Source organism: Muntiacus reevesi, chromosome 3, assembly GCF_963930625.1.
Source record: "Muntiacus reevesi chromosome 3, mMunRee1.1, whole genome shotgun sequence".
Classification (NCBI taxonomy): domain Eukaryota; kingdom Metazoa; phylum Chordata; class Mammalia; order Artiodactyla; family Cervidae; genus Muntiacus; species Muntiacus reevesi.
In genome coordinates this window covers 186,414,591-186,558,769 of record NC_089251.1, presented here as the reverse complement: position 1 = coordinate 186,558,769, position 144,179 = coordinate 186,414,591, and the positions used below count along the sequence as shown (strand labels likewise).

Sequence of the window (144,179 nt, the reverse complement as noted above, 5' to 3'; positions counted from 1 at the left end):
CCCCGCGAGAACACTTTGCAGCGACGAGGAGATTCGTTTCCAAACCAGAGAAACATCAACTGTACTTACAGCGATCCCCATCTATTTAACTTTATTAACTTCTACCGTGAATGACTCTGCGAGCCTTGCTGGTCCAAGTGCAATATGTAATTATAAATATATAAATAGATAATAAGAGCCTATCAATGTGTATCTTTTGTACAATATGTTGTAAAATGTAGATCATAGAATAGCTGACTTTGACAGTCACCTTTATAAAGTAATTCACTTAAAGATATATTTTTTTCAAACAAGTTTTGCTACTTTCAAAAATAAATCTTTCTTTATATTGCTAAAAGCCCTGCCGTTTGGTGTGATTTTTGGAAAATATATTTGGAATAGAAAGGTGGGGAACCATGGGGGCAGCTCGATAATAAAAGTGGTCCTTTTGAACCTCAATCCAAACTTATTTAAGAGATAGAAAATAATTAAGTACGATTTCCACTATGAAGGTGCAAATCATATTTTGCACTGAAACCTCAAAGAGAAACGAGTCTCAAGTTTGCAGATTACTTTTAAGACAAATAGAAATAGTGTAACTAAACAAAGAAAGGGAAGGATTAAAGTCAAGAACAGTCACACAATTCAAGAGAAAAGAAAAAATCTGATTTTCAGGTATCCCACAGTGTAATTGCTAACACAAGCAGGAAGGTAAAACCCACCTTCTATAACCTTCCAGGTGCAGACGTGAACCCACGCAACCCAGAACTGCAAACGAGTGAAGCAATAAAGGGAGCGATGAAAAATGTAAATGCCATACCTCTGGAATGTGTTCTACGATTTTCGAGGGGCTGCAACGTGTATCATATAGTTTTCTTAATAATTAATGAATTACTTCGAACAATGCGCATGCCTGCCTTTCTGTTACGTTAGCCAGTGCATTCAGCGCCTCTCCACGACTTCCGGCGGACTGGGTTTTAATTTAAACATCTTCCAGGCTACGGAACAGCTCGTAGGGGAAGATTAAGTTGAGATAAACAGAGAGGCGAGTCCGAGGAGCCTGGGACCCGGTTCCCTCGCTGCCCCAGCGCAGCCCGCGGCGGCCGATGAGCCAGATGCCACCGGGGCTGTTTAATGTTCGGGGTTATGACCGCAGTGTTTACAAGACGTCTTCGGTTATTTATACTGTTATTCCTCGCAGAGGGCCTTGAAACTTCCGCTTCATTTGCTCTTTCTTTTCGGTTTTTTTCGCCCTTTTCTCAGCTCGGTTTGGTACCTGGAGTAAGAGCTCCCTTGCTCCTGCACTTACCTCCAACCAACCCCCAAGGCCGCTTAGGGGTGGAGCCCTCAGCGGGGCCAGAGGGGAAGGAGCGGGGATGCTCTTGACCTGGGGGCCCGCTGTGCGGGATGGACGTTCTCTCCCAAAGAGAGTTACCTCGTTAGCATCTCCGTTCTCCGCCGACTGGGAAGGCGGGTGGTTCCTCACCCTCCTCCTGTCACTGGCACCCTCAGGGTAGCAGGCTTCCCTCCTCCTCGCTTGCCCTCTCCATGTGACCTTCAAGAGATCATTTTAGGCTCTGGCCATCTCCACCTTCCCCACATTTGCTTCTACCAGAGGCACACTCGACTCTTGACCTGCGGGACCAGAGTTCAAGTCAGAGATGAGTCCCCACGTGGCTCAGTTGTTTGTGTCCCACTTCAGCACATTTCCCGAGCTGCCACTGACGATTTTGCAAAGCGAATATTCAAAAATTCTGGGCACTCCAATGTTAGGGGGCGGCCTTGAGGGGCAGGGGCTTTGGGGGAGAATGGAGACATGCACGTGGATGCCCGAGTCCCCTTGGCTGCTCACCTGAAGCCATCACAATGCTGTTGTTAAGCTCTACCGCAACACAACGTTTGAAAAATTAATTAAAAAATACATGACACTAAAAAAAAAAAAATTCTCGACTCAGGCAGCCCCTGGAGAAATGTCTGCTTGTTCATTCTATAACAACCCCAAACCACAAATGAATTTGTTTCAAAATCCTGCTGCCTCCCACCAGCCTGTACTTTCAGCCGGAGGCCTGAAGCTGTGCACTGGGACACACGAGTTAAACCTTAGCTTTCCGTCCAGGTTTTCTCTGAAAGGGTGTGGATCTTCGGTTTTCTCGTCTCCGAAAGTGAGAATAAACGTGATTATGATGACAATGATAACGGTACTCAGGCTTTTCCTCTTTTGCCTCACAGAGCCTCAGTGGCGCTCAAATGAAACTATATTTTTTTTTATCTTTTGCGATTGCTTTGTAAAGGAAAAACTCTGGGCAAGTACTGGTCAATTGTACTAAGTGACTGGGGGTGAGCTGCCTATACTGGAGCCGACTCAGAGTCCTGGAGCAGGAAGCTCAAGAGGGTGTGTTTATAACGCACAAGCAAGGTCTTTTTGTTGCAGGAACCAAAACACCTCTTCAGTGCAATGTTGAAGGTTACATTTTCTGTCTCTGTCTCTCTCTCTTTCACACACACACACACACACACACACACACACACACACATCTTTACCCATACTCCTCAATGTTCTCCAATTTCATCCAGAAAAATTCAGAGAGCAAAGATAGGGACTGGGACAAACAAATAGAAAAACTACACTAGTGCCTGGCTCCTGGGAAACCCTAAGCACAGGGTCTCAGCCTTCAAGTCTGGGCTCACTTGGGGACCCAAGTGTTGTTCCTGGAATGAGCAATAAATACACTGGAATGACCAGGTTGTGGCTACCACTAGCCCTGGCATGGGGCAGCGTGACCGCCCCCACCTCCTTCCACACACGCATTCACAGTCTAAACATCTCTCCTTCCCAGGGCCCTTCTCTTCTGCCTGGGTCATCAGCGCCCCCGCCCACCACCCTTCCCAGGGTCCGGTGCTCTTCTGAAGCCTGTCGCTGCTGGCCTGGGTTTTAAAGGAGGCAAGCTGAAGAGTTTGAGAAGGATGGATGTTAACTCTTTTCTGTTTGATAGAATTTGCCTGTGAAGCCATCTGGTTCTGGACTTTTTTTTGTTGGAAGATTTTTAATCACAGTTTCAATTTCAGCACTTGTGATTGGTCTGTTCATATTTTCTATTTCTTCCTGGTTCAGTTTTGAAAGTACTTTTCTAAGAATGTGTCCATTTCTTCCAGGTTGTCAATTTTATTGGCATATCGTTACTGGTAATAGTCTCTTATCATCCTTTGTATTTCTGCAGTACCAGCTGTAACTTTTCTTTCATTTTTTTAGATTTGAGTCCTCTTCCTTTTTTTCTTGATGAGTCTACCTAAAGATTTATCAATTCTGTCTATCTTTTCATTGATCTTTACTATTGTTTTCTTCATTTCTGGTTCATTTATTTCTGCTCTGGTCTTTGTGGTTTATTAGCACAGGGAACTCTACTCAAATAAGAGGGTATGCCTGTATATATATATATATATATATGTATATGTATATATACAGCTGGTTCACTTTGCTGTATAGTAGAAACAAATTGCAAAGCATTTGTAAAGCAACTATACTCCAATAAAAATTGATTTTAAAATGTGAAGGAGGCAAACAGCATCTGAAGGAATGGGGGACCCTCTTTACCACAAGTCAGATAGGTAGGGGTGGGGGGGTGGGGAGTGTCCTGTCTGTGACCTCTTAGTTATACAAACTGTCTTAGAAGGTGCTTTCAGAAAGTCAGGAGAACAACCACAGCAGGTTGTAGCAGCCTGTAAGGAAAATGAAATACTTCAAGTAAGCGTGTCTGTGAGTTCTCAGCAAGAGACAGATACTGAAAGTGAACTGAAGGTGGGGGAAGTCCCTTCTGCCTTCCTCTCTCCCTCCCTCCATCTCTCTCTCTCTCTCTCTCTCTCCCTTTCTCTCTCCCTCTCTCCCTCCCTCCCCCTCCCTCCCTCTCCCCCCTCCCCCTCCCCCTCTCTCCCTCTCCCCCTCTCTCTCCCCCCTCCCTCTCTCCCTCTCTCCCTCCCTCCCTCTCTCTCTCTCTCTCTCTCTACTCCCCTCTCTCCCTCTCTCTCTCTCTCTCTCTCTCTCTCTCTCTCTCTCTCTGGTTCTGATTGCTTCTATGGATTCTTGTGCTCCCAGCAGCTTTGCCCACAGTCACATCAGAGACTTCTCCCTAAACAGACAAGTGGAAAACAAACCAAGGTCAGTACCTGACGGTTATGTGTAATGATCAGTGGGAAACACTGCCCAGAGAGGCTTTGAAGCCAGCGGTTCCTGGACCTGTATGGGAATCACAGGAACAGCTCCTGTAAGCAGATAGCTGGATTCCATCCACCCTAGTTCCAGATTCAAGAGGTCCGAAATGGGCCCCAGAATTCCTACTCCTAACAAGTTCCCAGAAGAGGCTGATGCTGCTGGTCCGGTAACCACACTGTGGGAAGCACCGTTCGGGGATCTATCTCATTAGAGAGACAAAGGACGTTAATGCAGAGGGAAAGAAAATATCTAGGAATTATTTTTTCTTAAGAGTCTGCATGTTCTGGGCTCCAGTTTCACTTGCTTTTCTATCCGCTCCACGGTGGCATGCACTGTATTCGTAAAGCTTAAGAGTAGCTTGGGACCTCAAACCACTCGTCCTCAGAAAATGACAGATTTGTGCGACCCTGGTGTACGGACGTGTGTGAGCGCTCGTTTTGGCTCTCAGAAATTTCAGGCATCAGGCATGGATTAAAGGTCTGGATGGATTAGGGCCCGACAGCTCTTGGCTCCATTGCGACCCCTAAAGGGGAGAGAAATCTGGGCGGCCAGGACTCAGGCCCCCTGCTTCTCGGTGGCGCAGAGGGTCCCTCGGTCAAAGCCAGGTCAGCAAAGATTCCCCCTTCACTCCAGCGGGAGCAGACAGGCTTGCTCGGCGCCGGCGTCCGTGCCTCCGGAAGGTGGGAAGTGGGCCAGGGGCTGGGGTGCAGGGGACGCAGGGTGGTGCGGAGCGCAGGGCAAGTGCCCGGTGGAGCTCGCGGACAGCAAAGGGACCGGAGCCAAGAGGTGGAGTAGAGAATGGATCCTCCGACGCTTTTCTACCGGGAAGAGAAGAATGGAGGCTCCGAGTTACGAGCCCCAGCCTGCACAGCCTCCTGGGTCTGCACGCCTCTACGCGCGCCGTCTCGGAGACAGCCTGGTGCGCGAGGCAGTGCTGACCTGCCCGGCGCAGAGACATGGCCGGGGAAGGTTCCAGGGCAAAGACCCCTGCTCAGCCAGCGAGGAAAGGCGTGGGCTCCAGGAGCCGTCAGTCAAACCTCCTTTCTTAGCTTTGCATCCTGTTCTCCCAGTTCTGGCGTCGCCTTAGGAAGCTCGCGAGGTGCCAGCCGCATCATGAGAGCCCGGCTGGCTTCGTTCACGCATCTAGGTTCCAGGCGCCTTTGATCTTTCCATCTGGCAGACTCAGCTGGTCCACCTCCAGCCAGTTCTTGGCAAGATTCGCCACCCTGAAGACTAGGCTAAAGATCCCTTCCCAGGGCAGAGGGAGGAGACACGGGTGCAAAGGGCCGGGAGAACAGTTTAGAATGTCCTCGAGTTAGGAGACCAGACTTCTCAAGGCAATGCCATCTCATACTTTGGGCCCAACACCCAGCAAAGGGCATGACAGCTCAATAAATGCTGAACTGTGAGTGATTCATTAAGTCTCTGACGCTGTGGTGAAGGAAGATACGATGGTGGGCAATTGGAACAAAGAAATTGACAGTGGGATGTTGCCACGGTTAAACTGAAAGTCAGCCTCTTAGTTGGAAGTCTGGGTGTATATTAGAGAAAGGAATAAAGCTAGCAGACGTGTTTGGACCAGACGGCAAAAACTGGGGCTGCAATATTTGAACTTCCCTTACCCCTGACACTCAGATGAAGTCTGCTCTTTCATCTCCCTGTAGAACACGGCATTACTAGTTTTGAATTTATAGGTCAGAATAATTAGTTTAAAAGGTGGCTTGAAGAGTGGCGATAATTTGAGAGACTTTATAAGACTAAAATGTAAGCTATACGACTTGAATGATCCATATTTTAAAATTAATCTGGGTCATAATAAGTAACTTGTTGCTTTTTATGTAGGCTAGACCAACATCTAATGGAGGTTTAGTGGGAAAAGCTTTTGACTGAATCCTTGGGCAAGAAATATGACATTTTAGGACCCTGAGCCTTCCATCTGAAAAACTGGTATAATAATGACTGCTTTGCGAATGCTGCCCAAAAGGCAAAGATTTATAAAGCAACTTAAGTGTCCATCAATGAATGATTGGATAAAAAAGATGTGGTATGTATATATACAATGGAATACTACTCAGCCATAAAAAGAATGAAATTTGCACAAGATGGATGGACTTGGAGGGCATTATGCTAAGTGAAATAAATCAGATGGAAAAAGACAAATACTGTATGACTTATCATTTAGATGTGGAAACTAAAAAATACAACAGACTAGTGAACATAACAAAAAAGAAATAGACTCAGAGATAAAGAGAACCAACTAGTGATTACCAGTGGGGAGAGGGAGGAGGGAAGAAGCAATATAGGAGTAGGGGGTTAAGAGGTACAAACTATTAGGTAGAAAGTACGTTGCAAGGATATATTGTACAACACGGGGAATAGAGCCAACACTTTATAATAACTATAAATGGAGTAATGCGAATGCTTAGTTGCTCAGTCATGTCTGACTCTGCGACCCATTGGACTGTAGCCCACCAGGCTCCTCTGTCCATGGGATTCTCCAGGAAAGAATTCTGGAGTGGGTCACCATTTCCCCTTCTAGGGGAATCTTCCTGGCCCAGGGACTGAACTTGCATCTCCTGTGTCTCCTGCATTTGCAGGCAGATTCTTTACTACTGAGCCATTGAGAAAGCCAATTTTAAGTGGAGTATAGCCTTTAAAATTGAGAATCACTATACTTTACACCTGAAACTCACATAATGTTTTATATCAGCTATACTTCAACTTAAAAGCTTTATTTAAAAAAAAAGTAATGACTGCTTTGGTAAAAAAAAAAAAAAGTAATGACTGCTTTGGTAAGATAGAGTATGGGGACAATGTCTGGTACATGACGGGCACTAATTTATATTGGTTTTCTTCTTTTGGTCATTAAGTTATAAAAAGTGCCCGAAAGAATGACATGCGGCTTCCCTAAATAGCTATCTAGCCAATAATAATTATGAGGAATTATTAAATTCTTATGATAATCCAGTTGCTTCAGTTCATTCCGAATATTAAAACAGACCTCGCCACCTTATCCATGGTGGATCCTGCTCCTAATTCTATGCTTTTTCTTTTTGGCCACGCCGTGGGGCCCATGGGGCATGTGATAACTTAGTTCTTCAGCCAGGGGACAAACCTGTGTCCCCTGCATTGGGAGCGCAGAGCCGTAACCACTGAACCGCCAGAGAAGTCCCCTGCCCTAACTCTGTATTTCAGCACCCATAGCATTATCAATAACAGGTAATCACTATCTCCCTTCATTTCTCTCTTTCTTTGCTTACTTTCTATTCATCTTCATTGGCTCCAAGAGGGCAGGGACTCTGTCTGACTGGTTCACTTTGGTGTCCCAGCCCTTTGCACAGTGACAGGTACCTGGTAAGTTCTTGAAGGGGTTTGAACGTAGGAAAGTTTAATAATAGGCTTCTTAGAAATACCTCTGTCTTATAGATAAGTTCATGTTGCCTTGCTATAACCAAGGGCTGGTTTAAATATATCATCTAATTTTAATTTTAGAATTTGGTAATGAACATTTATTCCAAAATAAAAGTAAATCTATAATGAAGAAAAAATCACCATCAATTCTGTTGAAGGGGAATTAACCTGAAACATTGGTCCTCACAACACGTGGGTTCTCCTTTTAGCACTAAATCCCAAGAAAGGGTCGATAGTAAATACTGTATCTTTAAAAATAATGAATATTTTCCTTCAGTATTCCTACTATCTCTGGGGATCAGTCACCTCTAAACTTTTGTGGTTGGGTTTTGAGATTATTCAGTAATGAATCTTAGTAGAGTGTTTTTCTTCTTCTTTTGCACTTTATGTGAATACCACCATCTTCTGTTGCCCTCTAATCTCCTACTTTCAGGCATCTGTCACCCACTCAATAGCTCCTTCAATTATCTTTTTTTTCCCCTTAACAAGCATTCTTTCTCTCTCCACCAAGGACTAAAAAGCAACCCAAGACATCTCTAAACCCAGGGGAATTTTTTAAGCCAACAGGGGTCATTTGGTTACAAGGAACAAAAATCCCTTCAAACTGGCCCAAATAAAAAGGGGAATGAGGCATTGTAAAGATAGTCCAAGGACTCTGGCTGACATCTCCAGGCAAAAAATAAACAGTAGGGAAATATCTATTGGGAAACTGAAAGTCAAGAGTAAAACTCCCTTTCTCTCTCTCTCTGGAGCTCTCTGGGCTCTTATCTCTGCTTTCTCTGCCAGTCTTCTGCATGTTCTCCTCTGATTTTTCTGGCTGACTTAGTTTCTACTTCTCCTGAATTTTTTATTTCAGATTGGATTGGTTTGTTAGATTGCTGACTATGGCTCCAATTCTATAAGAACATTCAGTTACTGGATTCAAAATCTAATACTTTAGCCTCAGCACCTCTCAATTTGAATTCTTAAGATAAAGAATATGCATATAAACTACTATAGACATGTTCTAGGAGATTCTGATTAAATTCCCCAAGTCAATTGTATGCCTCTTGTCCCCATCAGTTGTGGTAGACTGGGGATGGGTGAACAGGCTGGCTGATGGCTGGGGCAGATTCTTTGAGATGTAGGCTCTGAGTGAGACAAGGTTTCCCAAATCTGTTTGCTACAAATGTAATCTAATGAAATCAGGGTTTAGGTGTCTCCATATGGACCACCTTGTTTTATTCTGCAACACCAGTGGTCAGCAATGTGTGTTTGGGAAAAAGTCATGCCCACAAGATATATTGTATTTGTACTGGGTAGAAGGGTGGAGATACCAACATTAAGAAAACATGTAGTCATATAAACAAATGATCTACTTTATGGAATAGAAGAATTGTATTGAGAAAATCAGCACCACTGGTATGCCAATGCTATTGGGCATATTAAGGAAAATGCTAATCACATAGATTCAGCTTATTAATTTTCTTCATCCACCTGCATTTCACAAAGACCATGCATATGGACTATCATATTTCACCATCAAAGCAACCCTAACCAGGAGTTATTACCACCCTCACTTTTCATATAAGGCAACTGAAACTCAGAGAGGGGAAGTAAATCACCAGAAGTTATATGGCGGGTAAGTGGCAGAAAGCTGAGTATAGAATTTTTCTGTTTAATTAAACTGAAATGGGCTCCAACCTTGAACAAAGGAGATTCCCTGGGATAAAAAAAATTAAGGATGGCTATAACCCTAAGGAAAAAAAAAAAGAAATCCTTATGGTAAGCACAAGAAGACATGTTTTTTTCTATCAGAATTTTTGTTTTCTACTCATTTAAAGATCTCTTTTATGCCAGGCCTCCCTGTCCATCACCAACTCCTGGAGTTTACTCAAACTCATGTCCATCGAGTCAGTGATGCCATTCAGTCACCTCATCCTGTGCTGTCCCCTTCTCCTCCTGCCTTCAATCCCTCCCAGCATCAGGGTCTTTTCCAATGAGTCAACTTTTCGCATCAGGTGGCCAAAGTACTGGAGTTTCAGCTTCAGCATCAGTCCTTCCAATGAACACCCAGGACTGATCTCCTTTAGAATGGACTGGGTGGATCTCCTTGCAGTCCAAGGGACTCTCAAGAGTCTTCTCCAACACCACAGTTCAAAAGCATCAGTTTTTTGGCACTCAGCTTTCTTCACAGTCCAACTCTCACATCCATCCATGACCACTGGAAAAACCATAGCCTTAACCAGACAAACCTTTGTTGGCAAAGTAATGTCTCTGCTTTTTAATATGCTATCTAGGTTAGTCATAACTTTCCTTCCAATTGGTATATTTTTATCCTCTATCACCATTAAAGATTCAGAAAAGGAAACTATAAGCAAAATAAGTTAGTTAAAACAGTCTAAAAATCTGTTTTGTATTCACAATCCAATTCATTCTGAATTATTTATTCACTGTGTCATCAAAATTTAATGAATTTCCACCCATTATGTATCAGTTTCTGTCATATAATAAATCACCCGAAAACCCAATGGCTTAATCCTGTGAGTATTTGTTATTGTTCATGAGCCCGCGAGTCAGTTGGGCAGTTCTGAGGATCTGGACAGAGCTCTGCTGTTCTCCCTCAACTTGCTCATGAGTCTATGGTTGGGTGGCAGTTCGTCTGAGGGCTGACTGGTCAAGGATGGCCCCACTGACATGTCTGATGGCAGGCTGGCTACCGGCCGAGGTGGTGAAGGCGACAGAGCCACGTGTCTCTCACCATCATCCAATAGCCAGGTTGTATTTGCTTTCATGGTGACTGGGGAGGGAACAGAAGCTCACAAGCTTCTTGGACTTGGGTTCATAACTTGCTAGTGTCACATTCGGTTCAGTTCAGTCACTCAGTCATGTCCGACTCTTTGTGACCCCATGGACCGTGCTACACACCACGCCTCCCTGTCCATCACCAACTCCCGGAGTTTACTCAAACTCATGCCCATTGAGTCAGTGATGCCATCCAACCATCTCACCCTCTGTCATCCCCTTCTCCTCCCGCCTTCAATCTTTCCCAGCATCAGGATCTTTTCAAACGAGTCAGTTCTTTGCATCACGTGGACAAAGTATTGGAGTTTCAGCTTCAGCATCTGTCCTTCCAAAGAATATTCAGGACTGATTTCCTTTAGGATGGGCTAGTTGGATCTCCTTGCTGTCCATGTTCTATTGGCTAATGGAAAGCACAGAGCACCTTAGGTTCAAGGGGTGGGGGAATAAAGGCTACCTCTTGATGGGAAAAGTTACAGACACATTGCATAGAGCACGGGTACAAAGAAGGGTGAGATTTTGAACCATTTTTATAGTTAATCTGCCATATTAAAGTTTTCCTAAAAACTTTATTCAGAAGTCTATTCCTTCTGAAAAACTATATTCAGTCTAGCCTTCTGAATTATTCCCAACTGTGAATTGCCAGTATCTAATGGTGTACCACCCAATTGTGTCCTCTGGGTCTAAGAAGAATATTTCTTAGAAGAACCTTCCTGTATCATTACTGTGACTTTCTTCCAACCCACTGATACCCATTCTGAAAATTTCAGTGCTTACCCTTTCTTGATTTTGTCAGAAGGGAGAATAAAGAAAATACCAACGAAAGCTAATCATACCAACAAATACCAACAAAAGTTAATCAACCTTTCTTTTACCTGTTCCTAGAAATTTGGAGGTTTTTCTCATACTAGTTTAGTTGACATGTGTAAGGGAATGAATGGTGGACTTACAGACATCTGAAAACTGTAAATGTTATCATATTTGGAAAAGTCTTTGCAGATGCAATTAAATTAAGATTGTTGGAAAGGTTATCCTTGATTGTTTGTGTGGGCCCTAAATGCCATTATAAGTATCCTCATAAAAGAAAAGGAGAGAGACGTGTGACACCCAGAGGAGGAGAAGGTGATGCAAAGACAGAGGTACAGAGCAAGTGATGAAACCACCAGAGATTGGAAGAGGTTAGTAAGAGATTTGCCCTTAGAACCTTCAGAGGACTGGGACCCTATCTATACCTTGATTTTGACCTGGTAAATCTGATGTTGAACTTCTGGCTGTCAACTAAGACAGGGTAATTTCCATTGTGTTAAGACACCAAGTTTGAGGTAACCTGTTGCAGCAGCTACAGGAAACTAACACAGCATGTGATAGACAACTGGTTGCCTGGATCTCAGTAACAAAATGTAACAGGTCATCTACTTGTGATTTACTTCCTTTCCTAAGTTTTATAAAGCATTTGGATGTAGCTTTGCAAAAAGATACAGAATTATAGATATTCCTCCAATGAAAAATGCTTTTGTTCCTACACATTATTTCTCTATTTCCAATCCTTTATAGGGGCTTCCCAGGTGGCGCTACTGGTAAAGAACCTTCTTCCCAATGCAGGAAATGTAAGAAATGCAGGTTCAATCCCTGGGTTGGGAAGATCTCCTGGAGAAGGAAATGGCAACCCACTCCAGTATTCTTGCCTGGAGAATCCCATGACAGAGGAACCTGGTGGGCCACAGACCATAGGGTCTTCATATGTATGTTAAGTTAGTTGCTCAGTTGTGTCCGACTCTTTGTGACCCCATAGACTGTAGCCCACCAGGCTCCTCTGTTGGTGGGATTCTCCAGGCAAGAATACTGGAGTGGGTTGCCATTTCCTTCTCCACTTTATATGTATAACAAAATTATATTTATTATTTATATATCAAAACAACATTTTTCTGATGCAGTAAAATCTTTTTAAAGGCATTTTCAATGGCAGGTTCAACGCAGCATGGATAACACAAACAATATAGAAAATTCAGAAAATAGACAAATGTTAAGATGCACTTCAATTTTGGAAATGTGAAAAATAATGCATCTTAAAATTATTATATATAGTAGCTCATTTCATTCCATGTATCTTCACTCAGTGACCACTGTATGTAGGACTCTGTTACATGCTGAAAAACAGATGACGCCCTTCTTATCTCCAGTTTAGGTCTTCCTCTCCATTTGTTGCAGAATCTCTTCTCTGCAAGAACCTGAAAGAGCAGGGCAGTCTTGTGTTTTAAAAAGCACCTACTGTGCCAGTTTCCAGAAAGACAGGCTACTGGGAGATATAGGTTGCTTCTGCCACACTCTAAGTGCTACAGACAGCTCAGCCTGGCAGTCAGGAAGCTAGTCCAGCATGGCACACTCCCTCTAACCCAGACTAACAAATCTGCCAGAAGTGGACAAATATCTGGGGAAGTGATTTCAAAACGTTCCTTTCTGCATCCAAGGTGGTTGTCCTGGAGGCTTTTATTTTCCCAAAACTAAATCTGGATCTCAGACCATTTGGAGATGGACTATATATAGCAAGCCATCTTTCTGCCACACTGATATATGAAATCATTTTGCAAATATGTACTCTTGGTCCAAAGCAAAATATTTTCAGGATATGACAGGTACACTAGCTGAAATTTATCTTCACTACTGGAAAGTCAACACCAAAACTATGAATGCTAGATCATCAAAATCAACCATGCCTTGTGATAGCTGAATTTAACATTTCATGACTTAACCTGCCCAGACTTCTACATCATCTCAGGGGCCTTCCCTACAAACAATTATGAACTTCCCAAAACTTTTTGTTTCCAGAACCTGCCTTTGCTTTATTTCTCTTCTGAATCTTATAAATCAACTCATAGATTATATGATACTGAATTCCACTATCTTTCTCAATTACATGATCAGATATACTCTAATATATTAGAAGATTTTTTAAAAGAGATACTTTCAAAAAATCATAAACAGGGCTGAGCTTTAAAGGCTCTGCCACTAAGTTACTTTGACCCCAAGCTAATCATTTAATTTTGCTGTGCCTTGATTTCTTCACCAGCAAGATTTTTCAAAGTTCCCTTCAGCATTAAAATTTTTAAATGGGCTTCCCTCGTGGCTCAGAAGGTAAAGAATCTGTCTGCAATACGAGAGATCCAGGTTTGATCCCTGGGTCAGGGAGATCCCCTAGAGAAGGGAATGGTTACCTACTCTAGGTTTTTGCCTGGAGAATTCTATAGATAGAGGAGCCCGGCAGGCTACAGTCCACGGGTCTGCAAAGAGTCAGACATAACTGAGCAACTAACACTTTCACTTTCAGCATTAAATTAAAAAGTCATAACTCTAGAAACCACTTCATGTGGTTTTTGAGCCAGACTTCTAGGCCAGGAAAATGCCCAACCACTCTCAACGAACTGTAGAAAGACCCAGAAACTGTTGGGATGATAACTACTTCTAGACCCTCTCCTGGCCCTGGCTACAGAACCAAGATGAACATGAAATGTCTTCTAAGGCTCTCTCTCTCATTAGAATGATTTTCTTTTCTACATGAACATAATATTTAGAGAAAATTCAAAAATAAATGATATGTGCAAATCTATTTAGTTACCATTCTGACCCTAGTCTGAGCTTATCTCCAATGGTTGAATAAGCAAAACAGGGCTGAAAAGATGATGGCCCAAAGGCATAGCACTCTGAAACTTATTGAATCTTCGGAAGATTGAATGTCTGATCAAATTTTATTTATCCTATCCACAGTTTGCCTAATAATTCTATTAGTTTCAGATATTTAGATCGTATTTTACTTTAGGCCATGATACCCATTTTTTAACATATATATTCTTTTCTAGTTCCTTTTCCATTATAGGTTATCATAAGATATTGAGTATAGTTCCCTGTGCTACACAGTAGGTCCTGTTGTTTACCTATTTTATATATAGTAGTGTGTATATATTAACCCCAAACTCCTAATTTATCTCCCTATTCTGCCCCCACTATCCCCTTTGGTAACCATAAGGTGTTCACAATATTTATTTTGGATCTTTGCTTACATCTTCCAGAGGTAGAATTCTGTGTCAAAGGGTGTGACCAGTTTTGGGCTCTTCATACAGTTTTGTCAAAATGCTTCTCACTTTACACCCCAACAGAAATTACCTAGATCACTACTTGGACTGAATTTGAACTTTAACTGTTTTTTTCTCTTGCGCATATAAGCAAGTCTAACCACTGAGCAGGGAAAGAGAATGAGGTCTTAAGATGAACAAGTTTCTCTCATCTCTGCTAATTTATACCACCACTCCCTTTTGGATCAACTTACAACTTAAAAAAATAATATTTATTTTTGGGTAAAGGCTGAAAAAGAACATAAAAAAATAAAATTATTATAAATGTGCAGCTGTTGGGGGAGGGAACAACGTTGTTTCCAAGTTTTTGTCTTTCCATTCCATCCCCGAGAACCTTTAAAAACAGAATTTTACCTCGTGTGCCTCATACAAAAGACTTTTATCCCCAAATAAGAAAGCCTCAAAACAGGTGTTGTCAAATTAAACAAATTATCTTTAGTAAATTTTTTCTGATAATAAAAATAATCATTTTATTTTATTTTATTTTTATTAGTTGGAGGCTAATTACTTTACAATATTGTAGTGGTTTTTGCCATACATTGACATGAATCAGCCATGGATTTACATGTGTTCCCCATCCCGATCCCCCCTCCCACCTCCCTCCTCATCCCATCCCTCTGGGTCTTCCCAGTGCACCAGCCCTGAGCACTTGTCTCATGCATCCAGCCTGGGCTGGTGATCTGTTTCACACTTGATAGTATATTTGTTTCAATGCTATTCTCTCAGAATATCCCACCCTCGCCTTCTCCCACAGAGTCCAAAAGTCATACACACCGAGGAAACCAGATCTGAAAGAGACACGTGCACCCCAATGTTCATCGCAGCACTGTTTATAATAGCCAGGACATGGAAGCAACCTAGATGCCCATCAGCACATGAATGGATAAGAAAGCTATGGTACATATACACAATGGAATATTACTCAGCCATTAAAAAGAATACATTTGAATCAGTTCTAATGAGATGGATGAAACGGGAGCCCATTATACAGAGTGAAGCAAGCCAGAAAGATAAACACCAATACAGTACACTAACGCATATATATGGAATTTAAAAAGATGATAACGATAACCCTATATGCAAGATAGAAAAAGAGACATAGATGTATAGAACAGACTTTTGGACTCTATGATCATTTTAAATCATTTGGAAAGAAAAGGTTTACTTCCAGAGAGATAGATTGATAAACATAACAAAATTAGATTAATATTGAATATACATTTCATACTCTTGAGAATCCCTTGGACAGCAAGGAGTTCAAGTCAGTCAATACTAAAGGAAATCAACTCTGAATATTCATTGGAAGGACTGATGCTGAGGCTGAAACTCCAACACTTTGGCCACTTGATACGAAGAACTGACTCATTGGAAAGACCCTGATGCTGGGAAAGATTGAGGGCAGGAGGAGAAGGGGCCAACAGAGGATGAGATGGTTGGATGGTTTCATTGACACAATGGACATGAGTTTGAGCAAACTCTGGGAGATAGTGAAGGACAGGGAAGCCTGGTGTGTTGCAGTCCATGGGGGTTGCAAAGAGTCAGACACGACTTAGCGACTGAAGAACTCTACTATTTGTCACCTAATATTATGAAGCAGGTTTTTTGCCACATCATACAATTTTCCTTTTTTTTTTAAGAACATGATTTTTAAAGACTGAGCAATTTTCCATTTAATGGAGAAAGTGTAATTCATTTTTGAACATATCAGTTTTTTCTAACTTTCTTTATGATAAATAATTCTGCACTGAACATCCTTATACATCCTTATATCTTTGATTAAATCTTAGATTATTACTCTGGATAGGTTCCAAGAATGAGTCTTTATTGTGAAATTGCTTTACAGAAAGTTTGTACCTATTCAAACTATCACTAGCACTGTATAAAAGAATACCTATCACAATGAACCTTCATGAATGCTTGGTATTATTCCTTTAAGTCTTTGTCAAAGATATCTCATGACTTTTTCCAAGTTTCTTTCAAACCATATCAAGGTAACATCACTTATTTATTTATCCAGCTTTTACTGAAAGAGACTATAAGTATCTGCCTCTAAAATTGCTCACATTTCTATGAAAGGTAAGTTATTTCCCTTGGCAGCATTTGGGTTGGGTAGCTGCTGAGTTTTGTGGTCAATTAGAGTTAGTTATCATCATCTCCTAGAGTTTCCCTAAGTGTCTGGTCACATTTGCTTGATGATTAGCTTTACTGTTATAAAATATTGAGGAATGTGTAGGACAGATACCCAATCATACCTCTTGATTTACATGGAGCTCAGAAGTCCTGTGAGAAATAAAATAAAACTCTTTACAGTTGGAGTTAAGAGATGTACAGACCTAATAATCTGTGGGTCCCCAAAGTAATTTGGAGTGGAGGAAAGGCAGAGAAAGCTGAGTGAGAAGGAGTGGAGTGGAGTGGGCCAAACTGTGCAGATGCATATCAAAGAGAGCATTTTCTCCTGGAAGAATAAAAACCTAGACTTGGCCGACCTCTGAGCTAGCCATTGAGGGCTGGAAGAACAGTAATCCAGGTAAGCAAATTATTGTGATATATGAACCCCCCTTTTTCAAGAGGGAGTCATCAGAAATAGGAGACTTCTAAAGTGTACAAGTAATACCAGGAAGCAGTCCTGAGATCAGCAGAAGAGGGGGCAGAAACCCATGGGAAGGGAGGGAATCTGTTGTCCTAAAGAAGGTGGTTCAAGGAGAGAGTGACAGCTATCAGCCTCAATGGAGCAGGAAGTTAGAGGCATGAGCACTGCTTCAAGGAAGCCAGAAACCAGTGTTTCTGATTACTCTGAAAGGACAGCCCTGATGCTTCAACCTACCTCCTGATCCCACCCAACCAGTCCTCCAGAGATTCCAGCATTGAAAATGACCCTCTACAGGGTCAAACTCTTAGAAATTCATTATGAAAAAGATTACAGCTTGCTAGTCAAGAGAGTGGGGACTTTGCTCATTAAGATATGTGGGGTACAAATCTGAAAGAGGTATTCTCATCAACTGATGAAACCTTTTCAACTTTGTGAAATTTATGGACATCTTATCTGGCTGGAACATACAGTGTGTGCATCCACTATTGATTAAGAAAATCTTTTTACTTCTCAAATTAAAAACCTATTAGGGGAACTTCTCTGGTGGTCCAGTGGTTAAGATTCTATGCTTCCAATGCAGGGGGCAGGAGTTTTAACTAAAATCCCACATGCTGTGGACAGCAAAAAACAACAACAACAACAAAAAAAAACTTTTGGTTATGGCGAGTTCCCTGGTGGCCTAGAGATAAGGATTCCAGGATTTCACTGCCGTGGCCTGCGATCAGTTCCTGGTCAGGAAACTAAGATCCTGTAAGCTGTGAGGCACAGTGAAGAGAAAAAAAACCAACTGTTTGTTGTTATAAATTCCATCTTTATATTTGCCAGTTTGTGGTCATTATTAATAATGGCCCACACCAGCCAGATGTAATTCAATGAGCAGCCATGTTTAAAAACAACTGGACTATATGATGATCTTTTATCTCATTTGCTTCACTTTTTCTATTTCATATTCAGTGCTCCCATATCATTTAGTTTATGTTTTGAATTTCTCCATCTCTTTTTTTGTTGTTCTTCCTCATGCTTTTATCAAGTATAGTAGAAATGCTTTTATATACATTTATATTGTATGTATAATATACATATTTTAGAAAATATGAATTTTTGCTTAGCTAAAAAGTTTATGATGTTTTGGTTCCACTTATTTGACTAAGTATGAATAGAATGCTAGCTTTCTAATTTATATTCACTCAAAACTTTGATATAGTTCCACTTATTCTGGCATCAAGTATTACTGCTGAAAGTCTAGAAAGCTTATTATTTTAGTGATTTTCTTTTAAAAAAAATTTTGAATGAGGCTTGAAACTTCTAATCCATTCCTGAGGATAAAAAGAAATACTCTGTTAAAAAAACAGGAAGTTAACATGTGATATAGCATTATTAACTATAGATTCTATTCAAATTTCACAAAATTTTATGCTAGTGTCCATTATTTATTTTCATACTTTTATTCAAGATTCCACATTGTATTTAATTGCATTGATTATCTTCAGCTACATGCAACAAATTCTGATAAATTTTCTTTTCATTTTATTGTTACAAATATTTTCTAGTTTTCCTTGTTACGGCTTCTTAGATATACCCATCATTTAAAAGTGGACATTTAATTTCCAAGTACTTGGTGTTTTTAAAGTATCTTTGATATTAATTTCTTGTTTTTTTTCTCTGCAATCACCCTCTGTATTTTTTCACTTTTAACTTTACTGAGGCTTTCAATGGCTAAATCAAAGATCTCTCTTGGTAAATGTCACATTGCACTTGAAAATATGTGGCTTATTTTCAAATATCTTTTGTTATTGATTTTTAATATAATTTCACAGTAATAAGACTACAGACTCTCTATAATTTCAATACTTTTAGACCATGAAATCTTTACACCTGGTTTTATGTCCCCGGATATGTTTCAGTGTCTCCTGGTTTATAGTCTATGGGAATTTGAATAGAACTTGTAACTTGTTATTGTGTAAAAATTATATAAATCTTAATTATGTTGAAAAAATATCCTGTGATTTACCGCATGAAAAAGGATGCATATATATATATATAATTGAATCACTTTGCTCTACAGCAGAAATCAACACAATGTTGTAAACCAACTATACTTGAATAAAATAAGATAAATTTTTAAATTAAAAAAATGGAGCACAGATTCCTCCAAATAGTTCTTTTGCTTAGAAAAAATATGTACACATAGACTAATATATACATACATTTACATCCATGCATACATACATAAACATGTAACATGTTATTAATAGTTTTAATTTCACAGTGATAAAAAGGAAATCGGTTTCATCTTCCTCCTGTTACTATGCTATGTGGAAGCTCCTCTTCTGAGTGAGGAGCAGATCCTTAATATCTCTTGGGCAGACACCACAGCATTTCCAATACTCCATAATTAAAAGACACATTTTCTGGTTTAAAGTTGAATCTCATTCATACATATTTCCATTAGCCATGGTCCATGGCTCCAGAGACCTGCAGTGAGTTTGGTCATTACTTGGGTTGCAGTCAAGGGAAGTGGGTCTCACTTATCACTTCCTCTATCTATTTCTGAATTTATTTTTCTGGTGGTGGGGGTTGTGAGGGAGGATAAAAGAGAATGGTTCTTTATTGATTGCCTACACTTGTGGTCCTCTGTTGGTTATTGCCTCTCACTTGCTCTGGCTGCTTTCTATGTAACAAGGGCCCAAATATATCTTCTCACTTGGGCTCAAGAATAAGGTCTTCTGCAGGCTTTCCTCTAGAAGGGCAGTACTGGGAGGGAAGAGAATGCCATGAGGCCATACATCTGCACAGCTCCACGCAGCAGAGTCTGTCTCCACGTCATCGGGTCTAGCTTTCCCAACGCCTTCTTCAGCCCCTTCTTCCCTTTCCCCCTGTCGTCAGCACTCACCCATCTGCCATCTGTCTGCACCTCTGTTTGCCCTTGTTCATGTGCATACAGGGGCTGATTGATGAACTGACTGCTTTTGCTGAAATCCCAAGATTTTCTTCAGGGAACAAGATCTAGTCTCATTTATTAGGCACCCCCAAGTGGCTCAGTGCTAAATAATCTGCCTACCAAGCAGGAGATGTGAGTTCGATCCCTGGGTTGGCAAGATTCCCTAGAGAAAGAAATGGCAACCTACTCCAGTATTCTTGCCTGGGCAATCCCATAGACAAGGGAACCTGGTGGGCTGCAATCCACAGGGCCGTGAAAGAGTCAAACATGACGTAGAGACAAAACAACTACCTCTGTAAGCAGTTGTCCTGACTTTCTCTTCCTTACTTGACTTATGTGGATTTTGGGTGGGGGTGGTAAGCATCACCCTTCCTCTTTCCATGGAAGTCAGTGAGGAATAAACACAGATCCCACGTAAACCAACACTGTCTGACTTCAAAGACTTTTCCCAACCCTGCCACTCTTCCTGGTCTTCTATTTATAGGACTCTAGAGGAACACTTGAGATGATGGTTGAGGCTGGAGGAAGGGGAGGGGGTATACTAGGGTAATGACTGGAGGCAACAGAACTAATTTCCTGGTTGTTTTTAGTCTTAATAGAGACGTCAGCCCACAAATGTTTGAGCTTCCTTGGAGGATGTCACTGTAGAATAGATTACCTTATGATCCTGTGCCCATAGGGGAGCTAAATGGTGCTAGTCCCAAATCAAGGGCAGGAAAAGACCTATGTTTCAGTTCAACAGTCAGGCAGAGAAAGTGAATTCTCTCTTTCTCTCCTATTTTGTTCTATTCAGGCCCTCAACAGATTGGATGAACGGATGATATCCATCCACATTGGGGAAGGTAACCTACTTTACTCACTTTATTGATTTAAATGCTAATCTCATGTGGAAATACCTCACAGACACTCCCAGAAATAATGTTTAACCATATATCTGGGCATCCTGTGACCCATCAAGTTGACACATAAAATTAACCATCATATCCTGTAATTAAATAATAGAAAGCTTAAAAAATCAAATTCAACCAAGACATTACTAATAGCCAGACCCTTCTGGAATGACAATCTGAGTCACTTCACAAGGTAAAGAACCACAACTAGCTGAGGTGCCTTGCTGAGGACAAAGGGAATGTGAAATGGGTAGTGGAGGAAGATAGCTATAAATACCAGCTACAACCATATAACCAGCTGCAGAAATTAGGATCATAATAGATACAAGTATTTCTTCCTAGATTTGTTACATTTTGTATTTATTTTAAGCAATTATTTTTGTCTGTCTTATGTTTGTCTTATTCCTTTATCATCTAAGATACAATGACAGTTAACTTTATATCATAGTTTTAAGTATATTAAAAAGAAGACTGACCTTTACCTTAGGACTCTGCATCGTCTTTTGGAGAAGGGTTCGTGTGTTTTGGTTGTATGCAGGATGTGTGATGTCAGGTGGAAGCATGACTTTGTGGTTGTCTTTATTCAGAGGTTAAGTATGGTTTATGGAGGTATGTGTGTATGCCAAGTTGACAAACAGTGGACTTTAATGGTCTTTTTGACCTGTCAACTTGGCAGCGCTACAGTTTCCAGGTACGAAACCAAAAAATCCATAATCAATTAAAGTTGATTTTAAGTAAGAGCAATTATTCTGGATAATTTGGATGACACCATTCAATCAATTGAAGGATCTTAGAGTAGAGCTGAGGCTTCCTTGAAGAAAGAGAAGGTCCACCTGTGAACAGCAGCTTCGGCACATGCCTGAGTTCCAGCTGCGCTTCCTGACAGCCTGCCCTGTGTATTTTAGACTTGCCTAGACGGCCCCCACAATCGCATAAGCCAACTCCTTGCAATAAATATCTTAATATATGTCTCCTACTGGTTCTGCTTCTCTGATACACACGCCAAAAGAGAATTAAGGCTGCAGATAGAATTAAGATTGCCAATCAGCTGCAGTTGACTTTAAGATAGGGGGTTTTAGGGTGGCAAAATGCAGCCATAAGTGCCGCTAAATGTCGAAGAGGAGGCAGAAGGGTCAATATGAGTGATGCAGTGTGAGAGAGACTGGACTGCCAACGCTGGCTGTGAACGTAGAAAGGAGCCATGAGCCAATATGGTGGCAGCCTTTAGGAGCTGGCATCGATGAGGAAACCGCTCTTCCCCTAAGCTGCGAGAAGGAATGCAGCCCTGCTGACATCTTGAGTTTAGCCCAGTGAATCCAACTTCCTGCTTCTGACCTCCCAAACCATTAAGATAATAAATTTCTGTTGTCTTAAGCCACTAAGTTTGTTTGGCAATTTGTTACAGCAGCAATTAGAAACTAATATATCAAATATAAGAAAACTGTCAACATTTTCCTTAGATACATAGCTACGGTTATTTCTTCCTGGTTTTATTGTAAATATGTTTGCATGCATTTTAAGCACTTATTTTTGTTTTCTTCCCTCTTATTCCTATATCATTTAAGATATATTAATGACAATTAACTTTAGATCACATTTTTAAGAATATAAAAAAGAAGAGTGAATATTAACTATAGCAGAGGATTAACTAGAAAGGGAGAACCCTGGGGTTGATGGAGTATACCCACAAAGGAAAGAAACTTAGAAGACAGGCTCCCCCTTCCCAAGACCAGGATTCAGCTTCTATTACTAAAGAAATCCATCGGACAGGGAAGATTTTGGTGCTGTTCTGATCCACAGGTGATTGGAGCAGAGGCTGGCAAGCAAGGAAGTTCAGTTGGAACCAGCAAGGCAGGAACACTCTTCTGGGGTGCACGCAGAGGCTGGCAAACTGGAAATCTTGGCTAAGACCAGGAACTCAGCTTCTGGGGATTCTGCAGGGGAAGCCAGCCACAGGAGGGGGAAGCCGCCCACAAGAGGCGCCGCACCTCGGAAGTTGGTGTAAAGCCACCGAAGGAGACGCTGGGTAGAGACGTCTGCAGGAAGCTGCTGTGTTCTGTGGGCCACCGGACTCTAGGCTACACACATGCTGCAGCAGGAGCCTGGCCTGCCGAAGCTGGCCAGGGAAAGAGGTGTGAGAAGGAGCACCAACGGGGGAACACAAAGGACACGCTTCCTCCTGCATGTCCCTCCATCGCCCTCTACTGACAAAGCTTAATAACCCATCAGTTGCGAAGGAGCTGCCGCTGGTGCTGCTAAGTCGCTTCAGTCGTGTCCGACTTGAGGGCAGCCCACCAGGCTCCCCCAGTCCCTGGGATTCTCCAGGGAAGAATACTGGAGTGCGTTGCCATTTCCTTCTCCAATGCATGAAAGTGAAAAGTGAAAGTGAAGTCACTCAGTCCGGTCCAACTCTTAGCGACCCCATGGGCTGCAGCTTACCAGGCTCCTCCGTCCATGGGATTTTCAAAGCAAGAGAACAAAGGAGATATGCTTATAAAACCCAGCTCCAGAACAGTGGATTTAGAGCTGAGCAAGCAAAAGGGTGGATTTGAAGCCGACAGCAATATCTTGATACTTGGAACACTGTCAAAACCATTCTCTTTATGTGTTTGTATTTGTATGTTCATCAGACAAAATGGGTTTGTAAATCAACTTCCCAGCTATCTAAACCCTAAGGTTTCTCTAGACACCACCATGTTCAGCGAATTTCAAGGCAATGAAAAACATTTCCTGAGACTTGCTCTAGGACAGATGCTCGCACACATTATCTCCCTGATGCAGGACGACACAATCTTCATTGTTGTATAAGCATCATGTAAGCACTTGCTTTGTTGTTAGTTGCTAAATCGTGTCCAATACTTTTATGATCCCATGAGCTGTAGCCCCCCAGGCTCCTCTATCCATGGGATTTTCCTGGAAAGAATATTGGAATGGGTTGCCACTTCCTTCTCCAGGGGATCTTCCTGACTCAGGGATCAAACCAAATCTCCTGCATTGGCAGTTGGATCTTTACCATTGAGCCATCAGGGAAGCCCTAACTATATGTTACTATTCTTTTTATTTTAACAAGAATACAATGAAGTTCCAGAACACACAGCTGTTAAGGGATGGATCTAAAAACCTGAACGTAGGACCAACTAACTAGAAAATTGCTGCTCTTCACTAACTCAGCCTGACTTTATCACCAAGAGACTGATTTTTGTGTAATGTGCTAAGAAATTCCATGTACTCGGCAAAAAACGTGGTGCCTCAACTATGATCCTGCCTTTGTGAAATCCTGCCGGCAAGATTTTTCAGGATGACATCTTATCTGAGAAAGCATTTAAAAATGCAATAGAAGTTATGGTTTTCTTTAAGAAATTTGATAGCTTCATTCTGATTACATTAAAAGTGTAGTTGTACTCACATCTCTGCCTCCATGAGATTTTATCAGCTTAACATCTATGGAGCACTAAGCAAATGTTAGGCATTAACTAAGTTAGGTATTCTACTAAATTCTGTGCATGCCTCTTCCTGTGTAATCTTTGCCACAGCCCAGTGAGTAGGGATCATTAGCCCCATTTTCAGATGAAAACTGAGACTGGAGAAGATGAGTAATTTGACCAAGTCATCATACAAGTGGTGGCACTGGAATTTGAATCCAAAATAGGTCTGTCTCCAGAGCTCAAGTTCATAATCATGAGGCTAGGGTTCATCTAGTGAACCTTGTGTTTTATAATTTATTTCAAATCTTCTGGATTTTTAAGTTTGAAAAACATAAAATGGGCTTAATATATCAATAAAAGAAATTGGGTCTTGGAGATTATTAGGCTTCTTTAAGAACGTTAAATGCTCATACAAGGGCAGCCCATTTCTAATCACTAGAGTAGCAGGAAAAGAGTTTCTCATATAGCACCCCTACACATCTGCACTAATTTCAAGTGAGGGAGGACAGACCCATAGGTTTGGGCTTCCCTGGTGGCTCAGTGGTAAAGAATCCACTTCCCAATGCCAGAGACATGGGTTCGATCCCTGGGTCAGGAAGATCCCCTGGAGGAGCAAATGGCAACCCACTCACTCCAGTTCTTTTGCCTGGGAAATCCCACGGACAGAGGAGCCTAGAGGGATTGATGCTGAAGCTGAAGCTCCAATACTTTGGCCACCTGATGTGAGGACCCAGCACACTGGAAAAAACCCGGATGCTGGGAAAGATTGAGGGCAGGAGGAGAAGGGGTGACAAAGGATGAGATGGTTGGGTGGCATCACCGACTCCGTGGACATGAGTCTGAGCAAGCTCCAGAAGAATGAAGGACAGGGAAGCCTGGCGGGCTGCTGTCCATGGGATCGCAAAGAGTCGGACAGGACTGAGGGACTGAACAACAGACAGCAACAAAGGGCCTTCTACAGACCATGGGCCAATTATATCTTCCTGGGACTTCGGGCAGCTCCATGGCTATGTCTGCCTGTGCTAGGTCGCATCAATCGTTTCAACCCTTTGCAGCCCCATGGACTGTAGCCCTCCAGGCTCCTCTGTCCAAGGGATTCTCCAAGCAAGAATACTGGAGTGGCTGCCATGCCCTTCTCCAGGTTGCTAGGTCTAAAAGCTGTAATTACTAAGAGTTGGTGATTACTGTCCTAATTAATGGAAATTTCACCTTGCATAATTTCCCCAATTCCCAGACTTCTCTGAATAAACTCCTCCTTTCTGTTAAAGTGTCATAACACACGGTGGCAGCCTCGTTTGTTTCCTCTTCTGTATTTTCAAGGCTGAAATCCTCAGTATTGCTGAATGAGTAGTGGGGTTGGGAAAAAAAATCAACTGATTTAGGACCAAGTTTCTGAAGGAGACCATTTGAGGGGGAAAAAAAGTGTGGGCCTTTGTTGCCTTATTTATGAAACTGAATTAATCTCCAAAGTCTCTTCAAAGCTCTGATTTATGATTCCGAAGATGACTTGACACTGAACCTGAATCCACCAGGACTGAGAGAGGAGGATGATGAGACAAAGCTTTCAGGAGCAAGCTGACAAGCACAGGCAAAGAGTAGAATGAGCAAGGGCATGAAGCGAGGTGCTCCCAGCATCTTCCAGATGGAACATAAGAAGTTCAGCAAACCTCTTTGAATGTTTGAGGGTCTCCTGGGCAAAGCAAAGTAGGAAGACTGTGATGGAGGTTATACATGAGCTGAAAAACACTGGTTGTGTTTAATTCCCAGACCCTAGAAAATGTACTTAAAACCAATCATTATGTATAAAACTACCACCTCAGAGGAAAACCAGAAAGAATTAATTCCCAATGAAAGTAACCCTAACAGCTGCTCCTAGGACAAATACAAAAACATTCCAATTCAATCATGGCATGGTTTCAGGGGAAAACCAATACCTAATCAATAACATTGCTAATTCTTCTGAAGAAAAAATAAGTTAATAGAAAGATAGCAGTCTGCATGGTGTCTAAAACAGGGGAAACAGAGAAGAAGTTATAATGTGTTCTGCAGCTTTGTTTAGGAGAGAAGGTCTTGACCGCATCACATATACATTTGGATCCATTTGAGGTTAATGTCTTTTTCTCAGCTTACTTGGGGTTTCTTCTGTCTTTCTTTTCTAACTTGATACTTCCCTAATGACTTTTCAGGCTTTCTTCCTTACAGCAAGTAAAAAGCTTGTTAATTGTGTTAGCTAAAATTTCTGTAGCTCTATGAATTTTCATTACTTTATCTATCAATAATTTAGAGAGGTTTATTAGCATATCAGCTCTGATATAAATTTGTCAGTTTCTCATCATATATCTATTAAGTTTGTGCTTATCTTCCCAATATTAACATGGCTACTGGTTTTTAATGGTTAATCTTTTTCTGGAAACATTTGCATTTTTTAGTTTGCATTCTTTCTGTTCTTTAACTATAAGAAATATTTTGGAAAACAATATAATTTCTTTCTTTTTTTTTAAGTTTTTAATTCACCAGAACAGTCTCCTTTTTTTGAAACTGGTGAGCTTAATATATTTATACACAGAATATAGTTGAATTATTTTTAATCTATTACTATATTTTCTGATTTTTTTGCATGTGAGGTTAAGCCATTTTCGTGTATTATGTTTACTGGAAATGTAGAATGTGTTTCCACTCTTTATGTTCTGTTTTACTCTATGTTTTTTTCTCTCTTGACTTTCTTTATATCCATTTAATTATTTGTTTTGTTTAATTTTGGCCTTCTACTAGATGGGAATATATAGTCTATTTTCTACTGTTTATAATAGCAGTAGTCTTCTAGTAATCTTACTTAACAACTCAACAATATCTAATGTTACACATACCTTAACTCCTCTTAAACAATACAAGTCTAAGGATGCTCTTTTTGCATCAACCTCCACTGTGCTCCCCCAACTTATGAATGCACGCTAACTCGCTTCAGTCGTGTCTGACTCTTTGCAACCCTATGGATTGTAGCCCGCAAAAATACTGGAGTGGATTGCCATGCCCAACTCCAGGGGATCTTCCCGGCCAGGAACTTAAACTTCGACTTCTGCAGCTCCTGCATTGCAGGTGGATTCTTCACCAATGAGTGACTCAGGAAAGCCCCCTAAGTAACTAATGACTGAAAGGCTTAAAATTTCTAGAGCAGCAATAAAGTACACAATTTTTCCACCACTAGAGGGCAGCATACATTTTCAAGATTATTTTATATATTTAAAAATAATATTATTTATCTAAGTTGTGAATTTAATTATTTATCAAATGACCAGATAAAGTTTATTTCAAGGAGATGATCAAAAGACATATTTACCTCCTTAGTCTTTCAAAATCCAATTAAATTAATAGGAAAAAAAATAAAAATTAATTCAGAGCACTGAAAAGAAGTCCATGATGCCAGAAGACTAGAGCAGTGGGAAATTTCTGAACCACACAAAGGAGATGTCACACTACAGTGTTAAGTCTGAGGAGGAATAGGATGGCAGGAGGAGGCCGACTAAAGGAGACTTCACTTCATGTGGGTGGTCTGAATGTCCACTGAGAAGTGTATTCATGTATTACCTGGTAGAATGAAAGATTACATAGTCATTTTAAAACAAACTATATGGATAGAGAGTTAATGATAAAACCTAACAGAGCTGAGAATCCTTGAGACCCAGGCCAATACTTTGGTTTCAAAATTCTATATTCCAGCATTGTCAGAAAATAAGTTTCTGTTGTTTTAAGCCACCAGGTTTGTGGTACCTTGTTATGGCAGGCCTAGAAAATGAATGCAACCTTGACAGCTTCAATATAAAATAAAAGTGGGGAGGAGAGAAAGGAAAATGATTAGTAAATACAAATAACCACATGGATATAACAAGCTCATACATAACATATAAAGATACTGCAGTCCCTGTTTCTGTAATTGTTCAAAAAACCATAATTCATATCTATGGCTTTCATTCTCCTCTACCCATTCTGTATTTCCCCTGCCTTCAGTCAGAACCTCAACTGGTTGGGATTCTTTGCTTGGTGAAATGACCCAAATCTTCATTTCCAAAGATTCTGAGTCCTCAAGAAAATTACTTTGTATTTTTTGTTGATTTAATTTTTCATTAGTCTTAATATGAGACATGAAAGTACTAAGAGGTTACTCAGAAAATCTTCTGGGTTCCAGACTCTGCTCCTTGCCCACACAGTGTAGAACAAGCAAGCCAACTTCCCCGTGGTAACCAGGACCAGTCACTCCAGCCTGCAGATTGCCCATTTTTGTTTTGGAGATATAAGGAGCCCCAAATGGCCAATTGGTAGCCTTGTCATTTAATGTAGTGGAACCATAGCATATCCTGAAGGCTCATTCTCCCCATGGGGACTAAGATCTCTATACCAACAGCAGCAAAGTTTTTAGGTAAGGGAAGAAAAATCCTGAGAGCAGACGGTTAGGTGAAGTTGTGAAAAGAGACACTCACTGCCGCACCTTGATTCAAATGGATTCTGCCTATGAGAGGGAGAAAGCCATATAATGGTCTCTGATTCAAAACATAACCCAGTCAAACAGAATCCCATTTTTCCAGACCACTGCTTCCCAACTGACCATAACAGTGTCATTGGTAAGCCATTTCACTGTTCAGTTAAGCCAGTTGCTTCCAAGTGATGGCATATGTGGTAAGGTCAGTTACTTCCAGAGACGTGGACCCACGGCTACACTTCCTTTGCTCTGAACCAAGTACCCTGATTAGATGCAGTGCTGTGTGTAACACACCAGAGGCAGATAAACCGCTTTGTGACTTCACAGTGGTGTTGGCAGAAACATTAAGAGTAGTCGAGGCCAAACCACTTCTAGAACATGTCATTATTCTAATGAGGACGAATCTTTGCTCTCTCAATGATGGAAGAGGTCCAATGTAATCAACCTGCCAGATGGCTGTTTCATCACCCTGGGGACCAGGGCCATATCAGAGACTCAGTGTTGTTTTTCTGCTCTTGACAAATTAGGCATTTGGCACCAGTGTCAGCAAGATGAGCCTTACCATGGGAAAATCCAGGTTGCCGAGCACAAGCACAGCCTGCATCCCTACCGCCACGATCACTCTATCCACAAGCCCACAGAGTGAGCTCTGAGATGGCTGGGCAAATCCAGAGTGTGCCACCTGATTATTGACAGTCTCCTCTACAGTGGGTACCCTTAGTGTACATTCAAATAAGACACAAATATCTTCACAGTCTGCACCCATTCAGAGAAATCCATCCATATTCAATACTTCTTCCCCATACTTCCTCATCTCCAATCTTCCAGTCCCATTCCATCTAAAAAACCATTAGTAACTGCCCATTCTGGTCATTTCTCACACCAGACATGGCAGATAAACAAATGTACTATTCAAATTATGTCCACTTAGAAGATTTTCCTTCACCCTTGACTGTCCTTCAGACCCCTGAGAGGAGCTGGGGAGGCCACTGTGCTGCCAGAGGTGGATTCTAGAAAAGTCTCCCATGCTTCAGGCGCCTGGCAGGGAAGCAAAATTTTTTCCTTCTTCAATGTCACTCCAGCACTTCTTCTACTGACAAAGCTTAACACTGTGATAGTTAACAAAAGAAGAATATTTACTGGGTCAAGACCCACCTTCATAGAACAGGCACACAGGGTGAATTTGGAACTAAGAGTCATAACTCAATCACAGTACAGTTATTATATAATTATTATATAATCGTCCTACTTCAGCTCAGAAACCCACCACTCTGTCAACCACTGTGGCTACTGTACCTCCCATTTGGACTTTCATTAGATTGGAGGTAGGTAAAGACTAGAAGTTGTTGCCCCAAATAGAAAGAAAGAGTACTCTTCCCACAAGAAAAGATCAGTTCTGGGTTGACAGAACAATAAACGTTCTCTTCACATCACCCTTTGCTGTACAACACACACACACACACACATACACACAGAGTTTTCTCCATATTTATAGTTTCTCCTGACATAATGTGATAATCTCATAAGAAATTGAAAATGTACTCAATTCCTACCCAGTGGGAGAAGAAAACTCAAAGTCATATCCAGCACAAATTCAGAGTTTTTGGATGTAGTCAGTCTTAACAGGTCCAGATGTAGCTAACTGATGAATAATAAATTTTCCCCAACACACAAGTACACAATAAAGGAGGTGGGTGTGGGATAACAAAAACTAATGAGAAAGGGCAAAAAGGAGACACAGCATGTCATGGTGGTGAGATCACATCACATCCTGTTGGACAAGAATAACAAGCAGAGAACTGAGATGGTGAGCCTATCAAAGTGCCCAGATTTCTTCTATTACCCTCAAAGACTCTGCCTTAGAGGAGTGGTAAGAAGAATCTTCTGGGGCTGCCTCAGCAATTGAATTCATCTTCCTCTAGAGACAGAGAATGGGACATTGTCTTTGAGGCAGTACAGTGGTTGGTAGATGCCTTTTGCCAGGCTGAGGACTTTCTGGCAACACCTTCAAACTTACTTGGCTGCCAGTCAATGTCATTTGGGGGAAATCCATTAGTTTGTTATCAGAAATCTCATTGAGACATAAGCTTTGAATATGGACTCTGCCCTTCCTGTTTCTAGCTCTTGGAAACTGACCTGGCAACTCCATCAATCTCCCTAGATCTCCGTTCACTGTCTTTGCCATAGACACTATCTGAGCACAGAGGGAGGGAACAGCTGGCATCATAAAATCAGGTTACAGAATCAGACTCTGTCCCTTAAGTTGCACACTACTTAACTGGCAAACTGGGAGGAATTACTCTTTCAACTGGGGTACAAAGTGTATAACGGGAGATATTCAAGAAGAATCCTGAGAAATAAGGATCCCTGACACCACTGCTCTACTTGGTCACTGTATTCATAGATAGTGTGTTGACTTCACACGGGGCAGAAATTTTTGTTGTTTCAATTGGCAGAGTAGATATCAGCTGATCTCTACTAGTGTAGGATAACTAAAATTCTGGCAGAAAGGACTCCTCTTAACAATGCTGTTTAAGTACCATTCCACTACCACTTGTCTCTTCAGAAAGGCTATGCTGAACAGTTTTTCTATACCAAAGCACTAAGGGAGATAAGTCAACATATTCCAATAGCCTGATTTTTTTTTAGCCAAGTTCATAAAACTGGAGCCTTTAATGGGCATAACTATGGTAAATGATCAGATTTGTTACCAACCCAACACAAATGTTTCTATAAATGCAAAGTTGCATGTTTAGATGCAACAGTAATGTCAGATTACTGAAAATTTCAAAATGTTCCTCTTGATTTCTATACCTATTTCATTGCTGATCAGTACATTTTACCCATGGGCTTTTGCTTTTATATCACATTTTAAGCAGTATTTATACAGCTTATAAAGCTTACTGTTTTACCAACCTAAATGTCAATTTCTGTATTAATCAAGAGTCTTGGTTTGGCACAATGAGGTACCATCTTACGCCAGTCAGAATGGCTGCCATCAAAAAGTCTACAAACAATAAATGCAATGCTGGAGAGGGTGTGGATTAAAAAGGAACCCTCTTACACTGTTGGTGGGAATGCAAACTAGTACAGCCACTATGGAGAACAGTGTGGAGATTGTTTAAAAAACTGGAAATAGAACTGCCATATGACCCAGCAATGCCACTGCTGGGCATACACACCAAGGAAACCAGAACTGAAAGAGACATGTGTACCCCAGTGTTCATCGCAGCACTGTTTACAATAGCCAGCACATGGAAGCAATCTAGATGCCCATCGACAGACAAATGGATAAGAAAGCTGTGGTATGTATGCACAATGGAATATTACTCAGCTATTTAAAAGAATGCATTTGAGTCAGTTCTAACGAGGTGAATGAAACTGGAGCCTATTATACAGAGCAAAGTGAGTCAGAAAGAAAAACACCAATACAGTATATTGACACATATAGGTGGAATTTAGAAAGATGGTAACAATGACCCTATATGGAAGACAACAAAAGAGACACAGATGTAAAGAACAGACTTTTGGACTCTGTGGGAGAAGGTGAGGGTGGGATGATTTGCAAGAATAGCATTGAAACAAGTATATTATTTGTGAAACAGGTCGCCAGTCCAGGTTCGATGCATGAGACAGGGTGCTCAGGGCTGGTGCACTGGGATGACCCAGAGGGATGGGATGGGGAGGGAGGCGGGAGGGGGGTTCAGGATGGGGAACACATGCAAATCCATGGCAGATTCACGTCAATGTATGGCAAAAACCACCACAATATTGTAAAGTAATTAGCCTCCAATTAAAATAAATAAATAAATAATATATATTAAAAAAAGAGTCTTGGTTTGGAACATATATTGTATATTCTAACTTTTCCTGGCACCTGGATAATAAATAATATTATAGCCTTACCTGGATCTTGACTAATGGAAATGGAGCACATGATAAGACTAGTGAAGCCCATGGGCTTTATCTCATCTTCTTTCATCTTGAAATGAATTCCTTGGTCAGTAGAATGGTGTTTCAGCTAAAGCATTCAACAAGTCTATGGAGAATGGTCATTGTTGTTTAGTCACTAACTAAACAACTGTCCAGGTTCAGCTGTTTTCAATCCCATGGTCTGTAGCCCACCAGGCTCCTCTGTCCATGAGATTTTCCAGGCAAGAATACTGTAATGGGCTGCCATTTTCTTCTCAATAGAGAATGGTGCCTGCTGTAAAATCAAACCCAATTCCAGAATGAGGAAATACTATGATGAGGCAAACTGCTGACCTGTCTGTGACAAAAGGGGGGTCCAAAGCAGCTGACATGCTTGATACCAGCTATACTGCTGGTCTCCTGTAAGGAAGGTGACACGTAAAGACCTTAGTCACTGTTACTGTAAAGCTGACTTATCCACAGTGGCAGTGATCATTGGAATAGAGCCTTTCTCCTGCCATTTCCTTGGCAAATCAGACCACGCCACTCTACCACTTAAAACCTTTCACTTCCCTCAGCATTTGAAAGAAAATCCAAATTCATGGCCTGCAAGGCACTGAAGGGTCAAGCCTTAGTTTCTTGTCAACTTCGCCTCAAGTCCGCTGCCCCTTGCACTGATCATGATGCCCCATCCAGGCTACTATTCCCACACAGACAGCTCTAGCCTGTCTTGTTCCCTCTGCCAGGTACACGGTGGAGCCCTTTCATTCCCATTCAGGTAACAGCTGAAAGGTTACCTCCTGAAAGTCATCTCCACACTACTCCACAGACATGACTCTCTAACCCAGCCTCTTGCTTGCTGTCTTCATTACACCTAACACAAGCTATAATTGTTTAATACTGTTCAGAGAATAAATGAGTATAGAAACTGAAACAGATCAAAGTTCCATAATTCTACAGTGCCTTTAAATGCTCACATATTTTACTGAATATTCAAAGTGGGAAGGAAAAGATCTATAGGCATCCTTGAAGACCCCATAAGTAGTGAAATACTCGAATGGTTGCCTACTCCCCAACCCCTCAGAAGTCAGCCCATCATTTTCAAAAAGGACTGTGGTATTAGCACGATTCATGCCATATGCACACCAACCAGAGGCCAGGTATTCATGAGCCCCTTAGGGCCTTTTATTAAATTAGAGCTGCCCACTGGCCTCATTCAGGGAGAGGCTTCTAACTGCAGCCCAACTCTGAGCAGAGGCCTGCGCCGGCCGGCCTGGGAATGGGAGTCGGGGGCGCGGCGGGTATCCGCGCCGCTGCTTGGAGCTCCCGGACCGTTAGTCCTGTCTCGCTCTCGCAGGCGGCACGCTTCAAGGGGCCCCCGAGGGGCCCCGAGGGCCCAAGCGCGGCCGTTCAAACTGGCGAAGTGTGCGCCTCTCGGAGTCCCCCGGGTCATTCCAGGACCACTTGGGCGCGGAGCCGCGGAAGGGTCTCAGTCCTCAGGCGCCCGGCTTCGGCTTCCGTGTGAGCAGAGCCGCCGCCGCCCCTGCCCGGCACCCCGGTCCCAGCGTGCAGGCGCCCTCTTCCCTCCTCCCATCCTTCTTGGATCCGGCTACGCGGCTTAAAAGCCTCTCAAGTGTCTCCCGGCTTCCAAGGCAGAGTCCTGACCGCAAACCCAAGTTGAGTATGGAATACCAAACGGACAGGCGACAGAAATGTGACCTAACCCCCCTGCATTATCTATCATCCACCCATCCATCCATCCATCCATCCATCCATCTATCCATTCTTTTACCTATCATATCCTATCACTGAATTTTAGGACTAGGATTAGCATTCCTTCACGAGAGCTTGATCACGTAAATTAACGCGTTTTAACCGAAAAAGCGAAGTCGGACTTTTTCAAGACAGAAAATGTACTCGTCAGAATTAGAAAACAATTTTTAGTTGTTGAGGACCAGCTTCGCTAATTATATTGAATGGTGGACCTTTTCTATGAATTGAATGGGCTAACAGAAGTGGCAAGGTATTGCCCCCCTCCACCCCCATCCCTCAAAATAAAAAACCTAAAGTCCGTTTATATTACACTGTATGCCAGAAATGACGTACTCATGTGTAACTACTAGCTAAAAATATACAAGGGATGCACAGTTTTTTCGAAATCTTTCCAAGCGGTTATCAAGCAAAAGAAGTCTAGCCCAGCGCACACCTTTCCCCACGAGCCCCACCCCGTCAAGCCCTTAGGCAGGCCGGGCCGACACGACCCGGACACCAGGAAGGAGGAAGGGAAAGTGGAGGAAGGGGCGGGGGAAAGTGACGGGAGCAGTGAGAGCCGGAAATGACTGGCTAGCGAGGAACTCCGGAGGGCCCTGTCCGGCGGCGCTCTAGCCGCCGCGCGTTGTCTCTATGCTCCCCCGCGTCTGGTCTATTTATTGTCGCGGGGAAGCAGCGGCCGCCCTGTACCCGGAACAACAAAGCACGAAAGACGGAGCCCGAGCCTTGGGGGCTCCTAGCAACCGGCCGGGGCGGGAGTTCCATGGAGACTGGGGAGCGCGCTCGCCTCATCATCATCCTTATCCTCCAGCTTATCCTTCGCGTCCGCCGCAACCGGCAGCAGCGCTGCCGCCGCGTCCTCTGCCGCCGCCCGCTCTTCCCACGGTAACCGGTCGGCGACCCTGGGCGGGGGTAGCGCGGGCTTCGGGGCTGCCCGAGTGCCGGCTGCGGGGCGTCTTGGCGCGGGGCGGGCTTGTGCGGAGCCGCGGCCGTGCTGCTGGTGGAGTGTGCGGGGGCGGATGCCGGGGCGGGGGGGAGAGGACCTCCGATGCGGGAAATTGGTCCAGCGGCCGAGGGAGGGTCCAGCTTTTAGGAGGACGGGGTGATATTTGGGGATCTCGTTTGGGATAACGGAGTGGGGGTGGGGCGTCACTGCCTGGGAACGTTATCCGGAGGAGTGTAGGATAAGAAAAGAGAGATTTTTATTTTCTGGGTTAGCCACCACTGGGAAAGACTGGAGAAGGGAGATTCCCCATCGTTCTCTGTGGAGCCCTCACCCAGGGGAAGAGAGATCGTGCAGAGATGCTAAAGGGGTCCGTTGCTTCCCAGAAAACTTCCTGCGGCTTTGGCCGCGACGGGAACGCTCCCAAATAGCACCTTGGTCGGTTCCTACTTTTGGCAATGCCTGCAACACCTCCCTCCCCTGCCCCCCGCCTTTTTTTTTTTTTTTTTTTTTTTTTTGTAATAGTAGTATTAACCAGAATTAGGCTTGATGAAGGATCTGGAACTGAGGAGGATAAAATGGGTAGGACGTAGGGCTAAGCTAGGTTGAGAACCGGGGTAGGAGCATAATAGCCAGTAAGAAATCTAAAAGCAATTTCTATTGGAAATGACGGTTTTTAAACTCTCTCCTTCTGCCGAGATGTGCTTCTGCGGGCTCTGTCAGTGTGTTCATTGCAATGGGATTCAGACCACAGCCAATCCACGTCTGTGAGCTCTCTGACTGCATCTGTCACCCGCAGTTCTAGAGAGACACTGGCAGTTGACCAGCGTGGGCTTGTGTATTTAGGGTTAAGGAGAGTGACTTAAAATTGGCTCAAGGAAAGAAAAGGAAACAAGCTTGGTGCGATTTTTTGTTTGCAGAAAGAATGACATTTTCCCTGGGAAAATTGGAAAAGAGAAATATGAGAAGGTTTAGCTATTCTAGCATAATCTGCAGTCTTTTGGGAAGTTTGAGAAAATGACAGTTAAATCGAAAAAGGACTTTTGTCATCACTCTGTAGTTGGAAGAATTATTCGCAGCTGATATGTTGCTTACCAGTTTGTGCCATCTCTTTAGGCCGTAGGCCTCTGTTTAATGGTTTTATGCTTCCCAAACCTTTCTAGGTCAGTAAATGAGGTTTTCTTGTGGCGTACTGAAATGGCCATATATGCATGCTACAGTAATATTATTTTTGTGTCCAGGGGGAACAAAGCTCTTTAGTTGAAGATTAAAGATGAAAAGAAAATTGATAAATCACAGAAGCAATGATGTCAACCACGGTTTCTGTTTGTCCCTTAATTTTTTTCCCCTCTTACTTTTCACCTAAGTCTGACTTGTCTTAAACAAAAACGTTTCATCCCGCTCCCCCAAACCCCTGCTTTGGTACTCTGCCCTCACAATCAGTCTCCGAGACTGTTATGATCTGCTGCTCTGTGCTGTTGATTGGTTGATGTCAGAATCGAGTTTTTGACTCGGGTATTTTCAAGGAATTGAGGTGCAGCATCTCTTGTTAAACCAATTTCATATATGTGCAAAGAGGTGGGCAGATACCTTTAACAAAGACGCGAAATACAAATATTGTGTGTGTGTTAAGTTGCCTCAGTCGTGTCTGACTCTTTGCAACCCTTTGGACTGCACCCTGCCAGGCTCCTCTGTCCATGGGATTCTCTAGGCAAGAATACTGGAGTGGGTTGCATGCCCTCCTCCAGAGGATCCTCCCAACCCAGGGATCGAACCTGCATCTTGCATTGGTAGGCAGATTCTTTACAACTGGCACCACCTGGGAAGCCCAGGAAGTATAAACATTGGGAAACTTAAAATTGCATTTTAAACCTCTTGAGAAGAAAAACCTAATATTGTCATCTGTAGATGAGTGAGTCAAGGACTTTGGCTTACTCTCTTGTGTGAGGTTGTGCTGGGGGATGTTCTCTTTTCATGTGAGATTCAGTGAGTTCCCTCTGCCTCAGGGCTGCCGTCACACTCACTTCATGTAGATCTTAATTGCTGCTGCCTCTTTCCTTTACCCCTTCTGTGGTTGAGGAAAAGGATTTAAGCCCAAGCCTTTACCTTTATTAACAGTCCCTGCTCTCCCTGCCCTCTGCTCCAATACTCGCAACATTTCCTGTTGTCTTGGTTCCTCTCTTGACCTAATAATCATGTCCCAATCAAAAATGATTCCTTATACTATTTGTATTATTTCTGTTTCTTAGGGAGTTTCCAACATATATCCTTGGCCTGTGTATCCCTTCCGTTAATGTTACTTTGTCTGTTCCATTTTCCTTCTGTATCCCTCTGCTTATATTGAGAATGGAGTGTTCATGTCAGATGTTCTGTATTCATTCTGAACCAACAACTGTTGGTTGTACAGTATGACAGGTAAGAGCCTTATGCTGAGAATCAAGACTGTACTGAAATAAGGCGTGTAAAAATATTTGAACTTTTAGGAATAAAAGCTGTTACAGAAGTCCAGGTGGTAACTCTGTAATTGAAGATGTAGTCACTTAAAAAAAAAAAAAAAGATAAAAGATATAGTACAGCCTCTCTGTGTTTTTAATTGAACCTTAGATTTTCATAATTTGTACTCTAAAAACCTTGTCTTAACATCCAGCTTTTCAGATCGTTTTGCATCTGAGTACTTGACTGAAATTATGCTTTGCCAAATTAGAGGGCAAAACTAAGTGAATCCCACAGTTTTTTTTCATATGTGGGAAATTGTCATATCAAAATTTTTGTAGATGTATATATATATATAGAATGTATAGAATTTGCTATAAAGTAGAATGAATAAATAGAAAATTTACAGCTGAAAATTTCTGGAAAGTGTTCTTTCTTAGCATGGATGTGGCATATTATTTAAAAATCAGCAAATACTGTATAATTTAGTTAAGGTGGGTATCAGTGCTGTTTTTTGGTGAAGGAGGCCTATAATTACCTAGTGATTGATTTCTTTCTGTTGCATCATAGCCCATGTGATGAATAATTATTGCTATGAAAAATAAAGTTTAAGTGGATTTTAGAATTGATAATAGTAGAATGTTTCCACAATGTTCTCAAAACTGGTAGTGCTTTGGCAGTTTAGCTGTATTGTGGTATTTGAATTAATAAATGAAGATTTCCTGCAATTTATACGCATGTTTTTGTATCTTTAATACATCTGATGCCATGGTCAGGTATATAAAGCTGGATTAAAGGTGTCTCTCATCAGGCACGTTTTGTGGGCTTGTAGATAGCAGGGAAATGACACCAGAACGTGACAAACACAAATCTGAATTTTAAATCCTTTATTACATGCTTCCTGGTGCTCTACTTACTGGTGTATGGATTTCATCATGCCTGGTAAATTAGAAGTTTCTTGGGGATCAGGACTGTAAATTGCCACCCTGTTGTATGTTTGTGTGTGTGTGTTTTGAAGATTAACATTAATTAAAGGATATACATATTTTATTTCTTTCCTTTCAGTGACGTATCTAGTAGATGAAGGGAACCTTTAGACATCCAATCTAGTTAGGAATCTAATCCTGATGCCTAAAATTAAACTTTTATATTGGCTGTATATTCTAAGCAACAAAATTTCTTAAACTTGATTAGGGCTTTTTTTTCTGACCAATTCAAATAATAAAACTAATGGTTCACTGCTTAGAGTTGATACAGTATTTGCTCTTGTCCCATGACTGTCACTTTGAGTAATTTCAAAAGGGTAAAAGAGTATATTTATCTGAGGTCTTCCCAGGCCATGTAGACAAATTTGATTCTTGTATTGTGACACAACCTTTGATTTAGAAGAAAAATGGAGTGAGTATGTTTGTATAGTTGTGAAAAAACAAGATTTCAGAACTGTGTCATTAGTAGAAAGAAATCAGGTCATATCAAAAATTGTACCCATCTGGTCTTTTCATGTAGTTAATAGACAATAAAATTCACAATTTGGTTTAAATGGCTTGTTTTGTAATGCGAAGTATGCTGCTGGGGATCCCACTAAATACTAAAAAACAAAAACCCCAATATACTAAGGTGAATTCTGGGACAGTTCAAATCAGCCTTCATGTGTGAGTCCATAATGAAGCTGTTTAAAATTTGACCCCCAAAAACTGCACCGTAAAACTTTGACTGGCAACTTTGACCATGCAGTATTCATCTATCAAGAAAGAATACTGAAAATCAGACTGAATCTTTATGGACGGTTTTCTCAGGACCTCTGTGGATGACTCTTGGTACTTGAATTGTCATCGTTACCATCGTAGACTGCTGTCCATGGACACTGATACATGATACACTTTTTTGTAATTCAGTAGGTTAGAACTCAGGACGTTTTAAAAGAAGTCAGAATTTGTTTTTATTAATGACATGGTTTCAGAGAATCAGGCATTCACTTTCTTCCTTCTGATAACTTGTAGTTTTCATTGTAAAATCAGTTTTGATCAAAATCTGTTGTACTTTCTTGAGACTAGGGTTTGTATGGCGCTTACAGGGACTCTGGATACAGGCTGCCTGTGTTCAGTGTGGTGGCGATGCTGCTTATTAGCGGGATGGCCTTGAGCAAGTTTTTCCACTGCCTCCATTCCCCAGTTTCTTTTCTGTCAAACGGGGTTAATACTAGTACCACCTCACAGGGTTGCTGTGATCAGGAGTGTAAAGCACTTAGCACTGTGTTCTGCGAAGTTAGCTGAAGAGATGCTGGCTGGGGCTTGCTGGGGTGGTACCTTCAAGGGGAGCCGCTTTGTCTCTTTCATTCAGAGGCTGTTAGAACATTGAAACTCTTTCTGTGGCCTCATCTCTGCTCTTAGGTCTTGGGAGGGGGAAGGACTTTTGTTTTAATTTTGAATCGTCACAGAGACATCTGGTTATCACTTATGGCAGATGGACTCGGTAAAAAGAGACATCTCTGTTTCTTGGAAAAGGAAGGCCAACAAAGGCTGGTCTGGCACCCTGTTGCAGCTTTTGAAATGCTATTTCCCTGTGGACTCGGCTGCTTGTTTAGTTGTATGGTACTCTGAATAAAAGGAATAGACCCCAATGGTTTCATTGAGCAGAATTAGTCTTTCTTTAGAATACACTATTTTTTACTTGTATGACCATAGGTGATGGTAAACTTGAAACTTGCTGATGTCATTGTCAGCCCATTTGACTTGAGGTTTTTGTGTCAGTATAAATGTGCTCTTCATAGAGCTTTCTTGTCATTTTAGAGGTAGCTGAAACTGCTGCTCTGCTCTGATAATACAAGTGGCTCAGGGATGACTGCAAATGATTGCAAGATTATTTGTTTATGATAAGGTTGACACCAAATACTGAGGCTGCCTAATCAGGGAATAACCTGGTAAATATATCTTTGTTTATTAGCGTGCTGTTGAAGTGGCTAATTTTTTTAATGCTAAGTCCAAATGTTTTAGCTGTATGGACCTTTGAAATTATTGACTAGAAAATGAATATTTCTGCTTAAGTATAATAAATCGCAAACTGTTCTCTCCTATTTTTGGCTAATGTATACGTCTTAGGTTTTAGTTGAAATAATATTTTTTATAAGATATGGAAGTTTATATAAAACACATTATTAAAAGTATGTTTTGCTTTCAATATTCAGGGGTAAAATTTTATAATTCTTCCCTATTGTGCAATTTTTGTTTTAGTTGGTTCTTATAACCCTCCCTCCCCCAGATTGGCAAATATGTTTGTGTTTAGAGGTGTGACTTTTGTTTTCCTTTTTGAAGAGAGTGACATCTAGTTGATACTGTTGATTTCATTGAGTACTAATAAGTACATTGGCCACAATAGAGGAAGTATTGATGTAATATTGTTAACATAATTCCTATAGCCATCATGGATTCTAGATCTAAAAAAGTATTGAAATAAGCATGGAAATGATCCTGGCTGTTTCATATATATATATACATATACACACAAGCACATGTATATATCCTTTAATTTTAGATATTCTGAGGACTGTATTGGGAACTTTTATGACAACAGGTCTTCAAGGTGTCAGTACTATTGCCCAGAATAAAAGCTAGGTGTTTCATTCTGTCACATGGTTAATATTTCCCTGGTGTTCTCAACATCACCCTTTTTCAGGGTCAGATGTTGCCATCTTTCAGACATGAAGATAATAAAACCAGTGTGTAACCCCAAAGTGCAGATCTGAAGATGGGCATTTGGTTTGTGAATGTGGCCAACACTTAATAGATTCTGTCATTGTTTGAACCTCTGTTTAGGTTCATGAGGAACCTGCAGCTTTTATGAAACAAGAACCTTTTCTTTTTAATTTGCCAAATACTTTTGTTGAGCCCCAAAACCTTTTTTCTTTCACCTGCTTATGGCTTTGGTGAACATCTTGTATAGCTCCAGTTTCTTGTATGCATGTGCAGCCTAGTGAGGTTGTAATGAGCCTCCCTTAACTGCTTGTGGGTTGACCACATCCCAGGATGTGGCAGGTTAGGGTGGTGGTAGGAGTCACAGCTATGTAGGAGACACAGTCACCAGTTCATTGGACCTTCCTGAAACAAACCTGGTGTGCTCATCTTAAAGTCTGCCAGATTTCCTAATTCAGGTCTCTCTTCTTTTTTGTTTGTGGGGGAGAAGCTGAGATAAGGGATGTGACATGGTTCAACAGTCACAACTGATTTAAAAAAAATCATATTAATCTGTGAATAACGCTTTTTTTTCATCATCACAGCAGCATATTGCCAGTGTAAATCTTTAGAGAAAATCTTTGGCCAGTAATCTTAAAAATTCCACTTCAATGCATAGTGTAAACCTACTTGGATGATTGTTAATTTGTTAATTGTTAATATTAGGAGTGTGTGCCTTTAAAGTTACTCTTAGTAGGCTTTTTGTTTGGGGCCTGTTAAATGGGAAGAGTTTCAAATGTCTGAAACTATAATTTATCTGTATTATATCCTCACTCTCACTTTGTAAAGAGAGGAATAATGGCTTTATTATCCAACCAATGCTTGCTGTGCTACAGTTAACTGACAGGGTCGCTAGTCTGTGACCAGCTACCCTGAAATGAACTTAGGATATGGATGAATTAGGACCTTGGGGCTGAAATCGACCATGCAGCTTAGGAAAAGGGAGAGGGAATATATACCAGAAGTGCTAAGTAAGGGTTGGTCTGTGTGTTTTAATCAAAATAGTTCCTTCCTTACATCAGATATGTATTGTATGTCTGTATTTGTGAAGACTCCTGGAACACAGTTACCCTTTAGGACATGGGGGTTTTAACTGAAAGTGGTAATGCCTTGTTAGACGCTAGAAGCACTAAATGGAACAGACCAGAATGTGAGATAAGAAAGTAATAGAATTCTGCTGGAGAACTTGAATAGCTGACGCGACTAAGATTCTTATTGCTTCACTGGAGAATGTTCCTTCTCCGCATTTATTCCCCAACCCCACAATTCTTTTTTTTTTAATTGAAATATAGTTGATTTACAATATTGTGTTATTAGTAACTTACGTTATACAGCAAAGTGATTCAGTTGCACAAATATATATATCCTTTCTTATATTCTTTTTCATTATAGTTTATCCCAGGACATTGAATATAGTTCCCAGCTATGCACTAGGACCTTGTTGTCTGTCCATTCTACATAGAATAGTGGCATCTACTAGCCCCAGCCTCTCAGTCCGTTCCTCCCCCACCCGCTTCCCACTTAGCAGCCTCCCAGCTCCACAGTTCTTTCTTTCAGGTGTCCTTCTGCCTTTAATTCAGCAACTGCTTATTGAGCTTATGACCCAAGTGCCAGCTCCTAAGCCACATTGCAAAGATACACGTGTATGTGAACTCGTTCTCTTTCAGGCTCACAGCGCCTGCGGTCTGTAGACAGTTAAGTACAGTCAGTACCTTTGCGTTTGCAGTGTCCTCTGCTTGGAGTCTCTTCTCTCAGTGTTTCATGTAACTGGCTCCTCCTCAGCCTTCAAGAGCTCCTTTTAAAAATAATTGTCATTTCCGAGGCAGTTAAGAGGCCTTCCTGGATCACTCTGCAGTTTCTCTCGTCATTCCCCTTGTAACACAGATCACATTCTCCAATTATTCTCATTGCTCGTCTGTCTGTTGTCTGTTTCTTCCACTGGAGGAAACTGTCAGGAGGGCTCCTTACATGATCATTTTATTCTGAGCAAGTATTTCTGAGGGGATTAATTATTTGTTTTGGATACGTTGGTTTAGCTCAATGAATATGCCTAACAGATAGGAATCTGGATTCAATCTCTTATAGGTTAGGATTGAAGTAAGACCCCGAAATTTATGGATAGTGATTGAAGCCTGGAAAACTTAAATTTAAAAGTATTTAAGGCAATAATTTATAATCTTCAAGGATCTTAAATCCTTTTGAAAATATGAAGAAAACAGTGGCTTCCTCAGATACATATCCAGGTTAGTGTGGATATGATTCCAAGGGAGTTTGCCCCTCTAGAACCCGTTGTTGAGCTTTTAAGGGACTGTCACGGACTTCCCTGAAGAATTTATGATTTAAGAGGCAGACAGAGCAATATTTGAGATAGGAGGAGAACCTAGGAAAGATGCCTCAGAAGCCAAGGACAGGGGATAGTGAGGAAGAATTTGGGGAATCAGGGATTCCCAGTGCTTTATGCTCTGGAGCAGTCCAATAGGAGGAAGTGTCAACTGTGACACTGGATTCAGCAAGAGCAGTTCTTCTGTAACATTTCATCCCAGGCAGAGGCAGAAGGCAGATTGTGACAATTTAATGCATGAATCCGAGTTAAGGAAACAACGCATGGGAAACAGAGTGCGGAAATCTTGATGTTCTCTATGATGAACAGCCCTGATATGAGACTATAACCCATTTTAAGGACCTCCTGAGAGGGAAATTCCATCATTTTGTTGACCTGTTGTGGCGTTTCAGCCCAGTGATTCTCAACAGACTGCCCCATTAGAAACAACTTGGAAATGTTTTTAAAATCAGGGCCGTGCAAAGGTTAGTTAATCAATATCTTTGGGGCTTGTGCCTCTTTACAGCTTTTATTTTGTTCTGTTTGGGCTTTTTCTCAGAAGTTAAGAACCAGTGTACCCATCAGAAAAGCCCCTCATCGCTCTTGTGTGTTCTGTGTTAGAACACTCCTAGTACGTTATCCTCAGTTACTCACTTACCGTCGTGCTAGCTTTAAATCTGTGCACTGTCGTCCTCTGCACATTGAATTTGAAGAAGTTTCTAACTCAGAACATGTTTGTGGCTTTCTTCTGCTCTTTGGCCGAGTTGCACACATTTCTCTTTTTTGAGAGATACAGCCCTCAGTCAGTGCAAGATCTGCCCATTTCTGAGCAAAACAAGACGTTCTTACTGATGCTAACATGTGGAAGGCAGTCACTCTGTAGTCCTCTTTGCTTTTATTTAAATGCTACGGGTTGTTTTTTTTTCCCACTAAATAGCAAAAACTGTTTTTTAACTAGAAAAGTTTGAACTCTATACTATTTTCCAAATAGCTAATTTCATAATCTTACCTTCCTGTTTTTAAAATGGCAGTCATACATGACTCAGACCTTAAACAGGTTGTCTCCATTAGAACAGACATTTCATATGAAAGGTAAGCCTATAAAAGTGGTTGAAAGGAAACTGTCAAAATAGGAAATTCCACCTGTTGTGTTTTCACCTTGCAGTGCTTTCTCTGGATTAAATTCTTCATGAGCTGTCAGAAGTTCAAGCTTGAATCCTGCATTCACACCCTTGAAATAAAAATTAGAATACGGAGAAAAATTATCTTTATGCATGCCAACCTTGACACCAGCCACAAGCTGAAAGAGGGTTTATTCAGTTTGGTGGCAACCTCATGAATTAACATTTTTACTTGCAAAGAAAATGACAATCTTGAAAAAAAGACTGCTGTGTTAATAGCATCTGCGTAATGACTGGATTAGTCACAAATTGTAGTTATTTACCATGGGTAACTTAAGGCAGATGTCAAGATTCTCTGTAAAGAGATAAACTTCCTGATTTTTTAAACGATAGTTTTCCTATTTTTGCAGGTACCTAGCTAAGTACACGTTAGCAGGTGTCTGTTTTGTTACTTGTTGTAGACTTGGTCAGACTCTTTCTTCTTGTCGATTCCTATCTCCATCTCCTCCATATTCCCGCTGCCCCCCCCCCCCCAAAAAAAAACCCCAATATAGTCAACAACTACTTTTTATTTTGGTTTGAAATGATTTTGTTATTGTTAGGTCTTTTTTTTTTTTTTTAATTCACTGTTAAATTTAGTTGTTTTCTAAATACTGATATCATTTACCAGATACATCAAAATTGTTTTATTTTTACCCTTGCTTTTAGACCTGAAGCAACATGATCTGTTTTTGCGTTCCAAAGCTGGAGGACCACAATGAATAACTGGAAATCCTTTCCATTTTTGCACATTTCTCTATCCATGGAAGATGAAGAAAGAAGATAATAATAGTAACAATAAGAATAGCTAAATTTGAATGCTTATCATGTTCAAGTACTATGCTAAATGCTCTGCATGAAATTTTAGTTTTCCTAACACTTGGCACTAGGTGCTGTTATCCACCTTATTTTACAGATGTGGAAGTTGAGGCACAAAGGCGTTAAATAACTTGCCCAAGTCATGTGACTGATGAGTGGTAGAGTCTGGATTTAACCCAAGTAATCTGCTGCAGAGCCTGGACTCCTAGAACTTGTTTCTCTGTGCGTATGTGGAGATACTGCTTTTTAATAATCTCAAGCTAACAGTTAGCCTCTCACAGACACTTCATTGAATGTGTTTCATGCCTTGGGACCTATGCCAAGACTTGGGTTCAGAAATAAGTAAGAATTGATCGTTCTTCTGAGGAGCTTGTTGTCTACCACAGAGACCCCGAAATATGAGAATTCACTGTTGTGTGAGCAAGTTCTGTGTAGCGGCCCCCAGAAGCGTGGCCATGGGTCTCAGGGTGTTCATCATGGTAATGGATGCCCTGGGTCAGTCTTGGAGACCAGAGGTCTTAGTACCTTTGATTTCTTATTTTATCCAGCGTGCTTTTAATTACCTTCTACATGTGGGTTTCTAAGTTTTCACCTCCAGTCTGGACCTAGGCCTGTCCTGAGCAGGGGACTCTTATCCGATTGTCTGTTTCTCCCCGTGGATGTCTCACAAGTTCCTTCCAATCAACAGGTCAAAAACAGAATCCTCACCCCCCTGCTCCTTTCCCCATTTCCCCTTGCAAGCCTGCTCTGCCTCCAGCGGCCCTGTCCCAGTAGATGGTATCTTAGGCCGCAAACCTAGAGTCATACTCCATCTCCCTTTTCCTCTTCGCCATATCCGTCACAAAGCTCTGTTCCCTCTGTCTCCTAAGAAGTCTCTGATCTGCTGCTTGGAGTCCTCATCCACGCTGCTCCCACTGCTGGCCTTTCTCACCGGGATTGCAGCAGCGGACCTGACTGAGTTTTCCCCCCTTTCTTGCCTTGCATTCCTTGTTAAAGAAATGGCAATAAATAGAGTCTCATGAAAAGCAAATACATTATGTCATTTCTTGCTTCTCTTTAGCCCACCATTATCTGGGGATAAATGTGAAAATCCTTAACATGGTCTGGAAGGCAGGACTTAACCCCTCCCTGCATCTCCAGCTGGTCTCCTGCCCCTTCCTCTTCCCACTGTAGCGGACTGGCCCTTCCTCACGTCTGAACAGTTCACACTGCTGGCCTCAGACCTGAGAACGCCTGCTGTCCCCTCTGCCGTCTCCTCACTACTGGATCCCCATCTGCCAGGATGGGGCCTGATGCTCAGATTACCGTTTACTGTTGTAGAACTGATTATAAATGAAGGTAACGCTAAGCTGTAGAACAAGGAGGAATGAGCCAGGTGTAGAAATAGGCATTGATCATTTTTAGCAGAAGAAATACCACAAACAGGCAAAAGACTGATACTTCTTTACATATAAGAGCTTTTATAAAATCACTAGGATATCTCAGAAGGAAAATGAGCAAAGGATATGAGGCAATTAGCCTAGAGTAAATATAACTATTAATATTTGAAAAGTTCTCCTTCATTAGTGTTCAAGGAAAATCAATGAATTCAATGTTGCTATTTTTCTTAGCAAAAGTTGCAGATGTTTTTACAAAATCTTTTGTTGACTAGATGCAACAGCATATGCATTTGAGCTCAACCTTGTTTAGTATATACAAATAAATATGTGGACTTAGCAGCCTCAAAACATGTGCCCATATGAAGATAGAAAAACAGTAGTAATTATCACAGTGGTGGGACTAGAGATGACTTTTTTTCTTTAAATATTTCTTATGTAATCAGAAAATGACATATAATCTTTAAAAATCACATGTTAAGACCGCTTATTTGAAATACTAAGAAATCTAGCCAAAATAAATTTTTCTTTTACAGAGTAAGGAATCTCTATGCCAGATTTCTTATCTTTGAGTTTGAATCCCCAGATTTCAAGTTGTATTCAGCAAAATATACTTTTTCCTCTTATAATAGTACATTAGTTCAATTAATGTTAGCATTGACTAGTGTAATGTCACTTTAATAGAGCACATTATAATTTGTGCTGGTGGAGGAAATGGCAACCCATTCCAGTGCTCTTGCCTGAAAAATCCCATGGACAGAGGAGCCTGGTGGGCTGCAGTCCATGAGGTATCAAGGGCTCGGATACAACTTAGCGACTGAACCCCATACTGTTATAATTTGTGAGGTGCTCATTAATCCCTCAACTCAGTCATCTGGTGAGTAAATAGTGTTCGTATTTTGCACAGTTTAGAGTCAGTCCTTGTCACATAGCATCCATTTTAGAGTCCACACCTTAACACCCAAGTTTTCTTACTTCACAGATATATTTTAGTACATATTAAAATAGTGAAACCCTTAAACAGGCTATTGTTTAAACATTGTTAGGATAAGTATCAGATTATGTATGCTCCAATTGCAAAATGCTTAGTTGCTCAGTCGTGTCCAACTCTTTGCAACCCCATGGACTGTAGCCCACCAGGCTCCTCTGTCCATGTGGATTCTCCAGGCAAGAATACTGGAGTGGGTTGCCATATCCTCCTCCAGGGGATCTTCCCAACCCAGGGATCAAACTCAGGTCTCCAGCATTGCAGGCTGATCTGTTTTTGTCCTGGAACTTTTTTATGATAGTATAAACCAGTGACTTAAGCACTCATTTAGAAAATCAGCATTGTTTAAATCTTCCTCCACCGCCTTTTAGGCATCATTACAGATATTTTTATTGACTGAAACATAAAATATACTTCTCCTTACTGATTTTTTAAATAGATGGTTGCTGGCAGCCATCAGAGTTGTTTAAAAAACAGTACCTTTCTCTGTAATAACCTGTAAGGGAAAAGACTCTGAAAAAGAATAGACATATGTATATGTGTTACTAAATCATTTTGCTATGCACTTGAAAGTAACACAACATTGTAAATCAACTGTACTCCAATGTAAAATAAAAACTAAAGAAAAACGGTATTTGTAATTCTCTTGATGTAGATTTTTAAAAATCGTAATAACTATTCTGATACCAGTCTTCAGAATTAGTATTTAGAAAAAGTCAGAGGTAGTGAAGATAGAGGATGGCATCATCAACTCAATGGATGTGAGTTTGGGCAAACTCTGGGAGATAGCAGGCTACAGTCCATGGGGTCACAAAGAGTCGGTCAAGACTTAGCAATTGAACAACAAATTATGGTTTTGTACATACTTAAGCATTTGTTAACTGTTTTTTTGTAATATGAGTAGTATACTATATAATCCTTTTCAGAATCGTTTCCTTTAGAATATACAAGGATTTTTGTGGCCAGGCATATTGTTAATACAATTTTCTGCATGTGGCTAGAACACAAAAATACCAACACCGAGAACTGTTGGTATAAAGTGTAAGCTTTTGAGCCACACCAGAAATGTCTTCGTGGTGTGATGTCAGCAGGTCAGACAGAGCTTCTGAGGTTTGGTCATCTGCCTGAGCTGCTGTCCCTCACTGCATCTAACTTTCTCCCTTTATTGCCCATTTGAATACAAGTGCTTGTTGAAGGAAAAGTGGGAAGTTCAGAATGGGTTGTCAATTTAACTAAACTACATAATAGTTCTAGACTGAAAATTGAAATGTAGTATGTAATTCCTAAATGTGTCTAGAGTATGTCTTCATCTAAGATGTTGGAATCCTGGGATTTGAAAGTTAGATGGGCATCTTAGAAACCATCTAGTCACATCTTTTACCTGATAAAAAGACTCATTGTATGACACTCCAGTTTATTTTGCCCTGACTCTGCTTTTTTTTTTTTTTTGGCCATTTATCTTCCATGGAGCCTCCTGCTTTGCAGGTATTTGGTTTTTGGTGTGGTTTCATAAGGTCTCCTTCTCTGGGCCTTCATTTGGATTTTTCAGTTTCCTTTTTATTCAGACATTTGAAAGCAACTGCTGTCTGCTGTCTTGTGCTAAATGTTCTGAGACTTTCCTCACACAACTATTTTTATATCTCACGCCATCCTACTTTCCTCTGGGTATCTGGATATCAGTGCCCTCTTTAAATGATAAGATCAGGATATTCTAGATGTTTAAGTAGCAGAGAGGCTAGTAATTCCTTCGCTCTGAATACCTTATCTGATCTGGTTTTTCTTTTAAAATGTATATATATATAATTAACACCCACATTGTCTTAGTGTGGCCTATGGTGAGGAAATTTGTTTTTCTTTTTAAACAGCTTTTAAAAATTATTATGGACATTGTTTAGATCGAAATGTAGGGAGAGCAGTGTGATGAATACCCTTAAATCCTTTCGCCTAGATTTAATCATTGTTAAGAGTTGAGGCAGTAATATGGCATTTCATTGTCTTAAAATTATACCTATGATCCAGATCTATTCTGTACTGAAATTGTCCTAATTTGTTTAGTTCCTGTGGCAAGATTCCAGATATTGAGGGGATCATCGGAAACTTTACCAAATCTGTTTATTACTGTGTTCAGATAATGATTCCAGCCATGGCATTTTTCCTTTGACTATTTCAATATGCATGTTAAAAAAGAAGCATAATCGTCTGTATGACCACTCTATTATTTGACCTAGCAAAATTAATAGCAGTTCCCTAATACTATCTAACATATTCAAATTATCTACCGTATTCAGATCTTAGCACCTGTTTTGTTCAAACCAGGAGTCAATCAAGGACCGTGGTATACAGATGTTTTATTCATCTTAATAAAAATGTAAACTTTTTTACATTAGATGTTATTTTATTGATACTGCCCCATTGCACTAGCCTGGGGATCTGCAAACTTTTTCTTAGAGGACCAGATAGTAACTACTTTAGGCTTTTGGTTTCTTGGTCTTTGTCACAACTGCTCGGACTTCCTTTGTGGCTCAGCTGGTAAAGAATCTGCCTGCAATGCGGGAGACCTGGGTTCGATCCCTCGGTTGGGAAGATCCCTTGAAGAAGGGAAAGGCTACCCACTTAAGTATTCTGCTGGAGAATTAGTCCATTCTAATGATTCAGACACCATTCAAAGATTCAGACACCATTGAGTGCCTTTCACTTTCACTTTAACAACTGCTCAGCTCTGCCACATAGTCATTAAGTAAACACATGAGCATGACTATGTTTCAGTAAGACTTTTGAAAAATAATCAGGGCCTGGCCCATTGGTTGTTATTTTGCTGACCCCTGCCTAACCTAGTATGGTCTGGTTTTTTTTTTTTTTCCTATCTGTTAATATGATTGTTCTCAAGTTTTGTGTCAGTTCATTAATACCATCTGGTTAAGTATTATACCTGTGAATCCATTAAATGGTAATAGTTACCATTTGGTGAATACACGCTGTATGCTGTGTACTTGACACAGATAATTAGTCCGTCCTTCTTAAAAACACCCTGGGAGATACGATGATATTATCACCAATTTTTCAGAAGAGAAAATTGGGACTTAAGAGAGAGGTTAGGTAACTTGCCCAGTGACGTACACCTAAATGTGAACGCTAGGGCGGCACCCCCTTTCTAAGGATGATGCTGTAGTATGATATTAAACCTGTGTGAAAGGAGACCCTCTTTGTAAAAGGCAGAGTTTTAGCCTTTCTCCATCTCGGCCACAGGTGTGTAGTGAGAGCTGGTTGAGTAATCTGTTGGAATCAGGAGCACAAAGTGTCTCTCTCCTAAGCTGCTATTTCGGAGCTTTATAAGGAATGTGCAGTTGGTTTGGGTGGCTTGTCTTGTTGGCAGGAGAGAGCGATCGCTGGGTCACCACCTGGGCTCACAGTGCGTTTGCAGCGGGACTGTATCCAGTCTGTCTCTGCCTGCCTTTCTCAAACCATGGAGGGTGGTTCTGTGGCTAAACCTTGGAGGGCCTGCCCACCGTGTCCTCAGATCCAGCTTAAGTACACTTAAAAGTAGCCGGAGTCTACTTTGCTGTGTTCTCAGCTTTGTTTCATTCTTTCGGCTTTTAGTTAGCTTTAGGGTTATCTCTGCTTTGTTTTGGCAGCAGCGTTTCTTGTGCCCTTGTAGTTTAAACCATCTCCGCCGGTGTGCCCAGTTGCTGAGCCATCCGACTCTCCTGTGGCCCCGGGGGCTGCAGCAGCCGCCAGGCCCCCTCGCGTCTGTGGCATTTCCCGGACAAGATCACTGGCTAGCGTGGGCTGCCGTTTGCTTCTTTCCTGGTTGGAAAATTCTAAACGTGGTAGTGTTGGGTGTAATTTGTCTTAAAAACCAGGAGGTGGCGATGTTTTCCAGTTGATGCTTTAAGGTTGCGGTTGGAATACCACCAGGAGGACCTAACTTGTCCATAAAAATATGCTTCAACTCAATGGTGCGTCTTAATACAATGCTAGAAGTATGTTATTTCCTGAAGTAGGACAGCTTCAACTTTCAACTTTGCTTTTTATTAGGAGGAAATACTTAACAGACTTATATTTGGCATTTACTTGAGAAACAGGACAAAACACCTTGTTAGATCACGTCTCAACGTTAGGCCTCGGGCAGTGGGGGAGAGATGACCAGTCACCCTGCTACCAGTTCTCTGGATAGGGTAATTGTTAATGTTTTGGCATTTTTAGTATATACGTAGATGTAGAAACCAAAATGAGCTGTCAAATGTATGTTTGTTTTCATGTTATGAACCTCTGTCTATATCCATGTAGTTATAATTTATAGAGTCACTTCAGTAGTCTGTTGTATTAGACTGCGCTATATTTTATTTAACCAACCCCTTCTGTATTGGCACGTAGGTTTCTGTTAACAGAATTGCAATATATCATCTTTATTTATGTTTTACTCAGTTGAATAATTTCTCAAGATACATTCATCAACAATGTTTGATGTTTACCAGTATGAGTAGTGGTATCTCATTCTTGTAAGTTAGCACTTCCTCATTGCTAGTGATTTTAAAAGCTACATATGTCTAAAGATAAAGAATTTATAAATAAGTAGCCTTAAGAAAAATAATAATGGAAATGCAACTATTGTTAGAATCAAGGGATAGTGAAAGCATTATATATCCAACTTCAGATATACTGAATGCACTTGGTTATCATTGCTCTAAATGCTCATACAAGAAGAGAGAAAAAGTTCAAAACTGACATATTAAGCATCCAATTTTCTTTCCAATATAAGAAATCAAGAAAAGAGTAGATCTGTAGAAGGAAGAACATAAGGCAAAAAAAAAAAATTTAATAAAGAGGATCGAACTAACTACCAATAGTTTGTCCTTTGAGCTAACAAAAAGCAAAAGAACTTTTCAGCAAGATTGATGATAGAAAAAAAAGCAAGGATAAATGATACTATGATGAAGAGATAAGTATACTGAAGTTGAGTTTTTAAAATTTGTAGGAAAACCACAAAAAATTATATGCCATAAAATGTTAAATTTTAGAAGAACTGGAAAATTTCCCAAGAAAATTTAATTTGGGAAAACTGATCAAGGAAGAAATAGAAGACATCAAATGTCTTAAAACTCTTAAATTGAATCAATCTTTTAAAATCCACATAGGAAACAAGAAACAAGTCAAGACAGTTTTCAAATGAGGTCTTCTGAAACTGTCTTCCAGAGATTTTTTTTTTTATAAAAGAAGAAAGTAACCTAACTTGTCTGGTAAGTCTGGTATCATCATGTAACTCAGACCAGATAAAGAAAGTCCAAGAAAGGATTGTAGACAAATTCTGCTTACAAAAATAGATGTATTAATCCAAAATGAAGTATTAGCAAGCCAAATCCATTAATGTATTTTTTAAATGACTTATTGGGTTCAAGGATATAATGTGTGTGTCATAACTTTAAGAGGAATATATGAGAATGATGAAACAACAGTTCAGCAGAATAGAGTTTTCTCCAGAGGAAAGGAATGAGGACCTTATCTAGCAGAAGAGTAGGAGGGGAGACATCCATTGTATTGTAAATTATATTTTTTTAAGCTGGATGGTAGGAACATAGATGTTTGTTTTTGTCATTTATGTTGTCTTAAGTATTTTGTGCTATAGTGTTAGCAGGCTTAACAGCTTTGTAAATTTAAATGCCACTTTAAAATGCTATTCTTTTTTGTGGATTTGCTGAAACATATTTCCCTTGGATGCATACAAACAAGTTTAAAAGTTGTAAATGTGTAAGCCATCATGAAATATAGTAAAGAACACTACATATGCATTTTCATGGATGTTAAGGGGCATGTAGGGAAGAAAAAGACTCTTAGCTCTTCTTCATTTAAATGAAAATGAGTGGCTTTGGAACTGAAGTTTCAGACTTGCTTTTAGTTGTTCTTGTTTTTTTTCTTTCTGTTACGTGTTGTTTTTCTTTAATAATAATGTATTATCATCAACTAAACACTTATGTTTAGTTTACATCAATTTTGAGATTTAGTAGACTAGTGGCACTACTCTGCTGTAGATTCATTTTGCTTCTAACTTAATGGTTCCATGTAAATCCATGGCTGATTCATGTCAACATATGGCAAAAACCACTACAGTATTGTAAAGTAGTTAGCCTCCAACTAATAAAAATAAATGAAAAATAAATAAATAAATAAAGCAGGCTGAACTTGACCTGAACCACTTTCTTCAGGAGTTTTTAGTTTTGCGCTTTTTTTTTTTTTTTTTCCCCATACCCAGTATTAAAAAAATAATAGTTTGGGATTCTAGCTAATGAGAATTTTAATTTAAACTGAAGATTGAACTGTTGGATTTTCTAGCGTTTATTCAACAAATAGTAATAGAACATTTACTATGTATGAGATGTGGTGCCAAGTCATGGATGTGACTTTCAGATGTAGTCTTTAACCTTCAGAATTTAATAAATGAAATAAATGATCCAGATGTTTAACTATAGGTACCATGAAAAGTGAAGTTGCTCAGTCATGTCCAACTCTTTGCAGCCCCATGGACTGTAGCCCACCAGGCTCCTCCGTCCATGGGATTTTCCAGGCAAGAGTACTGGAGTGGGTTGCCATCTCCTTCTCCAGAGGATCTTCCTGACCCAGGGATCAAACCCAGGTCTCCCACATTGTAGGCGATGCTTTACTGTCTGAGCTATCAGGGAACTTCAAGGTACCATAGGGAACTATAGGTACCATAGTTACAAGCAATTTGGAATATTTCTCCCCCACTGGGAATTAATTCTCCCCATCTTTTTTATAGCTGTAGCTGTGTATGTGTGTGTGTTTAAACTGTGTTTTAAGTTATGGGTATGTTTTAAAGTAAACAAGTGGGACCTGATTAAATTTTAAAACTTTTGCACAGCAAAGGAAATGATAAGCAAGGTGAAAAGACAACCTTAAGAATGGGAGAAAATAATAGCAAATGAAACAACTGACAAAGAATTAATTTCCAAAATATACAAGCAGCTCATACAACTCAAGACCAGAAAAACAACTCAATCAAAAAGTGGGAAAAAAACCTAACAGACATTTCTCCAAAGAAGACATACATACAGATGGCTAACAGACACATGAGAAGATGCTCAACATCGCTCATTATTAGAGAAATGCAAATCAAAACTACAGTGTGGGATATTACCTCACACCGGTCAGAATGGCCATCATCAAAAAACCTACAAACAATAAATGCTGAAGAGGGTGTGGAGGAAAGGGAACCCTCTTGTACTTGTTGGTGGGAATGTAAATTGATACAGCCACTATGGAAGGCAGTATAGAGATTCCTTAAAAAACCTAGGAATAGAACCACCGTCAGTTCAGTTCAGTTGCTCAGACGTGTCCGACTCTGTGACCTCAGGGACTGCAGCACGCCAGGCCTCCCTGTCCATCACCAACTCCGAGAGCTTACTCAAACTCCTGTCCATCAAGTCGGTGATGCCATCCAATCATCTCATCCTCTGTCATCCCCTTTTCATCCTGCCTTCAATTTTCCCCAGCATCAGGGTCTTTTTGAATGAGTTAGTTCTTTGCATCAGGTGGCCAAAGAATTGGAGTTTCAGCTTCAGCATCAGTCCTTCCAATGAATATTTAGGACTGATTTCCTTTAGGATTGACTGGTTGGATCTCCTTGCAGTCCAAGGAACTCGCAAGAGTCTTCTCCAACACCACAGTTCAAAAGCATCAGTTCTTTGACACTCAGCTTTCTTTATAGTCCAACTCTCACGTCTATACATGATTACTGGAAAAACCATGGCTTTGACTAGATGGACCTTTGTTGGGAAAGTAATGTCTCTGCTTTTTAGTATGCTGTCTAGGTTTGTCATAGCTTTTCTTCCGAGGATCAAGTGTCCGAATTTCATGTCTGCAGTCATTATCTGCAGTGATTTTGGAGCCCATGAAAATAAAGTCTGTCACTGTTTCTATTGTTTCCCCATCTATTTGCCATGAAGTGATGGGACTGGATGCCATGGTCTTTGTTTTCTGAATGTTGAGTTTTAAGCCAGCTTTTTCACTCTCCTCTTTCACTTTCATCAAGAGGTTCTTTAATTCTTCTTCGCTTTCTGCCATAAGGCAGAAACCACCATCAGTTCAGTTCAGTTCAGTCACTCAGTCGTGTCTGACTCTTTGTGACCCCATGGACTGCAGCACCCAGGATTCCCTGTCCATCACCAACTCCTGGAGCTTATTCAAATTCATGTCCATCAAGTCGGTGATGCCATCCAACTGTCTCCTCCTCTGTCATCCCCTTCTCCTCCTACCTTCAGTCTTTCCCAGCATCAGGGTCTTTTTCCAGTGAGTCAGCTCTTCACATCAAGTGGCCAAAGTAGTGGAGCTTCAGCATCAGTCCTTCCAATGAATATTCAGGACTGATTTTCTTCAGGATTGACTGGTTTGATCTCCTTTCAGTCCAAGGGACTCTCCAGAGTCTTCTGCAACACCACAGTTCATTTCTTTATAGTCCAACTCTCACATTCATACGTGACTACTGGAAAAACCAGAGCTTTGACCTGACAGACCTTTGTTGGCAGAATAATGTCTCTGCTTTTTAACATGCTGTCTAGGTTTGTTGGAGCTTTTCTTCCAAGGAGCAAGCATCTTTGAATTTCATGACTATAGTCACCATCTGCAGTGATATTGGAGCCCCAAAAACTAAAGTCACTCACTGTTTCCATTGTTTCCCCATCTAATTGCCATGAAGTAATGGGGCAAGATGCCATGATCTTAGTTTTCTGAGTGTTGAGTTTTAAGCCAACTTTTTCACTCTCCTCTTTCACTTTCTTTTTTTTTTTTTTTTTTTCCAGATTTCAGATTTTTTATTAGTTGGAGGCTAATTACTTCACAACATTTCACTTTCATCAAAAGGCTCTTTAGTTCTTGGCTTTCTGCCATGGGTGGTGTCATCTGCATATCTGAAGTTACTGATATTTCTCTCAGCAATCTTGATTCCAGCTTCTGCTTCATCCAGCCTGGCATTTCACATGATGTATTCTGCATGTAAGTTAAATAAGCAGGGTGACAATATACAGCCTATACTCCTTTCCCAATTTGGAGCCACTCTGTTGTTCCATGTCCAGTTCTAACTGTTGCTTCTTGACCTGCATACAGATTTTTCAGGAGGCAGGTAAGGTGATCTGGTATTCCAATCTCTTTAAGAATTTTCCACAGTTTGTTGTGATCTGCACAGTCAAAGGCTTTGGTGTAGTCAATAAAGCAGAAGTAGATATTTTTCTGGAACTCTCTTACTTTATATGTGGTCCAGCGAATGTTGGCAATTTGATCTCTGGTTCCTCGGCCTCTTCTAAATCTGGCCTGAACATCTGGAACTTCACGGTTCACATACTGTTGAAGCCTGGCCTGGAGGATTTTGAGCATTACTTTGCTAGCATGTAAGATGAGTGCAGTTGTGCGGTAGTTTGAGCATTCTTTGGCATTGCCTTTCTTTGGGATTGCAATAAAGACTGACTTTTTCCAGTCCTGTGGCCACTGCTGAGTTTTCCACATTTGCTGACATATTGAGTATAGCACTTTAATAGCATCATCTTTTAGGATTTGAAATAGCTCAGCTGAAATTCTATCACCTCCACTAGCTTTGTTCGTAGTGATGCTTCCTAAGGCCCACTTGACTTTGCATTCCAGGATGTCTGACTCTAGATGAGTGGTCACACCATCATGGTTATCTGGGTCATGAAAATCTTTTCTGTACAGTTCTTCTGTGTATTCTTGTCACCTCTTCTTAATATCTTCTGCTTCTGTTAGGTTCATTGCCATTTCTTTTCTTTATTGGGCCCATCTTTGCATGAAATCTTCCCTTGGTATCTCTAATTTTCTTGAAGAGATCTCTAGTCTTTCCCATTCTATTGTTTTCCTCTGTTTATTTGCACTGATCACTGAGGAAGGCTTTCTAATCTCTCCTTGCTATTCTTTGGAACTCTGCATTCAAATGGATATATCTTTCATTTTCTCCTTTGCTTGTAGCTTCTCTTCTTTTCTCAGCTATTTGTAAGGCCTCCTCAGACAGCCATTTTGCCTTCTTGCATTTCTTTTTCTTGGGGATGGTCTTGATCACTGCCTCCTGAATAGTATCACCGACCTCCATCCTTAATTCTTCAGGCACTCTGTCTAGCAGATCTAATCCCTTGAATCTATTTGTCACTTCCACTGTATAACTGTAAGGGATTTTATTTAAGTCATACCTGAATGGTCCAGCAGTTTCCCTACTTTCTTTAACTTAAATCTGAATTTGGCAATAAGGAGTTCGTGATATGAGCCACAGTCAGCTCCCGGTCTTGTTTTTGCTGACTGTATAGAGCTTCTCAATCTTTGGCTGCAAAGAATATAGTCAGTCTGATTTTGGTATTGATCATCTGGTGATGTCCATGTGTAGAGGCTTTTCTTGTGTTGTTGGAAGCAGGTGTTTGCTGTGACCAGTGGGTTCTCTTGGGAAAACTCTGTTAGCCTTTGCCCTGCTTCATTCTGTACTCCAAGGCCAAATTTGCCTGTTACTCCAGGTGTTTCTTGACTTCCTACTTTTGCATTCCAGTCTCCTGTGATGAAGAGGACATGCTTTTTTGGTGTTAGTTTTAGAAGGTCTTGTAGGTCTTCATAGAACCATTCAGCTTCATCTTCAGCTTTACTGGTTGGGGCCTAGACTTGGATTACTGTGATATTGACTGGCTTGCCTTGGAAACGAACAGAGGTCATTCTGTCATTTTTGAGATTGCACCCAAGTACTGCATTTTGGACTCTGTTTTGCTAACTATGCTGGCTACTCCATTTCTTCTAAAGGATTCTTGCCCACAGTAGTAGATATAATGGGCGTCTGAGTTAAATTCACCCATTCCAGTCCATTTTAGTTCACTGATTCCTAAAATCTTCATCTTGCCATCTCCTGTTTGACCACTTCCAATTTGTCTTGATTCATGGACCTAACATTCCAGGTTCCTATGCAATATTCTTTGCAGCATTGGACTTTACTTCCATCACCAGTGACATCCACAACTGGGTGTTGTTTTTGCTTTAGCTCCATCTCTTCATTCTTTCTGGAGTTGTTTCTCCACTGTTCTCTAGCAGCATATTGGGCACCTACCAACCTTGGGAAGTTCATCTTTCAGTGTCCTATCTTTTTGCCTTCTTGTACTGTTCATGGGTTCTCAAAGCAAGAATACTAAAGTGGTTTGCCATTCCCTTCTCCAGTGGATCAGATTTTGTCAAAACTCTCCAGCATGACCCATCCATTTTGGGTGGCCCTACGTGGCATGGCTCATGGTTTCATTGAATTAGACAAGCCTGTGGTCCATGTGATCAGTTTGATTAGTTTTCTGTGATTGTGATTTTCATTCTGTCTGCCCTCTGATGGATAAAGAGGCTATGGAAGCTTCCTGATGGGAGACTGACAGGGGGAAATTGGGTCTTGTTCTGATGGGCTGGGCCATGCTCAGTAAATCTTTAATCCAGTTTTCTGTTGATGAGGGAGGCAGTGTTCCCTCCCTGTTGTTTGACCTGAGGGCAAACTATAGTGGAGGTAATGGAGGTAATGCCAACCCCCTTCAGAAGTGCATGCTCTGCTGCACTCAGGGCCCCCCACCCTGCCACCGCGTGACCCAGCAATCCCACTCCTAAGGAAACCAAAATTGAAAGACACGTGACCTCAGTGTTCCTGGGGAGAGGGGAGGAGAGGGTGAGATGTATGGAGAGAGTAACATAGAAACTTACATTATAATATGTAAAGTAGATAGCCAATGGGGATTTGCCATATGTCTCAGGGAACTCAGACAGGGGCTCTATATCTAGAGGGGTGGGATGGGGAGGGAGGTGGGAGGGAGGTTCAAGAGGATGGGGACATATGTATACCTGTGACTGATTCATGCTGAGGTTTAACAGAAAACAACAAGATTCTATAAAGCAATTATCCTTCAATTAAAAAGTAAATTCAGCTCAGTTCAGTTGCTTAGTCATGCCCAACTCTTTGCAACCCCATGGACTACAGCACACCAGGCTTCCCTGTCCATCACCATTTCTTCAAGCTTGCTCACACTCATGTCCGAGTCAGTGATGCCATCCAACCATCTCATCCTCTGTCATCCCCTTCTCCTGCCTTCAGTCTTTCCCAGCATCAGGGTCTTTTCCAGTGAGTCAGTTCTTGACTTCAGGTGGCCAAAATATTGGTGTTTTGGCTTCAGCATCAGTCCTTCCAATGAACATTCAGGACTGATTTCTTTTAGGATGGACTGGTTGGATCTTCTCCAGTCCAAGGGACTCTCAAGAGTCTTCTCCAACACCACAGTTCAAAAGCATCAATTCTTCAGTGCTCAGCTTTCTTTACAGTCCAACTCTCACATCCATACATGACTACTGGAAAAACCATAGCTTTGACTATATAGATCTTTGTAGGCAAAGTGATGTCTCTGCTTTTTAATATGCCATCTAGGTTGGTCATAGCTTTTCTTCCAAGGAGCAAGCATCTTAATTTCATGGCTGCAGTCACCATCTGCAGTGATTTAAATTAATTAATAAACAAAGTTATGTGTATGTTTTAGGAATAATGTGAGCCTTTTGAACTAATTTTAGAGGTAATCAGTTCATTCCTCTTTAATGCTGAGAGTTAAGTTTACTCAGGTGGAATCTTTCACGCACTGATAAATGATTTAGCTTCACTCAGAATTGGAAGGACTGTGATAGGCTGTCAGGTACTCTGTAGAAACTGAGATTCGTCTCTTTCACTGGATTGCCGTTTGAATTATCCTACTTAAAAGTGATATGAAGTGCTTAGCTGTAAGAAGTGAATCTTTTTAATACTCAGTACTACTCTTGTTTTACAAGATAGATAAACTGTTTGCAAATGGGTCTCTTTTTTAGTACTGCTTTAAAAATCTGGAGTTTTCATATAGTATGCCTGCCTCTTTGTTTTCCTTAGTTATGACTTTCTCATATTTTACTCTTTATTTAAAACCTCTTAAATCAGTGATATATCTTCTGAGACTGTTTGCTAGGTCGCTCATCTGAAATATGAATACTTCCTAACTTATCTATGCCCATGACTTCATTTTTAGATTGTAAGTTGCTGATGTATGGAAACAATCATCAAATTTTAATTAATTTCAAGGCTTCTTTGCATTCTCAAAGTTTGCTTTCCCCCTTTTTTCTTGACTTACTTTTTCTTTGTATGTTATCCTTGTAGTCTTTCCAGACAGTTCAGCAGTTAATACTCAGAGTAGGAGATCTGAATCATTTGTTTTAGCCTGTTTGATGTAAAAAGTCTGTGTTAGGCAGTAAATTCAACATAGTTCCTTCATAGGTAATTTCTCTTTTCAGTCATGCTTTTTGTGGCCTCTTATCATGGGATGTGTATCAGTCAGGATTAGATCTGGCTGCATATAGCTAAAGTCCACAGGAGGACTTAAAATAAAAATTGATTTTTCCCTCACGTTCATAAAGTCTAGAATTAGAAGATGATGGGGTGATCAGGAGTTTCACAGAATCAGGGTCACAGGCTTCTTCTGTCTCACTCTTCTTCCATACATCTCATGATCCTGAATGGCTTCTTGAGCTCCAGCTCTCATATCCAGACTCCATCCAGCAAGAATGAAGAAGAGCAGAAAGGCAAAAGGATCTTCTGGTTAATTCGGTCCCTCTGAGCAGACTTCTCAAAAGTCATGAAGCCATATTGTTTTACATTTCTTTGACAGTATGGAGCCTGTGTCCTCTTGGGGAACCTCTGTTGCCAGGGAGGCTAAAATGTATAGAATTTTTTTTTTCTGCCACAATGTATCCAGCTAGACATCTGGGTTCTGTTCATTGTGAAGGAGGGGTGAATGGGTGTTGGGGTGAGCAGTCAGGAGCCTCTGCCTGAGTTACTTCCAGTTCTAGTAGCAAGTGGAACAATGTCTGGGTTATGATATAATCATGGAAAGTGATGCTAAGAAATCTCTGCTCTACCTGTGGACTTGGACTTAAACTTTTACCCCTAATCAGTGTTATTTTTTGTGTTACTATTTTCCAAGTATATGTGTTAAGTACTTCTCATACATTTTATGTCATTCCCATGGCACTATTAGGCACTGTGCATTTCATGTCATAGGTGAGAAAATCAAGACACAGATAGATTGTATAATTGGCCTGAGTCCTCAGAATAGTCGATGGTGAGTCGAATGTTGAGTGTGCACTTAAAGATCACCACTGATAACTGCTTCTGTCCTCTGTTTATTAATCTGTCCACCAGTGTATCTATCCCTCAGACATCACTGCCACCCCTGTCCCCGCCTCTTGTACCCAGGAATCATTTGAGGTTGCTCAAGCTCAAAGAACAGAAAAACAAAAAAATAGGTAGATTGAACTAAATATAAGGAAGAAAATAGAATGAAGTTGAGGTTCAGATGATACACAGAGTTCAATGCGGTATGATCCTACAGAGATGCTAAAAGTCTCCACCTGACTTCTCATTGTGTCCTACCAGAAACTAAAAGGCAGAAAAACAAGGTAGAATTTTTTTTTTATTTGGACTCTTGGCTTCATTTTTTTAGTCATATAATAATTTGAATCCTTATAAAGAATACTAGTTCTTTTTCATATTGTGCTTCAAGGAATTATAGAGATAATTATAGTAGCATTGTTACCATTTTCAGATTTTTCTCTTCGTGGGGTAGGTCAACTGAATTACCATTACTTATTTTTTAAGATGTGAATACTCAAAGAGAAAATATTTTAGCTGGACGTAGATCGTGTACTTGGTAAAAACTAGGGCACATTTTTGTTTCTTTTTAGAAATATTCCTGTCGTTGTTTTGAAAAGACATGCATTCTATAAGATTGGGGTCTTGGTAAAAATGGCATTGTGCTAAGCAGCTGTTGGTTAGAGCTTTCATGTACATACACAGGCTGGCGAGCTCCCTCAGGACAGGAGACCTTGCCTTATTTCTGTTTTTCTCCAGTCTCCTCCGTGTGTAGAGGTTTCAGTAAGTGATTAATGAATGAATGACTAGTAAATGAGGAAAGTCTGTTAATAAATGTTGTTATTAATATTGCTGTGTCTTAAAACTTAAGAAAGTCAGTGGCCCTACCGGAACAGAGAAAAAGCAGGCCATTCTTTACATAGCCCTTTCACGTCGTATGAGGTGGGTTTTAGTACCATTAATGGTTGGACGTTGGGACCACAGCGAGTCCAGCCCTTGGACATGGTGTGTTTGGAGAACCACCATGCCTGGGGCACCCCTGGAAAGTGGTGGCTGCAAAGGCGAGTTACAGGAGTTAAGTCTGGCAAGTTCCTGGCATGTTTTAAAAGGTCCTGATTGGTTTTAAGGAGTGAAAGTTAGATTCAGATTTTCAAAGGCTTTCTATGACACGTTATTTATGTTTTAAAAAGTGACGGTTTTCATGGAGAAAAGAAAGGACATGATTTGAATAAAATTTGAAAAATAAAAAATAGAGATCTACTTCTTGCGTTTTAGTTTTCAAGATTCCTTGTGACCAAAATATTAACAGAACATTTGAGTTTAATTATTTAATTATTTGTTTTTATTTCTCAGGATGTGATCTTCGTGGTGGGAAGCCAAGTTTTTAAACTACCCCAATGGATGCAGACAGTGATGTTGCATTGGACATTCTAATTACAAATGTAGTCTGTGTTTTTAGAACAAGATGCCATTTGAACTTAAGGAAGATTGCTTTAGAGGGAGCAAACGTAATTTATAAGCGTGATGTTGGAGTAAGTATCTGATTTTTGTTGTGTGTGCTACATAGCCTAATTTTATAGTCCTGTGAATGACATACTAAGTAAAGAATGAGGACAGAACCTTATACATTTATTATAAAAATTGAGAATGGGTATGAAGGCTCTGCTGAAGCTCTAAAAATAAGATGCCAGTATATCTTGGTAAATTTGCATTAGTTCTTCAGGCTAGAAATGAAGTACAGATGAATTAAATTCAGTTAAAAATTTCAGTGAGTCACAATTAAAGATTTTCATGTTCATCAATAATGCCATCTTCACTTTTAAAAAGAAGTAAATAATCTGCTAAAAAGAGAGGGACAGGCATAATGCTGCATTGAAACTTGAGCATGCCATATGGCAGACAAGCTATTATTCCTGGGAAGGTTAATATCTTGAGTTGATGGACAAGCTGGTAGAGAAAGACAACTAAATGAAGAAAAAGCTCTGTTTCTCAGCCACTTAGGTAAGAAATTTCATAATGTATTTTAGCTCAGATTTTATTTTGAGCCTGTGATTTGGGTCTCCCCAGGTTTACTAGCTTTCTAATTTAATATTACAGCATATGACAGAGAAAGACAGGAACTCAGAATGTAGCAAGAGTTTTAAGAAGAAATGTCCAGTTCCTTTTTTGGTTACATATTCAGTAAAATATTTAGCTGTTTATATATTATGGCCATTTAAGTATTGCCACAAATGAGGAGTTGCAATGAAAATTTAAATTCACGTGTTATCTTGGACCTTAGTCCTTGACCTCTTTACACTCACACTGTAGATAATTTAATCCAAATCCATAGCTTTAAGTGCCTTTTATTTCTAAGGAATCTAAAATTACATCTCCAGCTCCAAACTTCCTCCTGCATTCAAGATTCGCACATCAGTCATGAGTATGTAATAGGCATGTCAGCTGTAAGACACAGAAGAAAGTAATGAGCACCGTGAAACAGAGACGAGCAGGGCTGGAAGTCAGAGGGTGCAGGGATGGGGGTTTCGGTGAAACAGTCAGGGAAGGTCTCTCTGTGGAGATGACATCTGGTGAGAGGCCTGAAGGAGGAGAATACCGGGTGAAAGGAACAGCTATGCCAAGTTCCTGAGGCATGCACGGTTTGGCATGCTCGAGGATCCATGCAAATTGCAAATTCCAGTTATGTGAGCAGAGTGAGAAGTCGGAATGTGTACTTGTAGTACATTGATTTCAAGTATAAAGTGAGAGATACATACAGGCCTTGAATTTTTTATTAATTAAATGTCCTTTTGAATTAATATGTTCTTTATGTTCAGTGTGGTTCTTCATTTCAGAATGGGTGGTTTGGAGAAGTTATTTCAGTCTTGGGTAAGCTTGAAGTAGTATTTAAACATAAAATGGCCACATAGAGTAGAACCATGTGTGGAAATTAACCAAGCTGTTGGGTTTTTGGTTTTCTTTTCTTTTTGCAGAAAGTATTAATGAAGCTTAGAAAGCCTAGAATTACAGCTACAATTTGGTCCTCAGGAAAAATTATTTGCACTGGAGCAACAAGGTAAATGTTACTTGGGTTTTTATTTTTTAATTTTCCCCTGATGGGAAAGGCATTTTTCCAGACTTGAAAACAAAATCACATGTACATTTTGTTGTGTTCCTCAGTATAAAATTTATTTCCTGTGTAACTGATAATCTTTTTCTTTCTTTCAAACCATAGTGAAGAAGAAGCTAAATTTGGTGCCAGACGTTTAGCCCGTAGTCTCCAGAAACTAGGATTTCAGGTAACGTTTTCAAACGCTATCCAAGCTACAGATACCCAAAAATTTATTTCTGTAAATTTAATATATATATATAAAATTTAATGGTTTGAAGAAGTCCCCTCAAATTCCTCTTATGATTGACCTTTTTCTAAGTTGTATAATTCTGTCCTTCAGCTCAAAAATGTAGTGGCAGACTTTGCCCATATGGATGTTTCTGTGGGATCCTGGCTTTTTCACAGATTTCTTTCCCACGGAGACTTGTTTCCTTATAGTATAACTACTTTTCAACTCCTTACATTTTTCACTTCTCTCTCTCTCTCACACTCACACACACACAGTCTGTGTTTGATCACCACAGGAATGCCGTGTGAGGATGATAAGCGAGAGCCCTCGGGCCCTGCTGACACGTACACGCTGGTTAGCAGGCTCTCGGCCTCTAAGGTGGCCGTCTCTGGCTCACTTAGAAATGATGAGTAAACAAAAGAAAAAGGAGGGCTGCTGTCCCTGAAGAGGTGGGCCTGGGCAGTTTGGGATCTGGGTGGCAGGGGATGGGGTCAGGTCTCTCTGATGACGGCGGTCTCCCCTGAGCCGGAAGGGGCCAGGCAGGCACCGAGGTGCGGGGGCGTGGGGTGCTGGTGCCGGCCCGCGGCGCGGTAGACGGCCGTGACTGGTGGCAGGCCGCTGGGCACGCCTCGTGACCTCCTCTCACTGCCTCGTGCCTCTGCTGAGGTGCAGGGGAGTTAGTGCATCCGGATTCGCGGTTTTAGGAACAGTTGAAAAGATAACAAGGTAAAACCATTAAAATATTGGTAGAAGTGGCTAAAGTTATTAATATTGAGAGGACATTATTTTCAGCCTTGGAGCCTCTTTTCTTAGCATTACATTCGAGATGTTGAGAGAAATCCCACTGAGTTAAAGACACAATTTTGTCTCTCTGTTCTTCATTCTGTCCCCCCAAATGAGCAAACATCTAACTGAATTCGCAGAAACATCATTTTACCCTACTGCATGTAAGAAAAAGTCTGGCCTTTGGAGCTCAGGGTCCACTGCTTTTTGAGTTTGAAATAACAGCTTTTCCATTTTGACTCTCTTTGGAGGAATCTGTTTTAATGTTTCCTCACTGTTCTCCGTCTTATACTGCTAGATTAAATATCCCATTTAAAGTACAATCTTAAAATAAAATTCAGAAGACTCAGATGTACTATTTTATTCATGCAATTATCTCAGGCTTTGTTTATTTTTTAATAAAGTTTTTGAGCTCCCCCCTCCCTGCTTAATTACAGCATTAAGGAGTCTCTGGTAACTTAAAATACTAAATCATGCTTTAAATGTTTCTGTTTATCTTGCTTGCTCTTATTTTTAAGGATTAAAATTTAAGAGTTAAAATTAAGATTGCCATGATGAGTAACGTTTTTTTGTTTGTTTCAAAATAATTCATTGGTTTTACTTCTCTCCTAAAGGTAATATTTACAGATTTTAAGGTTGTTAACGTTTTGGCAGTGTGTAACATGCCATTTGAAATCCGTTTGCCAGAATTCACAAAGAACAATAGACCTCATGCCAGGTAGGTCTTCGAAGAATCAACATAACTTACCAAATTGAAATTACTTGTGAGTCTATAATATTTATATTAATTGTGGCTTTTTTGGTATAGTTACGAACCTGAACTTCATCCTGCTGTGTGCTATCGGATAAAATCGCTAAGAGCTACATTACAGATTTTTTCAACAGGAAGTATCACAGTAACAGGTATTTTATGATATTGAAACCAAGCTTGTCAATTATGAATTGAATGAGATAAGGAGGTGTTCATAGCAAAATGGAGATAAAGTCTGCTTTTTCTCTTCTGCCCTCCTCAGAGAGTCAGTCTCCTCATTTTTTAACACAGTTGTTGTTCAGCTACTAAGTCATGTCTGTCTGACTCTTTGCAACCCCATGGACTATAGCACACCAGGCTTCCCTGTTCTTCACTGTTTCCCAGAGTTTGCTCAAACTCATGTCCATTGAGTCAGTGATGCTGTCCAACCATCTCATCCTCTGTTGCCCCCTTCTTTTCCTGCCTTCAGTCTTTCCCAGCATCAGGGTCTTTTCCAGTGAGTCTGTTCTTCACATCAGATGACCAAAGTATTGGAGCTTCAGTTTCAGCATCAGTCCTTCCAATTGGATGATTCCAAATGAGGATTGATTTCATTTAGGATTGCCTGGTTTGATCTCCTTGCTGTCCAGGGGACTCTCAAGAGTCTTCTCCAGCACCACAGTTCAAAAGCATCAGTTCTTCAGCGCTCAGCCTTCCATATGATCCAACTCTCACATCTGTACAGGACTACTGGAAAAACCATAGCTTTGACTCTATGGACCTTTGCTGGCAAACATAGTAGATGAGTTTAACCTGCTTTTATATACTATCTTGAAATCTTATGTATACGGTTTTGTGTCTGTCGTCTTTATCTTCATCATTACCGTAGTAAATTCATCTGTATTGTTCCACATAGTTGTGCATCAGTCGTTCCTATTGCTGTTTAGTACCCAGTGTGTGAATATACTGTCCCATGGGCATTTGGGTTTTCAGTTTGGAATTAAGAATAGTATATGTTTTCATTCGTTGTTTTTAAGTTTATGATGTCTTGCATCTAAAATACTCAAGAGGAGCCTATTTTGTGAACTTCATAGAGGTTTTACATGGGCAGAACATTCAAATATAATTGGTATCTATTTGTAATGTGTATTTTGTTACATCTTTTGCATCTTTTTAATTATTTGGAAGAGGTGATTTCAGAAGACTAGGCATAGATGTCAAAGGGTAGTATTTAGCATACAGAGTGATTTTTTTAAATGGTATTGTGGTTATAAATTGTTTATAGACATTACTTGGGAGTCAGGTCGGTCCAACCTTTGGCAAAATTAAGGAAAACTTCTTTGGGTCTTTGAATTTTCCTTTTATTCCATTAATCCTTAAAGGAAAATACACCTATAAACCTTCAATAGAAAAGCTTTAGTTTTGATTCATCCATGGGTTTTCACATCTTCCTTGGAGACTTTTAAAGGCTCTTGCCAGGATCATGCCTGAATCTTAAAAAAATGGAGTGCTGGGGAACAAGTCTGTTTCTTTCCTTCTCTGGGTTTCTACACTTTGGAGCTCAGACTTCACAGAAGCCCTAAAATATATTAAGTCCTTGCTAATTATGGAATTTGGCTTTCCTGGTGGCTTAGTGGTAAAGAATCTGCCTGCTAAGCAGGAGACTCGGTTTGATCCCTGGGTTGGGAAGATCCCCTGGAGAAGGACCTGGCAACCCTCTCCAGTATTCTTACCTGGGAAATCCCATGGACTGAAGAGCCTGGTGGGCTATAGTCCATGGGGTTGCAAAAAAAGTCAGACACGACTTAATGACTAAACAAGAAGTATGGAATAAAATAATGCTTATGTAAAATATATACATTAAGTTAATAGAAAATTAACACAATGGCAAACTGCAGACCATTGACCTGGTTACCTAGTATGCATTATATATTAACATCTGGAATACCCTCTGAACTGTTAGTTCAGTGGACACATTCAGCGTGGTCCCAATGGGCAGAGCTCTATTCTCTGGAGGGACTGAGGTGAGTCAGAAAAGGGTTCCCAGTGGATGTATTTATTCAAAATAGGTTTTATGAAAATATTTTTTATTGTTCTTTTCTATATATTTTTTAGCTATTTAGATGAAAGCTTACATATTTTATTCTTAGCCTTGTATGGATTAATAAATATATTGCATCACCTCATCCCCTGGTGCTTTTTTGTTTTTAATTGGCAGTTATTGTTCAGTCGCTAAGTCATGTCTGACTCTTTGCGACCCCGTGAACTGCCAGGCTCTTCTGTCCATGGGATTTCCCAGACAAGAATACTGAAGTGGGTTGCCATTTCCTTCTCCAGGGGATCTTCCCAGTTCAGGAATCAAACTGGCGTCTCCTGCTTTGGCAGGCAGATTCTTTTCCACTGAGCCACCAGGGAAGTAAGCTGTAAGGGTGAATGACCAGATGAGTAATAAAGATGTGAATCCCAGATAGTGGTGAATCCGTGGGGATGTTGAGACCGTGCCGTTTATAACAGCCCCGGGTTTCCCAGCTCTGGTGTCAGGTTTGTTTACTTCTGCTGAGTTCCTCGATACTCCTGTGATGAGCTTCAGTCGTAGCCTAACCAGAAGCCAGGCTGCAGTGACCAAAAGGATCATAGGTTAATAGCTGTCTAGTTGCGTTTGTTAGTCCGTCCTTTAATGAGCGTGTTTCAGCACTTTGTATCTTCCTCTGTGATTGTGTGTGTGTATGTTTTAATATACTTTCTTTTCACAATGGTGCCCAGGCCAAGATGAGTAACATCATTTTGTGTTTACAGATTGCCTTTCATTGTTCATAAAAAATTGTATTTCTTGGTTCTTACTGTGACTGTGTGTACAGTTATATAAGTGTAGATTTTTAAAAGAACAACCTGATATTCTGAAGTACTCAGTTCTTTATAATTCTGAGAAATGAGCTTTTCCTCATTTTCTTCTGCCTCTCCTCACCTCTTCCTCCATTGTGTTGTTGCAGGACCCAACGTAAAGGCTGTTGCTACTGCTGTGGAACAGATTTACCCATTTGTGTTTGAAAGCAGGAAAGAAATTTTATAATTCACCACTTAATTGGTTAGAATCCTTAACTGAGCACCTTTTAAAACCTGCTGCACATTGGACTCACAAGGAAAACCGGACCAACAGTAACTGAGGAAATAGACTCTTTTATTCTTTCACGGCTACAGTGTAAGCTCCAGGCCCGTTGGATTTTATTTCAAACCTTGCTGTAATATAAAAAGGAAGTTTACAAGACATGACGTTGCTGCTTTTACAAAAGGACATTTCTATTTATTTTCGCAGTAATTTTCATGTCCCCACGAGCAGAGCTGTCTCCGTGCACTAGCGCAGATTGTTTTCTTGTTGTCATTATTTTTTTTCCAGTTTGAGCTAACGTGTTTTATTTGTGAATAGTCTTTTACATTTTTGTATGCTGAATATGGGCACCAAAGAACCTGTAAAAGTTATCTTTTTCAATTGAATGTGCACAAATAAAAGTTTGGAAAAGATCTCTCTTCATATCCATTCTATAACTTTTATTCCCCATTTTTCTATTTTAACAAAAATTGTATTCATAATTCTTTTTTTTAATCTATGCAAGCTTAGACTTTTGCTAAAGTGTGTCAGCTTCGTTTTGAAGTGTATTTTGTAAATATACATATGCCACATGTGTATAGTATCTTTTAATGCTCTGTTACCAAATATCAAGTAGGAATTTTTTTTTTCTTGAAGATTAGAAATGAAAACATGTATATAAATTGTAGGGAAGCAGAGTAGAACTTTATAGATTAAGCATAATGTTTTACGTTGCTAATTTAACATGGTAGAAAATGTTAACCATCTTTTAAAAGTTGCAGAGTTGTAGTTTTAAGAAAAGAAACCTCTTATTACCTACAAGATAAATACTAGAAAAGCTGTGATGGGTTGTACCTCATATGTACCTTTGTTATTCTGGAAAGACTCAACTTTGGTTATAGGAAAAGAATAATCTGAGGTTGATACTCAAGGCTGTATATTAAGAGTCTTGTCAGAAGTTGAAACGTTGTGCTGTTTTAACAAGAAGTGCCCCAGTGTGACTATATTAATACTACAGTTCAACTTGAACTTGAAAGCCATTTTGCAAGATAAGTCTTTCCCCTTGCTGTGTCTTACTGAATGAAGCTAAAGAGTGACTATTCCGTACATGGGATTGCGCCTTTAAGGTTAACAGTAAATATGCGTTTGTGAACCAGTGACTCTGGCTCACCCATGAGCCCAGGAATGGTAATACAGTATCAAGCTGCATGGTGCTCAACCAATTGAGTATTAACTAACAATGATTTTACCTAGAAACAAAACTAAGTAGAGAGTTGTATTAGCTTTTCTCAATTAACATTAATAGAGATAATAATACAACACAGTCTTCTACTAAAACCTTGATTTTCCAAAATGTTTTGGAATCTTTGTGAAAAATTGGAACACCTTAACCTCTATATTCTAGTACATTTTCCCTACCATGTTCTAAAATCTTGAAAACTGTACTGAACAATGCATATTATTTTATGTTTATCTTTGTCTTCTTGATACCTTCCCCTGCCCTTCCTCTCACTCTTCCTAAGTTGGAGGCAAGGGCTAACTTTTATATTTTCTCTCTTGGGAGAGACTTAATTGTGATTTTCAGACTTCTTTCTCACTTTTTACATTTGTGTTTACTTGCTTCGTTTTAAGATCCATTGGGGTAGGTAGCCTCATAAAATATATACAGAATAAAATTCAATGAAAATCATAGGTTCTGGGCAGACTGTTTGAAAAATTTGAGTTTTCACTTAAACTTATTTAACAGTAATTAAGTGACCTCCTGTTCTGCAATGTTCACAGAAAAAGAAATAGAGAAGAAGGGAGGGGGGAACATGATGATGTAGACAAGATGCAGATCCAAATGTTGTAAGATTTTTCAGTATTGGAGTGACTTGAAAACTAGGTAGCTCAGTAGCTCATCAAAACGCTTTCTCAGAAAAGAGGAAGGAGGACAATCTGACTGGGTCTGGTTTCAGGGCTGCTGCTCATGTGTCACCTGACAAAGTGTCATGGGTGTGACCCACTATACTTAAAGCTGGTAAGAAATGAGTGCGTCTGATGTCTTCTGGCTTTTCACAAGTGCTGTACATTTTTTTATAAATAAAAACTGTAAATATATACATAAAAATTATAAGTATTCCCCCTTTTTATTTTTGAAAGTGAAAATGCTGTAGTTGGGGTTGTATTGGATAAAAATTAGTTTGAAAATATAATTGTTTCATTATAGATTCTGAATAATAAAAAATAGAATGTTTAAGATACTGAAGTTGAAATCACTTAATGATAAACCTACTAAGTTTATAAACAGTTCCCTGCCCATTTACAGTGCATGGCTAAGCCATGAAATTGCTAAAGGATATACAGTGTTTGGACTTGCACAGTTTAACAATTTTGTTAGTATCTTACAATCTGAGATGCTTGGCAAAGAAAAATAATCATACCAATTAATTACCTGTCTTGACCTTTTTTAATGTCAGCATATAATTCCATTGAAGGTTCTTAATAAATTTCTTCAATCAGTTACCTCTACAGAACATACTTTCCCTTCTTCCAGAACAAATGAACAATGCATGCTCTAACTTGCGTGAGAAATGTATTGTGCAAAATGGAGATTGCAGATCTTTCTTCATATGTTCCCCTGCCAATTTTAATGTAGATAGTGTTTTTCAGCACCAGGACCTCTAGTCATTCTCCTGAGTTTCTGATAATACAGTTTTACTGTTGCTTACAGAGACTGAAGTCTGACCACTTCATTATAAAGGGCTGCAGTAGATCTTACTTCCTTATATCAAACTGGGACAATTTGTTATGGGCTGATACAAAAATTTCAGGCTAAATGAAAAGGGCTTTTGACTCTGAGGATTCTCTTTTCTTCAGAGTAATCATATTTTGTATTCTTTTTCAACTTAGGTTGTTCAATACATTTTGTGTGCGTTTCCCATAGCTTAAGTCATTTAGTGGATTACTGCATAAATGGTTTGAGATTTTTTATTGTAGATTTTCTACCAGTGTACCAAATTGTATTGGTAAAATGCCTCCCCACATCTTCAAATTCAACTGGTGCAGTACAGAAAAGAGCAGTCCATTACTGTGTGGGTGAAAACCCACGTTTCTGGTACAGTCAGTGATCTCTGTTTCATCATAGAAAAGAACATAGTGAGGGAATTGTCCCCATGTCTAGATGTCATTTATTACGTCTGCAAGTATCTGAAAGTCAGCATCAATTATAGCCCGTAGACTGTAACCTGAGGTAGTGATATTCCTGAGGCATGTGAAGAACTGCAAGAAACTATGGATCTAAGTTATCATGAAAGCCTTACAAAGAGAGACGTGTGTAAGCTTAACTTGGTAACTCAAAACCTAACTACTCAACAGATTTGGATAAATAACCTAATGACCTGACTCCTTTTCTCATGTTTTACTAACAACTACTATTAGATAAATATGATCCCACGATTTTGAAAGTATCCTTTCTACTCATACATTTTTTAATGGATAGAAAAATGCTTATCTTTCTCAACTATTGCAGAGTTGCTTCTTTTTAATACTTTGTAATACTAACATCAAATTCATAAAAGAATATCTTGAATTACATTGTAGTCCATGATTCATAAAATAAGATGGATAATCTTTATACTTGTTGAACTATAATTAGAAATGATCACTGAAGTCCTAACCAGGACCCTATCCTAACCTAGAACATGTGTGCAATTGTCCATATTGTGTCTTGGTTCTTTTTTACACAAGACCTAGTGTGGGGAGTGTGTTGGTAGGCAAAGAACCATCAGCTTATGTTCAGACAGCTTATGTGTCTGAATAATAAAGCTGTAACAGGCCTCTGTGCATAGCAAACCTTAAGATAAAAGTTGCTCTCATCACTAGTTCATCATCTTTCAAAGGCTGCTCTGTGAAGAAGGTGGAAAATACTGAACCAGGTGGTATTATTTTTATCCTGGTATCCTGCTCAGAGTAAGAAAGAGACCACCTGGGACCTTGTTCCTGAAACACCTTTCATGGTTCCTTTGGGGGCGGGGTAATGAGTGAAGACGGTAGAATTTCAGGATATCCATTTTAAAATAGTTCCATGACCCTGGACAGAAAACATGGGAGTGGCTAATACATATTGGTAGGAAGACACCCTAAGTATTCTCTTTCTTTATCAACCCTTGAAGGGTTTTGAGGCCATCAGATCTCTGAAGAAAGCCGCCTTGGCTGTCCCTTACCCCGTAGTTTTTTAGACTCCAAGAACTGCTCTTGGGGATTGCTTTTTTGAAGCTGTTTTGGCACTAATTCCTCCCGGTGATGACTCATAAAGCAAATGTTGTTTTTCACATAGTTCCTGAAAGAGAAAGAGGCACTAGTGAAAATGTCATTCTTAATTTACAGTATTTTGGGGCGGGGGGTGTGCAGGCTATCATTTTTTAAAATCACCCCGGGGCTTTAATGCTTTAGCTGTGCAAAAAAGACCAATGTTTATTGCAAAGTTTCCATGTGTCATGAAATTCCAGGCACCACAAACCTTTGATCAATCTCATGCAAGGGTAAGGTGGGGTGTCTTCTCAGAACAACCATGGCATTCCTGTCTGCAAGGAAGGATCCCAAGGGTAGTCTTACATAGAATGAGTGGAGATTACAACCCAGATCCTCTGATTTTTTTTCCCCCTTTTCTCAGACTGGTTATCAATATGCCTATATTTGTGTCTACACATTCTGCTTTCTGCATTATCCTTTTGCTCCTGCTTTAACAAATTCATTTCTACAAGATTATTTCCATCAGCATAGAAACATGCTCTAGTATTTTATGTTTACTTTTAAAAAGACCACCTTCGAACTTTTCTCTCTCCTTAAATATACTGTCCTATGGTTTATGCAGTTCGTTGAGTGGCTACAACATTCCAGGTGTTGTGTGGTTGGAGTAGATAAAGACCTTGCTTTCAAGGATCTTACACCTTAACAAAGCCACATAAGCATGTGACTTCAACTAGTAAGAGTGCTAATGAGAAAAGTCAACAAGGAAAGCGGGAAAGAATGACTTAGTGGGGACTTTATCATACTGCTGGCGTCTCCAAAGATGAGGTGACATTTGATCAGAAACTGGAGTGAAGTTAGGGAGGAAACTATGGGAAGGACTGCAACTGAGGACCATTTACGGAAAGTCCAGTGTGGCCAGAACATAGTGAGTACGTGAATGACAGAGGTGAGGCTGGAGGGGTAGGCAGCAGCCATAGGTAAGAAGCATGAATTTCATTTGAAATGTAGTAGGATTTTGAGCTGAAGAATGACATTTTTAAAAGATCCATCTAGCTGCTGTATGGAGGATGGACTGCAGAAGGTGGAAGTTAAAAGAGGACTAGTTTGGAGGTTAGTCCAGATAAAAGACGGTGGCTTGGATTTAGACTAGAACTGGTAGAAAGTGTATATTCGTATGTTCACAGCTAACAAGACTGACTGATAGTGTAAGGAATAGCATGGATGAATCCTAAGCCTCTGGCCTCAGAAGCACTCTTGGCCTCAGAGGTTCCCCCAAGCAAAAAAACTTGTGGAGGAAATATGAGAAGGGCGGTCAGTGGTACTGGGAATCCAGAGTTCTGTGTAGGTCATGTTAAATTAGAGATGCCTATGGACATTGTAACCGAAGATGTCAAGTAGACAGATTTGGGAATTGAAAATCAGGTAAAAGGTCAGAGACCAGAGAAAATCATTTGTGAATCATCAATTTATGGATGGCTTATAAAGCCAGGGGAATACACCCAAGAAGTGAGTGTAGAAGGAGATCAAGGATTCAGCCCTAGGCATTATGGTATTTGGAGGGAGGAAGGAAGGAAGGACGGAAGGGGAAATAGAGGAGACCAAGGAGTTACTGATGAGGGAGGAAAGCCAAGAAAATACAATATTCTAGAGGAAAAGGAAAAGTGTTTAAAGATAGGGAGTGTGAAGAACTGGACACATACTGCTAGAGTCACATAACAGGAACATAACGGGTTTGGTAACAGAAGTCATGGGGAGTGAGAAGGCAGGAAAGAAAGCCTGAGCAGAGTAAGTTCAATAAAGAGTGAGAGGGAAGGATGTGGAGACAACAAACATAAATACCCTGTAACTGAACAGTGGGGGCAAGGGTGGTACCTGAGGGGAACTGGAGATTTGAGGTCTAGGGAGGTATTTTGTTTAGGATGGGAAGTACTGTAGCTCTGTGTGAGTGTGTGTGTGTATTGATAATCCCATAGACGGGGGAGATTGATGACATACTCAAGACAAATGGAAGAATTGACCTTTATACCAAGGCGAAGAAAATGGGCATCGATGTAGGTAGTTTAGTAGATGGCATAGAGCATGAGGTGAGCTATTTCTCTCTCTCTCTCTCTCTCTCTCTCTTTTTTTTTTTTTTTTTTTTTTTGTGAACTAAAAGGCCAAGACCATCAGCAGGGGGTGAGGAAGTGGGACGGAATGCTGGAGGTTTGACAGGTGACAGAGTGTGAGGTCGCCATCTAGGACAGTAGGAAAACCAACTGCAGTAGGACATTCCTGAAAACCTATTTGAGATTTACGTTCAGCAATTTAAAACTGAACTTACCTAGCACAGTTGGCTATTTTCTCCAGCCATGTGTAGTTCCTCGGATGCAGGGGAAAAACAGGCTAAAAATAGACTTAATCAGAGCTGAGATTTGCCTGAACGATGAAGGGAGAGGGGATAGGGTAAACGGAGGGCTGGTGCATGGAATCTAACGTGAGAAAGGAGTGAGTGATGAAGTGGATTCCCAGTCCTGGTGGGTGTTTGAGAGAGCGAGCTGCAGAGTGGTCCGAGGGTGAGTGGGAGGCTTGTGAAAGGAGCAGTGATGGGTTAAGACAGTCGAGACCATGATCGTCCTGTTTGTTCCCACTCCCAGCAAAACTGAACTAGCTGACATCTTCACACACTTCCACGCTCAAGCCTCCTCGGTCACCCCTGTCCTCCCAACCCCACGGAAACTGTACCCAACAACCCGCAGTCAGCACCCCGCCCCCCCCCCCCCCCCCCCCGCACTTGGCCACGCAGCAGCATTTAACATCATTTGCTGCCGCCTTCCCACAGCACTCCTCCTGGCTTCAGTAATTCCATATTTTCCGGGCTCCTCTCCAGCCCCACTGTTGGCTCCTTTTCGGCGCTTTCCACGCTCACTCTCCCCTGCTTGTTCTCTAAATGTTGGCATTAACTAGGGCTTGGTCCTGGACCTCATTCTCTTTTCTCTGCTCTCTGACTAGATGACCTCATCTGGTTCCATAACCTGCATACCATTTACTCCCAAATCTGACCCAGACTCTGCATGTCTCCAGAATCTCACACTTACATATCCAGCTGCCAATGAATACACATCCAGCTGATGTCAAATGGACATCTCTATAATATTCCCAGCTCTGAAACCAAGTTCTCTTTCAGGCTCCATTTTACCATCCATGCAGCTTCTCAAGCTAAAAATTTAGTTATTATTCTGACTATTTCATTGCTGTGGTTTAGTTGCTCAGTCATGTCCAACTCTTTTGCAACTTCAGGGACTGTAGCTGCCAGGGTCCTCTGTCCATGGGATTTCCCAGGTAAGAATACTGGAGTGGGTTGCCATTTCCCTCTCCAGGGGATCTGGCCAACCCAGGGACTGAACCCACATCTCCTGCATTGCAGGTGGATTCTTTTAACGCTGAGCCACTGGAGAAGCCCCACTACTTCATTACCTTACTCCTAGATCCAATTCATTCATTCATCCATTCATTTTCAATAATGTGCTTCAATTATATGCAAAGAAATTATTCCAGGTGCTGGGAAACTACAGTGAACTAAGTATACAAAAACTAGGGCAGAGACCCTGAGTCTTGAGCATTTCTTGGTGTGTTTGGGATACAGCAGAATGACCTATACAGCTGATGAGAGTGAAAGCGGGGAAGAGTGGTAGGCTCTATAGAACCGTATGGGCCTGAATACACATTGGAAGGACTGATGTTGAAGCTGAAGCTCCAATACTTTGGCCACCTGATGCGAAAAGCTAACTCATTTGAAAAGACCCTGATGCTGGGAAAGATTGAAGGCAGGAGGAGAAGGGGATGACAGAGAATGAGATGGTTGGATGGCATCACTGATTCACTGGACGTGAACTTGAGCAGACTCCGGGAGATGGTAAAGCACAGGGAGGCTGAGTGTGCTGCAGTCCGTGGGGTCGCAAAGAGCCAGACGTGACTTAGCAACTGAACAACACGGGCCATCAAAGCTGCTAGAAGAGTTGAGCAAAGGAATGGCTTGATCACATTTAAAGGGGTCACTGGTTGCTGTGCTGAAAACACTGGAGGGGATGGAGTCTGAAAACAGGACCAGTCAGGTGGGTCTCAGGTGGCTCAGTGGGTAAAGAATCCGCCTGCAATGCAAGAGATGAAGGTAGATGTGGATTCGATCCCCGAGTCGGGAAGATCCCCTGGAGGAGGGCATGGCAATCCATTCCAGTATTCTTGCCTGGAGAATCCCAGTGGACAAGGAGCCTGGTGGGCTATAGTCCATAGGGTCTCAGAGAGTTGGACACGACTGAAGTGAATGAGCATGCACAGGTGGTCACTGCGGTAACACAGGAGAGGGCATGGTGACTCAGACCAGGGGAAGCACAGCGAAGATGGCCAGGTTCTAGGTGTATTTTGAAATAAGAACCAACACTATATTCTGAAAGATCGAACATGGAGTGGGAGGGAAGGAGAGGGAAGACTCAAAGATCTGTGGCCAGAGCAAGTAGAAGGATAAGGTGGACATCAAGTGAGGTGGATGTCTGTGAGTGGAGTAGGTTTGGGGGACATCAGGATTGAATTTGGACCATGCTCAGTTTGAAAGATTTGTTAGACATTTGAAAAAAGGTGTAGAGCAAAGACTTGAATAGACAAGACTTGAATTCAGGAGAGATGTTGAAGCTAGAGGTATAAGTGTTGACATCAGTGGCATATGAATAGTATAAAGGCCATGGCTTTAAGATCAATGAGCCAGGGAAGGATAGACAGGTGATCAGAGGATGAAGCCCCAGAGCTCGCCAACTTTAAGACAGTGAAACATGAGGCAGATCCAGCAGAGGATGCTGAGAAGAAGCAAGTGGTAGAAGACAACCGGGAGATTGGTCCCTGAAGGCAGTGAAGCAAGTGTCTCGGGAAGGAGGGCATGCTCACCCCAGTCCATGCTGGCGGTGGTCACTATGCCAGCCATTAAGATGCTGACCGAGAACTGACCACTGGGTTGAGCAATGTGGAGTAACCTGGATGTTAAAAGGAACAATGTCAGTGGATAGTGGCCATAAAAGTCTGCTCACCGGAGCAGGTTCATGAGAGACTAGGAAGAGAGGAATTGCTCACGGGGAATAGAGACAACTCTGGAAGAACTTTACTATAAATGATGGCAAAGAAAACATGAAAATAAATGAAAGCAGAGCAAAACCTAAGGAGGAAAATGGAACCAAAAGACTTTTTTTTAAGGGAGGGCAGGGGGCAATCACAGAAGATTTTTCTGCTGATGAGAAGTAAAGATCCAGGAGAGAAGGAAGATATGGATGGGGTGGACCAAGAGTCCTGCTGGGGAATGTTCTGGAAAGGGGAAGGAAGGGAAGAGGGGTTGAAGTGGTCACCTTCATATAGCAATGAGTTAAAGGTAGAACCTGGGAAAGGAAATGGCAACCCACTCCAGTATTCTTGCCTGGAAAATCCCATGGATGGAGGAGCCTGGGAGGCTGCAGTCCATGGGGTTGCAAAGAGTCAGACATGACTGAGCAACTTCACTTTCCCTTTTCAGAACCTGGAGGGATGGTACTATATTTGGATACAGAGGATGGGATGTGGGTGAAGTGAAAGGTTAGGGAAGTTTCCTTTCTGATTGTGTTCATTTCTTCCGTGAAGTCAGAAGCAGAGGCTTCGCAGGTGGCTCAGTGGTAGAGAATCCGCCTGCCAATGCAGGAGACACAAGAGACCCAGGTTCAATCCCTGGGTTAGGAAGATCCCCTGGAGAAGGAAATGGCAACCCACTCCAGTTTTCTTGCCTGGAGAATTCCATGGAGAAAGGAGCCTTGTGGGCTACAGACCACGGGGTCACAAAAGAGTCATACACAACTGAATGAATAGGCATGCATGCTTCCATGAAGTCAGAAGCAAGGCTGTCCGCAGGAATGAGGAGGGCTAAGGAGGCGGGCTTCCCTCATAGCCCGGTTGGTAAAGAATCTTCCTGCAGTGCAGGAGACCCAGGTTCAATTCCTGGGTCGGGAAGATCCCCTGGAGAAGGAAATGGCAACCCACTCCAGTACTCTTATCCAGAATCCCATAGATGGAGGAGCCTGACAGGCTACAATCCACGGGGTCACAAGAGTTGGACATGACTTAGGGACTAAACCACCACCACCAAGGAGGTGGGGAGTCCCTAGAGAGGGGAGTTGGTGTTGAGCAGATGTCTAGGAGAGGCAGTTCATAGACCATGGCCGTGGGCAATCGCCAGGCAGCGTGGGAGGGGCCCTGGAGGTCATGAGGGGATTGAACCCGGGCCGCCCTGTGCTCACGTGCTTTCTCTGCCGTCTGCGGCTCTGTGCCTGCAGACACTAGTGTGGTGCACCCTAAAGTAAACCAGGCCACGTCACTTCCCTGCTTAAAGTACCTGGTAGCTTCTCATTGCACTTAGGATGAAATCCACACTCAGTCTGTGACGCTCTACGCATCCACTTCCACTGACTTTCTCACTGAATCTCACAGATTGCAGCCTCCTCCTGGGCATCCTTCAGTTCTTAGAAGAGGTGAAGTATGTTACTGTAGCCTTTGCACCAGCTGTTTTCTCTGCATGAATTCTCTTTCCCTCTCTCTTTGCAGGACTGACTATTAGCACTCAATTTATATCTGAAACGTTATCTTTCAGGATACCTTCTCAGATCACCAAGCCAAAGTACCCACCCAACACACACACACACACACACACACACACACACACACACACACACACACACACACACATTTACTATCTTAATTCTTAGGGCACTTTGCTCACTGGTTAATGTTATAGCACCTAAAGCAGTGTGTGGCATGGAACAGATGCTCGGTAAATATTCAGCGAATAAATGAATTTGTGTGAATGAGTGAAGGAATGGCCACATAAAATTAGCTGCTAAAAGTGAAAAATAATCTAAGCCTCAGAGCTAAAATATTTACAAAACATTAACTTGGGTTTCTCTAATTGCCTCCACTTAAGCTGAGGAAAAGAATGAAAGTCACAGCAGAAATAGCACATATGGCAAATGTCCCATTTTGTGTTTGTAGCTGGCAGGGCACGGGTTCAAAATAAAATCCTTTCAAATTACATTATTAGTGAGATCTCTTCTGACCTCTGCGCTGAGTCATTGTTTATCTTACAAAAAATTTAACAACTTTGGAAGAAGATGTGTTTTCTCAGCCTTGTAGAAACAGAAGGAAAAGAAACCAGCTCTAAATATGAGAAACGAAAATATTAAGAGGAATGGAGTATCAAATTTGAAGTTAATTCGATATAATAAGTAGTATTATTGCTTAGAAAATCATTGGACATAACATCTGAACTCTGTGTTTCCCTGGTGACAAAAATTGATTCTTTGTTTCATTAACTCCCAAGTTCAGAAAGACTTTCTTAGCTCAGCTGTAACCTTCCTTCATCTTCAAGTTCTCTTCAATTTTCAAGTCCTCTCAAGTTCCCTGGGGCTTTCTGCTGCCCGATGTTCACTTAGCTAGTTCGATAAATTTTCAATAAAATTTTATTTCTATTTTTGTCTCCACCATTTCCCTCCAGGGAACCTTGTTTAACACACATATTTCATACATAACTTTGGCCAATGTACACCATTCAGGCTGCTTACTTCTCAATTTTTAAAGCACTGGCCAATCTGCTGCTTCAAGCTAAGACTTGTCCCAGGCTCTTTGGTGTTGTAGAAATCAGTTAACCAAGATTTCTGAAAGCAACTGTTTCCTTTCTGCCCTCAGGTACTGGGCTTCCCTGCAAGAATGCAACCCGGGTGGATACTGCTGCTTGCTGCTGCTAGAAATGAATTCAAAATGCAGAACTGTTTTGCCAACTCATCTTTTGTACACACCTGTGCCATTATTTATATCTGTTCTCCATCAACCTCCTGGCACAAGAAGAGTCTGCCTTTGGCTTTTGGATCTGTCCTAATTTGCGATTTAAAACTTTCTTGGAGAGGGTCTGTATTTAAGTTTGAGTAATTGTGTGACTCAAAAGGAACAGAAATGTGATTCTTTCAAAGACATTTCATAATGCAGAGTTTTGCTAATTTAGACGGATTTCTTCCCTACCCTGAATTCTAATGCATACATTTTGTTGAATTTTAGCCACCCAAATCACTATGTTCTTATGAATGCCTTATTGTGGAGGTCTACTGGATAGAAAGACTGGCTTTTCTTAAGTTTTGTCTTCAAACTTTCATTTGGTTTGAAATTTGATACATTCTGACAGTCCCATATGAAAAAGAAAGATCTAAAATTTCTTAACTTTAATTCATTGAGAACATTCTGCTTTAAGACTTTAAAAGAGTGTGATAAGGAGTGATGCATAGCCTTGTTCAGTTCATTCATTACTGCTTTCTCCCTACTTCAATTTTTTAAATTAGTACTGCTCACCAGAATTGTAATGAACCCTTACCTTTAAAGGAATTCTCTTCCCCAATACATGTGACCTTCCTTTGCACTTGCCAACACAGTGTATTGCAATGGTCTGTTTTCTGGTCTGCCTCTTCAAATAAGGAAGTTATGCACTCTGGATATCTTCAGTTCTTTCCTAATACAGTGTCTAGTCCATAGTAGATCATCAACAAAGAGCTGAATGAGTAATCTCTGCACTTGTGGGAAGGGAGCAGAATGGTGAAGCCCATTCATCTCCCTTTTCAGATCACATACCTCTTCCTCCTCTCGTTGCACAGACTGTTAGGTCATAGATTAAATCTCATCCTATGATCCACAGATCAAAACCTGTTATGCTTTATACTGCTGTCTGCAATTTAATACCCACATACAATGAAGTCAGCATTGGATCGACAGGCCACATGGTGGATATTTTTCAGTCATCCACTAGGAATCAATTTTAATTGAGGTACTGTAGAAGTTACATAAGGAAGATAATGGGTCGAGACCATCCCTGGAAACCAAAATTTTATAACCTCCTTTAGGAAGTGAAACCACAAGAATTTTAGCTAGGGCATCATAAAAAGAAAATAGGACTAGAAAATCTTGAAGATCCAGGAGAAACGAATACTATCCAGGACTAGGGTTACTCAAGGCTTTGAAGATGAAGATTTGGCCTTAAGGCAAAAGAATGTAGGGCTAAGATATCAAAGAATACTATCATGTAGGAGTAGAAGGAGAAAGAAGGAATTAAGAGTTGATGAGGTAGGAGAAGAAGACCCAGGGGGAAAAATTGTTTCTTAGGAGGTAAAAGGGTTTCCCAGGTGGCACTAGTGGTAAAGAATCCACTTGGAATGCAGGAGGAGTAAGAGATGCGGGTTCAATCTCTGGGTTGGGAAGATCCCTTGGAGAAGGAAATGGCACTCCACTCCAGTATTCTTGCTTAGAGAATCCCTTGGACAGAGGAGCCTTGCGGGCTACAGTCCATAGTGTTGCGAAGTGTTGGACACGACTGAAGTGACTTAGCATGCATGCAGGAGGTAAGACTTTGAAGAAACAGTAGGCATGGGACTTCCCTCACAGTCCAGTGGCAAAGATTCTGCGCTCTCAATGCAGGGGGCCTGGGTTCAATCCCTGCTTAGGGAACTAGCAGAGAAGGCAATGGCAGCCCACTGCAGTGCTCTTGCCTGGAAAATCCCATGGACGGAGGGGCCTGGTGGGCTGCAGTCCATGGGGTCGCCGAGTCAGACACAACTGTGCGACTTCACTTTCACTTTTCACTTTCATGCACTGGAGAAGAAAATGGCAATGCACTCCAGTATTCTTGCCTGGAGAATCCCAGGGACGTGGGAGCCTGGTGGGCTGCCGTCTATGGGGTCACACAGAGTCAGACACGACTGAGGGACTTAGCAGCAGCAGGGAACTAGATCCCACATGCTGCAATTAAGACCTGGTGCAGTCAAATAAATACATGACTTTTTTTTTTTAAAAAAAAAAGAAAGAATAGATGTGATAGGTTAAATGTGGCAAGCAAACAAACAAAAGACCTTTGCCCGTCATTTCATCAAGACATAAGTCAATCTCTATGTGAATCTGAGCTGGCCTTAGGACTTGTACTGACAATAGAAAGTGATGGAAGTGATGTAGCGTGACTTCCAAAATGGAATCCTCATGGAACCTTGCAGCTTCTGCCTCCACTACCTGGGAATGCTGCCCAGAGTCTGACAGGTGAGGAAGCCACAGTAGCCTCTTGGAGGATGAGGCCACCCAAAGAGAACTGAAACGCCCCTCTGTGTCAGCATCTTCCACCAACTGCCCTTCCTGCTGATGCTGGAGTCGCATGACTGAGCCCAGGTGAAATGAGCAGGGGCCCCACCCAGCAGCCAAACCAAAGAATCATGGGAAAAAGCAACTAGTGTATTTCAAGCCACTACATCTGGGGAGAAGGTTTTATATCTAAACAGACCACTGATGTGAAACAAGCTCTTAGGGAAGGATGAGAAGTAAAGGGTGACCATCAAAGGTGGATGTCAACAGGGTCCTAGCAGCTCAGTTCTGGAAAAGGCCTGCATCTGGCAGACGTGTTTCCAGTCTACAGATGAATGCATTGCGTTACTAAGGTCTGAAGATATTCCTTTTGTAAATCATGTATGTGTAATTAATTGTCTTGTTCAGATTCTGCGCTCACCAAGAAATCCAGTTGTTTGACTTTAACTTGTATAAAGCCAGACAATTCTCTGACCAGGCCAAGGGGATATCTGGCTTTCATGACAATTATATTTTTTGTAAGTGAATAATTTTCATTTTCATTGAATACTTAAAAAAATAAGGCCTTATCTGCATCAAAAATTAGCCTTACAGTTATATTTATGTTAAATTAAGAGAAAAGTTTTTCTGCTTACTAAAATGAAATGTCTTTAAAATGTAAGCCTTTTTTTGTTTCTTTGTTTTTGCCTGCCACCACTCAGCTTGTGGGATTTTAGTTCCCCAACCAGGGATTGAACCCAGGCCCTAGCAGTGAGAGCACCGAGTCCTAATTGCTGAATGACCAGAGAATTACCTGTAAAACATTTTAAAGTATATAAAGTACAAAGTAAAAATCGTCCATGCTCCTACTCACCTAGTAATAATGATAATAAATAATTGTTATATAATATTATTAAACCGGGATTAAAAACTCAGTCTATATACTTGTTCACTCAGTCTATATACTTGTTCACATGTATCAGTTCACCTATCAAGTTTACTCTTCCTTTGGACAAAAGTTGAAGAACCACTGTGCTTACAAATTTCTTTAGCCATCATAACATTTCTCTCTAGTGTATTGGAAGTATTTTTAGAAGAAAATCAAACTGTAAATATGTGTTTTCCTCCTGTTATATTAAAGCCTAAGAACTCGTATTCCTGCATCTCAAGTAGAATGATTAAATGCTAGGAAGAGTAGCAAGTTCCCTCTCATGCCTGGCCCCTGCGCACTGATCGCCTCCTCCCCCAGGCCAGTTTCATCACTCAGAGCTGTGAGTTCTGCTCCTAAAGAAAACAGGGGTTTCTACAGCCCACTACTGTGTTAAATTGTTCAAGCAATCTCTCCATGTGAGTTTTATTTAACCAGTGTTCTAATTGCCTATTCATGTAGGAAACTCTTCGTCTTGCATAACATACTTTGTGCCATATTTGGAATAACTCTAGACATTTTAGCCCAAGAGTTTTCCTGGTAATTTTAGCCTTAATGGGTATTTAAGGCTTCAAGGGACCTACCAGTGTGATACAGGCAGAAGGCTGAGGCCCACTGTTTAGCACAGGGTGAGCATGTCATTCCGGGACCAATCTGAAACCCCAAACAAAAAAACCACTCCTGTGATGGGGAGGCACAGAGATGGGAGAGCTTCTTCAATCATTACTGAAAAGAGCTTTGGAAGACAAGAAAACTGTGCTTATTCCAAATTCTTAGGTGAATTATGCAAATTAAACATATAGCAGAGAAACTAGAATTATTTTTTGAGATATGGTTCCCCACCAAAGCATACGTCCTAAAATAATTTCAGATATTATCATTTCATTGTATATAAAAGCTGAATTTTTGAGCTAAGAGTGCTTTTCAGAGAGCAACGCACACAGTACTCACTCTTTTGCCAGCTCCTTTGAAATTTGTTCCAAAGAGCATCCTTTTGTTTCAGGTATAAACACAGTAACAAAAACTAGGGATGCTAGACTCATGATTGTATATATAAAGCACACCCACGGCAGGCCAATGAGATCTGGCGGAGACAAAAGAAACCGGTTAGAGATGCATTTTGTGTTGCTTCCATCCCATTTGTGGATAGACGCTTCTAGAGCACATATAAAAACATATGTATTTTCAAACACGCCAGTAGAGCCAGGGAAATAGCAATCACAAATTAAAAATATAGCCAGCATCTGAAAGGTTCATTTTCACAAACAACCCCAGCTTTCTCTGGTGAAGTGAATAACAGTCTTGTAAGGATCACAGTTTAAATCCAATGCCATTTTCTTGGTGAACATACTTTTTGTTTTCAAAATGGTAATAGACATGTTCATTGCAAAGCAAACAAACAACAGAATCTCGAATAACACAGAAACACATAAGGCTGAAAGTAAGCTATCCTCAAACAACACACAAATACGCAAAGCAGAAAGTAAGCTCTCTCCTCTCTCCTAACGCTCTACAGTTCCTCTCTGGGGAATCACTGCTGTAGCAGTTTGGTTTCTATTTGGTCGACATTTGTAAAGACATTTATACAAATAGACTCTTCTTGGAATAAGCTCCCCCTTCTTTACTCTGACTTGAATAAATCACTTCATGTTGGCAGTATTTCATTTTAGTAGCTGGCACTGTATTTGCAATGCTGCTTCCTGGATTCAGAGGGAAAAAAAGTGATAATGGTTTGAAGGAAGGATATTAACTTGCTAAGAAGCATCAGCAAGAAGCAGGATCCTCCAGGCTTTGATGGATCTCATCTGCTAACCGAGTTTTTCCTCTGGCGGCTTCTTGCCAAAGGTACTGTCTCTCTGCAGTACTGACCGAGGTCCAGGCAAGATGGCTAGTGACAGGTGGCCTCCGATGCACTTGAGTCTGCCCTTGCGTTGTGGCGCCCAGTGCATAGCAGAAAGTCCAGTGTCGCCAGGAGCAGAGAGGAGGAGCCTGGCTCAGACCAGCCACAGGCTGAACCAGGGCAGACAGCCCTCAGTGGCCACAAATCACAGCTAGTCAGTCGGGAACACTGACCGAGCAGCTTTGTGAGAAGGCAGTTTGGTAACAGCAGAGTGGAAGGATCCACACATATTAAGCACTTGTAGGCTAGCTGTGCTGAGGTAGGTTTAGAAGGAAAACAAGCCCGGTACCGCAGTCTTCCTGGCGATTTTAATTAAAGTCTGCTCTCTCTCGCCTTTCTTGCTGCTGGGGCATCTTTTCCCCCAAGTGAATACTACTAAAGAGCTTAAAGATTTGGTCCTCCTTCCCTCTCTGGGGCATAAAATCAGAAAAGTAGAAGGTGGGGGAGGAAAAAAAGGCTCATCTCATCAAACTTATCCCCTTTTCTGTCTGAGTACTTAACAGTGGCAGGGAGCTCACCACTTCTAAAGATGGGGACTTCATTGTGAATCAGCCTTGTCTGTTTCAAACATACTCCTCCCTCTTTTCTAAAGCCAGGCCTCCCTTCTGGGAATTTGGGTTCAGAGGCTCTGTTCTGTTCTCTGCATCAGCCTTCCTCATCCCTTCTTCATGACATGCCTCAAATATTTGAACGCATCCCTTCCTGAGCAGCCTCTTAGCCAAGTCAAACACCCCGAGCTCCCGCAACTGTTCTTCGAGGACCATAGGTCATATGTCCATGTCATCCAGGGTGCCCTCCTAGGGGGACCCACTGGAACTCTCTAAAAATATTTCACTCAGAGCTGAAAGCAATACCCAGCTGTACTAGGACCGCAGGAGGCTATGTCTGTGTCTCCAGAACATTCTTCTTTTATGGGCACAGCTGACATTGCCCTAAAAGTCAGTGTGGGGAGGGAGGAAACATGGAGGTGAAACCTGTAAATTATGAGATATACCAATCAACTGTAAATCAGTTATTTGAACTGTGATTCAAATAAAGTATAAAAAATAATTATAAGGAAGGATGTGAACCCAGATTGGATACTTGATACCAAGGGATTACTATTTGTGTCTTTTTTTAGGGGTGAAAATGCTATTGTAGTCACAGTGTTTAAATGTCTTATCTTTTAGAGGTCCCTGCTGAAACTTTAGAGACATTTTTGGAACATGACATAAGCTAATTTGGGGGCAGAACAAGTGGGGTCATGAATGAATTAAGGATTCATAACTTTAAATTGGGTGGTTGCTACATCAGGTTCACTGCCATCCTCTTTACTTTTGAGCACTTAAAAATGTTGACAAGAAAGTGTTTTTCAGGTGATGTACTTCCCTAACACCTGTCCTAAGAGCATAAAAGGCCTTAGGGAAAAGCAAGTTCTTACCCGTCACCGTCAAAAATGTCAGCGAGATGAGGAGATTGATGCCCCAGTTCATGCTGGAAGTTAGGGCCATGGCACGTCCTCGAATTCCACCAGGAAAAATCTCGCTCAGCACCAACCAGGGCACTGGAAGAAAGTGAAAAGTGGATGGGGAACAGCAAAACGGAGGAAAATCCACTGAAGCTGACAGCCCGCTCACTGACCTCTGTGAGATCTGTGCTTGCAAGGCCATGGCCTTCCACATGAGGAAGGAGGAGGGATGTGCTTTCTTCTCTCTCCAGTCAACTGAGAAACTGAGGGAGCTTGACAAGGGTCCCTGGAAGGAGGGGGAGCCACATAAAGGGCTGGGGCAGGTGACACTGAGCTGGGAACTGCAGACGGGAAGTGCAGTGGCTGGGGCCCTGCCCACCACAGGAGGCAGCTCGGAGCCCTCTGCCAAGCACACAGCCAGATGCTGGCTCTACCCACTCTCCTCTGGTTCCTATCCTGTAATCTCCTCTGCCCCTAAGCTTGGAGAAGTTCACCATCACCGCTAACAGAGCCGGGAGAGTGCAGGAGGAGACAGGCTCCACTCCCTCCCTCCACTCAGGCAAGCGGCAAGCTGGGTGGAGAGAAGCTCTCAATTAAACAGAGTTCCAGGATTTGATCTGATATCAAATATTTGACTTTCTGAAAGGAGACTCTTCTTGACACAAGGACTGATCTGAGAACTTCTTGTGATCTCAGAGTGACACAGACCCCTAGAGGACCTGCCTGATGATGTTCTGCTCACAGCCCATCAAATCCAGTTTGCCTAAGAGCTACAAGTTCTTTCAATGGACGCAGCCCTTTATAAACCTTGTATCACTGGATCGCTCGCTGAATCCCTCCCCATTAGAGACTAACATTACTCTTCCCCTCTTTTATTTTTTTATTTTTATTTTCTTACTTTTCCCCTCTTTTAAAGGAGAGGAAAGTGAGGTTGAAAGGAGTTCATAATTTGCCAAGGTCCCAACACTGCCTTCCCAGGTGGCGCTATTGGTAAAGAAATCGCCTGTCAATGCAGGAGACATGAGAGATGCAGGTTCAATCCCTGGATAGGGAAGATCCCCTGGAGGAGGGCATGCAACCCACTCCAGTGTTATTGCCTGGAAAATTGCATGCTCAGAGGAGCCTGGCGGGCTACAGTCCACGGGGTCACAAAGAGTTGGGCATGATTGAGCAACTAGACACTAACAGATCGCAGAGGTGGCATGGAGCCCAGACCGTCTCTGGATCTCATGCTTTTTCATCTCAGTGCTCTCTTGGGCGTGGCTCAATAAATATTTGTTAATGAACATGTAGATAAGGTGTATAAGCACTTCTGATTCTGAAGAAAGAAGGGCTTAGGAGTTGCCCCAGGCCTGGCTCAGTGCTGGCTCAGTCACCTTGTGTTGCAAACCCAGTGTTTATACACAGATCAGCTGCATTGTCCACCCCCAGAGGAAGTAACAAGAGGCTGAGAAGGGCCCCCCTTGACTAGCAATCACTCAGGCTGCCTGTGCCAGAATCATGGAGCTGTCACCTGGGTCTCTGACTGAAGATTTACCTCTCAAGGCAGGATCACACTCTGTAGAGAGAACATCTGCTCAAAGTAAATTTGCTGTTTCAAAGAAAAATATTTAAATTACAGAAGAGGGCTGCAAACACATATTTTTTTTCCCTTGATTATTTGCTCCAAGTGAATCTACGTCCGGTTACCTTGAGGGTATGGAAGAGAATCGCAAGCATAGGAACATGATTATTGTTGTTCTAATTAATAAGGAATTCCAAGATAACACTCCAGAGCCCTGCTCTCCACTCTGTACCCCAAAGTCCTCCACCAGGTTTCTGCAGATTATATCCTTGGAGACCAGGGCAAAGATCAGGTAACTTTGCCCTGAGCATTGCAAGACTGGGGATCTGGCTCTGAGAAGAATGAGAGGTGCGTAATGCTGGTGAAGCCTTTGTAACAAGGCTGTCCTTGAGCAAATACAAGATAAAAGTAGGTAAGTTCACTTTGTTGAAGACAAATCATCCATGCCACAGGCCAGTCCCCCGGGCTCCTTCCTGCCATGGGTATTTGATGCAGGTAGGGGTCCTGCTTTCGAACTGTGGTGTTGGAGAAGACTCTTGAGAATCCCTTGGACTGCAAGGAGATCAAATCAGTTAATCCTAAAGGAAATCAACCCTGAATATTCATTGGAAGGACTGATGCTGAAGCTGAAGCTCTAAAACTTTCGCTAACTCTTGCAAAGAGCCCACTTATTGGAAAAGACCCTGATGCTGGGAAACATTGAAGGCAGGAAGAAAAGGGGACGATAGAGGATGAGATGGCTGGATGACATCACCGACTTGATGGACCTAAGTTTGAGCAAGCTCTGGGAATTGGTGATGGACAGGGAAGCCTGGTGTGCTGCAGTTCATGGGGTCTCAAAGGCTCAGACACAACTTAGCAACTGAACAACAAAGACAATGATAAAATAGCTTTAACAGATCTCAGAATCATAAACAGTACAGGTTTTCAGATCCATAGAGAGTGAAATAAAAATCTGAAAGTGCTATTTGCAGCAAGATGGAACTTACTGAAGGGGTAAAGTCCCTCCATGGCAGTCTTGGGTGCAAGACGGTGCCAGAATTTTATGTCTCCACGTTCTCTGGCAAAGGGCTGTGAGTACCCAGAGCAGAGGGAATGGGGAAGCTGTTTCAGTTCATAAGTAAAGAGCAAAGAGGTATAAACTATCACAGGAAGTTAACATATTGATATTTAATAATAGGTGGAAGTTTGTTTGTTTTTTTAATCCCAAATGTTTTTCCAATGAGAGAGCCTAATTTCCCACCACCAAAAATCAAGTTATTGCCACAAGCCACAGTAAAGCGGTGGCTCTCTCTGGAGCAGTCAGAGATATAATAATTCTTCCACAGTGAGTGCAGCCATTCGCTCTAGGTGAGCAGGCCCTGCAACAATTCTCCTTGACATCTATTATTTCACCTTTTACCCTGCTCTTCCAGGACCACCTCTGCAATATGTGCCTCTATAAATGTCTGCGTGAGTCTTTAAACTCTTCTCCAGGTTACAAGGATTGCGGAAATTTTGGACTTGCTGGGAGATGCTTGTCCACAAATACTGAGACTCGTATTTCACATGGTATTCAATCACCAAGGTTGCCTGTCAGAACAGGCCTGACCCAGATGAAATCTGTGGTGTTTATGGCTGCACGGAGTGCCATAAAACGACCATGAGGGACAAACTCACTGAAGTGGCTCTGTGTGCAGCAGAGGACACACACTTGGATAAATAGTGCTAATCAGTGGAGACGGCTGAACTCCGCCATGTCAGCAGCCACGCTTATCTCCCGCTCCTCCTATATTTCTGCCACTGCTGAACGTTTTTTTTTTTCCCACTGAGGCTGTCCCTCTCTCCCTATGCTTTCAGATGTAAACCCTGCAGCATTTCAGCCATGCTTTCCATTCGGCTTGAGCATGAACCACATGCCATGGCAGCCTCAGGTCTGAAAGATTCATGGAAGGCTTGAAACGCTTACCTTACCTTGAAACTCTTAGGGAACCCCTAGCAACTTGGAGGAAGTTCTACACTTAGGCTGCAGAGTGTAGATGGAGCCAGTGTCCATCACTTCATAGGAGTGAAGCCAAATCCTACGGCTTTTACTGACTTTGCAGGCAGTGTGCAGCAGACCCAGCTCTCCTCTTACTGCAAAGAGGTACTTAAAATGTGAATTTGAAAGGAAGTATGCCCATTTCCTTCCAACTAGATGTTTAAAAAAAAATTATGATCTTATAAGTTCCTTGAGTGGGAAATCTTGTCCTTTAAAAATATACTCCTCCATAAGCCACCTTTGGGCTTCCCAGGTAGCTCAGCTGGTAAAGAATTCGCCTGCAATGCAGGAGACCCTGGTTCGATTCCTGGGTCGGGAAGGTCCCCTGGAGAAGCGATAGGCTACCCACTCTAGTATTCTTGGGCTTCCCTGGTGGCTCAGATGGTAAAGAATCCATTTGTAATGCAGCAGACCTGGGTTCGATCCCTGGGTTGGGAAGACCCCCTGGAGAAGGACATGATAACTCACTCCAGTACTCTTGTCTGGAGAATCCCCATGGACAGAGGAATCAGGGGTCGCAAAGGGTTGGACAAGACTGAGCGACCACGCCCAGCGCAGCAAACCGCCATCCACAGCATCAGCAGTGGTACTGTAGCTTGACTTTATTTTTTCTATTCTCCCTTCTCTCAGTCTCTCTGAAGTTTGCTCACTCCTCACCGCTTTTAAAATAGATACTTTATTCAAGAATATTAACAAACCAAGAAAAGCAATCACAGAAAGCCTCAATGTTCCCCAATCTTTCTATTTTAATGATTTCTAGTCAGAATCAATCAGAAATGATTTTCTAAAATATTTTATGAGAAATTGGATTACATGGATTAATTGGGTTAAATTTTAAATCCTTAAAACATTCCAGAGTTAAAAATGGAACCCTATTGTGAGCAGGTACCAATTGGAAATAAGAACTGTGGCAGTGGTCTCCAAACTTTCATGCTTGTGTAGCCTTTAAAATAATTAGAAAAGCTAAGTACTTTCTTTCATTTATAGATCAACATCTCACTTTTTTTAACCATAAATTTAAACGACAGCAAATTATGCAATTTCAAAGATATTTTATTTATTTACTTTTGATGGCATTTAAACTCTATGTTTATAATAGTGAATATTTATATCACTCAAATAGTTCCAGTGGAATTTAAATACCATCTCTATTTGATATTCATCTTCATCCATTTAAAAATATAGCAATATGGCATTTAACATAAAGTTTACATTTTTAAATAGATGAAATGTTCTCAAGAATAATAAAAATTGATGGGGAGTTGAAAAATTTTTATAATAGCAGTGTCTCTACAATCTTTAAGTTAACAAAAAAAAATTTGTCATAATGATGTACCAGTTGATAACTTGATTAGCTCAGCCTATATGTTTGTTGAAAGCAAATTATTGGAAATATCCAGGCTTGAGAGGTATTATTATATAGCCATTAGAGTCATTTTTCCATACCACACCTACACCAATATCTCCAACTGCCTTTTTGATTAGCGTTCCTCAGGTTTTTATAATTGGGGACATATTGTCATAATAAGATTTCTGGCAGGTAATAGATGTAAACTTTCTTTTAAGTGGAAGAATAGTTATTAGTGGGAAGATAGAGAAGAAGAAACTTTAGGAAACAGATTTTTCCTAAAAATCAAGAAATTGATTTCCTTTAATGTATTATTGAAGGAAGATTCCAGAAAGTAGCCCCCAGGAGCATGCTTATCCCAATTTGCAGATCACTGAACTAGAATTCAAAATGAAAAACAAAAAAAGGAAGGAGTTACAAAAAAAGTAGTCCACTCTGGTTTACAGTATGCTGTGAAAGGTGTGCTTCACATGTAACATTTTATGTTGTACTTTTCTTATGAAAAGTACTTCAGACTTCAGTGAGAAAAGTATTATAGTTTTTAATGTTACAAGTGTTCTTTGGGAAAATGCTTAACACGTTCTGAAGAACAATAAACTAACAAGTGAATACTGTGCTTATTAAGATAGTGTTAAAACCTTTACTCTATTTCTTTAATGTCTTCACTGTCTGATATTAATACTTTTTAAGGGCATGAGACAATGATCATAGTGCAGGTCAGAGAGGAAAGTTAAACACCAACGTATCATATTATGTGAAGTTGTTGATGGCAATGTAATAAATGGTGCCATTTCTCTATGTTTAGCTGTGTTTGTGCTACAAAAATACAGTTTCAGACTCTTTGGTTCTTTGGGGAACCACTGTGCATCATCTAACTCCAAACAGAAAAATGAAATTTAATTAGCAAAGAGTACATATTTCTTTTCTTTAAGTTTTTCTTCTTTTGCTTGGATGTAAATTTAGTATAAAACCATTCAGATACTATTGTTGGTTTACTTTGCATTACTGTAATGACTAACACCAGAGGACCAAATAAATCACCACTTTAATCAAGCTAAATATCTTTTAACTTAATTAACTGGGGGGGAGGAGAAACAATATTGGTATGAATTTTGGTGATAACTGAAACAAAACTTAAAAGAAAAAAAAATATTTGGAAGATCTTAAAGGTAGACACACCTAACACAAACCCATTGCCTGAATATGACTGTATAATGGCTACATTTGATAACAAAATTCTTCTGTTTAAAGAATAATAATTTAATCAATATGCCTTTTCTCTAAAGTATGTATTATTCCATAAGAATGGTAGGAAAAAGAAAAGATTGAGCACTAAAAAAGTCTTTGACTGTGATGGTTTTGAGTATTAGAGGCCTGAAGCCTAGAAGGAAATATAAAGAATACAAAAATCTCTTTGGAAACATTTAATGTAACTCTGGTCTGCAAGCCTTTGTTCTAAACCCTGTATATCTTGGAGTCGAGCAGTTAAGTAAACTTCCAAATTAGAACCTGCTGTTCCACATCCCTGGAATTGTCATCATCTTTAACTATGCAAACATCACATGAACAATTTCTTTTAGAAGAGCTCGTTATTTAGTTATAAAATTTAGATTAAATGTTATGGCAGATGAGTCATATGCTTACTACTGATACCTATCCTCCAAAAGGCTGCTTAAACGCCATAAAACCAAACCAACAAACAAAGCTAGGATCTATAATCTTTGTGCCTTAAAAAGTTTCAATGTTTTGTTTTAAACAGAAAGTGGTCTTTTTAGAATATTTGAGTTGAAAAACAATTTTTCATGGGTCTTGCATTTCAGTATGTTTCCTGAGAAAAGGCACAGACTTTGTTCCAGACTGTCTTTCTAAGGATGTTCATATAACAAGCAGCCTTGGAAGATGGAGTGTCTCCTGTGGGCGAAAGTTTGCTTACTATTGCTTAAATTAATATCTCCCTCCAAGGGAAAAATCAGGTTGGTTTACTGTCTATTATAAAAGACTTGGGTTCCCCAAGGTTGGGGTTCCTCTCCTCTAAAATAACCCATTCTAAATGTAGGTGTCATCTATCCTGGTTCATGATGTCAAGGCATCAGGGCTTGGGGAACCATGCAAATGCTGTTAACTCTGGCTATTGCTATTGCTAAGAGTAATAAACTGTCTTTTGTCTCTGACCAGAGTCTCGTGTCTTTTGCCAAAATCTGTGAAACTAAGACAGGCTAATTTGTAAGCTTGCTAGTGGGTTCAAATATCAGCCAGTTTATAGTTCTTGAGAGCTGATTATTTGTAGCTATGGTATAAATTTTTTTTACAAAGATCTTTTATTACCATTATTAACTTTAGACTTCCCACTTACATCTGAGAAATTTTACATGATTCTTAAGCCTCAGATAATCCATTGAAATATTTCTAAAAGTTCTAACACTAATTAAGTAGGTAAAAACAACCCCCAAATACCAGACTTAGACTTTTCTATATTTCTGCTAGGAAAACCAGGAAGAAATTATCTCAACACTTTTTTGGAAAGAGTCAAGTTTTGAAACATTCAATTACTAAACCAAGGTAGGAATTATTATCCCATGATGTGGCTAATCTCAGTCTTTTTTTCCACTTCAGGAGAAGCGTTGAATCTTATATTTGGAGAACATAATAGAAATAAATATTTTCTAATACCATACATTTTTTATGCCCTTAATTTTTGTAAATTTAAGACATGAAACTTCTTAAGTCACCAAATGAATTAAGAGAGGGCTCCACATCCTCAACTGAGTAGCTTTACTCAGACATAACTTTTGGTCAAATGTGTATGAGGCTCCACACAAACCACTTTTATTTCTGATGCCCTCTATATTGATACAGATTCATGCTAGAGAAGATCAGGATATGTCAACGGCTGACTATAGAGAGACAGCACCCCTACATCACAGAAGCTGAAAGAGTTCCAAAAACTTTTTTGGACTCACCTAACAAATATTTCTTGAGCCTTTACTGTGGGCCAGGCACTAGGTTAGGCTCAAGGAAACAACAATGAACAAGACAGACTGTGTGCACCCAAGACACAGAGTCTAAATTAGTTGTGCCAACCCAGAATAATAGGGAATTGGTTATTTCTCAGCCTAAATCACACCTTTCACCAAAGCCTCAGAATTTCCTGTAACATCTGTCTGATATACCAGAAGGCTCCCTTGACCGTAGGTAATGCAGAACTGAATCATACTTCAAGCAATACATGTATTTTCTTTAGTCTTGACCTAACTGGAATGATGCTTGGAAGGGAGATGAGGAGGACCATGGCATCATAATTCAATATGGGGCCATGGAACATTTGCTATGTCTCCTGAAATGGCTTAAGCACAATGCCAGCTGAGGTCAGCGCTTGGCATTACTGGAACCATCCATCTCATGTCTAGAATTTACCCAGATGTTTAATAGCACTAATGACTAAGTGTACTGAGTCCATGCCATGCACCAGCCAAGGCACGAGGCATCCGACACGTAAACAGCTGTGTTCAAACCCACTGTTAACCTGTGAGGAGGGTCGGGGAGCTGGAGCCTGGGGAGATGGATTGACTTGTCTGGAGTCCTACAGCGTGGAGCTGCAATTCAGTGTCAGGAAGCCTGATGCCAAAGTCTGGTCTGAATTCATGCGCTTTGTTTACAACCTCTGCAGGCTTTGTTACTCTCCTCCCAAACCTCCTCCTAAACCTTGCGTGTTCCCCTTAAGGCCATTTGATCTTATCCCTGATCCTTCTTTATTTTTCTCCATCACTCTTACTTCCACTTAAATGTTGACATGTCTCTCTTCTCAAAGTTGTATTATACATCTATTTATCTTCTGTCTTATTGCCTGTCCCCACCGCGACTTCCATGCAGGGGAGGTGTGACTTTCGCTCACCCATCCCTGAGTCACCATCAATGGGTCCCATGCCCGGTGGGTCATGACTAAGCCATTGACATGTGCTGGACAAGTGAGTGACCAGATGAATCCCCACCACCTTCTGCCCCTCTCTTCTCTTCCAGGTCACTCCAAGATGCTTTCTTGCTGGAGCTCCTGCCTATTTGGAAGAAGAGATAGGGGGAGGTGATTTGGTCACCTGTCATCTAGTCTTCAGGGTAAAGTTCTGCTTGAACTTGAGAATACAAAGGCAGTTAAAGGGTAACAGTCATAATCTCATTATGGAGCTTAATATGTGACCTTGGACAAATTCCTTCAATCTGCCTTAATGAAAAGATATTAGTCATGAGATAGAAGAAGAGGTTAATTAATTAATTTATGGACATAGGAGTTTTTGGATTTTAAAAAAAAGGCCCTAATAATTGTTTTGAAAAGAACAGTCACACACATTTTTCTGAGTTACAGAGGCTATTTTAAGGAGGGCGGCTACACAAGTATTACCTCAAATGAACTCATGAGATAATGACTTTATGCTTTGGGTTTGGACTCATTTCTGCTGTACTTTTGAAGCCTAAGAAGAAGACAAATCTCTATGTGGCTCTATGTCCTCACAAAGTCAGGGATCTTTGGTTCTACCCTGAAGCTTGAACTACAATAGAAAAGTGTTCATTATTAGAAGAAACTAAAATCATCAGAATCACCCCAGAAAGAGTGGAGAGTCAAGTTAAGATTTTGAACATATTTTAAAGGGAGAGATGAGTCGTGGAAAACAGAATGTTTCATAAAGGTCTCTGATAAAAGCAGTGGGGTATATATTGTGATTTTATTTGATGGAAGAGTTTTAGTATGAGTTACAGGAGGGCAGAAGTTCTTAACCTCTATGAACCCCTGCAGCAGGCTTGTGAAACCTTGGATTCCTCCATAGAATAATATTTTAAATGTATAAAATAAAATATGAAGATTACTTGGTGGCAAATTTAAACCCCCTTCTGAATTCTAGATTCCAGAGTACCCCAATTATTCTAGACTCAGGCAAACGAAGGACCAGAAAGTGAAATAATGTAGGGCATACACTTTAGCCTAAAAATAGAAATACTTTTTGACAAAGGAAACTATGTTGTGATCTAATACAATGAAGGAATGTTGTTCTAAGCCAACCCATATTTTAAAAGATTTAATAAAGATGATTTAATCTTGCTTTTGAGTTTTCTTTGGAACAGCAAGTACTTTTCCCTTTATGCCCCTGTTGACACAAAGGATTTGCTTCTATTACAAGTAATAAGCTCTCTAAATGAAATACCTGAGCAATAATCACATCGGGTTAATAAGTTTTACAATGCATTCATGATCTGACATGAAAATTTGCTCTTAATAAAAATATTCTCTAAATTCCAAGTCATTTGTGCCAATACTCTAGAATACAATTTTGTTTATTGAATTGGAATTCTTACGGCATGGTTTCTTTGGAAAAGAAAAAATTAACTATGATATGAACATGGACATAAATGACTAACTCTTAGCAAGAAAAAAGGAGAATTATTCGGATCTCTTCTAAAACCTCTAGCAGAATTGATAGTCTCAAGCCATCAGTGTGAATTAACTGCTTAAAGGGAATGTATTCGAGCTTCTCTGGTGGCTCAGCAGTAAAGTATCCTCTTGCAATTCAGGAGACATGGGTTCGATCCCTGGGTTGGGAAGATCCCCTAGAGAAAGAAATGGCAACCCACTCCAGTATTCTTGCCTGGGGAATCCCAAGGACAGAGGAGCCTGGTGGGCTACAGTCGATGGGGTCACAAGAGTTCGACAAGACTGAATAAACCACCACCACATTCTGTTACCTACTGCTTGCCTTCTAGCTTCAGGTGTGAATATCTGAATCAGTGCTTGAAACAGCAATTACAAGTGGAAGAAATCAGGAGATGATGGGTTATTTCCCTTTCCCAAATGCAAACCTCCTTCAAACCTGAGATTCTCATCTCATTAGCTTTGCTTTTGTTCTAAGAAATGCTTGGAAAGACTCTTCTCCATGTGAGTGCAAAAAGAAGAGGTGTCAAAAAAAAAAAAAATCTGGTACTACTTTTAGATACTCTGTGTCTGAAATTCCCGAATAACTCTTCATGACTTGACAAATGCCCTAAGTGCTTCCAACTACTTGTTTCTGAGCACTGCTAACTCTCCTGCATCTTTTCTTAGAGGCCATAACAGAAAAAGATTTTTAGAACTCATGCCCAAATTGAGACAGGAGGGAAGGGGGCAGGGCACAACCTTTAGAAGAATGACAAGGCCATTGAGGGTATGATAAAGGCTGGTTAGAACAGATCAGGCCCAAAACGGCAGAAGATTGACTTTCAGTGAAACTTCGCCTCATTATATGCTCATTATAATATATTAGCATGTGCAAAATGACACATCCGCAGGCACCAGGACAGTTCTGGGGCTGACCATAAAAGGTCAGAGTGGGCAGCGGCTCAGTTCCTGGAAGTCTCAGTCCCCTTCTCCAAAATAGTTGGAATAATTCTTCCACTTATTAGTCTATGAAATTATCCAGCTCATACATACTAACCACCCCATATTTTGGGGCCTCTCACCTTCTGAGACACAGAACTCTGTCTGTGGAGTATGTTTCTCCCTAAATAAACCTGCTTTCCTATTTACTTTTCAGAGCAGATTCCTCTTGCCCACCCTCTTGTATCCTTTACAAGTGTCCTATATTAATAAACCTACTTCTTGCCTGTCACTTTGCCTCTTCCTGAATTTTTTTCTGCAGCAAGACATAAATAATCTGAGGTTCATTAAGTCCTGTGACCAGGTGTGTGGTTTCAGCTGGGAGACTGCGGGTTCAAGGCCCCTCTTAAGCCAGAAATTGTGGGTTCAAGTACCAACTGAAGTGCAGCTGGATTGGAGTCCCACCCAAAGGACTGAGGTTAGAAGACTGTGGGTCTGAGTTCCAAACTGAGGTGTGTGACTACAAGGTGATGGATTGTTCAGCAAAAGCTTGATGGTTTCAGGACATACAGGCTTTTTGTGGCAACCTAGTAACCCTAGCTTTGTTAGTACTTAGCCTACCAACTAGATATAGCTTGACACAGATAAAGAAACATAGTCCGAGATTTTCCTGTATATTCATCTTTGTTTTAAAGTTCTTTCGCTCTCCTCCTTAGAGACATGAATGGACCCCTGCATCATTTTCAAACAAGTGGTGCTAATGGTAAAGAACCTGCCTGCCAATCAGGAGAAAAAAGAGATTCAGGTTTGAGTCTGGCTCAAAATCCCCTGGAGGAGGACATGGCAACCCAGTTCAGTATTCTGTCTGGAGAATCCCGTGGACAGGGAGGCTGGTGGACTACTCTTAACACAAAGAGTCAGACAAGACTGAGCAACTTAGCACTCAGCACAACTTCAAGGGAGAGAAGGAAAAAATATGAGATGTCATGTCTTCCCTCTAAGAGCTTACAATCCAGTAACCACATTCTGGTCAATAAACCAGTAAACACTCAAAACAATACACTGTATCATTAAGGACTAAGCTGTTATCATGTGGTAACTTTCATTTATGTCATATACTACAGGATCCAAAACATATGCCTATGCGTTGGCTTCCTTGATGACTACCTATACTCTGTGATGTAGGACAGGTATTATTATGCCTAGTTCATGGATTTAGAAACAGCTTCAGAGAAAATAAATGACTCAAAATTACATAGCCAGTAGGCAGAAGAACTGAGCTTAGACCTCAAGTTTTCTGATTTCAAATTCAGGCTCTTTGTAGCTCAGAACTGAACTACTCTACATTAGAAATAACTGGTGGTTCATATGAATAAAGACCTTGAAGAAATGGAGTGATTCATAGAGGAGATAAGACTTTCACTGAGCTTTCAAGATAGGAGGGATTTGGGTAGACTAGATGTGGAAGGAAAAGAGGTCACAGCAAGTGCTTTTTATCTCCTGACCTGGGTATGCAGCAGTGGAAAATAAAAATGCACAGAGAGCAAAGTATTGCCTCATGTCACAACTCTTTGTATCCCCAGGTATCTAAATGTATTTCTATATGAATGGTACCCTGGAAGAAAAGTCTATAGACTATGATGTAAATGGTTCCCTTGGAGTCATGCATCCACGCTGAGTTGGGTGGATAATGGAGGGCCTTGAAAATCACACTTCCTTTCCTTCCAGGATGCGTGATATCATAGTAGAAAGACAATGGAATTAGGCTTCAGATAGATACCCAGAGATCTAGTCCTAAATCTATGTCATCTCAATCTCTCAGAATTTCTTGTTTCTTTTTTATAAAAGGAAAATGTAAAGTAGAGCATTTCTAGTCTTCTTTTCATCTTGAAAATGATTTGACTTTTCTGATATGGAAGAAAGTGGGAAGTCATGGAAGATTTGTGAGCTGTGGTTACATGAGGAACATGGTTGTTTAGGGAATACTGGTATGGTGGATGGATGTACGTGGAAAAGATTGGAAGGGGAAAGAACCACGAGAAGGGCTTCCCAGTAATCTCAGGATGAGACCATAAGGAATAGGTGAGGATGGCAGAAAAGGGAAGGACAATATGAACAGAGGAGTCCATTTTGAGGGAAAATCCAGGAACTTTTGATCTTTGACTCCATCGGGAAATGGTCCCAGAGCATTGGAACTGAGTGACTGGCAGAGTGACTACCCCATGGAAAACAAAGACAAGTCTTCTTGGCATAAAGGGAATAAGAATTCAGCAACAGCTTCTTTGTGTTCAGCTGACAGTGAAGCATCAAAATGGAAAAGTCCAGCACTCACTGGGAAAAAAAGCAACAAGAAGTCACACGAGGTGATGGAACTGGAGATACGTCACGATCGTCAGCTCAAGGGAGACAATTAACATTCCTGAGAAAATAAATATGAAAGCTTTTATCATGCATTAGCAAAAGAGTGTCTTTGGTTTTATAGCTAAAGAAACAAAAGCCGAGAGACAGTAAAGAAATAACCTCTTTTTTAGAACTAGATGGAATGGAAGCTAGTCATATATTTTAACAAGTAATGTTTAATTAAAAGAAATAAATGTCTACACAGAAGACAGAATACAGAGCCTTTGACCCTCTGAAACATTGCTTTCCAGATTCTTATTTATTCTCTTAGTCGAGTTTATCACCTGACCATTTTGTCCTGTGTCAATTTAGCTAAGCTGGAACTACATTTCCCAGAATTCCCTTCCCCATGTAGTTCCGGGTGAGGGTTGGCCAAAAGAGAAATTTGCCTGAGACTTGGAAGGCCAAAGTGACACAGCCCTGTGCTTGGGTGGTTGGCGCCCTGGACATCCGTGCAGGATGTATGAGTAGTTGTGATATGCTGGTTGTCCTTGCTGGCATGGAGGAGCAGCCAGTACACCCAGATCTCCTCCTCCAGCTTCTCCAAGTACCAGGCCAGGCACATGGGAGGGCTCTGGGGAAAGGGACACCGGTTTTCTGCAGGTGGCCTGCATCATCAGAATTGACGTGGTGAGCGACAGATGTGGGTTCCCATTTCTCCTTAGGGATTCCTGCTTGTCCTAGCAGGGTCCCGGGTCTTTGCTGCCCCTGCTCCAAGCCCAGCTTTTCCTCCCACCTGCCCTGCTGACCTGCAGAAACTTCAGGCTGCATCCAGATACAGAGGGCAGAGGCCTCCCAGACTCCACCAGCTTTCCTCTGAGGCCCTGACGAGTGACCTTCTCTCTTTTCTCTAACTGTCCCTTCCAGATCTGTGCTTTCTCAGCAGCTCCCACAATTATGTGATGTCTAATCCCTGCAGAAAATTCCTTATCTCATATCACTCACAGTGGTTCTACTTTTCTTACAGAATTTCTCACACTGTCTTCTCATCAGACCTTTGTCTAGCAAGCCTCCCTTTAATTGACTGTACTTGTCATTTCGCTTATTCTCAAGGGATCATCAGCTATCAGAAAAGGGTGATGAAATTTTTAAATGCATCTTAATGTTTCTAAATAGGCATCATGATAGACCGGGAACCAATATCAAAGTTCAGGCTACCATGAGGTTTAGGGACACTATCTATTGGCTACTGGTGACTGAGCTGGAAACCTCCATAGCGCCCAAAACTACCCAGGTCCAGCTGTTAACTGAGAGAGAAAGAAACACCTATCTTGTTTAAGCTACATTTATTTTGGTGTTTGTTGGAGCTGAGCTTGAATTTCAACCAATATACATGCTAAACATATCTTAATTGTTTAGTTATTCAAGTAAATGCATGTCAAAACTTTCTGCATTTCATCATTATTTTCCTTCTCTTTTATCCCATAATTCAATCTTATAAAAAATGTACATGCTCACTTACCTAGCAGAGCTTCAGAAAAAGAGACTACCTCTATCTTGCATAAAATGCAGTGGCTCATTTAATGACTTCATGCAATGGACAATAATACACCATTTTCACTTATTCCTATTTTTAATACATCTTCAAGGAGAAGACTGAACTAGCAAGTAATGGTTACCATCAGGACCAATACAGTTCTGTCTGTTTGTCTTGTCCATTTCATAAACAAGACATGTTTTCATGTGAGCAAGTCACTTAACTTCTCTGAGATTCAGTGTCTTCATTTATAAAATCTGGTGAATTTTCTTCCTCCCAGGCTTGTTGTGAAACTGCCAAAACATGTAAAAAAATTCCTAGAGCAATGTTTGACATAATATTAGTTGACTCTAAAGTCTAAATTATACATATATATATATATATTTAAAATTAGTTTAGAATCATATTTGAGGAATTTTAGAAGGTAAATAATAAACAGCCTCCAATAATTTCCCCCCAAATCAGACTGAACTTCCTAAAAGGGGAACTCTTGCTTTAATATAGTAATGTATCAAAGATATGCGTGTAACTGAAGAATCACTGCACTTACAAAGTTATCCAAAAACTAAGGAGAAGAAGAGGAGCATGAGCTCAGGAGGATTCTTATCATGAACAGCTTGGCTCTGGGAGTTTAAAATCAATGTTTCTCATATTATAATGTGTAGCATGTATTAATCTCTGCCAATGTGAGAAGTTCTCTGAATGAAAACAAACAAAAAAGGCATTCTTTTCTTAGATTCTTAGTTGACCTGTGATATTTCAAAAGATTGGATCCAGAAAACTGATGCAAAAAGGAAATATTTTTAGTTTTATGATAAATATATAGGTGAAAAAGGGCTTCCCCGGTGGCTCAGACAGTAAAGAATCTGCTTGCAATGCGGGAGACCTGAGTTAGATCTCTGGGTTGGGAAGATCCCCTGGAGGAGGGCATGGCAACCCACTCCAGTATTCTCGCCTGGAGAATCCCCATGAACGGAGGAAGCTGGCGGGTTACAGTCTGTGGGGTCACAAAGAGTCGGACGCGACTGAGCAACTAAGCACAGAGGGGAAAAAGATGCCGCAAAGCAAATCAATGGAGCAATAAATACCACCTTAAGTTTATCAAGTGAGCAAAGATTATTGTACTGATTGATATAGAAAGGTCCACAGACAAGGCTAAGTTGTTTCTTGGTAAAAGCTAACACTCATATCTTGCCCTTCCAGTAGACTTTAAAGAGTTTTTGAAAATAATTTTTAAAAGGTGCTTACTCATTTATTTCATTAGCTGTTGTATCAGAGTTGATACGTAAGCATTGTTATTGCTGCATTTTATAGCTCTCCAAACCCTAAACCCCATTGTGATGACATTTGGAATGGGGCCTTTGGGAAGTAATTAGGTCATAAGGGTGAAGTTTCTGTGATGGAATTAGTACCCTCATAATAAGAGACACAAAAGATATAGCTACTTCTCTCCTATCTCAGTCTATCTTCAACACAGCAAGAAGTCTGCCTCTACAACACAGGAAGAGGAAGCTGCCAAGAACTGAATCTCCTAACTCCTGATCTTGAGCTTCCCAGCCTCCAGACTGTGAGAAATTAATGTTTGTTCTCTAAGCCATGGCGACCCAAGCTGATTAAAATAAGCGTCTCACAGGTACACACCCAAGTAATTGAATCCTGAAATAATGGTAGAAACTTGTTTCCAGGAAACTGTTCGTTAATGGCATTCGTCATTTTCAGGCTTAAGGAGCAGTATCAGGGGCCAGGAATCTGCCAGAGAGATCAGGGGCTGATGGTACTGCAGTGTTTCCCCTAGCTTCCGGAGCACAGTCCTTTATGGGGAAATCTGCCTCCCCACATTGCAAAAGAAAGGACCAGCTTCAGGACATCAAGGCTTTAGATCATGTGATCTGATCTAGCCATTGCTGCTTACCCAAGAACAACCACTTATGACTCGGCACAGCAAAGAGCAGTGTAGACCAGATTCCTTCTCTGGAATCTGAATGAACCAATATCTACAGGCTGATCTCACAAAGAAGTAGGAGTAGAAGCTAAAAGATGAGGAAGCAGAGAGTTGGAGGAAAGGCCACATTGGCCATGTGCAAGTCCAGTCGTTAATGAACTCAGATTAAGCAGGCTAAACCTGCTGATTGCTGAACAGAATGAAGCAGACACAGGGAGCATAGCTCAATCCATTCAACCAAAACCTCCTTGAAGATAGCACAATATCTGTCTTGCTCATTACTATCATTGAGCATAGTTAGTTAGTTAGTTCAGTCACTCAGTCGTGTCTGACTCTTTGCAACCCCATGAATTGCAGCACGCCAGGCCTCCCTGTCCATCACAAACTCCCGGAGTTTACTCAAACTCAAGCCCATTGAGTCGGTGATGCCATCCAGCCATCTCATCCTCTGTCGTCCCCTTCTCCTCCCGCCCCCAATCCCTCCCAGCATCAGGGTCTTTTCCAATGAGTCAACTCTTTGCAGGAGGTGGCCAAAGTATTGGAGTTTCAGCTTCAGTAAGTTCCTGGCTATTAAAACAATTAGTCACTCAATCTACATTATTTCAATGAAGAGCTAACAGTGGATCACTAGGTCAAGCCCTTTTCCAGAAACACTATCCAGTGTCTGGCAGCTGCACATGTTCATGAAATTCCTTCAACAGAGCCCACATCTTCTTATTATTCCTGAGCTTCTAGCGCTTCCCTTTTTTGGAGCAAATCTATTTGCTCCTTGATCATTGTAAATAAACATTTCAATATCAACTCTGTACATGAAGAAAGAAAGGAGGGAGAAAGAAAGAGGGATGGAGAAGAATGAGAAGGGAGAGAGAGAGATGCAGATGGAAGCTGAGGGTGGTAGTGAAAGACTGCCCTTGATTTTTAAGCCCATCATTTTCCAGTGAGGTGCAAAAAAAAAAAAGAGTTTTCACAACTTCTCTACACAGAGGTTTAGAGTTTGGATGAGAAGCTAAAAGATTAAAGAACTGCAACAACCAACCTATTCTAGCAAACCCTAGGTAAAGTTTGCTCAAGAGAAGTAGTTAAACTTTGTCATTGCAATAGACCGACTATATCAAATAAAACAGTTTTGTAGCTACCTCCCTGCAGACTGTTTGCACTGGTTTCAATGGGAATACATGGACTCCCATTCCCCCATTTAACAGAGTAAAGTGTCCTGGGAGGTTATTCAAGTGATCAAATATCATCCTTCCCCAAATAATTCCTTCTTAATTCCCTTCTTCATTATTACTGGAATGTATCCATTATTGTGTCTTTGAAAAAATCTAAACACAATTTTTTTCTTCCACCTTCAAAAAACTAGAGAATTATACAGAAGAAAATGTCCCAGTAAACTTAGACTTCATAAAACAATATATTCTCTTGAGCAACATATCTTTTGAGGTCTGATTCCTTCCCAATTAATTGATAGTAAAGCATCTTCATGTGACAGATAACGGGAAGCTCCTCATTGGTTGAATACTAGCCCTGCACATTTCACAAAGCAGATATAAGACAGGTGTATTTTCCTCATTACCAGAAACACGAGGTGGCCAAAACTATTCCTGGCTTGCTTCTAGTATTTCCATGTATGAAGTATTATAGCAGTAGGATGTTCTGACTGGTCAAAAGTAATTGGTAACATTCATAAGGCGAGAGAGGGAAGGAATAAAAGCTAAAATACTTACTTGGTCCTAGACCAATTGAAAAGGCAGCAACGTAAACAAGCAAGCTGGCTAAAGAAAGCCATTTCAAAAAAGTGGGGATATCTGCAGAGTCTGTGACGATCTGGTATTCAGTTTGGCTTAGTCCAGCATTTGGTAACGATGCCAGGGTCGTTTCTCCTCTCCCGACCATGTCATTTCTCCTGGGCCTCGGTGAGCTTCTGCTGTGGAAAGTCATCCCTTTAAAGGATTCTCTAAGAGTGTCATTGCTGGCTGACAAGTTACCTGGTCCATAAAACACAGACTCATCCAAGGACTGGTTGATAGGACTATGGTTTCTGCAGATACTGGTGAAGTTCATGTGGATGTTGAGATTCACGATGCCCATGGTCACCAACGAAGCTGCCATCACAGAGGAACCGATACACAGGAAGGTTTTGCTCCCAACCTGGTCTACGAGAAGGGTGGCTGGGATGGTGCTGATGACCTTGACGACCCCAACCCCCGTGGAGGCGAGGCTAGCTGCCTCATTGCTTTGGAAGCCAACGGACTTCAAAACAGTAGATGCATAGAATAATATGTTTGGCTGGCCAGTGATCTGTACAAAAAATACTAGTGTTAAGCCTATCATGATTCGGGTCCTCATGTTGTCTTTTGAACGAAAAAGATCCCAAAAACTGTACTGATATTCATCTTTCAGGGAAGACTTTATCACAGTGAGTTCATCCATTGTATCCGAGATAGCTCTCAGCTTTCCAAGAACCTTACTAGCAGCTTCCTCGTGTCCCTTCATCACCAGAAATCGAGGACTTGGAGGAAGAAAGTACATTGCAATGGCTTGCAAAACTCCCAAGGGAATAACAAGGCCGAACATGTATTTCCAGCCATGGGAAATGTTGGCAAATGCATAATTTGAAATGTAGGCAAAAAGAATGCCGATGACAATCATCAGCTCGTTCAGTGACACGAGAAGGCCTCTTCTGTGTTGGGGAGCAATTTCTGCAATGTAGACACAAGTGGCGGTGGAGGAGAGTGAAATGAAAACTCCGATAGCAATGCGCCCCCCTATAAGAGTGGTGTAAGATAAGCTGGTAATCAAGACCAGGCTCCCAAGTCCAAGAAGGCAGGAGGACAAAATGATGGCGGCCCTTCTCCCGTACCTGTCAATCAGGACCCCTCCGATTAGAGAGGCCAGGAGGGCCCCGATAAGCAGGGAGCTCACCACCATTTCCTGCTCATGGCAGGTCAGGGCTAACAAGGTTCTTATTTGCAGAAGAGCCCCAGAGATGATGCCAAGTTCATACCCCACCAGGAAGCCACTGACAGCAGCTGTGACAGACGACAGGAGCGTATACATGCCACAACCTGTGAGCAGAGAGAAGAAACAGGTCAGTTCTGAATCGCGTCTGATGGAGACAACCTTGTCTAAGTACATTTTCCATAGCACTGATTATAAACACATATATGTGGAAGTCACTCAGTCATGTCTGACTCTGTCACCCAATGTACTATCCAGTCCATGGAATTCTCTGGGCCAGAACACTGGAGTGGGGACCTGTTCCCTTCTCCCGGGGATCTTCCCAACCCAGGGATCAAACCCAGGTCTCCTGCATTGCAGGCGGATTCTTTACCAGCTGGGCAACTAGGGAGAACCATAAACACATATAATTATAGTCAAATAATACACTAACCAAAACATGATTAGATAAGGAAGGAAAAATCTTTTCTCTTTCATTTTCGGGGAGGATGGCGTGGAGACATTTATACGGTTTTTGTTTGTGTGTGTGTGTGTGTGTGTGTGTGTGTGATGTGATGTTGGTTTTCGTTTTGAGCAGACCCATATGTGAGATAAGCAGATGACAGATGATGGGGACTGAACAAGCAAGAACACGGTTTTGTTCCTGCCTTGGTGTTAGATTGGAAATTCAGAGAGCCTGGAAATTCAGGTCCTGCTGTCTAAGGCAAACCCTGAGGGCGGAATACTGAGGGAAGCAGTCTCTGGACGGGCCTCAGTCTGTCGAGTGTGGAATCTGGGGAAAAATGAAGCCCAGCATCTGGGAAAACCTGCCCTCCTGTTCTCTTGGCCAAAATCCAGCCACCCCTGGCTTTTGCTGAAACACAAGAGGGTGATGGGAAAGACCAGGGTGTGAGTGCCTTCACAAAATCGGGGCTGGGTCAGAAAGAAGGGGTGGGAAGGAAGAACAAGAGGGGCTTTATATTGTTCCATTCTTTTGAGGTTAACAACTGAAGGGAAATGGCAAAATGTTGCATAAAAATGCAATAATCCACAATAAAATAAAGTTGATGTATGAGCATTGTGAACACAAACTTTTAAAACGAAACTACCTCAGCAACTTGTCCAGCTAATCGGAAAACAAATATGTAAAATCCCTACACAGCAGGTGTTATCTCTTTATATGTAACACAGTGAAACAAAACAAATGTGGTTCTTCCCCCCCAAGAAACTTAACATTCTAGTGATATCTCTATTATTTATCATGTCTCTTAATTTTCATGTGCAAAATCACTTTACAGCAGTCTTAAGCCCTCAATTTCCACATAAATTATTTTCCCACATAATCTTAAAATTCTCAGCTACAAATTTTTCTACCAAAAGGAGATTTGGGTCAGATTTTCCTATTCGGATAAGAATATTGTATTGCTCTGTATCTCTTCTTGTCATTGTTCATTTTATCTAAGTCTGACGTGTGGGTTAGGGTGTGTGCTTTGGCGATTCACCTCCAACATTCAGATTGGAGAAATAAGTGATTCTGGAGGGTGATGCACCTGGGGAGCAGGTTGCAGGAGGCCCCTCAGAGGGGATTTAGAGGGGCAGAGAGCTGTGTGAAAGTATTGAGTCAAGGACTTGGGGGAAGAGATGCCAGAGCTGGGTGAGTAGCAGAAAATGTCTTTGCCACATGGTCCTCCTCCTTTCCCTTCCTTAGTTTCTCCCTCTTGTTGGATGGGAAACAGTGCTTCCCTATAGAAAGACCCTTTGAGATACATCAAGATACTCCTTGATGCTCTGCTATTCTACTTTAGAGAGAGTTGGGGTGGTGGAGTAAGGGGGAAAGCGGCTGGAGGAAGGTACAAGTCCCAAGCCCAGCTTCTCGTGGTCTAGGGGGGAAAGCTCCTGACAGAACAGAGGCGTAGCCGTTTCTTCAGCTTTCTGGACTTAACTTCATATGCCTCGTTCTTTTATTCAGGGTTCATAGGACACTGACAGACCAGGGTGTGTGAAAAGGGTCTAGAAACCATCCCAGTTTTTCAACGGCCCTCTTGATATCCAGCAGCTAGTGCTGAGTACAATTCTTCAGAGATATAATAAAATTGTCTCCATATGAATTGATAAAAAATTATCTGTACAAAATCACAAGTTTTTAAAAATTAGATATCACAATATTATCTATCGATCGATCCATCTTTTCATACTGTGCATGGGGTTCTTGGGGCAAGAATACTGAGATGCTCTCCCATTTCCGTCTCAGTGGACCACATTTCGTCAGGCCCTCGCTGGCAGGGACATGCCCTTCAACCACTCAGCATAGCTGGATGACATGCCCCAGGCCCTGGCTGTCCCACCAAAAAAGTGATGCTTTTTGAACTCTGGTGTTGGAGAAGATACTTGAGAGTCCCTTGGACTGCAAGAAGATGAAACCAATCAATCCTAAAACAAATCAATCCTGAATATTCATTGGAAGGACTGATGCTGAAGCTGAAACTCCCATACTCTGGCCACCTGAAGTGAAGAACTTACTCATTGGAAAAGACCCTGATGCTGGGAAAGATTGAAGGCGGGAGGAGAAGGGGACAACAGAGGATGAGATGGTTGGATGGCATCACCGACTCAATGCACATGATTTTGAGCAAGCTCTGGGAGTTGGTGATGGACAGAGAAGCTTGGCATGCTGCAGTCCATGGGGTCGAAAAAAGTTGGAGACAGCTTAATGACTGAACAATCACCTATTTATTTGGCAATTTGCCTTCAACAACTGCATCCCGGGCTTCCCTGCTGGCTCATTGGTAAAGAATCTGCCTGCCCATGCGGGAGACACAGGTTCAATCCTTGTCCCGGGAAGATCCCACATGCCGTGGAGCAACTAAGCTTGCACGCTACACTTATTGATCCTGTGTTCTAGAGCCTGGGAGCTGCAACTGTTGAAGCCCGCACACCCTGGAGCCCAAGCTCTGCAACCAGAAGCCGTTGCAATGAGAAGCCTGAGCACTGCAACGAGAGAGCAGCCCCTGCTCACAACTAGAGAAAAGCCCCTGAGCCATGAAGACCCAGCACAGCCATAGATAGATAAATTAAATAAACTATTTAAAAAATTTTTGCACTCCATGACCCTATTATCACATGGGTGAGGGGATACCAACACAGGTTATACGCTATAGAATTAAGCTAAGGTCTTCATTGTCTGAATGTTATTTGAAGAGTATATCTTCCTTGTTATATGCTTTAAGGGTTACCGCCCCGAACTAGTTTCCCCATTCATCTCACTGCTGCTTATTACTGCTGAGGTCCATTATGGTTCTAAAGCTGCCCATTCAACATTTGGAATTTTAATTTAGGGTGGAAGGCTAGTCCCCACGTCTTCCAAGATCTCAACCCTGTGACACTTTCGGACTTCCCCCACGGGAAATTTTCCTGGTGCTACTTTACCATATACATAGAATGAAGAAAGACATAGAGTGGGGGTTTTTTGTTTTTGTTTTGTTTTTTTCTGTATCTACCTTTTGGTTGCTGGTGATAGAAGCAGGATGCTACCCTATGGATGCCAGAAAGCAGAGATGACTTTCCCCCAAAATCTGACAGAGACCAGGAGGAAAGAGAAAGAATGGCTGCTCAATCATGAATGGCAGAGTCTGGGGCAGGACAGGGTCTGGGGTGGACAGAGGAGAAGCAGCCAGCGCTGAAGGAGAGAGGAGGGTGAGGAATCACAATTAGAGCCTTTTCAACACACATCCAGCCCTGAAGTCAGTCCGCACTTCCAGTTCATGGTGAAGTTTAGCATTCCTGGCCATTCTGCCCATGAATTTGCTTCACGAGAGCCATTCTCTATATCCCTGAGTCCCCATAAGGGTGCCGTAGGGGAGTCTCAGCCTTTCATGGACATCACAGAAGTAGAAATTATCTAGAAACTTCTAAGTGGTACCCACAGGCTGCTGGGTCATGCCTACCCTCTGAGTCTGGCCGCTTTGTTATTAATAGACCAGTTGTGTTCCTTTGGAGCAAGGATAATTCCTTAATAAGATAATCAAGTAAAACTGTTCCTATTAAAGATGTGATCACAACCCAGAGGCTTTATGCAAATGAGCACTGAGACCCACATCCCTGGCACAAAGGATGGCCAGCTCCCACAGGCGAGGCGGCTGCAGCCACTTCCACAACAATAGCCGCATTGTCTGCCACTCACGGTGACTCAGACGAAACCACAACTCTAACTGGCTTGCACCCGCAACACTCCATCTTTCACAATATCTGACTTTGTGCCCATTTTCTTCTCTCCTGTTCTTCCCCATGTGCCTATTATATCATAAATACGTAAAGGAACACACAACAGACACTTGCCGGAAGACTGACTTCAACAACAGACTGGAAAGCGTGCACACACAGGTTCTGGTTTTGGCAGGCGGCCAGGTCATTATGCAGCTTGACCAACTGTGAAGGCTTCACACATTGAAAAGACCTCCTACTTCATGTTTTGCTGGAGAAAAACTTGCAGGGGCCCCCAAGTGGCCTTGCATCTGCGTTCTCCCTGCTCCCAGCTCCTCCTTCCCGAACACCTGTAATCCTGACCCATCACTCAAGAGTCATTTCAAGCGCCACCACTCCCAGGGTGCCTGGCCTGACACCCTCGACCCTTCTGGGCTCCCACTGTGCACAGAATATGGGGTTCCAGACATATGAAGGCACATCAGTAAGTCACTTAGTTATTGACCTGTTTGTCTTCCCCTCTCACACAGGAAGACTCTGAGGCAAGAACTCTCCTTTCCCTAACATCTGTATTCTCACCTCTAGTCTTTGGCACAGGAGCAGTCTTCAGTAAATATCTGTTAAGTGAATAAATAAATTCACACTGGACCTCTTTCCTCCACAAGCTGTACTGTGACTGGGGTGGACAGAAAGCCTCACGGCCATCCCTTTACAGGGCCTCTCACTTGCAAGTGTGAGCAGTGGTTGATGTCACGTGTCCTTTTAGCTATATCTAAGGGTCCCACCCTCTGCGGGGGAGAGACCTGAGCTCCCTCAGGCAATACTCCAGTTAGGAGGCCCTGAGCAGCTTCTCATCTTGCCTGTGACACAGACCAGTCACAGGAACAAGGTCTCCATCCCAGTCATATTCTACAAGCAGCGGCTCCTTCAACATGGGACAAAGGAAACCCTGGAAGCTCCATAAATGCTCCATCTGTAAGAATGGACCAGAACACCTTGGACCAGAAGCTGCCTATCCTAACAACACTTCATAAAGTTGGAAGTGAAGAAGGGTTTACAACCTCTCGGGGATAAAGTCTTAAGATACCTTGCTGCCCTGACAGTCTCCATGCAATATTCCTCCTCTGCCAGTTGTTAAACCAAATGGGGGATATATGATGGTACAAGACCTCAGAGCAGTAAATGTGTCACCACTGTGTAATGGTCCCCATACATCCCTTCATGGCCAACCTTACAACATATTAGCCCAGATCCCTGAGGATGCTAAATGGTTTACTGTGCTGGATCTCGAGAATGCCTTTTTTGCATCCCAATTCATTCATCATCACAATATCTGTTTGCCTTTGAGCGGACTAACCTTGACTCACGCCAAAGGCAACAATATACCTGGACAATATTGCCTCAGGAGTTTCAGGACAGCAAAGGTCCATCTGGTCAAAGCTATGGTTTTTCCAGTAGTCATGTATGGATGTGAGAGCTGGACTATAAAGAAAGCTGAGCACTGAAGAATTGATGCTTTTGAACTGTGGTGTTGGAGAAGACTCTTGAGAGTCCCTTGGGCTGCAAGGAGATCCAACCAGTCCATTCTAAAGGAGATCAGTCCTGGGTGTTCACTGGAAGGACTGATGTTGAAGCTGAAACTCCAGTACTCTGGCCACCTAATGTGACGAGCTGACTTATTTGAGAAGACCCCGATGCTGGGAAAGATTGAGGGCAGGAGGAGAAGGGGACGACAGAGGATGAGATGGTTGGATGGCATCACCGACTCAGTGGACATGAGTTTGGGTGGACTCCGGGAGTTGGTGATGGACAGGGAAGCCTGGCGTGTTGCAGTCCATGGAGTCACAGAGTTGGACATAATTGAGCAACTGAACTGAACAGAACTGAACACTTTTTTGCCCAGACTTTTGGAAAGGAAATAAGGGAAATACACCTTAAAAAGGGTGCTCTGCTACAGTACATGGATGACCTATTAGTATGTAGTCCCTCCATGGAGGCTAAGATCAAAATATCATTGAAGTCCTTCATTTCCTTGGGATCCAGAGCTAGAGAGTCTCTCAGACAAAGGCATCAATCTCAAAACAACAAGTTAACTATCTGGGATACATAATAAACCCTGGAAGTATACAGTTATATCCAGATAGAAAACAAGCTATATTAGGCCAAAGTATTTCAAAGGCAAAGGAAAATCTCTGTCTTTTGCGGCATGTTAGGATTTTGTAGAATACGGATTCTAGGATTCAGGCTTATGTCTAAGCCCCTGTAAGAAGCCGTTTAAGGACCAGATACAGAACTGTTACTTTGGAACAGAGAACAGGAAAAGACTTTTAAGATATCAAGTAGGGCCTCACTAGAGGCCCCGCTCTCAGGCTTCCCAATCTGAAGAAGCCATTCAACTTCTACATGGCTGAAAAGCAGGAGACAGCTCTGGGGGTCCTTATACAGAAGCTAGGAGTTCTTCAGCCTATAGGAGAATTTTCCAAACAACTAGACTCTGTGGTTGAGGCTGGCCTGGGGGCCTCTGGGCAGTAGCTGCCACAGCTTTATTAGTGGAAGATGTTAACAAGCTTACTTTTGGACAACAACGGAAGGCCAGATCCCTCAAGTGCAAGGGATCCTAGAGATAAAAGGCCACCATTGGCTAACTGAAGGCTGCCTTATTAAGTACCAGGCTTTGCTCTTTGACTTCCCAGAGCTAACCTTCAAAACTTGCCATCCTCTTAACCTCGCTCCTTAATGCCTGCCGAAAGCCCAGAGCTAACACATTCTTGTCTCAAAACCCTTGACCGGCTCTGTGCCTGCAGGTCTGACCTAGCAGATGAAGCCGTAGGAAAAAAAGGAAGACTGGTTTTACCGATGGCAGCAATTTCATCAAAGATGGAGTCAAGAGGGCAGGCTATGCCATCATGAGCACCCACAGCGTCACAGAAGCAAAACACAGCGCTCACCTGAACCTTAACCCTAGGGGAAGGAAAGACTGTAAACCTATGTACAGATTCAAGATATGCCTTCCTTGTCTTACACACCCGTGCAGCTACCTGGAAAGAGAGAAAACTTCTAAATGCAAGAAATTCCCCTATAAAATATGGGGCTAAGATTTTACATCTCATAGAGATGGCTCAACAACCAAAACAGGCAGCAGTCATCCACAGCAGCAGGTATCAGAAGGGAACTTCTCAAATTTCCCAAGGAAACGACGGGGCAGATCAGAAAGCAAAGGAAGCAGCCCAGATACCCGTAATCGAAAAGGCATTAATCCCATCCCTTCCCCTTTTAACGTTATACCCAGGCACTGGACTTTAGGAGAGATCTGCGCCCAAGACAGAGGGGGGACCTTAAGGAACAGATGACTGGTGGTATATAGGCCTGAAGTTGCTCATATATCTCTCTGACCAATGAAAAAATTATTAAAGGGTTACATGATTCTCTCCATCTGGGGAGAGATGCAATGTCTATGATTGTCTTCTGACTTTTTTTTTTTTTTACAGGGAAAAGGCTCCCAGAGATGATTAAAAGAGTTACTTGAGCCTGTGCCCTCTGTACCACCCATAATCCAGGAGATAACCTCAAGCCTCCCCCTCTTAAGCCCAGTCCAGTGTGGTGGGAATTACCCAGGAGACAGGACTAGCTAAGTTAATAGATTTCACTCAGATGCCCTCTTTCCAGGACTTCAAATATATATTAGTCTTTATAGATACTTTTACTGGATGGACAGAGGCTTTCCCCCACTAGATCAGAGAAGGCAACTGAAGTGGCTAAGGCTCTCCTAGAGGAAATTATTCCTAGATTTGGATTGCCCCATCACCTCCAGAGTGACAATGGGCCTTCAGTTGCAAAGGTCACTTAACAGCTTTCACAGGCTTTAGGAAATAAATACCACCTCCATTCATCCTGGAGACCTCAGTCCTCAGGAGAAGTGGAACAGACTAAAGAAAATCCTGGGCAAACTCCATCAGGAAATGTCAAGAGTCATGGCATCACCTGCGGGCAATAGCCCTCTTAAGGGTCAGGGCAGCTCCTACAGCAACCACCAAGTTAAGCCATTTTGAAATGATATTCGGAAGGCCATTCCTTACTCTGGACATCTTAACTGACCCAGAAACCCAGGCTCAACTTAAATACATTATAAACCTAGGCCAGGTTCAGAAGGCAATACAAGAATACAGCAACAGAGTGTAGCCCACTCCAGATGACAGTCCCAGGCCCCCTGTTGTAAACCCTGAAAAACCTCGAAAAATGAGTCCCCAGCGACCAGCTTCTCGCAAAACGGAAGGTTCTTACCAGTCTTTCTGAGCACCTCTGCAGCAGTTAAACTCCAGGATGTCATCAGCTGGGTTCATCTGTCTAGGATTAAACCTGTCTCCACTGATAGGTTACAGGAACCTGAAGACCCACATTCCAGCCATCCCTGTGAATCCTCCCCTTTCTCCAAATCTCCACAGGATCAGGGGGACCCAGGTGAAAATTCCTGAAAATTGCAGGTGGATGAGTGAGCCACTCCAAGACTTGAAGCTCTTATTCAGAAGGGAGAAAAAGACTTCTAAGCCTCTGGTTAAGTACCTGTAGCCACTGTCTTCCTTTTGCCTTCTGGTACTCCAATCTACTTGCAGATTAGATGCTCTGGTAGATTTAGATAATTATTGTCTTCTTTGTTCTCACCTTCACTCTTGGAATTTATTAAACTTCTCTGCCCACGCTGGATGATTTAATTATGATCCTGACTGGTGCAACTTCTTGTTGTTTAGTCGCTAAGTCATGCAACTATGAAGCTACTAATTGTCTTAGCTTTTTCACACCTCTGCCAACTAAGACCTTTTTAGTCCAGGAAGGATTTTGGCCACTGATGGGAAGAACCGATTCATTGGAAAAGACCCTGATGCTTGGAAAGATTGAGAACAGGAGGGGACGGCGGCGACAGAGGATGAGGTGGTTAGATTACTCACCGGCTCAACAGACATGAGTTTGAGCAAACTCTGGGAAATAGTGAAGGACATGGAAGCCTGGTGTGCTGCAGTCCACGGGGTCACAAAGAGTTTGACATGACTTAGCGATTGAACAGTCCAAGGAGACCTGGGACCAACAGGTTCAGTCCTTCCATTTTAGAAATATAGAAATATGTGGTCTCTTATTTCTTATCTGGACAGGGCCCAAGTTCCTCTCTCAGTTGTCCTCCTATTGATATTTTGGAGTTCGTGTCCACAAGGACCCAACTTGAATTGCTTACTGTGGGTGGGGGTACAGTGGATCTATCTCCTGTTTCATATTCTTTTCTCTTTCATCTCTATCTTCTTGTCCTTTCTTTAAATGTGCATTTCTAATAGCTTCTCTTATTTATCTTCCACATCACAGATTTCAGATAATAATTCTGCTTTTGCAGTTTTAGACTCTGACACTTCACACCTTTCTTATCAGGTCTATCTGCATATCTGATCTCAACTAGCTCCATCTTCACCTCAATTTACTTTTATCACCAGCTGTTGTCCTGCGTCTCATTTCCCCCCCGCCCCAGAGTCCATTTTTTTAAAAAAAAATTATAGAAAACAGAAATCAGATACTGTCCAAAATATATGTATGTCCTATAAAGAGAAATCTCAGAATGCATGTTTTGCCTTTGTATTTAAAAACGTACTTGACAGTAACTGGCTTACCACATTCTCTTTACCCAGCCCCCAAATCAGTTATGATATTTTTGACTGTAGGAAACCAAAAACCTGAAAAACAAGGGCATTTATTGTTTAGTTTGTGAGAAGACCAAGTTAAATTTGGTGTCTCCAAGGATTCACACCCTACCCATCCATCTGTTCCTGCCTGCACAGAGGGCTGGCTTTTGTCCCCAATCTGTCACCATATGTACAAGGTGACTGTCACAGCTCCAGGCATGAGATGCTCTCACAATCAGATGCACAATGGAGAAGGCTTAGGACAAGGGGTTATCCCCATGTGCCTCTTTCCTTTTATCATGGAGGGAACTTTCCAGAAGAACCTTGAAAGATGGTGGCGTTCACAACATGCTAACCCAAAATACAACATCTTGGCATGTTGAATATTTCATGTGAGAGGTACTTTCTGTTATACCCGGAGGAAAAGAACATCCTTATCTCAGAAAGCAAAGCAAAGGGGCACCAAGAAGGATTTCAATGAAGAAACTTGCTAAGGTTCCCCTGGTTTACTACACTTAACCTCATACTCCTGTCATATTTTCATGACAAATCAAGCATAAAAATACTCAGGCTTAATCATTTCTTTGAGCTTTTATTTCCTTATGAAGGTTTCCATGTCACATAAAACTTACATTAATTAAATATGGATGCTTTTGTGTTCAACTGTCTTTGTTGGCTTAATTTTTGGACTCAGTCACAGGCCCTAAAAAGGTTGAGGATAACTTTTTACCTCCCCACAAAGACTTATCCTCATGTCTCACTGACCAGAACCAGTGGGTTCCATAGCCAAACTTGGCTGCAAGAGAGAATAAGTATCTGAACCTCCTAGTTACCCAGTTAGAAAAGACAAAGAAATAAAAAGGAAGTTGAGATAGCACTTAAGTTTTCAGTGTCTGACACACCTTACCCTAACCACCCAGCTGCAGTTGGAAACGTTCTTAGTTAGACTTGAAGGAGCAGTTAATGTGCACAGACGCTAGCCACATTTCTCATGTCTGTAACTTATTTTTCTGGTGTGACCCCATTGAACTGAGAAAGGAATTTTTTTCCTTCTACATTTTGGTCCCCTGACTGTGAATGGGGGATAATATCTCTGCATTGTATACAGCAAACTTTCTTTTTTTGCTTGTCAAAAACAGCACATACAAAACTACAACTTCTAGAATGTACCACTCCAGCGGCTCATCTGAGCTTCGTCTCTTCTTAACACTGATTTTCACATTCTAGAATACCACTGTCCTTCATTGGTCTAGCCAGAGTTGCTGAAGTCTTGGAAATTGTAGCTGCTAAGAGATATAGAATGGGAAGTGATGGTGATAGGATAGGGTGGGAAGAATTATACTATGGAGCAAAGCCTTCTGACTATCTCAAAAAAGCAGCTCCAAGAGGTCTGTGGAGATGTTATCCCTTGATCGATGAAAATTCTCTCAGTAGGGATGCTCAGTGACAGTTTGTGGAAAACTAAAATATTACTCCCTGTTTTATACATTGGGCTTCTCCAGTGGCTCAGCAGTAAAGAATTTGCCTGCAATGCAGGAGCCACAGCAGATGTGGGTTCAGTCCCGGGGTAGGGAAGACCCCCTGGAGGAAGGCAAGGCAACCCACTCCAGTATCCTTGCCTGGAAAATCCCATGGACAGATGAGGCTGGCGGGCTACAGTCCATGGGGAGGCAGAGTCAGACAAAACTGAGCAGCTGAGCGCAGCACAAGTTCTAACCCACTGATAAGTATACCTGGCCTTAAAGTTATTGCAATTTTGCATCTCTTTCCAGCTTTTCAAGAGGATTTTCAATATACAGTTAAGAGGGGGTGAATCTGGAGAACAAACCAGCAGCCGTTTACCCAGAGACCTCTGACATCTCCAGAAAGGAGATTCTCAATCTGCGTGAATTGTGGTGAGTGAAGGACATCTGAAAACTGATAGTCTTCAAAAAGGATCTTCATCCCATCAATGCTCACTAAACATTAGGAAAAATAGTAACATACACATTTGTCCTTCAAGAGTCCATACATATACATAGATGTGATGAAGTAAAAGGTTTTAATTCAAAGTGTGAGTGAATGCAGAGTAGCTGCCTGCCATTCTATATTTTCTAATCATTAAACGTAAAACTGTTAAAACTAGTATGTGAGAATTTGAAATTGTTTTTCTATTTAAAAAGGATTCCAGGGACTCAAAAATGGTTGAAAGTCATCCTCAGTGCTTTAAAAATTCTTTAATTAAGGGAATGAATAGGGAGGCAATAATATTGTAAAGCTTGTGGATGTAAAGTTCTTAGGAAGAGCACTTTATTTACTAAAAATGAATACCTGGATGGCCACCTCAGGGTTAAGGGAAAAGGCCATGGGTCATGTTGATAACAGAGGTAAGTCATGGGAGGGAGAGGGAGAAAGGGAGAAAATGCTAAGAAGCATGAATTTGTGTGTGTGTGTGAGAGAGAGACAGAGAGAGAGAGAGCTCAAGAAAGAATGGCCAACAGAACCCAGAAGTAAGACAGATGGAAAAAAAGGTCAGGAGATTTTGTCAACTTGTGGAGGATGGGTAAGGATGAGAAATGAAGATAAGAGAAAAATAGTACAAGAGGTTTGTAGCTTCTAGCAAAAATTGGTTGACAAGAAAGTCTCTAAGGTGGATTTGACAGAATTGTATGAATGGGTCCACCTAATATTTAATTGCACTATAGCCCTCTTCAAATTGTCAGTAAGAATCTACGAAGAACTTGAGAGAATAGGATTTGAGTATGTGAAGGAAAGGATTGTGATCCATGCATGGACTAGAAGAGGGATAAGAGAAAAGACCAGCTCTGGGAAGCGAAGGGCAAGAAACCAGGGTAAATAGGAAGGTGGTGTAAAAAGTGGTCAGAAACTGATCCTAAGACTCCTAATGTACACCAGTATACTGTGTGTGTTTGAGGATGGGCAGAGAGCTGGGGAATAAAGAGGTATGTGACTTTAACTTTATGGGAGCTGGAGCTATTTTTGTTTAACTGTTAAAAGAATAGTGGGACTTTCCTGGTGGTCTAGTGGTTAGGACTATTTATTTTCACTGCCAAAGGCCCCATGTTTAATCCTGGTTGCACCACAAACTGCAACCAAAAAATAAAAAATAAAAGGATGGTAAGGGTTTAGAGGCATGCAGGAAGAGTTTTCCAAGACCCCCTAACTCTGTCACCACTATCATCACTTTCAGAAACTTTTCTTGATTTCTGTAAACCAATAAGATCTTTTCCTAATAATTCTTTCTGTCATGTTACTTATCACACAAAGGTTTCATGACATGTCCCTACTTAACATCTTCAGATTCTTTCATAACCTTCTTTCTCCTTCTTTGAACTCTGTGCTTCCATCAGACAAAAATATTTGTAGTTCCCTGAATGTGCCAATCTTTCTTCTCCAAATTCATATACAAGCTATTTTCTCTGCTTAGAATGTTCTCTGTAAACTTACTGGCCTCAGTGATACTCTCTTGACTCAGCTTAGCCATACTGTCTTCTAGGATCCCCTGTGCACTACCAAGGCATATGTGTCTGGTCACCTCCTCCTGTCTACGTTTCTTGATCCCGTCTCTCTCATCACCCATTGGTAATATGCATCTGCATTGCACAGATGTCTCTGGTTGACCATTGGACCCAGGTTCTAGCATCATGTCTGATTCTAGGAGATGCTTAATATTTGTTAAATGATTGTCATTATTTAGATTCTTATCTCTCTGATGAGTTGGTAAAACTTATGGACCCAGATAATATTTTAGATATTTTTATTTTTTACACGGAAGTATCCTGTACTGTACCACTTACACAGTAGATAGTCAATAACTATTGCAGAATTAGAATGGGTTTTAGTTTAGCTCAACAAACACGTCACTCATTCACTGATTTAACAATTAAGCATGTACTCCGTAGCAGTACCATCTTGGGCACAGAGAGCAGACAGGTTCATCTGGATGGTCAGTGCAGTCAGCAAGGCGGGCGTATGGAGCAGCGTGTTGACACATTTCTGAGCCTACAAGATAGCGGCACTTGTGCCATATGCACACGATCCCTGACGGCAACACAGAGGAAAAGGCACAGTTCCTACCTCATAGGAGCTGTACGGTATTTTCTAAACAGTTAGCTCAGAGATCTGATAGGTTCAAGAATAAATATTTTAATCCAGAAATGTATAATCTTATAGAAAAAGACATATCATATGGAAAATTAGGGAACTAGCTAAAATGAAATGCAATGAAGTTCTGAATCAAGTGTGATGGGTACCCAAATTCACAGATCAGATCAAGGAACAGAGCAGAAAGTAGAGACATCAGTGTTGGATGGTATTATTGTTCAAGTGCAAAACCCTGGCGTGGATTTAGAATGTGAAAAGTGAAAATGTTAGTTGCTCAACTGTGTCTGACTCTGTGTGACCCCATGGACTGTAGCCCGCCAGGTTCCTCTGTCTGTGGAATTCTCCAGGAAAGAATCCTGGAGTGGGTAGCCATTCCCTTCTCCAAGGATCTTTCTGACCCAGGGATCAAACCCAGGTCTCCTGCATTGCAGGCAGATTCTTTACCGTCTGAGCCACCAGAGATATATAACACTGAGGTTTAGAACTCTAGGCTGTTATCCATGCTACATGGAGCAATCACTTTGCTTTTCTCCCAGAGGTACCTCAACCTAACGCTGAAGGTACAGTTTGGAATCAGAGTGCTTGGTTAGTTAACAGCTAGACTCCGACATGTCTAGTTTAATCTTTCTGTTCCTCTGTGTCCTAAAGTAAAGATAATAATATCACATACCTCATAAAGTTATGAGAATAAATGAAATAGAAAAGTAGCTGGTACACACTAGTAAGTGCTTGGTAACTGTTAGCTTTTGATCTTTTAGCTTCAGTTTCCTTATCTGTCAACCAAGGGTAATGTTACCTCACTGAATTACCCACAATAATCATTCAAGAAACATTTGTTTAGTCTGAATCTATGGGGTGAAATCTCCCTAACAAGTAAGTAAAACTTTGAAACAGTCTGTTACTGATAGGGAAGGAAGTAACATGACACCTTGTTTCCAGTATCACAATTCTGCCTTTTCATACATTCCTGAATCCCTTTATTTTTGGCAATACCTACACAATGGGACTTAAATCATGAAAAATTCTTCCTGTGATTTTACCTTGAGTTTTCTACAATTTTGTTACCCAAAAGAAATGAAACATTCATTAGCTAGGGATGTTCTTTCACAATACTGATTAAAATTACAACTTTCACCCCCATTCTTTATTTATCATCTCTATTTTATTTCATTGGCCATGCCACAAGGCATGTGAGATCTTTAGTTCCCCAACCAGAGACTGAACTTGTGGCCCTTGCAGTGGAAGGGCGGTGTCTTAATCACTGAACCACCAGGAAATTCCCTCTCTTATTCTCAAAAAGCCTTGCACATCTGAGGCTGAGATGCCATATATAAATTAGCATTGTGCATAGCTCAAACTTGCACAAAGTGTGTGGAAACAAGTGCATACAGGAGCAACACATTATAAAATAAAAATAATATAAATAAAATAATATGGATGCAGCTAATAGCCACAGGGCCTAATAATGGCAGTCAGATTTTCGTCATGATTGTTTTTGAGACGCAATTACTTCCAGTTCAGTTCGGTTCAGTTGCTCAGTCACGTCCTGCTCTTTGTGACCCCATGGACTGCAGCACGCCAGGCCTCCCTGTCATCACCAACTCCCGGAGTTTACTCAAACTCATGTCCATTGAGCCGGTGATGCCATCCAACCATCTCATCCTCTGTCATCCCCTTCTCCTCCCACCTTCAATCTTTCCCAGCATCAGGGTCTTTTCAAATGTGTCAGTTCTTCGCATCAGGTGGCCAAAGTATTGGAGCTTCAGCTTCAGCATCAGTCCTTCCAATGAATATTCAGGACTGATTTCCTTTAGGATGGACTGGTTGGAGATTACTTCCAAGGGATGCACAATTCTACAATTTAAATAGTATTTGATTTTCTTAAAGGGAAAGAAAATATTCCTAAAAGTCAAAAGATTGCATTTTTCTCCCCGATACTTCAGCACAACAGTATAAAGTGAGTCAGAGTCAAAAAGAATGAAAGCTCCTAAAGTAAGAATAATGTGATGAATTAGTCTCATCACTTCCACATAAATCGTATAGAAAAATTAGTATATCACTGGAGCATAACAATTTAGCAAATGCATAAATGAGCATGCTGTGATATAGGAAAAACAGCTTTACCAAGGAGCCAAGATAGAAAAAATAAAATAGAAAAAAAAAAAACCTCATATGACTTCATGTTTACTATAAAGGTAGTATATTTGGCTCAATGTTTCAGCTTGGAAATACTTGGAGGGATTTTAGGTTCTGTGTCTTTTTTTTCTTTTTTTTTTTCGCCATACTGCCTGTGGGTCCTATTTCCCTGGCCAGTGATTGAACACAGGCCCTCAGCAGTGAAAACACAGAGGCCTAACCACTGAACTGCTTTGGAATCTCCCGAGGTTGGGTACTTTCTGAGGGAAGACCGGGTAGGGAATTGTTCTCATTTGGTGTTTGGTCAAATAGCCGCTTGGAAAGCAGCCTGTTTCAACTTTTCTCCTGTCTCACACCATGACTTGGCGTACTTCTAGGTGGCTTTCTTTCATTGCCTTATTTTATTTGCTAACTCCTCCACCTGGGGAAGGCTGTTCCTGAGAAAAAGCTGAGTTTGGGAGCCCCAATTCCATTCGATTTAAATGCCTATGCTCCGCAACAAGAGGAGCGACCGCAGTGAGAAACTGGGGCACCGCATGGCAGAGTAGCCCCGACTTAACACAACTAGAGAAAGCCTGCACACAGCAAGGAAGACCCAGCGCAGCCAAAAATTAATCAACTTTTAAAAAAGAACTAACTATTCTTCAGTGACAAAATATCATCCCACACATCTCTAGCAATTAAAAACTGCATTTGAAAATGGGCTGATTCACCTTTAATACATATATGCAAATTATTTTCCATAGTCGCCTCCAGAGTGGACTCACTGTATTTTGAGTTCTGTTTTTCTCAGCTATTTCGGGGTCTAGACCACTAAAAAGTACACCCTAGAGAATACATAAAAAATATACCTGAGGGCTCCCAGTAGGGTCCTTCCAGCTATTCACCAGGCTTGTTCCTAAGAACTCAGTCACTCGGGTCCTGTCGGCAATCTTACTAGTAGAAGGGTGATGTTGAAAATATCTAACAATTGCACCAAGGTACTGGTGCAAGGTACTGATGTCAAAATAGACATCGCCTTTAAACCTGCCTGGGCACGCTGGTATCCACAGGCTAATTTCAGGTCCTCCAGGTCAGGGGCACTGCTGGAGGCTCCTTGGCCTGGCCTTGTCTGCCAAGCTCTGCCACCACAGGCTGTCATTAATGAATGTCTGCTGCTGTGGCGGCAGCCTAGAGGTGGTCTGTGACAAGTGGCAATCTTCCCCAACCTCTCGGGGTGACATGACATTAAAGGGAGAAGGTCCCTGCTATGTGAGTTAAACACCACCCACCCAGAGGTGGCAGTGGAACAGCTTCCGCCATATTTCTCTAGAGGTTTCTCCCTTACCTGGGAAATCCTACAGACAGAGGAGCTACATACAGTCCATGGGGTCACAAAGCGTCGGACACGACTTAAACCACCACCACCAGTCCCGGAGAAGCCATTTACCCAGGTCTCACTGTCACAAAACCCCTCAAATTTAGATTTTTGATATGATTTCCAAGTGAGGTTAAATGTACAGACCCAAAGATAAGCTGATTGAAGAGAAAGAGAAGACGGTTATCTTTAAATTTGGTCTTATTTTCAGAAAAAAGCATCTATTGTCCCTCACAAATTCAGATGTCTATAAATTCTGCCATTTCCTTGGGAATATCAAGCCATACACAACTTTTTTGTTTTTTGCTGTTGTAACTGTCATTTATTTGTTAGATACATATGCTTTTAAAAGCACAAGCTTTGTCTCAGGTTTTCTCACTTTTTCTTTTGATACACATATACTGTATACGGTTTACTAAAAAAAATTCCCTGCTTTTTAAAAGGTATAGTTGATTTACACTACTGTATTAGTTTCAGATGTCACTTTTTAATATGTGGAAAGCCTGGGAAAATGGGAATGGTCAAGGTCTGGGTCTTCCCAAAGTAACTTCCCAACGTTGGTCTCACAGTCGAAGCTCTGTTATCAGGTCAAGGTGGTCAGTCTGATCTTCTCTTCCCTGAAAACAAGTCTATTCCCCAGTCTGCTCAGTCTATCTTACAAGTAAACTTCCCTTTGGGCTGTCTGAGGAAGCCTGAGAAGGCCAAGCCCGACTCAATTCAAGAGGGACCCGTTTAGGCTAATTCTGAGAGCCCAAGGCTCATAGTAGGAGCACAGTAAATATGCCCCAACCTCAAAAACATGACCTCCATAACCAGAGCAGCTATGGACCTGAGGTTTGCTAATGTGATCCTGACCCAGGAGCCGGCTCAGGGCCCCAGGGGATGCGAGGGGAGCAGAGAAGCAATCCCCCCTTTCCTCTAAAGAAGTGCCACGTTTACGCATCTCACACACTGACCACCTCCTCAGACTCCATTTGCAGAAACGAGTGCACAGCTTGAAACATGTTTGAGGACAACTGCCATAGCGCAGTCACCTCAGTAGCAGAGGTGTGCATTTCTTACATCTCAGACTGCGGGACTGTGGCAGCTCAGGTTTAGAAGGGTCTGGGAGGGGATGAAGTGCAGTCAGGGTCGCTGACTCGATGAGCCTAGCTCCAGCGATCTGGGCTCCAGTACATCGGGCAGTTGGATCTGTGGTGTGGAAAACGTGCACTCATACAACGAGTATTGTTCTGTTTCTGGCCTTTTGGGCAGATCTGAGAGGGAAAGGCGGAGAGAGTGGGGTAATGGGGGACTTAAGGAAACCCTCTTCCTAGCCAGTTGTTGAATCATGACTTAGAGGAGCCTGGGAGACGCAGCAGCTGAGAGGAAGGAGCAGGCCCCGCTGGGCCCCAGGCTGCCAGGGTCCGCTTTGCTCAGCCACCCCCTGAACTTGGGCCAGCCACACATCTTCTGGACTCCTGCTCTCCTTGTGTGAGGTGCTCTAGCCATCCATGTTTCTCGCCTTATCATCTGTTGCTGGCTTTAAGTACCAAGATTTCAAATTGAGCTCAACCTTGCCCTACAAGGTCAATTATAACATGGCTATGAAAGCTGAAATGTTTACTAAAAATATACCCATTTAAGCCATAGCTTCTTGAAAATGAATTTAAAGTCATTAGCTTCTAGCCACTGGAACAAAGCATTCCTTCCAGTTTAGAGGGTTTGGCCAAGGAGAATCTGCCAACCCTTTTCACTATGCACAACAGCATTAAGGGGTGCAATCACTGGGTTTTGTTTTGTTTCAATTTTCAGTATCTCAAATGCTTTAATTACCTTATCCTGGGTTTATAACTCATTCCTCTTTGCACATTGTTTTTCATCTAGGAATATAGAACAACTTGCTACCTTCAAATGCAGGAAAAGAAGGATAATTATTAAGCATATTTTAAACACTTGAAGTTTCCTGCATGAAGCTATGGAAGTTTAAAATATAAAGAAGTTGAAAGAAGTTTTTGTCAAATATTTCTTTTGACATCTTTGTAAATCAGACAAAAATACAACCCCGATAGAAGAGGTGAACTAACTTGTCAAAACAGCTGAACAAGTCCATACTATGTGTTCATTATAATTGCCTTTGGGTACCAACAATGTCGAAGACAATTTAGGAAAATTTATGAAAGTAATAATAAGGTTTGTATTTGTCTAAATACAAGCTACATATAGCACCCATCAGAGCTGTATTCATTAAGGAGTTAAGAAAAGCATTTAGGTTTCTTCTTCTACATGATAAAGATTCATTTAAAGTTAAATGTAAAAGACAACTGATGGTGTTTATTCATTTAGTGTTTCTTTTCAACAGTTTAAAGTTGTACTTTAACTGAAAATTGTGTGTGTTCAATCTTTAGAAACACACATACTTGCTTTCCATTGTGAACTTGGACAATCTGACCCATTAAAAGGACACTATGCTTTCAAAGACATATCAAAATGAAACAGTCCATTTTTGATTGTTACCATGGAGGCCGCTCCAGCATAAAGTTTGTCTTCAACTTCTTTGCAACATTTATCACTGACTCTATATAGTTAATGCTTTTGTCGCTATTACCACCTCAACTCACCCTCCAGCTCAATCTTGAGAGAATTCAGAGAGAACTTCGCCACTCTTTCTCTACTCCCCAATACAAGTTTCTTTTGTTTGTTCTTGGACTTAGATCACACTTAGAGAAAGTGGCAGCTCTGCTGAAGAGAGGACTGGGCCATAGTGTAAGGGACCCCAGATATTAATTCTTGACTAGAAGGAGGGAAGCTAGAGAGGGCTGAGCTGGAGGGCAGAGGGGAAGGAGAGCTTCTCCATTTATGAGGAGGGGTCGCTTGGTGCTTCAGTTCCAGTGTGGATTGAATTCCAAGATCAGACAATCCCACCAGGCAAACCTAAGCATACAGGGGACTTCCCCTGGAGGTCCAGTGGTTAAAACTTTGCCAGGGAACTGGGGAACTAATACTCTGCATGCAATAAATAAAATTAAATTAAAACAGAATTATTTTAAAATAACAATTGTTAAAAAAAAAAAAAAAGTATACAGCTCCATCCCAAGGTGAAAGATAAATACTTTTTGTATTTATTTGGTGGTTTGGGTTATTCATGAAATTCTCATATATGGCCTGGGAATGTGTTATAAGATTAGAGGGAGCAGAGCTGAGAGAAGCAGGGGAAGGGGGTATTATCTGTGTTTGATTTCATTTCACATTACAATGAGTTGCTATTCCTTTGAAGAGTAACTGATCAGGAGAGGCAACTAAGTGTGGGCAGTGTGTTTGTGAAAATTGTTAATATGGAAGTGAATATGGTTTAGCAAAGTTAACTGAAATGAATGAAAACTTTTTCCAAATTTCATCTCCAGAAGGAAAAGTATTAAACAAACCTCAGTCTTACATGCCGGTTTTAAAGAAAGCAGAAGCAAGTAAGCAGACGTTTTAGACTGCAAACAAGGCTCAAATTCATTACAAAAAGACGCTGGGCACTTAAAAGGAAAGTTGAATTTATTGATTATGTAACTAATAATTTTAGGAAGCCTCCTTAAAATGCTGGTTTTTAAAATGGTGGTTAGAATGTCCAATTGTTACAGATTATTCATGTGTGACAAGAAATGAAAAAAAAAATGTGTGTATGTGGGGGTGTGTGGGGGTGTCTTCATCGGCGCGATTATCTTGCCAGTCAATTTCTCCAAAGGAAGGAGATTTATCCCTGATACAGCCCCCACAGAGGAGGGGACCCGGCTTAGGGGGAGTGAGACTTCAGTCTTCCCATTAGGGCTCCTTGTCGCTTCTCCCACCAGATCCTGCCCCCTTGTCTCCAGGCACCTTGCACGCTCACGTGGACACACACACGCACACGCACGCACACGAGTGAGACACGCGTCCAGCGCGCTCCTCTCGCGGTCCCGCGGCCGGGCTGCCTCGCTTTACCTCGCGCCCAGGGAGGATGCGGGCCGCCGCTGGCTCTGTCGCTGCCATCAGCCTCCGCCGCTCGCCCCTTCGCTTTCAGCAGACTGGGGCCCTCTGCGTTTTCAACAGGTACCATGGTCACGTAGAAGTTACAGCCGTTCCCTGGGCACCAAGCCGCCCCGACTTCCCCAGCTGACACGAGCGGTCACTTTCCCCATGGTTGCATGCTAAAGAAAGGTGGGGAAGAAAGAAAAAAAAAACTTCGAGCAAAGCCAATGTGATTTGTGACCAACTTTGTTTCTATTTCCGAAAGCTTTGCCCTTTTCGGTGACACACGCCGTTGCTATTCCAAGCAGCCTATCACAGGCGGTGGGAGGGCCGAATCTCCCGAGGATTGTTTTTGCCTGCAGATGCAGTTGGAAGCAAAGGATTTCAGGGCTTGGGAACCTGAGCTCTGACAGTGTTTGGCCCTTCGGTAGTGGGGAGCTCGCCTCTGCCTGCACCTTTGAAAAGAGGCAGAGAAGAGAAGCAGGCAGATCCAAGCGCAAGCTGAGAGAGGGGCTGGAATACTCACAGATGGTATTAGTTAATCTTGCAGAGGGAGGAACAATTTATGCAGAGACACACCAGAAAGGAAAATGTGTCAATTTTTCTGCAAGACTGTTATTCCAAGAGTAATGACACTTAGGGAAGTCAGCAAAGCATGAAGCAGAGCCATTGTTTCGACCTGATGCTACCCTAGGTAAACACCAAACATACATATTCACTCTCTCCAAGGCTTGTCAGACAAATGGAGGCCTGAGACCCAGCGTTGGCAAAGTCAGAATGCACAGATTCTTTGGACTTTTTGCACCCTGGGGTTACAGCAAGATAATCCAGTTTATTTATGCATAGCTGTTTAAGGGAGGAACTGACCCTAAATTTCTTATTGGGTTGCCCGATAGCCTGATGACAGAAGGAGGGGCATTTCCAATTCTGAGAGGCTAGACTTTATGGTCCATGGTGTGGCTGTGGTATCATCCAATCTGGAGCAAAATCAGGGCCTGAGAAAAAGGACTTTTCCCCCCCTGATTTGTGACTATATTTCTATAAAAGTCGTTATAGAGTTATGACATTTTACTTTCAGTTATATACTTAGCAAACTGTATTTCTTGAAAAAGCTTAGAGAAGAAATTGGGATCACTTTTGAAAATCATTAAGAGTAAAAACTAAAGCTTGTGGAGCACTAATGTGCCCAAAATTATGCTGAGGGCATTAACTCAAATGATTCTTTTAGGGGAGGGGAGAAACTGCAAGGCAGGTACCCATACTACGGAGCAGAAAATAGAGGCAAAGTGGCTTACCTCAAAAATAGCAGCTAGCCTGTGGTATAGCTGAGACCAGGAAGCCAGGTGAGCTAATGCCATAACGCTTATATGCTAACTTTCAAGCCTTGTGCTTCTCTGATTTTCTTGGTTTCTGTCACTTTCAGCACTTCTTGACCTGAAGAAGATGAACTGCAGCTTTTGGTCCTTGTCATTCCTGTGGACAGAGAAACAAGTTCATGCTTGCAGAGGCAGAAGCTGAACTGTGCCATCACTTTCATCCTTTTGGCTGGATCCTAACACACCTCTAAATTAACTTATGATTTATACATTTCCTTTGCTCATCCTTAGATGTTTCCATGTATTTCTTTTTCTTCAGAGAATCAGGCAGCAAATGGAAACAAACCTGTGTTGATCCAGCTAGTGTTTATTATGCACCTGTTATATGTCAGCTGCTAGTGCTGGAAAATGACAGTTATTCGAGTGTAGCCCAGCCCCCTTCCGATTCAGAGGTGAGTGGTTCAGACTCCAACAGATCAGCCTGTCCCCACTATAGAATGTGTGGTGCGGTGATGCTGTGGCTTGTATCTGTTCCCAGGATGTGTTATCATTGTAGGAGCAACAGGTTGGTTTTTTTTTTTTTTTTTTTTTTAATCTTCAACACACACGTATTCTAATCAGCTCTTGGTAGTTTCTTGGCTTCTGTCTTCTCTCTGCTGGGAATTGATGACCTCCGCTGGGGACATGTTCTTGAGATGGATCAGCTGTATAATTGCTTTTGTTTAATGATCTCAGGCCCCGTGTCTCCAGCAGCTTCCTGGCACCATGGATGTGTTGGGGGTGTTTTCTGTAGGCTTTGACCAAGTAGAAGATAAACCTAATTCCAGAATCCCTTACTATGGTGAAGAGCAATTTAGCAATTCTCAGTTTGCTTTCTGTAGCCGAACCACACGGGATCTCCTAGGGCGGAAACCAAGGAGACGTGCAAAGGAGTGGCATACAGCATGACTGCTACGTTGCTGCCGGTGCCTCTGACCCTGTTCTTTATTTCGTTGTTGACCCAGTGGGGGCCACGGGTTCTCCCCAGCTCTGTCCTCTGCTCACTTCTCTCTTTTAAACAGAGCAAAGTCTAGGAGAAAAGTCTTTTCTCCCAGACTAATGGGAAATATTCTCCTGACAAACTTTCCTGAAGAACACTGTACTTCTCCTTCATAGTATTTTGTACACTTACCATGTGACAGTTTCATTATAGTTACATACAGCAGTTTGATTCAGCCTTCCTTTTTTTCTGCTAGATCATAGGCCCTGTGACAGTGGACTGTGTCTGTTTGGTTCACTATGGACATTCCAAGTTCCTGGCACAGAGTGAATACACAGTAAATATTTGCTGGATGACAGACTGATTCCTGTAAATCCAACTAACTTTAGCATGACTAGAATGTAAGCTCCATGAGGGCAAGCCCCTATGTCTATCCTGAGCATTCGTTCATCTCTGTGTCCCTAGTTCTGAGCATAGTGCCAGACATGCAGCAAACCCTCAATAAACACAGGTTAAATAAGCGACTGCTCACATATGGGCTGTTAGTGACCTGATTAACTACGTAGTTTTAAAAAACCCCTTTGACTACTTTCTGTAACACTTTGTCCTTTTTTTCTTTTGGGGGACTCTCTTTAAAGCAAGTATCTCCACAGGCTGTCCCTCTTTAATGGAATTTGAGCCACTACTATCATTAAAAACTGTTCCTCCACTTAAGGAAGATATAATCAACAGATGGACTGTTCATCTCCCATAATTCCAGTAATTTTGCTACATACCATTTCAGACTGGGCTTCCTTGATAATTCAGTGGTAAAGAATTCACCTGTCAATGCAGGAGATGGGGGGTTTGTCCCTGGGTGGGGAAGATGCCTTGGAGAAGGCAATGGCACCCTACTCCAATATTCTTGTTAGGAAATCCCATGGACAAAGGAATCTGGAAGGCTATAGTCCATGGGGTTGCAAAAGAGTCAGACATGACTTAGCGATTAAACAACAGCAACCAGCATTTCAGACCACCATAGGTAATGCTACCAAATCCCAAACTATACATTATGGCTTATAAACTGACAGGGCAAATAAGAGGAGATGAAGAAGAAGGTAAGCAGCATCACAAGGCTGTGGACCTCTGCTGGGTATCCTGCAGGTCTATTTTTATGATGATTTTTCTTAAACCTTGCAACAACTTTGTGAAGTAAAGACTACTGCCTTCATTTGGCAGAAATTGAAACTGAGAGGTTTATGAAACATGTCACAGATCAAAACAATCAAACAAACAAAACCACTTTCCAATATTTCATCCTGAAAATTTTCAATCTAGGAAAAGCTAGGTTCTATAATCAACATTTTACTATGCTTGCTCTTTCTTGTATGTGTCTGGATTTTAATCCCTCTATCCATCCATGGATTCATTTTAGATTTTATACATTTTAAAGTAGGTTGAAATACTTTGGTATGTGTGTCATTAACTAGAGTCCAATAATTGTTTAGGTTCTTTCTTTTCCTTTGAAACATTTTACATACAATAATATGCACAAATCCCACATGTAACATTATATAAATTCAGAGATGCACATACATATGTCCACTCCAAACCTCTACTAAGTTACAGAACATGACTATCATCCAATAAGTCCCTTTATGTCTTTTCTGAGTAACTTCCCATCACAACCCCTACAAGCAACCAGTGTTCTGATTTTCTCCACATGGGTTAACCTTCCCTGGTCTAGCTCCTCATAGAATGGAATCAAAGAGTATATACTCCTGTGTAAGGCTTCTTTCACTGACCATAATTTTGACATTCATCCATATGTTTCTGTGTATTAGTAGATTATTCTGATTATTGCTGACTAGTATTCCATGGGTAAATATATCACAGTTTATTTATCCATTTTCCTACTGATGGGCACCTGGGTTGTTTTGTTTGGGCTGTTATAAATAAAACTGTTATGAGCATTCTTGCACAAGTCTTTTTGCAGAACATAGCATTTCAAAGCACAGCAGTCCAAATCCATTTGATTCCAAAACTCACATGCTTTCCACCACACCCTGTTGCTTCTCTGTGGTGCCTCCCATTGCCCTATGTTTTTGTAAAATGTACCTCCTGAGTTTTTATCCTAAAATAGTTCATTACAGTGTAAACACAAACGGCAAATATGATCTCTGGACAAAAACTATCCAGATACCAATGCAGGTCTTTTTAGCCATACTCCAATAAGACATTCATTTGGTAGGAGTTTTTTGGAAGAATATTTATTATTTTACATGTTCATACTATCCAAATAAGTTTTTCTAAGGGTATTCAATATTTTTAATGAGTAGAATATTAATAGTTACAAGATATTGATTAAATTTCCTCAGATTACAAAAGAAGTCTGATTAAATTCATTCTATGTCCATTTGATACAAAATTATAAAATAGATTGTTAAAAGAAGGATAATACAGGAATATAATAAAATGTTATTTCTATTATTTGAAATGAAAAAAAATCAGAGTAGAAAATTGAATGCTGATTACCACCATAACAATGTTTTTTTAAGTATGCATATTGGCCAAGATGAGAAGGGAATTTGGAAAAATTGAAAATAACAAATACACTGAGAGAGTAATCTTAGGTCACAGAAGGAATTTAGACTAGTCCTAATCATGGGTAAATCACGTGTAAAAAGTATTTTCTGAAAAAATGTTTTCTTAATGTTGTTATAATACTGTCTATCTAATAAGTATAAATCTGAAGAAAAGTGCTTCAAATTAGGATTGCCATAAGCCATTGTGCAAGACATACATCACACAATTATAGGTGGGCCATTCCCATTCTCTTAGACAGAAATTTGTTTATTTATAAAACAAATTTTCTGGAAAATCGAAGTTAAAATGTAATTTGCACAGAGATCCATTTGAGCAATTAATGGGGCTGTTCAAATTATGATCTTCCTCTGCTTTGCAATGTCTTATCTATTAGTTCAACCTATATCTGCTTTTGTATTGCTTAGCTCTATGAGTACCCTTCTCCATTCTATTACCTATTTTTCCAATTAAATTATTCCCAATTTTTAAATTTTCCTCAGTACTATTACCATGCTGTTTGGATGGAGGCATCCACAAAGAGTTATTCAATCACCAAGTCTTTCCTTTAGGTTATCTTTCTTTTTATGCCATAATGGCAGGAAAAAAAATTACTCTTTATTCCCCATACTTGATAAGTATTTGGTTTGAGTGTCTTGTGTGTGTGTGCTAAGTAACTTCAGTTGTGTCCAACTCTTTGCAACCCTACAGACTCTAACCCACCAGGCTCCTCTGTCCATGGAGTTCTCCAGGTGAGAACACTGGGGTGGGTTGCCATTTCCTCCTCCAGGGGATCTTTCCAACCCAAGGATTGAACCTGGGTCTCCTGCATCACAGGCAGATTCTTTACCATCTGAGCCACCAGGGAACCCGACCCCTATTTCTACCGTCACTCTCTAAATCCAGAGCACTCTCCACCTCCCGTGTGGACAGCGGTAGTGACCTCCAACTGGTCTACCTGGCTGCATTTTTTTTTTTTCTTTTTTACCCCCGAAGCCCATTTTCCATGCTACAGCCAAGATTTTTGCCTAAAATCTAGATCCTTAAATGGTTTCAATTGTTTTAAACCTTTGACCAGCTGCCAACTGTTCTTGAGACTGGTCTACATTTCTCAATGATTCCTAAAAGGCCCAACATGATCTGGCTTCAGCAGATTTCTCTGGATGCATCTCCTGCTGCTTCCTCACTGGAAACTCTGCGATCTAGTCCCATCTTGGACTTTATGATGGGCCAGTGCCTCCTTGACCTCATATACTTTTAGACATTCTCACTCCTCACTGTAGTTGCCTCAGTCTCTCCCCCAGCACAACTGACCAAACTAGGAATAGAGTTCCCATGTTCAGGGAACCAAAGGGATGAGCCAGGATCCTCTCTTTGGGGGTCTTCTCTCTCTAAATTAAATTAGAGATTGGTTATGTATCAGTCAGATTCCTCTTAAAATTTTAAACAGGAAGGAATTTAACACAGGGAACTGGGGGCTTATAAAATCATTGGAAGGCCTGAAAGATTCGATTCCAATCATTGAGAAATGACTCCCAGAATAATACAGGGCAGGCTCATCAGCTGAGCTCTACACCTAAGGCTGCCTAATGGAGCAATGAGTTCAAGATGCATTGTTTAAATCTAGGCATCAGTTCTAAACACAACTACCCCACAACTGTGGGCTTCGCAAGTGGTACAGTGGTAAAGAATCCACCTGCCAATGAAGGAGATATGGGAGATGCAGTTTCGATCCCTGGGTCAGGAAGATTCCCTGGAGGAGGAAACAGCAATCCACTCCAGTATTCCTGACTGTGAAATCCCCTGGACAGAGAAATCTGGCAGACCATGGTATATGGGGTCACAAAGAGTTGGACACAACTGAGCATGCACACATGCACCCCACATCTGCATTCTCCAGGAAGTTATAGATGTCAAATCTATAGAAGTTATAGAAGTTATAGATGTCAAATCTCACATCCACTTAATCTCATAGGCCAGTGGAAACTCCCAAGGAGGGAAAGAAAATAGCCTCCCATCATATCTACCTTCTTCTTCTTTTTTTTTATGACTACCGTTTTGCAGTTGCTTCCAACTGACGTCTAGAGCCTGATTGCAAAGAACTCTGGGAAATGTAGTTTTCTAATCTATCCAAGAAGAAGGAGGATGGAATGGAAGTTGAAAGGGCCACTCTACTGTATCCACCAATGGTGGGTGAATGTTTGGATTAATATGAAGTGAAGCCTGGGGTCAGAGCCATTGCAGGTCAAAATCTGTGCAGGCCAGAGTTATGGTAGAGGCAGCAGAGATATGCAAAATAAGAGAAAGCTGGGTGGAGAGGGAGCAAAAGAATGAAAAATCATAAAGTGAAACAGAGAGGTGGAATTCTCAGGTCAGGCCCCAGGAGAATGGTCTTGGCTTTTGACTTTCTATGAGGTCTGGCTGGGCTCTATACTTGCCCTTCAATACTTGAGGAATTGGGAATTTTCCTTCCTTTCCCACTTCCTCCCCAGCCCCCTTCGCCAGATGCCTCAGTATTCTCTGTCCTCCCTTTCCCCCAGTTGGGACAAGGACCCCACTCTCTGCTTCCATGGCATAGAGGGCAGTGCTGACCTAAGGTGATGATTTCCTAAACTCTTCTTCTTACTAGACCGTAACCACTGTGACTGCCTGGCACGTTGTGATCACCTGTTCACCTCCACGCCTCCAGAGTCCAGCATGCTGACTTGAGTCACTCACTAAGTATTTGCAGAAAGAAATACAGGAGAAAAAGATAGAGATGAACAGTAAAAAAAGATGAAAAATACAACTTCAAATTGATTTTGTATTGCTTCATTATAAAATCACTTTGAAAGTAGGTTCTAGGACTAGCTTTGGTTTTAATTCTGGCTGCATCACTTACTAACTCGGGAACCTCTTTATGTCTCAGTTTCCTCATCTCTAAAATGGGATAATAATAGCACCCATCTCTTAGAGCTCTTATGCAGATTAAATGTATTAATATAAAGAAAGTATTTAGAACAGTATCCTACCATTGTTGTTCAGTTGCTTAGTCATGTCCGTTTCTGCCAGGCTTCCCTGTCCTTCACCATCACCCAAAGCTTCCTCAAACTCATGTCCATTGAGTCTGTGATGCCATCTAACCATCTCATCCTCTGTCGTCCCCTTCTCCTCCTGCCTTCTACCTTTCCCAGCATCAGAGTCTTTTCTAGTGAGTCAGCTCTTCGTATCAGGTGGCCAAAGTATTGGAGCTTCAGCTTCAATATCAGTCCTTCCAATGCTTCAGCATCAGTCCTTCCAATCCAACCATAGTGATCCTCAGTAAATAATAGCTGTTGAATCCAAGGGGCACCATGGAAGTATAGGTAATTCTAGAAAAAAAAAATTGATTCAAGAGTAAGATCATATAAATGCTATTGTATTTTTCATTTATTATCCACTTGACTTTAAGCCATTCAAATGATTCTTCTAGGCTATTTCCTTATCTCTAAGATAGGAAAACATACACTTGCTTTGCCTAAAGCTAATAAATTTTTTTTGCCATGAAGCTAAGCTCCTGTCTTTTGGCAAAACCTTGTAATTTTCTGTTGAGAAATGATATGCCATTTTGACCTGCCAACTAATGTGTACCATCCCTTAGCCAAGGGGTAGGCTTGTAAATGCCTGCCACAACAAGTAGATGTTCTATCCCTGGAATGTGAATCTTGAGAGGTGACACAAAGTCAGTACCTGAGTGGAATAGTCACTCATTCCTGATAACAGAACAGAAAACACCACCCACTATTACCTATTTCTCCAGAACTTTCCTGGTTTCTCCCAAGACTTTGTTCTTCCTGTTTTTTCCTGCAGTCCTATAGCCCAGCAACACTTTTGTTTTTGGCTACTGTTGACCAGAGTCCAATGATTCCTAGGCAAAAATTATCTCAAAGGATTGTGGTTAAGATAAAATCAGATAAAGTATTTGAAAGCACTTTGAAAATTGTTCAGGTGCTATATAAATATAATTTATCTGCTAATTCAATAGCAGTAGCAACCATAGAAGAGAATCAAGTTAATGCTCAGTTTATTTGTTTATCCAAACAACATCAGGTGTTCTTTCTAAATAAGGGCAGATACAGCATATGACAGTAGACTGGCAACTGATACAGTGGTGATAAACTAGAAAAGTCCACGCATCTCCAGCCTCTACAATAACATGACCTGACTCAACATTTCACAGAGCCACACATCCAACTGGAGGCCCCAGTGAGATCTTTAACTCTCAGACCAATCTGGGGCCTGGTCTCACTACCAGAGGATTTCCCAGGTGGCTGGGTGGTAAAGAACCTGCCTCCCAATGCAGGTGCTGCAGGAGATGCACTTTTGATCCCTTGGTTGGGAAGATTGATTCCCTGGAGGAGGAATCCCACTCTAGTATCCCTGCCAAATAATCCCACAGACAGGGGAGCTTCAGCTGAGTGCCGAAGAATTGATGCTTTTGAACTGTGGTGTTGGAAAAGACTCTTGAGAGTCCCTTGGGCTGCAAGGAGATCCAACAATCCATCCTAAAGGAAATCAGTTCTGAATATTCATGGGAAGAACTGATGCTGAAGCTGAAACGCCAGTACCTTGGCCACCTGATGCAAAGAAATGACTCATTTGAAGATGCTGGGAAAGATTGAAGGTGGGAGGAGAAGGGGATGACAGAGGATGAGATGGTTGGATGGCATCACCAACTCAATGGAAGTGAGTTTGAGTAAACTCTGGGAGTTGGTGATGGACAGGGAGGCCTGGCGTGCTGCAGTCCATGGGGTCGCAAAGAGTCGGACGTGACTGAGTGACTGAACTGAACTGAACTGGGGGGAGCCTGGTGGGCTACAGTCCGTGGGGTTGAAAAGAGTTGGACAAGACTTAGTGAATGAGCACGCGTGAATGCTTACCACCAGGAGAGAAGGGGAGAAGAGACAGTGCCAAGAGAGGATCAGGCCCCATCTTTCAAGCCCCATTTTTAGAGAGCTTACTCTATGCAATGGCAGGGGTCCACGTCCCAGTCCTTCTTTCCCTGTTGGAAAAGAGAGTCAATCCCTTAAAGTGGAGAGAATCAACTTTGGTGTTAAGAATGGATTGGCTAGGATTGAACCCGCGTCTCCTACGGCTCCTGCATTGCTGGCAGATTCTTTTCCTCTACTAGCCACCTGGGAAATTCTCTTGGCTAGGGTGATGCTTCTTATTTCCTCTTCTACAGAGGTTTGAGATATTAACAGACATTCTGAGGAACTGAAAAATGAAGGGGCTCTTTTACTCTCCAAAACATTTGAGAAATTCCCTATACGATATACTGTACTTAGAAAGTGAAAGTCACTCAGGGAAGCCCATACTGTACTTAGGACACCAAGAAATATTTTATATTTAAGAAAATTTTCAGTATAGACACAAGATAAAGGTAGATTCTCAGTCTCCGAGAGTTGTGTTAGGAGACATCTAATTTTAAGGTAGATTTCCCCTAACTTCTTTAATTTTAATCTTTCTTTTCTCCACAAAAAATAAATAAATTGAAAAAAAGAACATTAATTTTTAGGAGGACACAGTTTGGGCAATCTGTATTCAGATGCTGGTGGGATTGGGGTGGTTTTGCTCACAACTGCCTGGTCCCTGAATTTACTCTTCTCTGCCGCCCCCTTTTGATAGACAGAGGGAAAAGCAGGTTTTTAGCTACAAGGGGCTAAAGGACCCTGGAGACTGCAACAGTAGCTGCCAGTGTCTGCTGGGAAAAGAGCACCACATTGATGGGGGAGTTGCCTCTGTCAGCTGCTATGTGCAGTTTTGTGGGTCTGGTAGCTGATTGCTCCTGCTGCCTGCCTGCCTGCCTGCCTGGAGTAAAGGGAACGTATGTGTTCTTTCAAACATTCATTCACCGGTTCTCACAAATGTCATGTACTACGCTCCCAGCCCAATACCTGGTGATGAGGTGGAACAGTGAATGCAACCGGAAGAACCCAAGACCTTTCCAGTTGATCTGACTGCATTCTTTGTACCTGTGCCCTGACCTTCATTTTGACTCTAATACCTTCCTCTCTAGACATAGTTCTCTGAGATGGACACCTTTGATCGGGACTTCCTATCATGATAGGCATTAGTGTTAAATCAAATGGTTAAATCAGTTCAGTTCACTTCAATCGCTCAGTCGTGTCCAACTCTTTGTGACCCCATGGACTGCAGCATGCCAGGCTTCCCTGTCCATCACCAATTCCCAGAGCTTGCTCAGACTTAGGTCCATCGAGTCGGTGATGTCATCCAACCATCTCATCCTCTGTTGTCCCCTTCTCCTGCGCTCAATCTTTCTCAGCATCGGGGTCTTTTTCAATGAGTCAGTTCTTTGCATCAGGTGGCCAAAGTATTGGAGCTTCAGTTGGTTGAATAACAACTTATTTTTTCACCATGAAATATTTAAACTCATTTTTAAGTTCAAATAACCACACTAATGTGTATCTTTTATGACACTCATCTCCTTTTTGAATTCTTGTTCTAAAATAGATTGATAAGAGATGGAGAGAAGAAGGGAGGTTTGCATAAGCTAGAACTTGAGACCTGAAGTTGGCATGAGGAGCAGGCAGGCCCAACACCCATCTCATATTGAAAAAGCTGCAAAAAAGCAACTGGAACTCTCAAATCATGAAAAGATATAAAGGAGCCTTGAATTTCTTTTTAAAAGTAGTCTTTTCTAGGAGTACAAGAGCAACCCCTGTGTCTTTCAGCCTGACCAGAGAGCCCGAGTTACAGGCTAAGCTTTCGAGAATCATTTGGGGGTGAGAGGAGTCCATGATGGAAGTTAATCAGGGAATAAGTGGCTATAGGTCCCAGGCTGAGAAAAGTGGGAGGCTTAAATAGGTGGTGCCACAGTGACAGATTTCCAAGGCCAGAAGTGATGTCAACTGATGAGATATCCCAGGTATATTAGTTAGCAAACTAACAAAGCTACTGTAACAAAGTACCACAGACTGGGTGGCTTAGACACAAACTTAATTGTCTCATAGCTCTGGAGGCTAGAAGTATGAGATCAAGGTGTTAGCAGAGCCATGCATAACCTCCGTCTTCAGATGGCATTCTCCCTATGTGTGCATATGTCTATATGTTCTCTTTTTATAAGGACACCAACCATATTGGATTAATAATGACACAAGTCTCTTTATAAGGACACCATCCTCCTCCTGTATGACCTCCTTAACTAACTGCATCTGTAAAGTCTCTATTTCCAATAAGGTCACATGCTGAGGTCCTGGGGGTTAGGCTTCCAATATATGACTTAGGGGAGTGGGGTACAACTGGGATCCCACTTGGAGAAACCTTTCTTCAGATTGTGCCTGAACGTCTGAGAACTTCAGAAAAGGATTTAAAGTTGACTGAAAACCGGAGGCTGCGGCAGGTCCATTCCCTAAGCCCACTCCTGAGGGCTGTTGGGAAGGTTGGGATCTGTATTTAAACTGGAGTTAGAGTCTTTGGTCCAGAAGCGTCTGGTCTGGGAGATAGACACCTGTGGCTCAGAACTTGCTCGTTTAAACTGGGCATGCACACGGACAGCTGAGTGCCTCACGCTCTGCCCGTCCACCCTCGCTGATCCCCGTGATCCCCCCTCCCCAGATGCTCTCCTATCCACTGAACCAGGCGAAGGAAAGGGGGAGAAGAGAGATGAGGGACCAATTGCTCATTTCCATGCAAACTGGAGTGAGACAGGGATGCGTTGACTTCAGCAGCCCATATCTTTCCTGCTGTGGCAGATGGGAATTGAGCAAAGCAATAGAAAGCTCTGACTGCTCTTGTGCAGGCTTTGGGGATCTTATTGTGGACATACTTTGCCTGGGTCCCCTGGGATGGGGTGGCGCCGAGACACAGAGAGCACCCTTTGGCCTGGTCCATCCCTCCCCACCTAAGAACCTGGTCCTTGGAGGAGTGGCCTGGAACCCAAGTGAAGAGACCACAGCAGGCAGGAAGCCCCTAGTGGCCCCAGTGGAGACCAAGGGCCCCGCTTAGCCCAATGTGGGGAGATACAGAGAAAGCTGCTGAGGGATTAGGGAAGTCCAGTGTCCTCGTGTTCCCTTCTCTTGTGGCAGACGGTGCACAAGAATGACTTTGCAGCTTGACAGAGGCAACTCAGGCGCATTTGCGGTGATCTCAGCAAATTAGGGAGAAAAGCAAGGAGTGGGGGAGCTCCACACACCAAGAAATTAGGCTCAGCCGGCTCTTTCCGTGTTCTCTTTTACTCTACACTATAGGGACTCCTCAAAATGAAGGGAAGAACAGTGAGGAAGAAGAGGGCCCAGTCCGCAGTTAGGGGACACGATCTGGGTTTGTCAACATGAACTCTTCCCCTCTGGCTGCCTTTTAGCCAAACATCGCTCCCTCGAACTTCAGGTTTGTTGGGGCTTCACCGGGGCAAAGAAAATTCTAAACCTGAGATTCATGATGAGCTGGGAAGCTGCCTCCCCGCCCACCGGCTGCAGACCCAGGCTCCCAGTCTAGGAGTCCTGAGCCCTCACCGCAGGATAAGCTGCTTCCAGTGGAGAAGCTAACATGCTGGGAAGCTTGGACCTGGGCCCCTGGGAAGTATGGCAAAGCCGGGAATATTGTTTTCTTTTCAGAGACCCCCAGATTGTGCAGGAAGGTAGGAGAGAGAGGAGAATGATAAGATGGTGTGAAAACAGCCCTTTGCATCTTGCGGCTCCTGTGTGTGTACCTCCCCCATTCCAGAAGACAGCTAGGCCACCGTGTTCGCGGCAACCGCTTTGTGTGAGGCTGGAAGGAGCGGTTGCCAGGCACCCAGAAGATACCCCTCCTCCTGGCTTTTGTGTTGCCTGGGCCTGGGCTGATCCCGGGAATTGTGCTGCCTGAGCGGAGAGCCAATGGAGCGA

General features: G+C 41.6%; 3 protein-coding genes across 4 annotated transcripts in view; 2 read left to right on the top strand and 1 right to left on the bottom strand.

The window, feature by feature from the left end:
- TCF21 (transcription factor 21) overlaps nt 1-327 on the top strand; it is a 2,988-nt gene extending 2,661 nt beyond the window's left edge. The window contains exon 2 of the mRNA XM_065927774.1: nt 1-327. This exon is cut by the window's left edge and continues 208 nt beyond it. The gene's annotated coding sequence lies outside the window, so the exon portion shown is untranslated.
- A 34,829-nt stretch (nt 328-35,156) lies between these two features.
- TBPL1 (TATA-box binding protein like 1) lies at nt 35,157-72,451 on the top strand. 2 transcript variants are annotated; one of them, XM_065931315.1, is made up of 7 exons: nt 35,157-35,392; nt 63,804-63,982; nt 65,423-65,505; nt 65,665-65,728; nt 67,168-67,271; nt 67,362-67,456; nt 70,274-72,450. In XM_065931315.1, exons 2-7 carry the CDS (start codon nt 63,848-63,850, stop codon nt 70,351-70,353), a joined length of 561 nt encoding a protein of 186 aa, XP_065787387.1. In that variant the 5' UTR covers nt 35,157-35,392; nt 63,804-63,847; the 3' UTR covers nt 70,354-72,450. The 2 variants fall into 2 exon arrangements, with proteins under 2 accessions (XP_065787387.1, XP_065787388.1); XM_065931316.1 differs by lacking the exon at nt 35,157-35,392 and adding an exon at nt 40,784-40,803 and having other exon boundaries at nt 70,274-72,451.
- A 51-nt stretch (nt 72,452-72,502) lies between these two features.
- SLC2A12 (solute carrier family 2 member 12) lies at nt 72,503-130,724 on the bottom strand. Its single transcript, XM_065931314.1, has 5 exons — nt 130,432-130,724; nt 107,814-109,154; nt 88,975-89,097; nt 86,606-86,738; nt 72,503-74,689 (listed from the first exon to the last, which is right to left on the bottom strand). Exons 1-5 carry the CDS (start codon nt 130,544-130,546, stop codon nt 74,536-74,538), a joined length of 1,866 nt encoding a protein of 621 aa, XP_065787386.1. The 5' UTR covers nt 130,547-130,724; the 3' UTR covers nt 72,503-74,535.
- Nucleotides 130,725-144,179: the final 13,455 nt, after the last annotated feature.

Bases quoted from the DNA above. Each gene is read 5' to 3' on its own strand.
- TBPL1 (XM_065931316.1), top strand. From the start codon at position 63,848: ATGGATGCAGACAGTGATGTTGCATTGGACATTCTAATTACAAATGTA. The intron at 65,729-67,167 runs GTAACGTTTTCA...TCTCTCCTAAAG, and splicing joins TCCAGAAACTAGGATTTCAG to GTAATATTTACAGATTTTAA. The intron at 67,457-70,273 runs GTATTTTATGAT...GTGTTGTTGCAG, and splicing joins AGGAAGTATCACAGTAACAG to GACCCAACGTAAAGGCTGTT.
- SLC2A12 (XM_065931314.1), bottom strand. From the start codon at position 130,546: ATGGTACCTGTTGAAAACGCAGAGGGCCCCAGTCTGCTGAAAGCGAAG. The intron at 86,739-88,974 runs GTAAGAACTTGC...TGTCTCCGCCAG, and splicing joins GACATTTTTGACGGTGACGG to ATCTCATTGGCCTGCCGTGG. The intron at 74,690-86,605 runs GTGAGTACTGTG...TTTCTCTTTCAG, and splicing joins TCAAAGGAGCTGGCAAAAGA to GAACTATGTGAAAAACAACA.